The sequence below is a fragment of the Quercus suber genome, unplaced genomic scaffold (assembly GCF_002906115.3).
Source record: "Quercus suber isolate HL8 unplaced genomic scaffold, Cork oak 2.0 scaffold_106, whole genome shotgun sequence".
NCBI classification, from domain to species: Eukaryota; Viridiplantae; Streptophyta; class Magnoliopsida; order Fagales; family Fagaceae; genus Quercus; species Quercus suber.
Window position 1 is genome coordinate 373978 of NW_027069571.1, and position 144179 is coordinate 518156.

The following is a 144179-nucleotide window of genomic DNA, read 5'->3' on the forward strand; positions in this document are numbered from 1 at the left end:
TATAATGTTATTTGTGTGAATAATAATGCGTGTGGATGTTTGTGTGTACAGTATAAATATAATATAGCCTTATATAATTTAATAATTAGAAAATAGAGAAGGTTTGTTACGTGTGTGGGGGGTTACTATGTTATAATAAGTTTTCATTATAAAGTTAGAAAAATTCAAGAAAAAAAAATTATAAAGTTAGTGATTGTTCAAGCTTTTGATTAGCTAATTTGTATGAATGAGTATGATACAAAGCCAATGAGTTTAGTTTAGTTATTTAGTTATAATATTTTTATAAAAACAATGACAAATAAATAATAACAATTATATAAAAATCAAAATGTTAGACATACCTTTTTTTTTTTTTTTACAAGATAGAATTCTACTCTAACCTAATCTAAGTGTATATGTGTGTGAAACTCCCTCTTGGAGACTTAAACTCCGGTCCTTGCCCCCCAAACCCCACAAACACTTATACTTATGGACTGACTATCGCACCAAGGGTGTGCGGTGGTAAAATGTTAGACATACTTAACAAAATAAAATGGTCATAGCTATCCACATTGGTAATAAATACTCATAATGAACTATCATGTAACAATTCAAAATTTAAAAACTTGTAGAAAGAAATTGTAAAACTTTTTTTTTTCTATAATTCGATATATTCAAATTCTCTTTTTATTAAGTTTCTTAACAACCCCCTTGAACAAAATTTCTAGAGCCACCATTGTCAACAAATGCTCTCTTAAAAAATTTACCCACTTTCAGTAAGTCATAGTTCAGTTACAAGAACCTCACTTCATCATTGGGTAAACTGCTTATAATAACAGATAATAATACAACTAACAGTAAAAAAATTTTCACATTCAATTTGTCAATAACAATAAACAATATGTAGTGTATAAAATATCAGCCATTGAAGATATTCTTAGCAGCTGGCAAGTGAATCCCATGGGAAACAATAACCTCAAAGAGGTAAGATATAACAATAACTCAGAAGAGCAAATAATGGTTTTGAAGAGCAATCAATAACAATGCATTGCACCACACCACAATAAACATTTTTTTATCCAAATACCAACTCTTAGCCTTGTGTTAGCAAAGATTATAGTCTAGTTGAATGATTTTTTTAAATTTTTATAAGATAGAATTCTACTCTAGCTTAATCTAAGTGTATATGTGTGTAAAACTCCATCTTAGAGACTTGAACCCCGGCCCTTGTCCCCTACACCCCACAAACACTTATACTTGTGGAGTGACCATCGTACTAAAGGTGTGCGGTGGTAAAATGTTTGACATACTTAACAAAATAAAATGGTCATAGCTATTCACATTGGTAATAAATACTCATAATAAACTGTCATGTAACAATTCAAAATTTAAAAACTTGTATAAAGAAATTGTAAGACTTTTTTTTTTTTTCGATAATTCGATATATTCAAATTCTTTTTTTATTAAGTTTCTTAACAACCCCCTTGAACAAAATTTCTAGAGCTGCCATTGTCAACAAATGCTCTCTTAAAAAATTTACCCAATTTTAGTAAGCCATAGTTCAGTTACAAGAACATCACTTCATAATTGGGTAAACTGCTTATAATAACAGGTAATAATACAACTAACAGTAAAATATTTTTTCACATTCAATTTGTCAATAACAATAAACAATAAGTAGTGTATAAAATATCAGCCATCGAAGATATTCTTAACAGCTGGTAGGTGAATCCCATGGGAAACTATAACCTCAAAGAGGTAAGATATAACAATAACTCAGAAGAGCAAATAATGGTTTTGAAGAGCAAACAATAACAATGCATTGCACCACACCACAATAAACATATTTTATCCAAATACCAACTCTTAGCCTTGTGTTAGCGAAGATTATAGTCTAGTTGAATGTTAGAAATTGTTTTCCTTTTATTTAACAATATCATAAAATATTATATACATATATGATAAAATAGATAGCTATGTATAGAAAGAAATTTTACATAAAATGTTCACTATTTAGAAAAGCTTCTTTCCAATTATACATATATAATACAATATCTTGAGAGGAATCATAATCTAAAGCCCAATTTACTTCAAATCGACAAAAAAGAATTTTGTGTCAAAAGCCTTAAAAAATATCAACTAGAACCTAATACATGATTAGATGACTTGATGAATATAAACATGCCAATATCTATTTATATCTAAGAGAATATGAATACAAGGCAGTAAGAACAAGATAAGGATTTAACTACTGATACGTACTTGATTTAAAACTTAAAATTTTGTGCTTAACTTTTTAAACACATTAAGACAGCCCTCAAAATTATAACATGGTAGTACCTGAATTTCATATCATGACTATCAAAACTCAACTATATCAACCACCTTGTTGTCCAAATGGAGTATGACCCAGTTTTCCAAAAATTAGGTTAACTAATATTCATAATTCCTAAGTGATTTATTTATTTTTATTTTAATTAAGCTTATATTTATTAAAACAAGACAGAGAACTTAGGGAAAATCCCCAAATTAAAGAAGAGAAGACACCAGCATAGAGAACCTCCCTACTACATCAACCAAATTACAAATCTAACTACAAAAACAAAACAAGCCAAAGCAACTAGCAATGAAAAATTGCACTAACAACTAAACAACACATCTATTCAAATGGACATCACAATAACATTTTGAAAAAACACAACAGCACAGGGGTTCTAGGGTGAATTTAAAATACCACTTGGATCAATCCCCCAATTACAACATATAGTAGCATTTGAAAGAACGTGATTTGAAACTCCAGCCTAGTTTTGACATCCTAAATGATCAATGCTTCTCTTGAGTTGCTCTTTAGTCCCAATTTTATCTTCATGAACTACAACATTTTTTTGCAGCTAAATGTGATAGACGGTTGACCACCAAGCAAGTTTGCAACATATTACTCTTATCTCCTTCCCTTTTAACTCTCCAGCTCCCCAAGCAATCAAATTCTCCAACACAAGCTAAGCATTTGGAACTAGACACAACTTCATCATGTCATCCTAAACTCTTCAAGTGAAAGAACATTCAAAGAAGAGAGATGATCTCTACTTTCAAGACAATTTCTACAAAAAAGTTAAAAATAAAAATAAAAAATACATAAGCTATCACCCAAATACCTCACTTGACCATTCTATTTGGTGTGGAGAGTTTGTTGTTTACAGCTAAGCAATCAATAAACCAATGCTTTGGGATAGTTAAATGAAACTAAAGAAAGTTCTTAAGCGATTTACATCATGACCTTTATAAATTTATTACCTACAGCATCAAATATTAGTATTAAAACAGATCATAGGTCTCAAAATAAAGTTGTTGTAGATTTGGATTAATTACTCCAAAATATTTTTAACTATGTTGCCCGTACTTGAAAGTTTTTAAGGCTAAAACCAAACACTTAGGGACCCAATAAATTTGGCCTAAAATGATTAATTTCCTCATGACTTTGGCTATAAAATTAAAAGAACTAGAAATTTCTAGAAATTATAATTTTCTCCAAGTTATAAGTTCTACATGTTACCTTAATTCACTCTGAATTTTGTGTCAAAATTCCATGCCAATCTCAAGTCATGCTAAAATCAAGTCAGTATACCCAAATGCCAAATCTGTCAAAAATAGGGTTACAACAACTTTTCAAATTTTTGTAAAATTTCTTTGAAATTGTCCAATGTAGAAAATTCACTCCTTATTCAACCCTTAATTCCATAATATTTCATGATATAAGCTCCCAAATCAATTGCCCAACTATCCAATTAAAATCGGGCTTTTGTTACTTATAATCCCAAATTCTCTCACAATTTCAAGGTATCCCTTAAGTGATCTACAAGAATAGCAAAAAAATAATAAATCCATAAAAATTGTATTCAACATTTCAATGATCAAAAGATCAATTTTACCCTAAAACTTGGAGAGACTAGAAGGTTGGTAGAGGAGTGGCTAGGTTTGACAGCTAGAAGGTTCTTAGACGGCTAAAAGATAAGGAAGATGAAAACTTTTTTTTTGGGAAACCTTTGGAGGAAAATGAAATTAAAAAGAAGAGAACTTGTATACCTCAAATTACATAACTCTTTGGGATGAATAGCAGGGACGGACCTACACTAGGGTAGAGAGGGGCCAGCGCCCCCCCCCCCNTACTTATTTTGTATATCGTATTTTGTTGAATATGAAATAGATGTTAGTTTTTATTTTCATAAATTTCTTTTTTGGGTATGAATCTTGGTTTCATATCCCTGTGAATAAGAATAAATTTTATTTTTACACAACAAGACAACCACAATACAAAAACCGCACAATACACAAGCAGACACACTAGATGGAGCTGATGTCAGAAAGCACACAACAAAGATCCCGGATCCCGGTTGACAAGATCATGAATAAAGCCTATTTTTGGGCCCATAGTACCCAACTACCAGGACTAATGTTAGGTCCAATGTGCACAAACACAAAATTACCTCCCTTTTAGCCCCAACTGTACCCCAAATTTAAATCAGGCTTTTAATAAGGTGACAAAATCTAGCAACTACCTTATAATTTTGCATAAATCTTAACCCTCAAAAATATTCTTTTGGGTCCATTTAACAAAAAGAAAAACCAAAATCTTTTGCAAAATAAAATTTAATTATTTAAAGAAGAAAAAAAAACTCCACAATCCATGATTAGATCAATTCAAATGGATTGGGCATATACTTCATAATAATCCAATAATAAAATGTTGGCGCACACATATATGATAAAAGTAAAAACTATACTTTTATTAAAATTTAAGCCACACACTCTAGAAGATCGATCACCAAGTTTTACAACTAAAAACATAACAAAAAAAAAAAAAATTACAAAAAACAAGAATTAGAGCCACCAATCTCACATCTCAATTTTTCCTTTCTTTTTTTCTTTTTTAATTTTTTTTTGATTTTTTATATTTTTTTATTGAGGTAGGGGAATGAATGAGATTAAATTTTATTCAACATAACCACCCCAAAACAAATCATAAAATACGCACCCCAGGTCTCCAGATGAAGCCATAAGGAAACACACTGCATAACAAAGGGCCGGCTGAGAAAATCAGTAACAAAACCCATTTTTGGGCCCATAGCACTACGAGGAAGGTACTATAATTGTCCCAAGAATAGGATTAAGCCCTGATACTACAGTAGGAAAAATTGGCCCTCATGTCTGTCAAAAGTCCTCAGACCATGCTACCTTATTGAACTAGTGCCTTCAAAAAAAAGCAGCGTGGAATTCTAAGTAGTAATATAGTAAGGAGTACTTTTTGTTAAGAATAATAAGTGAATCAACAAATGGTTTTGGTCAAGAAATGCCCAAGATGTCCAACGGCTAGTTTTCCAGTCAAATACCCAACGGCTAGTTTCCAACTCTACAGCAAACGGTGGCGTTTTATCTCATGATTTAGTGTTAATGTATTTAACTAAAACGCTGCGTTTAGAACTAAGGATGATTAGTTCAAACGCTGCGTTTTCATCTCTGGGAAATGAACTTCACTTACACCGTGGAGACTGTTTTCTGGAGATCAGTTAGGCAGTTAAGATTAGTTAGTTAGTTCCTAAAAAAAAAAAAAAAAAAAAAACACATAAAACATTTAGAGCCCTAAACTATACATAATAAGAATTCAAGCATATGTAACATAGAGCATTGAGCAAAGCAAGGACATACTGCAGAAACATCCAGTGCACAGAATCTAAAACGAGAACATTTTGTTAAACATAGCAGTTACTATGTCTAAATAAGTCATTAATTGTTTAATGCAGCTCTATTAAAAAGGAATTAATCATCCATTCATCCATATGAACAAATGTGGAAGGATTCCATTTCTTGGAGACATTTAAACACCCAAATAAAACAAGTTTTAAAATTGTAGAGCACTTACTTCTGCACACCCAAATGGTACATCTTCTCAGCCTCCTCAAATTTCTTGATCTTCTCGTAGTAAAGAGCATATGCTTGGTAGAACAAAGACTTCTTTTTTCCAATTTGATTCACCTCCATGGTCCTCAGAAGCGTTTTTGGATCCTCCACAAAGTCCATCTACTCACAGAGTAAAAAAACAATTCTTTGGTTTAGTTAAAGCGAGACATTTCCCATATTTAGGGAACTAAAACAACTTAAAGCATAAGATTCCAACTTTGATTTTCATATATTTTTCCTTCATTTTCATTGTAACCAAACAATGGCCTATGAAATTGAATGAAAAATGATGACCCATTATCAAAATCATCCATAAGATAATAAAAATCACTCTTGGATCATCCACAAGATCCATCTACTCACAAAATAATTAAATAAACAATTACTTATGATGCAGACAATGAAATTGGCATTTTTCGATTCACGAATAACACCAATCCATTCCCTCGCTTCTATGAAGATGATATGTCATAAATCAAAAACGAATCATAGTAATAACAAAAGCTAGTGAATTTAGTCCAAAACAACTCTTCTATTTATTAAATCTCCAAATTTAATGTCCATAACTTTTCCTTCATTTCCTCAGGAACCAAACAACGGCTATGAAATTGAACAGAAACCGAACAACCCAGCATCAAAATCAGCAATAAGAAAATGTAAAAAAGCGCTCTCAGACCATCCACAAAAACCCATCAACAAACAAAGTAAATGAATAAATTCTCAACATTTACATAACCAAAACAATCTTAAGCGCAAGATTCCAAATTTTATTTTTCACATCTTTCCCCTTCATTTCCACAGGAACCAAACGACCCAGAATCGAAATCATCGAGAAGAAAACGAAAAAAGAAATGGATTAGTAAAATACCAACTGTAACCAAACGCGGAGGTATCGTAAGTCGTTTTTGTAACGGCGATCGGACTCGAAGGTCTGCGCGCACTTCTGCAAAAACCGTGGCAGCTTCTCGTTCAGAACTTGCGAAGGCAGAGAATCTTTCATCTTTCTGATCCCTCTGTATATACAAAATGCCAAACAGTCTTACTTTTTAAAACCATTAAAAGAGCTACCCACAAAGAGAGAGAGAGAAAGAGAGAGAGAGAGAGAGAGAGAGAGGCATACCGGAGCCATGGGAGAAGAGGGTCGTTGCCAGAGTAGGATTTGATGTCTGAGATCAAGGAGGTGAAGAGATCGGCGTTGTTGTCGTTGTTGGCTTTGGCCATGCTTTTTGGGTTTTGCTTTGGAGCAAAGTTGAAGATGGTAGCGGTGGTGCTGGTGGGGGTTTTGGACTTTGGAGCCAATGGCTAATTTGAATTTGTGTTCGGGTAATAGATTGTGTGTATCACTCGGACAGGCAAATAGTGGATGTTATGTGTTTATGTATAGACACGTGGCAGGGTAAAGGATCGACGATGGATATGATTTGATAATCATGGTTTCTATGACCATTTTGGCTGAAATTTGTTACACGTATGATTGTGCTGTTAAGAATAATAAGTGTACAACCATTGAACCAACAAATGGTTTTGCTCAAGAGATGCCCAAGATGCCCAACGGCTAGTTCCAGTCAAATACCCAACAGCTAGTTTCCAACTCTACAGCAAACGGTGGCGTTTTATCTCATGATTTTGTGTTAATGTATTAAAATAAAACGCTGCGTTTAGAACTTAGAATGATTAGTTCAAACGCTGCGTTTTCATCTCTGGGAAATGAACTTCACTTACACCGTGGAGACTGTGGTTTCTGGAGATCAGTTGGGCAGTTAAGATTAGTTAGTTAGTTCCTAATCTTCCTCCGTAAAATACGGATCCATCCCTAGATTTTAGGGATTAGCTTAGTCTGTTACTAGATCAGGTAAGCTATATATATATATACTGTACTTGACATGGAAAGAACAACAAGAATTCATTTCAACAGAAATTTTCTCTTCGTCTCTCTCTCTAATCTCTGTTTGAAGTTTTCTCTTTTTTTTGCTCTCTGTTTTCATTACCTTCATAGTGTGAACACCATTGAAGAATCTTTTAAACCTCTGTTAGATTCTTTTCATGGTATCAGAGCTTCAATCGATCCCAGTAACAATGGCAGAAAATTCCTCAACTCCACCTTCAACAACTGTACCTTCAACCTCCACAACCTTACCATCAATTTCAACACCTACCTCCTTCAATCTTACAAATCAACCTCTGCTTCTACTATCAAACATGTCAAACATGATGACAGTCAAATTGGATTCTTCCAATTATATCGTTTGGAAATATCAGATTTCCATGGTGTTAGAGACCTACTCCATGTTTGAGCTTCTTGATGAAGCTTCACTTGTTCCTGAGAAATTTCTCAAGGATTTATCTGGCACGATTACCTCAGTGATCAATCCAGAGTATCTCATCTGGAAATCCAAGGAAAAGGCACTGCTTACCTTCATTAGCTCAACCCTCACTTCTTCAGTATTGGCTATAACTATTGGATGTTCTTCAGCACAAGATGTCTGGAAGGTTCTTGAAAACAGGTTCTCTTCAATCTCAAGGTCACACGTGATGAACCTAAAGGCTGAGCTACACAATGTGAGGAAAGGATCAGATTCTGTAGATGCATATTTGCAGAAGATCAAGGTAATAAGAGATAAACTTATGGCAGTAGGTGTGCTATTGGATGATGAGGAGCTACTTCATGTAGCAATCAAAGGTCTCCCAAAGGAATTCAGTGCATTCAGGTCTGCAATCAGAACCAGAAGCACCAAATTGAGCTTTGATGAATTAGCTACCATGTTAAATGCAGAAGAAGAATCGTTGAATGAAGGAATGGAGATCAGAGACTCCACCTTTGCTATGGCAGTTAACACTGCACCAAGATTCAACAATACTGGTAACAATAATACTCACAACCAGTATCACAATAGAGGGAGAGGAAGAAATAACAATGGAAGAGGTAGAGGCAGAGGTCCATTACCTAATCATTTCAATCATCAATTTACTTCATCTCAGTTCTCACAACCTCAAGGGTCTAACACTAGATCAGAAAGACCTATTTGCCAGATTTCTGGTAAGGCAAGACATCTTGCTTTAGACTGTTACCATAGGATGGACTATGCCTATCAAGGCAAGCATCCACCCACGAAGCTAGCTGCAATGGCCACTTCTTCAAACTCAATGATCACTCAAGAGCAACCTTGGTTGGCAGATAGTGCAGCTATAGACCATGTCACTTCAAGCCTGAGTCACTTAAGCTTTCCTAAGCCTTATACAGGTCAGGAGCACCTCACAGTGGGCAATGGTCAGAATTTACCTATTTCTCATATAGGTAACTCACTCATTTCTACTTCCAATACTCCTATTCAACTTAGAAATGTTCTTAGAGTTCCATCTATTGCTTCTAATCTTGCCTCAGTTCACAAAATATGTCTTGATAATAACTGCTGATGTTACTTTGATGCAAACACCTTACTCATTCAGGCCTTGGCCACGGGGAAAACTCTTTACAAGGGCAAGAGTGAAGGGGGTGTATACCCTATCTACCCTCACAAGGCCACTGACCTTTTGCTTCCCAATAAACTCTGTCATTCTGTTCAGCTCTCTTCTTCTAGTTGGCATTTATGGCACAACAGACTTGGACACCCCAACTCTCAAACTCTTAAGCTTTTGTTACAAAATAATGGTTTGTCTTGTAATACCAATGTCAATTTTGTTAATTCTTGTATTCACTGTCTTCATGGAAAGATGCATAGACTTCCATTTCCTAGTTCCAAATTTGTAGCTACTGCCCCATTTGAACTTGTACACACTGACCTGTGGGGTCCTGCACCTCTTCCATCAATAAATGGCTACAAATACTATGTCATATTTGTTGATCACTTCACTCGGTTTACATGGCTTTACTTCCTTTCTGCAAAATCTAAAGTTTACTCCAAATTTGTCATTTTTCATGCTATGGTTAAAACACAATTTTCAACTACTGTTAAGACTCTTAGATCAGATGGTGGGGGTGAGTACACTTCACATTCCTTTGAATCCTACCTCACCTCTAATGGTATTAATCACCAAATCTCTTGCCCATATACACCTCAACAAAATGGCTTAGTTGAAAGGAAGCATAGACACCTAATTGAAACTACCATTACACTTTTATCACAAGCTTCCTTACCTTCTTCCTACTGGTCATTTGCTGTTCAATCTGCTGTAACACTTATCAATTTACTCCCTACTCCTACATTAGGCTTTCATTCTCCTTGGCCTAAACTGTATGGTCAACCACCTGATATATCTTCCCTCAAAGTCTTTGGCTGTGCTTGCTACCCTTTTCTAAGACCATACACCAAGCACAAGTTAAATCACAGAACCAAAGAGTGTCTCTTTTTAGGCTATTCTGCAATTTCTAAGGGTTACTTGTGCCTTGATCTGCCTTCTCATACTCTATACACTTGCAGACATGTGTTGTTCAATGAAACCAAGTTCCCTTTTTCCTTCCACACATCATCTACTGCGAATTCATCTCCTCCGTCTTCTGATGTCTGGCTGTCTAATCTCCTCTACTTACACTCCTCTAACCAACCATCCATTCTAGGACCATATTCTACTTCTCCTTCTCATTTCTCAAATCTTGCTCATAATTCTTCTTGTCAAACTTGTCCTCCCTCATCTACTCCTCACTCTACACCCCCATCTCCTCCTTCCTCCATTCTTGTAGCCACTAATCCTCATTTCCTGCAGTCACTGCTTCATCCCTTCCTGCAGTCAACACCTCTTCTCTTCCTACAGCCACTGCTTCTGTCATTGCTCCTGTGAACTTACACCCTATGACCACCAGATCAAAGAATGGTATCTCTAGACCTAAACTATGTTACAAGCTGTGGTTAATTACACTCACACTGAACCTCCATCCTACAAAATTGCCAGCAAATTTCCTCAATGGGTTCAAGCCATGGATGAGGAATTCTCAGCCTTGCAAAGACAGCACACTTGGTCACTTGTTCCTGCTACTTCTGGTGTTAATCTGGTGGGCTGTAAGTGGGTATATAAGCTCAAGTTGCACAGTGATGGCACCATTGCTCGTTACAAAGCAAGGTTGGTTGCCAAGGGTTTCCATCAACAGGCAGGTGTGGACTACACTGAAACATTTAGTCCAGTGGTGAAACCTGCTACAGTGAGACTGGTGCTATCCATTGCAGTCAGTTGCAAATGGCCTCTAAGACAATTAGATGTCTCTAATGCTTTTCTTCATGGGTTTCTAAAGGAGGAGGTGTATATGGCACAACCTCCAGGCTATGTGGATCAGCAACATCCTAATCACATCTACAAATTACATAAATCCCTATATGGTTTGAAACAGGCTCCTCGTGCCTGGTTTGATAGATTCACTTCTCAGCTGCTGCATCTTGGGTTTGAAGCTTCAATGGCAGATTCTTCCTTGTTTGTATTTGCCTCTCATCAGATTATAATCTATCTTCTGGTGTATGTTGATGATATTATCATCACAGGCAACTCTTCATCACAAGTCTCTCATCTTGTCACTGCACTTAGTACAGCCTTTGAACTTAAGGATCTGGGGGTTCTCTCATATTTCTTAGGGATTCAAATTGTGCCTTCCAAAGTTGGTCTTACTTTGTGCCAATCCAAATATGCTTCTAATGTACTGCACAGATTTCACATGGAGAACTCTAAACCAACTAAAACTCCTTGTTGCCCTAATGTCAGACTTACTCCTTTTGAAGGTTCCATTCTGCCTGATCCAACTGAGTATCACAGCATGGTGGGTGCCCTCCAGTACTTAACTTTCACAAGACCAGATTTGGCCTTCAGTGTTCATCAGCTCTGTCAGTTTATGCAGCATCCAACTTCTTCTCACTTGGAGGCAGCCAAATGTGTTCTTCGTTATGTGAGAGGTACTTTGCATTTTGGGCTTTATCATGCTCCTGGTCCACTCACATTCTCTGCCTTTTCTGATGCGGATTGGGCCGGTTACCCTACTGACAGAAAATCTACTACTGGAATTCTGGTTTTTCTTGGTTCAAACCCCATTTCATGGTCTTCCAAGAAACAATCCACTGTCTCTCGTTCCTCCACAGAGGCAGAGTATCGTGCCTTGGCTTCCACAGCAGCTAAGTTGTCTTGGCTTCATACTCTGTTTAAGGAACTCAAACTATTTCTTCCTCACATTCCCATCCTTTGGTGTGATAACAACTCAGCTATTGCCTTGGCCTCTAATCCTGTTTTTCATTCTCGCACAAAGCACATTGAAGTTGATTATCATTATGTGAGGGGCTGTGTTCTTCGTCATACTTTGGGAATCAAATTCATCTCAGGCCGTGATAATTTTGTAGATATCTTCACAAAACCTTTGCCTGGTCCTCACTTTCTGGTTCTCCGTGGCAAACTCTTGGCTGATACTGCCTTGTATTTGAGGGGGAATGTTAAGAATACGTGTACAACCATTGTATCAACAAATGGTTTTGGTCAAGAGATGCCCAACGGCTAGTTCCAGTCAAATGTCCAACGGCTAGTTTTCAACACTACAGCAAACGGTGGCGTTTTTATATCATGATATAGTGTAAATGTATTTAAATAAAACGTTGCGTTTAGAACTTAGAATGTTAGTTCAAACACTGCGTTTTCATCTCTGGGGAATGAGCTTCACTTACACCGTGTACTCTGTGCATTCTTGAGATCAGTTGGGCAGTTAAGGTAGGTAAATATTAGTTAGTTAGTTCCTAATCTTCCTCCGTAAAATACGGATCCATCCCTAGAATTTAGGGATTAGCTTAGTCTGTTACTAGATCAGGTAAGCTATATATATATACTGTACTTGACATGTAATGAGTAAGAAAGAATTCATTCTTTACAGAAATCTTCTCTTCGTCTCTCTCCCTAATCTCTGTCTGAAATTTTCTCTTTTGCTCTCTGTTTTTCACTACCTTCATAGTGTGAACACCATTGTAGAATCTCTTAAACCTCTGTTAGATTCTTTTCAGCCCCTCAAACTATAGCTGTGTACAAGTCCTCTTTCAGAAAAATGCAGGCTGACCTTCCAAATACTAACTATTCTTTCATAAGAAATCGCATAATGAAAATTGAAATTTGTTAAAAGTTCTCGTAGATTATATTAAGATTAATGTTTTTGAGAACCCTCATGTTAAGGCGGACACGAAAAAAATGCATCATTTTCTTTTTGGAATCAGCAATATATACAGATTTTGTTTGTGATTCCAATCTGCTAAAGCTTATATTTCCAATATAGCAAATCAACATCTGCCAGACACAATGTTACTCAGTCACGTGTGTTAATTGAAAAGCAAGGACCATACAGAATTAGGGGTCCCACAATTGCATTGTATGAAGAGTTCGATTAGTCAAGCCTCAATGACCCATTATCTAATCGTATAAATCCGTAGTACTGAGTCTTCTGTCATGCACAGCAATTCATGCCACCATTGTGGGACTTATCGATTGAGAAGAGATTGTCCAGCCACGTTTATATCGATCAATTGTTAATACAATATATATGGACCAATATTACAAATGGTGATCGTTGCTTATTTTGAACCTCGTGAATCGCATGAAAGGTGAGAATATATATATATTTTTTTTTTTGCTGACTGAAAGGTGAGAATATAATCTGAAGTTTTCGCTTCAATCTATGAATTTATTTCTGTGATACCATTTTCACTGGATCAGTAGCATATTCTTCACCTTTGATAGACGCACCTAAGTATGAATCCATGCGTGGAACGTATTTACATGGTTTTATATATTGATTATTATTTCATAGGTTCATATATACAAGCATGATTTTATTTTCCTTCTTTTATGCATAACTACTGTCTTAATATATTTTCACGTATAAAAGATATAATGTATATTATTAGCTATCCACGGGTCGGTTTTGAACCCAACCCAAACCCAACACGCCGGCGTCGGGTGGAAGGCGGAGGGACCCGAAACCGACCGCCGACGTCACTCGGTCGAGTCGGTTTTGGGTTCGGGTGGTGTTTGGGTCGGTTCGGTCGGTGGAGAGAGTCGCCGGATCCAGCAAACGTTGCCGGAATCTTCAAAACATTCGCCAGAATCTGCAAAAACCCAGTAGATCTGCACCAAAAATCGCCGAAATCAGCCTGGATCTCCTCAAAACTTGCCAGATCTCACCAAATATGGTCGAGATCTCGCTTGGATCCCCTCGAATGTCACCGGATCTCACCAAATCTCGCTCGAACGTCGCCGGATCTCACCAAATCTCGCTTGGATCTCCTTGAATATTGCCAAATTTGTATATAACGTTGGTCGGGTCAGGTGGCTCAGGTTTTGGAGAAGAAAACCTGCCACTCAACCCGCCGGCGTCGGGTCTTGGGCGTGGAAACCTGTCACTGACCGTCGGAGTGGTCGGTTCGGGCGGTTGTTGGTTCGAGTTTGGGCGGGTTGCTCGGTTTGGTCGGTTCCGGGTTGAGTTGGACACCCCTTGTATATGTTGCCGTCAAGACTTTCCTATCTTAGTCTTTGAGTACGCATTGAGATACATTACTTGACAAGACAAAAGATTAAGTTTTCAGGACAATCTAATTGGCGTTTTAGGGCTTAGGGGACACAAAAATTTTTAATGTCCAATATGTGTACACAAATGAAAATTATATTCAGAATCAGAACCCAGGAATCTTTCCGCCTGAGAAAAAATAGCAAAATAATGTGGATGCTGAGAATAGGTACAAGCTACACATCGCAAATGATGTTTACTTTTCCAACATGTGGAGTCGTGGGGGCATTTCTTAACTAAAAATGTATAGCTAGTACCTTATGTGTTATCTTGTCACCAGGTCACAAAATTAGTCAAGTATATCCACCTTAACATGCACGTAAGTGCAAATTATATTCAAAATTAGAACCATGGAATCCTTCATGTATGGAAAAAGGGCAATACAATGCGGACGCTAATGGTCAGTACAAGGTACACATCACAGATGATGTTAACTTTTTCAACATGTGGGATTATGGGGGGCATTTCTTAACTTAAAATTTAGCTAGTAGCTTGTGTGCTATCATGTCACTAGGCCACAAAATTAGTCAAGCATATGCACCTTAACTATAAAACAATTATAGCATTAGCATTCAGATTTCTAAAAAAAAACTTTATTTTACAACTCAAAAAATTACTTTATCTATATTAATACCTCATTTAGCAATACACCCTACATCCCATTTCCTATTTTAACATATAACCCATATTAAAATAATCAAAACTATCCAATCAAATAATATAAACAACCTCTCTCTCTCTCTCTCTCTCTCTCTCTCTCTCTCTCTCTCTCTCTCTGTCTCTCTCTCTCTAATCTCTGTTTGAAGTTTTCTCTTTTGCTTTCTGTTTTTCATTACCTTCATAGTGTGAACACCATTGAAGAATCTCTTAAACCTCTGTTAGATTCTTTTCAGATGTGACACGTTGGGGTTGAGATGGGTACATGTGGTAGAGTGCATGATCTAATATTGTTGATACGTGGCATGATTAGGTGAGAGTGTACGTAGGACATTTCCTTTTTGTTTTGTGTTTCTTGCCTTCTTCTTTCTTTGTTTTGTGAATTTAGTGTGTTTTTTAAGAATATTTTAATAGTAAAAATATATAAAAAATATAAATAAAAATATTTTTAATAATTTTTTAATCACCACACCCCACCGCACCCGCACCCTACTTTTTCAAAAATAGTCAAGTCCCGCATCCACATCCGAATATGAAAACACACCCTTTCTTTATAGCAACGTTATGGATACCATTCCATGCCAGCCGGAATGGCCGAAAAATTTCGTACCGGCAAGCAAACTAGAACAGCAAGCCCCTCTATTCCACCTCGGGTAAGATTTCAGCTTGTTCCGGTGTGTTTCGGCAGTTCTGGGCTTTTTCGGTTAATTTTGCCCGAAATAAAAGATTTGGCCAGTATGAGTTTGTTGCACATAAAGTTGAACTTGGGAGTCTTGGACCTTCATAACAGACCAAAATCGATCCCATCATTCCTTTCCACAAATACTGTATTTGTAGTCTTTTGCTTCATAAGATGAGTTGTAGAGGAATAACAATAACAGAACTAGAGGAATGTTGTGGCTCACGCAATCATGCTTAACAAATTTGGATATCCATCACACAGAGAGAGAGAGAGAGAGAGAGAGAGAGAGAGAATAGAGAAGAGAGAAAAGACTTGAGAGGAAAACTGAGATAAGTTGCGGGTGAGAGTAAAAAAATAAAAAGAAAGATGAAGTCAAGAAAAGATAAGATAGTGTGTCAGTTTTAACGTGTAGATCTCATAAAAGATGGGATAGAATTCAAAAGTGAGTAGTGTAAATATCAAGGAGTTAGATACAAAAGACGTGTGTGGATGAGAGAACAAATTAAAAATAGGAAGAAAGTAAAATATGGTCGGTGAGGAAAAATATAGTAATAAAAAAAGTTGTAAATAGAATTGACTTGGGTGGTTTGCTTTAGTCAAATTATGAAGCCACTGTTGAGGCTTACTTTAAATTTGCCTTTGCATTAAAAAAATTAATTAGTATTTTAATTAAAATAATAATATTTTAAATGAATTAATTAGATTAATCTTAAAATAACAAATTTTATAAATGTATGAAAAATATTGAAAATACAAAAAAAAAAAAATATAAAAAGTAATAGGATATGAAATTATATATATATATACATATTATTTTTTTGGAACCCAAAACACCTTAAAACGGTACACTGAAATAAGCCAGTACTGAAATATTCCGTTCTACTGAATAAACCGAAATAGGGTCCGAAACGGTATTCATAACAATACTTCCTAGGTTCTAATTTCCCATTTCAAGACAATGAAAATCCTTGCCAAGAAAATCAAATAGTAATTTTTTTCCATCACCCATTAGCAGAAGTTTATAAACAATAATCCCACCCCAAAGTCCATAGGAAATACCAAATAAATACTAGAAGAACAAGCTCTTCAGCACAAATATCAGAATTTACATGGCAGTGAACCCGGCTATAGGCTTTCTATTTTTTGCCTTGGTTTACAGCAAAGATTCCAACTTTCCAAAAATAGTAAATAGTACACACAAAGAGTGGAATTCACATAAAACCCATTAAAAAAAACACACACACAATAGAAATACTTTCAGACAAGCAAGACCCAGAAGCAGAAATAACCAGAATTGACATACCGTGATCGTCTGGGGGGAATCGAGGTTCTAGAGGGCGTTGACTTCCAAATCCTCCTTCTCCCAAATGAACAATTTGGGGCACTTGAAATTGAAAGGGTGTTTTGGAATGATTGTGAAATGAAATAGAGACGGTTTGGCGAGTAAGGGGAGAGAAAGTTGAAGATCCAAATGGAGAATAGAGGCCAAAAAAGGATGGGTCAAGTGGATAATAATTGGTGAAGAGGTTAGAGGTGGTGGATATGGAGAAGAGAATGAAGAGGGAGGTTGTGAAAGCTAAGGTTGTGGGGATGAAGAAGAAGATACGTCTGAATGAGCCTGAGCTTGAGAAGTATTGTAACAGCAAGGAGGAGCGAGCCATTGCGTTTTTAGTTTTTAGTCTTAGTTTTTTTTACATGGAAATGCGTCAAAATAGGCAGTTTTGAAGCATAAAGTGTTGTGACGCTGAAAGCTACCAACCTCCTGCATGGAAATGGCATCAAAATAGGCAATTTTGAAGCATGTGTTGTGATGCTGAAAGCTACCAACCTCCTACGCACTTGGAGTGTCGTGAAAAAGAACCTAGTACTTGGATTTCTTTTCTTTTGAAAATGTCCTCTCTTCAACAGCAACCCATTGAAAAAAATTAGTCATTTTTTCATTAAAAAATTCCTAAAATAGTTTAATAATATATGCCTAAGAGCATATGTTAGCCAAACCCATTTTTTATTTGTATTGCAAGGATTTATGTAGGTTATGCATTCATTTAGCACCAACATTGAAACTTAAAAATATATAAATAAATAAATAAATCTTATTTTAATACGTCAAAAAATTACTTTATCTATTTTAACATACTATTTAACAATACACCATATATCTTATCTTCTATTTTAACATTCAACAAATTAAGTGTGGGTTTGGATCCAAGTCTACATTTTAAGTCTGTGTTTTCCGCTTTTTTTTTTTTTTTTTTTTTTTGCTTCAGCCGCAGTTGTTGACCAAGTCAACAGTGAACAGTGCACTAGTGCACTGTTCATGGGTCTCACAAACTTCACTTTTCAGCAATTTTTTTATTAAAATTGGGTCCCATGACATTATTCACACATTTAAAAATTATTTTGCTACAATATTTTCAGTTTTTAGTTTCAGCAAAATAAGTTCTATTAAAACGAATCCTAAATAATACTAGCCTCATTACACGCGCTCCACACATGCGATGAGACTCTTTATTTATTTATTTTGAGTTTAATGTAATTTTTCAATTTAAATTTATTTATTGTTAGTGAGATTACATAGGAAGATATTTTTAAGAAACTAAAATTTAGGATTTGAAATAGAGTAAACTGCTAGGTTTAGTCTGCTAGTTTTTAAAGAAAAATGTATCAAACATGCGTGAAATTTATTTAAATAAAAAGTGCTAATTTTTAGGGAAAAAGTTTCTTCTGTAGTTTTTTTTTTTTTTTTTTTTTTTTTAAATTTTAAATTTTGTTGAATTACAATTTTAACCCTATTTTTTTATTTTATTTTTTAAGAATGTGGATTATCTAATTAGCTTAGGGGTATTTTTGACATTTTCTAAAGGTATAACTAATTTTCTGAATCCTCTTAATATATAGAGATAACTAGCCAATCCATTAAAATAATATAAACAAAAAAAAAAACCAATTTTTCATTCATTTCACACACGCACACACACACACACACACACTCTCTCTCTCTAAAGCTCTCTCTTCCTCCCCTAATTCAATTTTCTCTTCTTCTCAAAAGCCAAATCAACTAAACCTAATGTTTTTCTTCATCTCATTGCTCCATCTCTCCATCAACCCCATATCAACCAAACCAAATCCAATATCAAACCCAAACAGATCAAACACAAATCAACTGAAAATCAACCAAGCAAAGCCAATCCACAACCACCACATACAACCCAACAATCAAACCTAAACACACCCACAACTCGGCCCCACCACTGACATCTCACCACCACCAAAAATCAATGGAAAATGAAGGAATAAAAAATTAGCCTAGCACCACCACCAACATCAAATCCAACCGTTTGCTTTTCATGGAACTCTAGCCACCATGATCCACCACCAACATTGGAATCCTTAGGGTTCACAAGGGAATATTTGCAAAATAACATCATTTTGCTAACAATTTTTTTAGTTAGCAACGTTTCCAAACTATTTAGGAAACTAGCATCTCGAGTCTCTCAACTTGAGTTCACTATGGCAACTCGAGTCTTAGAAACTCGAGTTCCATGTGCTAGCAGTGCTGAAGTGGAAAATTATCCACGTGGAACTCGAGTCTTCCCAAAAGAACAAATCACAGGAACTAGCAACCAAGAGAAGCAACCTGGACAACAAATCACCTAAAGAATGAAGCAACTAGCAACCCAGACAATGATGCAACAAAAACAATAAACACAGAGAAGCAACGATGCAACTCCCACGGTTCGGACTGAACCTAGGTGGCAATTCAAACTAAACGCAAGCCCCAGGCGATGAAGGCTCTAGGCGAGGACTGAACTTCCATGGCTGAGCCTCCTTGGCTCTTCCTCTAACCATCATCGCCACCATCGGTGGTGGTCCGATCTCAAGTTCATCTCTCTGAACCCGAACCAAAACTCTTTTCTCTTAAGCCGACTTTCTCTATCTAACAGCAAATCCCAGCCACCACCACCATAAGGATGACTTCTCCACCTCAGATTCTCACACTCTCACTCTCACTCTCTCTCTTTGAACTAGATTTGCTTTGGGTTTTGGGTATTTTTTGAATCTTTGATTTGGGTCTTAAGAAAGGGGAGAAAAAAAAAGAAGGAAAGAAAAAAAAAAAAAAAAAAAGGAAGAACAGGAGTGCCAGCACATGAAACTCGAGTCTTTGAGGCTCAAGTTGCTATAGTGAACTCGAGTCTAAGAGACTTGAGATGTTAGTTTCCTAAATAGTTTGGAAACGTTGCTAACTAACAAATTGTTAGCAAAATGGTGTTATTTTGCAAAAAAAAATCCACCAAACCACCATTAGAGAGAGAGGGACAAGAGAGAGTAGTGAGGAGAGAAAAAGAGAGAGAAGAAACGTTTGATATGAGAGAGAGTAGAGAGAAATGAGGAATAAAAAAAATTAAAAATCAAGTAGTATTGCTATAGTGTCCTACTAGTAGAAGGGTAATATAACTCCATGATAAATTATTTTAAGTTTATTAGAACATCCAATGGGGCATGCTTTTTGGTGTTTGGTGTGCTAAATGCTAAAAATTTAGCATTTAGCACATCTGATGCTAGTACTCAACTTTATGTTTATTCATTTGTACAAAGATAATATTTAGACGGTACCCATCTCCAAAGAGGAGAATGTCATTTCATCCATAATTTAGGTCCTTTATTATAGATAAAATATTTTGTTAAGAAAATTTAGGTGTGAAAATTTCGGTAACATTTATCTATACTACTATTTATGGGGTTTCATCTGTTTGGGATCCTCAATTTTGATGCCCAAAATATCTTCAAATTTACCAGTTACAAGGCTTAAATAATAGGGTTATATATATAAAATTGCTAATTTAAAAACTCCTAAATTTTAGCTAAATTTGAAAAAGCAGTTTACAAATTACTTGGTCCTAAATTTTAGTTCCATTGGACCACCGTACACCCTTGGTACAATTGTCACTCCACAAGTACTTATGCTTGTGGAGTGTAGGGGGTAAGAATCGAGGTTCAAAACTCCAGGAAGGAGCTTCACACACATATATACTTAGATTAAGTTAGAGTAAAATTCTATCTTGTATTAAAAAAAAAAAAAAAAAAACACCATTGGTGTTATTTTTTATTTCTTTTTTATTTGTTGAAAAATGGACTAGTAGTAGACTAGTGTAAAAATATTTTTTCAAAAACACATAATTTTTTCCCTAAAAATTAGCACATATTATCTCATCTCACACAAAAAGATATATTTCACAGGAAATTATTGTGTACTCCTGGAGTACCATAAATATATACTCCCTCCTTTCAGATGAATGGTGGATTCCGCTAATTAAATGCATTGTGGGACCCACCATTCATATGGGATGAGAGACTACGCATTTATAGTACTCTGGGAGTATCTAATAATTTTCCATATTTCACACACTTTTGACGCATCTTTTTCCTAAAAGTTAGCACTATTTCTATTGAAAAATATCTCACACGTCTCTTTTTTAGTTTCTTTGCAGTATCCATAGATTTTTATATTGCCTCAATTTCTTGCTCACTTCATCACAATCTCCAATTTCAGAAAGGTTTGTTTTCTTTGACATTATTGAAATTATTAATTTGTGTATTTTGTTTCCGTAATTTTTTTACTAATCTCACATGTTTTTTTAATCTCTTTTTCTTTATCTTTTTCTCCATTAGCCACGAAAATCTATTACCAATCAGGCACTTTTTATATGGATAACTTTCATATGCAGACTATCAGTACTTGCAAACCATAGCCAAAGTCAAGTTATTAACACATTGCAGGCCATCCATAACCATCCATAGAAATGTAGAAGATCTGTTTGCAACTGAGACCAAGTTTCTTCTTTGCTCTCCATCTGATTTATTTCAAGTATAAAATAATATGTAATTCTAAATTACTTTTACAACCATCAATTAGTGAGAGAAATAATTATGTTTATCAAAAAAAAAAATTATGAGATTAAACTTTCTCAAAGAATTAGAGATCATTTATTTTATGTAGCAATTACATTTGTCTCTCTTCTTAACCCTCACTTTTCCTAAAGGATCTCATGCCTGTGTAAAAAAGGGTTTTTCTTTTTATTTTCTTTTTTATGTGGAAAGGCAAAACTTTTGAAGCAACCCAAATCTAATAATAAACAGTACAACGAGCGAAAGAGGTAAATTTTCAGTTAATTGAAATTTATGTGTATTTGTGTTTTCAAAGTTTGTAGCTTAATGGATTGGTAATTTGCTAATGTGCAAATATTCTTATGCAATATTCTAGTTGAAAATCTGCTTTGGTATTTTGTTAAACATAGATAAGAATAGATTTTTTTAAGTGAAAATTCTAGATCAGTATAAACAATTGATTTAATTTAATAAAATTTTTTTGCTCTTCTAAAATAAGAGTTAGAATAATACATTTATAGATGTACTAATAGTTTATAGGACTAAAATCCCTTTCACATGTTTTTCGTGTCCCCTCCCCCCCCCCCCCCCCCCCCCCCTTTTTCTTTCAAGCCTTCACAAAATAAATTTGTTCCTTTTTTTTTTTTATATATATATATCTTCTTTATTATTATTTTTTATTGCACTATAATAATCCTTTATTTCTTTTGTAGAATGGGAATCATAGAAAATTAAAGGAAATTTGAAATATTTATTATTAGCAAATTGTTGAGAATTGTTTTTCCAACAACCAAAATATTACCATTAGTAACTCACTTTTTAACTTATTTGCAAGTTGATTTGATAGATTAAGAAGAGTGGTTTGAGTTTTGCTTAGAGGCTTTTCTATTTGATTTTTTAACGTTAATAATTTTCATTCATCATAATTCGCGATTGTTCCATCCTTCAATCACAAAAACATCTAGAGGTGTGTTGAAATTATGCATTTGTGGGTGAAATAATTTTTTTTATTTAAATCTTATCACACCTATAGGTATTTTTGTGATTGAAGAATGAAACAATCATGAATTATGATGAATGAAAATTATTAACCTTTAAAAAAAAAAAAAAAAAGCCTCTAAGCACACACATGAGTGCTTAAAGGCTAGTAAGTGCTTAAGGGGAAGGGTCACTTGTACACATATTTAGTGAGAGGTCATTTCAATAATTCTCAGAGGAGATTGGTGTAATTTACCTTTGATTCTTGAAAATATTTCACCCTTTGCTTGCCCTTCCACCCCATACAATGTGATCCAAAAACCATTGATCAAGTTATCAAAACCATATCGTATAGTGTTTCGGTTTGGTTAAAAAAATAAAATGTTTCATTTTATCGTTTCACAATTAATGAAGCCAAAATACATTATTAATCTCTAAACTTTAGCCCATGAGCGCTTTTAGTTTTAGTCACTAAAAATTAAAGTGATTGCTTTTACACTTGATGTACGAGAGTAAAAGTGATCAATTTAAAATGAGAGAGAGAGAGAGAGAGAGAGAGAGAGAGAGAGAGAGAGAGAGAGAGAGAGAGAGGTGTACACACACACACACACGCATATATATATATATATATATATGTGTGTGTGTACATTCATGAACTTATATGTTTATTCAAATCTTTCATAATTTATTTCGAATATCTATAAGTATGTTTATGTCTCGACTTAAATGTTGGCTCTATAGAAAGTCTACATTTTGTTAACCATAAAGATTATTGCTAATCTAAGTTGTTTTGGCTCAACTGACATTGCGTGAGTTCATGTATTTTTTTTTCTTATATTTTAATACAAAGGGTAATATGCTAATGTGTTAGCTAGTTTTCTGGGAATTGGATGGGTGGACAAAGCTATAAATTAAGAAACATACTTACACAAATGACAAAAGACAATTATACGAGAAATTTTCATATGTGTTAGGCTTATGCGCCTCTTTCTCGCTAACACGTGGGATCCACATGTCAATTAGAAAGAGGGTGCATAAGCCAGGCACAGGAGATACCTTCCTCAAATATACACCCTCTCACCCACCACAAATTTTCTTATAAGCCCATTCTATGGAGCTAACCTCTCACAAGCTTGTAGGTCTTGTAGGTGTGGGACCCACATACTTATGAAGTCCGCCTCATTGAGCTTGCATAGGAGATACTTTCTTTCCCCACCCACAATCGCCATTTAATTCACTCTAGAACTTATTTACTCACAAACTAATATGCAAGAAGGCAAAAAAATAAAATAAAAATTAGAACATAAGTACACAAAAGACACAACATTTGTACAAAGTAAGAAAATAAGAGAAATTAAGGTGAGCAAGGAAGCAATCGAGAAAAAAGAAGAAAAGTGAAGTGTAGAAAAAAGAAGAGGAAGTGGTGACAGGTTGTGGCATGGTTGACATGGAAGAAGAAAAATCAGTGGCATGTTTACTGACACTACAATTCGTACAAGTTCTACCACTTGTGACATTTGTCATTTTTTTATAGTAAAGAAAATATATATTCTTTTTTTGTACTGGTCCAATCGAAATAATTTTACCACCCAAAATAGCTAACACAAACCAAAACTACTTAAAAGTTAAAACTTAAAATCAATATGCTTCAATAGGGATATTGTATCAAAGTTGTGGTTAGTATGTGTAGACACCCTATTTTGCAACATCTTTTAACCTCACACTAAAGAAAAAAAATCTTCATTTATGACATACGAGCAAAATCATAATATTGACCATTTGATTGTTAAATACTTAATTGGGGAAAAAAAAAAAAAGCTAGAAGCCCTAACCATTAAAATATCATGTTGTAGACTCTCAATTTTGCACCCATAATTTAATCTTGGAGGATAACTAAAATAATCATTCTAAGTACCCAAAAATCATGATTTCATTTCGTGCATTAAGTCATTCATCACATATCATAAAAATGATCTTGAGATTTTAATGATTGCAACGATATGCCTGGTTCCCAAATCAAACCGTCAGATTGAAATATATCACAAGATCAAGTTTTCATGGTCTGCATGCATTCAGTTAGGTGATACCAATCACATGTGATTAACTGAAATTAATTTTGATTGGTCAATAATTAAAATCAATTAAATAATTTATGTCATTGGTTGTTGATTTTGATTAAAAATAAGTTTGGTTGCATAGGAATAAAATGGATAATCTGATAATATGGGAATTGTTGATAATTAGGCTTTTAGAGTAATTATCTTTTCTATAATTATGTTCTAGAGATTTAGGGCCCGTTTGGTTTAGAGATAGCTCAGTTTTCATAACTTAGTTTTCAAAGCTCATAACTTAGTTCTCAATTTTTGAAAACAACCATTTGCTGTTTCCTGTTTCCATCACTTTAACTCAAATTTTTGAGTTTTGAGTGATGGAAACGAGTGTTGAAAACCAAGCCAAACACAAAATTTTTTATGGGACCCACGCCTTTGGAGAACTCAGTTATAAAAATTGAGTGATATGATCCAAAAACCCACTCATCCAAACAGGCTTTTAATTATCAAGTTAAAATGGATTTTATTAGGAATACAAGTTTAAGAAACATCCAAGACAAAATTGGGCCATGCATTAAGGAGTGTCAATCAGCACTTCAATAGTGCCGGTTAGCACAAGTTTTAAAACGGGCCCAGAAGCTTTTAGTTCAGGTCCAGACTTATCAGATTCAATTTTTTAGGGATAAAACCTAACCTGACTCGTAACGGCAATGTAATGGTTAGCTTGAGGTGCCTGTAACAGCTATGAGCTGGTGGCTGGAAAGGTTATACGTCTATTACACTTGTGCCATTTAAGTGAGGAATTTATATATGGACATTAATGTGTGCTTACAACTATCCTTGGTAATGACGATCCTATATGGACGGTCATTTTATGGACGACCATTTTACACTACTCATCAGTTGCCCTATTTATTCCTTTGTCGTCCTTTATTTGGACGAGCATAGGATTATGAAAGGTTTTTGGAGGTTCAATCTCTCCTTTGTGTCCCGAGATTCTCATCCCATCACATTTAATGCGACACGACTTTCTCGTTAGGTGATTGACACGTGCTTTCTCTTCATTGGTTACGCGTGTGAAGCTTTCTTAAGCTTCCTGTGCCTTGATTTTTGTTTTCCTTTTTAGAAAAACTGCTCATATCCTTCTTCTTCTCCGCCATTTATATTTGAGGTTTGAAGTTTTCAGAACTCCCTACACATTTAGTCTGGTAAGACTTCTCTTCTTAAAGCTCCATTAATGGTTGATTTTGCTTTCATTAGACAGGAAACTCCCTCTATCTCTTTCTTCTTTGCTAAACTAGGGGTCTTTCTTGAGCATTCTAGTAGGCAACGCCCCCAACTAGGTTTATTCTTACCTTGTAGTTGTGCAGCCTTTAGGCTTGTTTTGCTCACCCTCTACCCTTTCATTCACCATTCTTTGATTTCACATCACTTAGAGATGACCATTGATAAAACACAATTTCACCTTGTTATTATGTTCCTCATCAGTATGATGGACGACATTGAGATCCTGTGTAAGAGAAAACACTAAAATCAATATTTTTAGTGATATCTGTAATCTAAAAAAGCAAAACAAAAGCAAATATCTAAAATTGAGAAAACAAACATTTTGATAGAGAATCCAAAAACCCATAGCAAAAATGAATCAAATCTAAACTTTATACCCAAACCTACAAATTGAGAAAAAAAAAAATGTACCATTGTCGATGTCAGTTCCAGTGATCTAGTGGTCTAAATCTGGAAAGGGATTGGACGGTAGTGGGGAAACTGAACTCTACCTCTTTCTCTATTTCTTTCTCCGTGTCCTAGGCCTCATCGCCTCTCCCTCTCTATTTCTATCTCTGTGTGCATAGTATTTTAACAGGTTAATTTTTGAAACTGAATGATTTAATTCCAAAATAGACAAATTCAAAAAAACCTATTACCGAAAAAATTAAAAAAAGAATAGTCACATATTAGAACTTGATTTCCTTAGCCCTAATTTTTGAATCCAAATCTAGAACCAAATTGAAAAAATTGAGTGCATATAATAGATCTAATTTACCTATAAAAAAAATTAGAGAAAGAATAGAACCCATTAGAGGCATTGTTTGTGGGCAGAGAGGCATTCTGTCAGAAACAGAGAGGCGATCTCTTCTTTCTCTGTATACCAGGATCGCCTCTCTCTTTTTCTATTTGTTTCACCATGTCTTCATCGCTTCTCTCTTTTTCTATTTCTTTCTCCGTGTCTTCATAGCCTCTCTCTCGATTTCATCACCTCTCTCGCAATACCTCTACGACGAACGATTGATCGCACGATTCTTCATTGGATTGCAAGTTTTTTTTTTCTCCTTCCCTTTCTCTGTATCATAGTATTGCTTGTTTTTTTATTTAGAGAGAGAAAATGTTAAGCAGTCTGATGTTGCAATGCTTTTTTTTCTTTTTTTTTTTTAACGGGGTTTTTTTCTAACTGGTTTTTTAATTGCAAGCGAGGCAAAGTTTTGAAAGGCCAAATGTTGTAACGTGTGACTGTTTTACTTAAAAGCTGTATACGTGGCAGCATTTTAAGGGGTCTTTTTCCTATTTGTCAATACCTTCTTAAATGTAGGAATCAACTTTCTCTCAGCTTTTGCTATTATATATAGTATATGATATCATCAACATAAACTTCTACTTTTTTGTGGATCAAATCATGCAGCAAAGTGGTGGCTGCTCGTTGGTAAGTAGCACCAACATTCTTAAGGCCAAATGGCATGACCTTGTAGCAGTATGTCCCCTATGGAGTGATAAATGAGGTTTTCTCCATATCTTCTGGAGCCATCTTAATTTGGTTATATCCTGAAAATTCATTTATAAATGAGAGCAACGCATGCCCTACTATGTTGTCAACCAGGACGTCAATGTGAGGCAAGGGAAGGTCGTCTTTTGGGTTGGCCTTATTCAGATCTCGGAAATCTACACACATTCTGACCTTCCCATCCTTCTTTGGTACCAGAACCACATTAGCTAACCACTCTGGATAGTTGACCACTCTCAAGAATCTTGCGTTTTACTATTTTTCTACTTCTTCTTTGATCTTGAGAGTCCATTCTGGCTTCATTCTTTTTAACTTCTACTTGACAAGCTTCATGGTTGGATTTGTTGGAATGCAATGTTGTACTATATCTGTATCAATCCCAGGCATGTCTTCATATGACCAGCAAAAACCTCCTTAAACTTGGTTAGCAGTGCCACTAATGCATCTTTCTTTGAGGTGATTAGGGTATTGCCAACTTGGATCATTTTTGGTTCATCATTAGTTCCGAGGTTAATGGATTGGGTTTCTTCTTTTATGGGTTCCAGGTATCCATGTTTTAATTCCTTATTATTAAGAGTTTTTTTACCAATTTCAGAAATAAAAACATTCAAAGCCAGAAAATAAGCAGAATCAGAAATCATATTAAAAGGGAAAGAGTTTTTAACAGACTCTATAGACTTAATAGGAAAAATATCACAAACAGACTTAATAGGAATAGGAACACTAGCAAAAATGGACTCAATAGGAATGGAAACAACATTCTCGACACGAGTGACTGGCTCAGCGGTCTTGATCTTTTTGGCAAAAGTGACTGACTTGATAGTCTTGATCTTCCTCATAGAATCCTCCATGGGGTGGGCGACCCCCTCCCATGCCCAGTTCTTCAACTCGGTCGTGGCTTCCACAATGGCAGGTGGCTCCTAGTAAGCTCCTTCTTCCCCCAGCATTAGTACCGTGGGATCTACATCCATATAATCTGTAGCTTCTTCTTCAACCTCCATGTCTGTAGGCTTATTAGTCATAGAAGCATCTAGGCACTCCATGCTATCCATCCATTCATCAAATAGCTCATACTTGCCTCTATTGCCCAAATTAGTGGGTTGAGGGAGATGCTCTGGCTCACTTCCTTCCATTCTCTGCTTATAATTACATTTAGCATTCTCAAGTGTCATGATTTTGAGACTATGGTTCATCAGTTTTTGGTCTAGAGCGACCAACCTAGCTTCTATGTCATCCTCCTCTTCAGTATGCAGGGTTGGTGTACTTGGTTCTGAATCATAGTATGACCCCAATTCTGGAACTTCTCTTCCATGCTTACCATACCTAGGGCCAGACCTTGAATTGACATTAGTGATATCACTCTAATCTGAAAGGTGCCAATAAGGATATTCATCATGATACATTTGATTGGCTTATGCATTCTCCTCTCTTGCATCCTCTAACACATTTATCAGCTTGTATCGATCACTATCAGTATCGTTCCACCTGTGAGCTTCAGTATCATCTTCAATATCTTGATCATAGTAGTCCACAACACTATCATATTCCTCATAGAATAGGTCTGCATCTTCATATTCTCTTTCACTAGGGGGTTCATCCCAATCATCTCTGCTATACAGGCTATCATAACTTCTGTTGCTAATGTCATCACTATTGGTACTGCTGTCATCATCACCATGTCCATCATCACTGTTGCTGCTATCACTAGTACTATCACTCTTGTTATCACCTTCATCTTCATTATCACTAGAGGCTACTCCCCCTTTCTCGTCTCCATCACTAGTTCTTAGTTCATGCGGGCTCTTCAATGTATGTTGGCAGGCCTCCCAATATTCTTCTTCTTCTATATTGTAGATATTATCTCCAAGAAGTGTAGTCATGGCATCAGGATCCGTGTGATCAGCCCAATTAGTAGGGACCCAGGTTCTATCTTCCTTCTTCATTTCTAGAACCTCATAGTTGCAGTCAAGTAGTATCTCAAAACCAGGCACCATTGTCTTTGTTAAAGTATCGAATCTCGGTTCTGGGAATCCTTAATAACATTGACTTTCTCCAGCTTTTACAAACTTTCCATTCAGTGTAGGAGTGTAGGGCTTCAGAGGTTTTGGAGGAAAAGGAAGTCCTTTTGCTTTGGCCCTGGCTCGTGCCATTTTTCTCACTTCCATTTCTAGCAAATCATCATCAGTGGGCTTATAGCCTAGCCTAAAAGGTGGTGTGGCAGTAGGAATTTCCAAGTTTTGAACAGTTGGTTTCTTTACAGCTTTCCCCAAATTCATCCCAGGAAAGTAGTTCATTCTCCTCATCATTGCTACCACGTTGTTGTTACCATAAGGAGCAAAGTCCATTGGGATCTTTTCAACTTCTTCTCTCTTCTCAAAACTAGGCCTCTGAATCTCAAAGTCATCCAAGGTCAATGGCTCTTTCTCAGAATCAATACCATAAACGATTTTAGGCACAATCAAAGTATCTCTATAGATGGTCACAATAGCCCCTTCATGTGGAAACTGAACCTTTTGATATAGGGAATTGATGGAAATTAGAGATGAGCGCAGTGGAAAATAAGTTTTAAACGGATCTACTTCATTCGATATTGATAACACGTACTAAGTAAATTTCAGAATTTTGAGAACAAGAGATCGTACCTTGAAGTGGTGAATTTCAAAAACGAAGATTGAAGTACTCGGGAATACTTTTAATCTTCACTCCAATTCCACTAACGCCCAAGATGTGTGGTCTCTCAATTGGTAACAAAGGGATGACTAGTGAGTGACAAAAACTCACATGCACACCATTTCAATGTTGTTTTTCACACACAGAAAAATCTGAACGTTTTTCCCTTTGTATCTAACCAATTTATCTAATTGGGCTAGCCTTTTGGGCCTTACCAATTGGGCTTAAGTGTGTGGCTTGGAGTGGGATCAAAAGGGACCAATAAGACATTAGCTCCAATGGGCCTTGGGCTTTTCTGTCAACTCTTGACAAGTCTAAAGTTACCATTAACTATATTTAATACCACTATATATATAAATATAGTTGCACTCTAGGTCTTATCTATAAATAATATCCCTAGACTTTATTATACATGCAACCCCTTCATAAAATATTTGTAGTAGTACAATTTCATTAATGTAGACTGCCACTTTGTAAATTACTACATCTTAATCTTTGAGTACCCGGTTTAATCATTTAATGTTATTCATTATATATTTATGAAATCCAATTCCATAAATATATACTTTAGTCTTACTAAAGTGGTTAGGCCTAACTCTCTGAATAACAAACTCATTAAACTTATCTCAAGGGAATACTTTATATCTCCGTTAAGAGACTATGAATTCTATCTTGAGAATACATGTCCCATCAACACTAAATGTGGCTGCCCAACGTACTGAGGTTTTGACCATAACTTTAGATCTCACTCCTGATATATCAAAGCAACCTACACCTCATGATCAGGTCCATTATTCTCTCAGGATTAAGAGTTCATGCAAATACAAGTCATGAGATTTATTATTCCTTTGACAGTCTTTAGGAGAATAATAAATCTCACAGCGGTCCAGTTCAATATGTCTTAACTCTTAAAACATATTAACACATCAACCAGAAGTCACCACTTCCATGATCAAGACAAATCATCATGATTGATATGTTATAGTCTTTGCAGATGAAATGCCCAATTTCATCACTGACTATGAACTATAATTCTGAGTTTACAAAGAACTTGTTATTTATATCTTCTGTGACTCTTCACATAAATCACATACTATGCATCTTATGGACTATATTATAATGTCCGAATATTCATGTTACCATTATTTCAGATAATAATAAAACAAATTCATTAAACACAATATTAAGTCATAGATAATGTCATACACAATGTCAAACTTAATATCATACATAGCATCATACAATAGGATTTAAGGGCACTAATCCTAACAGGAAGAAGGTACAACTTTTGTGTCATAGATCCATGGTCGCCCAAGGAGCATATTAAAGCATGAGGCTATATTAAGGACTTGAAAATCCATCTTTTTGACTATCAGTCTGATGGTAAGCTCTAATGTTATGGTTCCCAAGACTTCTCTTCTACTATTGTCGTATGCCCTCACATGTTGATTAGTAGGCACGAAGTCTTCAATGCTCAGGCCAAGGTAGCTTGCAGTCTTCAAAGGACAGACATTCAAGGCATTTCCATCATCTACCAAAACCATCGGTATTCTATTGCCCATGGAATCTACAGTGATATGCAACGGATCATTGTGGTGCTTTCCCTTCTTGCTTAGATCCTTGTCGAAATAGGAAATAGTGAGTTCCCTATTTATGGACCCAATCATAGCATTCAGATCTTGAGAGGTCGTGGTTGTTGGGACTTGGATTTGGTTGAGCAAGTCTATTAGGTTTTTTCGGTGTTTGTATGAGGCCATGAGTAAACCCCATAAGGATATGTTAACTTGTGTCTTCTATAGTTGCTTAAGGACTTCATCTTCTTCGGTGGGTGTTTGTTGAGTGTATCTATTTAGAGCTTCCACCAGGTTGTCAGTCTTTAAATATAGGGGTTTGAAGTGTCTCTCCCCTTGTGATGTGGGCGATTTTGGTTAGGTCATTGAGGTCAGTGTCTTGAGTTTTGAAGTTTCTCCCCCCATTTGTGAGTGTTTGGTTATTTATTTGGGGTTTGAAGTGTCTCCCCCCATTTGTGAGTGTTTGGTTGTTCATTTGGGGTTTGAAGTGTCTCCCCCCATTTGTGGGTGTTTTATTGTTTTCCTATTCAGGTACTTCATTCCATATGTCATATCCTATGGTGATAGTAAAGGTTCTATCCATTAATTCTTCCTATGTCATCATGAAACACTCGGGTAGGTCATAGATCAAGTCGAACAAGTCTCCCTTATTCTTTTCTTCAGTCATCAAGCAATTAACCCTCAGTCCTTTCCCAAAATTGTGATTGGGCAAGGGATTGTTAGTGATGCTAGACCCTGTAGGCGGTGTAATCACTTTATTGTCTATTAGGTCCTGAATTGCATGACAAAGGGTGAAACAACGATTAGTGTCATGACTAGGGATTTGATGGTAAGCACATCTTTTATTCACATCAAACTTTGAGGGCAAGGGGTTTGGAATTGGTCTTGGGTCTAGGGGCTTTAGTAAACCTTTTGCTTTTTGCTTGTCAAACACTTGTGATAGACCAAGAATATATTAACCCCTTGTGATGAATTAATTGATTAATTAACCAAATTTATTAATTAATCAAACTAATATATAATATGCGTGGTAGCACAAACAAATCACCAATTAAATTAAGTATGCATCGAAAAATAAATTGACACGGTGATTTGTTCTCGAGAATCCATTATTGTCAAAACAAGCAGTTACAAGTAAAGGAATCCCAGTACTTTATACCAACCTACAGTTGAACTCTTACCTCAATACCCAATTGGACTTATTCTGTAGTGACAATCTCTCCTTTTCAATGTGCGGCTCCCAATACGTGACTAACCAATTGCATAGATCCTAGTACGCGACTTGATTACCAACTTGAGAAGGATGTTGGCTACAAAGTTCTTCAGTTCATCCAAACGATGAATATCTAGAAGTTGCTTGGTCACAAAACCCTATGGTGTACAAACATAGCAGCTTCTTGAAGAGAAAGAAGAACTAGGGCAAACTAGGTTTTCGGTCACACTCTTCTTCACTCTTGTGGAATTATGCTCTTGTGTAACTTGCCACCTTTTACGGCCCTTAAAATAATCCTTATATATTTTGAGGGTTGTGAGAAAAGAAAACACAAACATACATTCACAGATTGGATGAAAAACAATCCTAAAAAACTGAAATTCATAAACCTCGATAGATAACCAACTATTGAGCTAGCTGTCGAGCCACAGGCTGAAACAGCTTTTAAATCTCGATAGATACTAGCTATCGAGTTTTAAAATCCTGCACTTTCTCATTTGATTCTTGGACATACTTGCATGGCTTTAACACTTGAACTTGAAAGCTTGTTTCTTGAAGCATTAAACACATCCTAGATCTACCCAATTACAAGTAAAGTGTGTTTTATTAGAGGATTAGCCAATTACATAAAATGTTGACATATGTTCCTAACATTGAATCACATATGTCCTAACAACTTGACTCATGGGCTTGTACAACTCATGAAATTCTCTCTTGAGTCTAGGCCCTTGGGGTACTTGCACAGGTGCAATGGGTGCAATCAATAGGTAAGGATCATTTTTATGAATATTGGAAATTTCTGCAACCTTAGAATTAGACCCTACATTCTTTCTAAATCTTGAAAGATCATTAGTCTTTATAGTGCCATTGTTTATAGCATCCTCAATTTGAGTTCTAGTAGCAATTAAAGCTTTAAAATTGGGAAAATATTGTGCAAACAAATATTTATGGTATACAGGCAATAAGTTCTTTACAACCCTGGCTAACTATTTTTCTTCACTCGGCCTACTCATCATCTGTGCAGCCTTGGCTCTTCACTTGGTAATGAAAGTAGAGAAGTATTCTTTTAGCTCTTGCTTAGTAGTCTTAAGGTCTCTTCTTGTGATGTCCACTTCCATATTGTACTTGTATTGCTTGTGAAACTCTCGGCAGATGTCCTCCTAACTTCTTGCTCTTGCATCATTCAAGTTGAGGAACAATCTAAGAGCAGCTCCAGTCAGTGTGTTTTGAAACATCTAAGCAAGTACTTCCTCGGTTGCGCCTAGGGGCTGCATAGCCCTCATATACATCTTCACATGGGACTTTAGGCAGCCGGTCCCATCAAAATTGTCTAGGGTTGGCATCTTGAATTTGGGTGGCAACCTTGCATTAGGGAACAATGAGAGAGAATCGTAGTCCATAAGGTCCTCCATTTTACGGGCTCTTTTAATCATCTCCTCCATTTTATTCATTCTCTCATTGTTCTTCTTTCATTCTCTACAACTGGTGGATCATGATCAGTCTTGTCCTCCTCTTGGTTACTCTTCAAATTCTGGAACTGTTGCATCATACGATTCATGTCTTCCCTTAGCTAAATCTAACTAGCTACCATAGTGTTGAGTAGCTCTTAAGTGTTCATGGGTTCCTCTGTGTTTGGGTGTTTTCCCTCTTCTGCCATGTTACTAGAAGCTTCAGACTTCTTGTGACTTGAACTGTCTTGGAGGTCGAAGATGGGGTTGTAATGTTGCAGCAATAAAGTCTCTTCTATGCTTAAAGGCTTCAGTATTGTGATGGGAGTGACAGGCTTCGAGCTGGAGCTACTGGCTTGAGTATTGAGCTTTGGTTCTCTTTGTAGCCTTCCTTCAGATCTTGACCAGATTCTCCCCTAATGACAAGCTTGGTTGGGTTAATCAAAGCTATGACCCCATCCACATCCATTAGTCAATCAAAACAAACACACACAACATGCAGTGCAATTTTAACCGGGACCAACCTAAGGGTAGGTTCTAAGTCATTATGTTGTAGGGTAGGTTTGTTGTTTCATTGTTTCCCATAGCTAAGACATTACACCTCCCAACTTGTGATGTAATGAACATTGTATTAGTCCAAACGGCACGGTTTGTCTTTTACAGTCAACAGGAAATGATCCAGTGACTTTGGGCTATGAGTTAGTGAGTTCGCCACTAGGTACCCGAATCTAATAAAGATTGGTGATCCATGATTACTACCACCACGAAATGTTGAAAATGGTGCATACATATTGTTTGGATGACATACACTATGACAGTTAGGAAAAGATTTTAACTAAAACAAACAACTAAATATCACACACCACAATATTATGCAACATCCCATTTAAAAATAAATAAACAAACAAACAACAATATCATGCAAGACCATGCAAAACAAAGTACATATTTGGTCACTTAAGTCTAATACGAAACTTAGCTCTTGGCATCTCCAGCAAAGTCGCCACTGTGAGAGACGCGTCCCTCAGAAAAAAGAGATTCTGGCACCTTTTAGGGCACCTCTCTTTTTGGGTAAGTGGTATAGAGTCGTCACTTATTTTTTATTAAAAAAAAATAAATAAATAAGAAAAAAATACTAATTACAAAATACATGATTGAATAGTTCCATTCATTGATTGAATAAAATTACATATCTTGCAAGAAAATTAAAAAGTTACATAGCTTTGGGTCCTAGTTCCAATCTACCAAATATTTACATGGTTTGTTGTCCTATTTACATTTTACCCAAAACAAATGAAGACAAGGCTAGATCTGCTAAACCAAAAACCTAAATTTGGAGGCTAGGTTACGGAATGGAAGGTGTTAGGCACCCATTCCACCCAGACAAAGTCTGGTCTTCTAGGCTCTTGTGACCAATGTACTATGTTATGCATGTCATGAATGATATGTTGAATATATGAATGAAAAATTACATCACACAAATTTATTTATGAATGAAATCTCTTCTTTTTTTTTTTTTTTCCTTTTTTTTTTTTTAAATTCAGATCTATTTTGGTGATTAAAAAAAATGATTTTGATTTGTTTTTTTTTTTTTTTTTTTTTTCCTTTTTTTTTTTTTAAATTCAGATCTATTTTGGTGATTAAAAAAAATGATTTTGATTTGTCAAAATACCAAATCTATTTTGTGGGATGTAAAAAAAAAAAAAGGTTTTTGATGACAAAAATTCAGATCTGTTTTGTGATATGTTTTACAAAGAATGAAAAAGATATTTTTAAGAAGAGAGTTTCACTCATAATCCAAATTTATGAAATCATGAATTAAAATAAACACAAACAAAATAATACACAATCTCTTTCTTTATTTCAACAATTTGCATGTATTAAGAAAATCATATTTGCATTTTAAGAAAGATGTAAATCAGTTTTGATTTAAGAAAAATTTAGATTTGCATCTCATAAAGATGCAGATCTCTTTTTGTTTATGAGATGCAAATCTCTTTTTGTTTGAGAAAACTCAGATCTACATCTAAGGAAGATGTAGATCTTTTTTTATACTGAGAAAAATTCAGATCTACATCTTATAAAGATGCAAATCTGTTTTTGTATTGAGAAAAATTCAGATCTACATCTTATAAAGATGTAGATCTATTTTGTTTTAAGACAAATAATTGTTCACATGCAAGTTTATTGACATTCAAGATAAAGATTATAACATTCACATAAAAAACAATCATGCTTTAACAAAACAACAATTTACAATTCATGTTATGGATATTTGAAAAAGAAAGAGATATAATATGCATCATCACATCACAAGAAAAAGGGTGAAGGAAACAACCTCTCGCATGAGCACACTTTGTTCTTGAGAGGATGTTTTAGGGTTCAAAGAAATTTGTTTAATTCTCTTTGAAACATAGAAACCCTTATTTAAGCAGCAACACTCAGAGAGGAGATCAGAAAATATGGGTGGTTTGAGAGTAAAAAACGTATGCCTCTTAGAGCGTAGAAAAAATGTGCTGAATTATGAGGTTTAGTCTCTATTTATAGAGGCCAAAAGACTCTAAAAAAAAGGTACGGACAATTAGGATTTGAATTCGAACGCATCGGTGAAGGAAACAACCTCTTGCATGAGCACACTTTGTTCTTGAGAGGATGTTTCAGGGTTCAAAGAAATTTGTTCAATTCTCTTTGAAACCTAAAAACCCTAATTTAAGCAGCAACACTCAGAGAGGAGATCAGAAAATATGGGTGGTTTGAGAGTAAAAAACGTATGCCTCTCAGAGCGTAGAAAAAATGTGTTGAATTATGAGGTTCAATCTCTATTTATAGAGGCTAGAAGACTCTAAAAAAAAGGTACGGATGATTAGGGTTTGTATCCGGATGCATCCTTTTGTGAAAAGATCGAAAAGGGTATACATAATCGTCACCCAAAGGCCGTTGGGCCAAAGCCCACATCAGGGAAATTCGGTCCTTTTAGAGTACCGTTTGGCACTCCAAAAGTGCCGAATTGGCCCTATGGCTTCGAATGCACTTTCGTGTTCGGGTGCCGTCTGGACTCCTCTTCTAGGGTTTTTTGGCCGGTCCTTGTACGTAGACGCATTTTCATCCTCCACCTATGATTTTTCATCTCTTTTTTGGAGAATTCAAAATATTTAAGGACAATTATCTTGTAGATAAATACCCTAAAATAAATCTTGATGAAGTTCAGATTATCCACAGTATTAATGTTATCAAATCATCCCTTTTATTCCCATGCATGCATCCCTATTTTAAACACTAATTATCAACCAATCACAAAATTATTTAATTAATTTTAATTTTTTAACCAATCAGAATTAATTTAAATTGATCATGTGTGGTCGATTCTATCTAAACACAATGCATATTGACCGTACAAACTTGATCATGCGAAGTCTTTCGATCCAATAGTCCGATTTGATAAACGGAAACACCACTGCAACCGTTAGAATCTCAAGATCATTTTTATGATATGCAATGAATGAATTAATGCATGTAATGCAATAACAAATTGATGTATGTAATGCAAGAACAAATTGATGCATGTAATGCAATTATGATTTTTGGGGTACATGGATTGGTCATTCAAGTTATTCTCCTTGATTAAATCATGGGTGCAAAATTAAGTGTCTACAATGTGGTGATCCTCTTCCAAAAAGCTGCACAATTAAGGAACAATCTTTGAATAGATCACCAATTGGCAGTGTTGAAGATGATTCTAAAAACTCCAGCTTATACGTTGCTATGGGAGTTGGATTTGCAAATGGCTTTTGGGCAATTTGTGGAGCTCTCTTCTTTAATAGGACTTGGAGGCATGCTTATTTTTGATTTGCCGATAAAATAAAAGATTGGATCTCTGTGACTACAATTATAAAGATGAATTTACTGGAAAAGCTAAGAGTCTGCCTTAGTAAGTGAGGCATCGTTATATAGCCAAAAGGTATTGCTTCAAGTTATATGTCCTTAATATTGTTTCTTTCATGTTAATGTTGTAGTCAACTATGACTGAGGAAATTGTTTCTCATATGCATAATTCATCAAATATGCAGTGTAGAATTTTATTTATTTATTTATAATTATTATTATAAATAGGATGCATAGCATGATTTATCACCTCATATGCTGTAAACTTCAATTCCAATGGAGGATTTACGAGTAGAATATCAAAGAGGTCTTACCATGAATTCTTAGAATTTCAACATGGCGTATTTTGTATTGAGGTTAAGCTTGATTCCTAGGTAGTCATACTTCTCATACTCACATCACTATTATTGAAAATTGCAATTCATTGTTTATACTTTAGGAGGTGGCATTGGTTCATGCTCTTCTAAAGGCCAAAAAATCATTAACAAAAGAACTCTTTTTTTGATATTATTTCATCCTGGTTTTATCATAAAACATGCTACGGATTATGATTCTTGGATATATGTGTGAGAACTATTTATTTATATAGTGCTAGTCATTTAAAGAAGAATTATTTCTCCATCAGCATAAAGTCTTCCTGGACTCATTGATTTATTTCACAATGACTTTTCTATTCCACAAATTCAAGAGGCCCTCTCTCTCTCTCTCTCTCTCTCTCTCTCTCTCTCTCTCATTTTTGTTTTATAGTCTTACTGAAAATACTGTTCCCTATTTAAAAAATGGGTTTCCCATTTTGGAGCCAACAAACTCTGCTCAATTGAGCCAAATCTATGACTATTATTGAATTGAGTTGGGTTTTTGATAGCAATATTAGTCATAAAGATTAAAACTTTCTTTCATTTATGCTATGTTTTCTTAACTTCTTCTTTGTCTTCTTCTCTTTTTTTTTTTTTTTTTTCTTGTGCTTTTGTATGACCCTTTTGCTCTTTCACAATTGATATTCACAAGCTGTGAAAACTCACAATCCATGACAATTACAATTTGAAGCAGACATAATTAAATTGTTTCTATATACCAGGTCAGTGTAACTATGACTTTGTCATCTGAATTATCTCGTTCGTTACCTCTGCATATGAACTGTATGTGGCTATTGCCTATTGGTACTAGCCAATTTCACTAAGGATGTTGTTTGTATTAATGTGCTAAGATAGGGACCATATCAATAGTGTAGACCATTTGATTGGCTTTTATTAACCTCTTGAATGAATTTTTTGCCCAATTATGTTGATATACATGCTTATGTTTGAAGTAGTAACTGTATGGAGTTTGATGTTTTGGTCAAATTAGTTAAGCAAATTTACCATAGCAACGAGATCTACATCAAATGATTTCCTCTTCCATAATAATGAGATAGAGGGTAAGGTTTTTATTCAAAACTTACTGAATGCATAATAATAATATAATAATAATAATAATAATAAAATACTGGATGCTAAGGTCCAACCCTATTAATTTCCATATATTGTGTCAAATCTATTTGTAATATGTGAATGCATTAGTTTAGGATTTTTATTTTTATTTTTATTTATTTTTTATTTTAAATTTACTTAAAAAGAAGTGGTAAATTATCATTGAGATTGTATTTGGATGACCTTATTGTCACTATCATACTTTGTTTAAAAATACGACTATAGTTAAAAAATTGAGGCTTTAAAAGATTTACATAAGTTGTTGGCGAAATTAAATTGACATTTTAATCTAAAACAAACAAAACCTTAGCATATAAAGTTCATGTTAGGCATCTACTATTTTCTGGTTCATGTCTCTATGGTATTTAGAGATAGAAGTGAATGTAGTATTATAATAATTAAGAATTTTAGACTGATTTAGCCAAATTTTAACTTTTAAATCATGGTTGTGCATTTTGAGTAGATGTTATTTTGTTTGTTCTCTCTACTTTACTACTTGGCTTTATGTGAATTTATGCTACCTTTTTTATTCAGTGTACTACTTCATTGGTTGTCCTTTAATCTCAATTTTTTTCTCATTAACCGTTTGGGAAGGGATGGTGATGAGGCAAAAGCAGAGGAGTTCAATGAAATGGCTTGTAAATCCTCAATTTCTGATCAACAAAAGCAGGTCCAAGAAAACATTCTTGCTCAGATTAAAAGTTTCTCCATGTGTATAGATGAAATTCTTCTGTCTTATACTAAAAGGATAGGTGAGGCACAAGAACTGCCTCCACAACCAATAGCTGCTCCTTGTCAAAGTGGCCTTGGTTTTGATATTGGCCAACCTACTGATCGTCCTGGTAAGATTCTGTTTGCAAAAATAAATAATAAATAATAAATAAATAATAATTAAAAAAAAAAAAACATTTTCCAATGTTGCGTTATATGAGCTTGAAGTTGTGTGAGTGCAGCTTGAGATGTTTGGGATCTTTGAATTTTTCTTATGACTCATCCTTGAAGTAGGGGGATTATTTTGATTCGAAGGAATGATCTTTTGATTTGTCCATTGATTACCCTAACTTCTTTAATTGTTTCCTTAAACAAATTTAGTTACTTAAAACATATTTGAAAGTTATTCAAGTAGAGTTGAAGTCAACATCCAATCCTTTTTGAATTGAAGTGTCAACAAAAGAAATCTACATTTGGGCAATGAAACGGAGGGGAAGATGCCTTGGGGATACTTAAATTGATTTTATAGAAAGGAATCTTCAATGAGTATTTAATTACTATTTCCAGAATACCTTGGGAAGTGCCTTGGGAGTTTGTTTTCTCTAGCTTCTATAAAGTCTTTCTTGAAATCATGCTTTTGTGTTTGTGATGTGATTCGTTCTATAATTTTTAACCTTTTTATTTCTAAATTAATATTCTTAGATGAACTGTAGATTTTATATATTTTTTTGGAATGGTAATATGCTCTAGGTGTTAGATTTCTTGCAAACTTCAATGTTGTGAATGAGCATTTCCCCTCTTTTAAGAGCAAGGTGGTAGGTGACATTGAGAGTTCATGACCCACCCATAAGTGTAACATACCAATAAAACAAAAAGATTACTTGCAAGCTTTGATGCTATTAATACCTTCTAGAATATCTCTTGGCTTCTTTTCATTGAAGTTAAAGCTCTAAAATAGTATTTGTTCTTTTTTGAATGCCATTCTTATTGCAGCTAAACAAGGAATTCAACCAGTTTGTAACCTAGAACATGGTATTATTTTGGTTGAAACCTTGGAAACCAAATTGAATATAAAGGTTATGTGAAGTTCTCAGTTTTGATTGATATTCGTCAGGGCCTTGATTGGAAGTTGTTGTGTTGGAGGTAACACATATAAAGATCCAAATTATTTTACAGCAAGAAAGTGCAAGATTGTGATAAATTCTCATTTTAGTATTTGGATGGCATGTTGCTAGCTAACAAATACATGGATATGTGGGAAAAAAAGGGGATCAATATCTCTAGAAGTATAAGGATGTTCTCCCAGCTAGACTTATGCCCTCCAATTTAATCACCTTATTTGGTAAGCACTAATTGGTGTTCTTTTAATTATACGGTTAATGTTTCAAACTTTTTCCTGAATATGTTTCCCAATAACATCAAATCAACCCTTACCGCATCAGAGGTTGGATGAGAAGGCTTCAACTGGGTGCCTGTTTCATAATACGTAACTGTCAAATATGTTTGATTGTTACAAAATTCGTTACAATTGTGCATATAAGCAGTGCCTCATATCATAATCTTTGTACTGGAATCAAATTAGAATGTTTCTGCATCCAGATTTGATTGCAAGACTATCAGTTTATGCTTAATGTACTAGAGGATATGTACTTGTTGAGATTGGATAAATTTTGTATTATAGGAAAACATCAAAATCCAGAAATCAGTATTTTTGTCTTCTGCTGATTTGCTTGTCCAACAATTGTGAAATTCCTTAGGTTTCCTTTGGTGGCAAATTTGCTTTGCGTTGTTTGCAACACTTAGTTTGATATACATGATCATGTATCACCGCTCTCTTCTGCATCTTGTCGCGCAAAGGCTCTCGACATTTCCATCACCTAACACTTTCATTTGATTTTTCTTGTGGACCTTGCTGTCTTCAATAATTATTGTACTGCTCCTCCTTGTATAAAATAAGTTGTTTTTTTTTCAATGGTTAGTTTTTTTTTTTTTTTTTTTTTTTTTTTTTTTTTTTTTTATTATATATAATCAAATTGTCAACAATGAACTGTTTTTACTTATGCCATGCATACATTTAGAAAACACATGAAGTTAGAATGCAATTTATGGCATTTTAATTTTTATAATAAAACTTATGAATTTGTGAAGAGAATAAAAGAGAAAGGTTTATAGGTCAACACATTTTTTATTGACCATAACTGCATTATTTGGGTTTTTAGTACCTATCTTCTGTTTAGGTACAGAATAAGTCTCAATTAATTATTACAAAATTTCCACATTTGGTTCTGATTACTTAAGAGCTTGTGGGTGTGCCATGTGTGTTCTAGTTCTCCCATTAAAGTACCAATTACTAATGATTTTCTGCAATTCATTGAATTGTGCTGAACTCCAACTACAACCGTTTGGGAAGGAATGCTGATGAGGCAGATGCAAAGGAGATCATAGAATGGCTAGTAAAGCCTCTCTTGCTGATCAACGAGCCAAGTCCAAGAAAATGTCCATGCTCAGATTAAAATTTTCTCCATGTTAATGGATGAAATTCTCATTCCTGATACTAAAAGGATAGGTGATGCACATGAATTGCCTCCATAACCAACAACCGCTCCTCGTTGGAGTGGCCTTGGTTTTGCTGTTGGCAAGAATGGCCAACCTACTGATTGTCCTGGTAAGGTTCCATTTGCAATCCCGAAACTTTTTCCAATGTTGCATTATGAGCTTGAAGTTGTCTGAGTGCAGCATGAGATGTTTAGGATCTTAGCATTTTCTTGTGACCCATCCTTTCTATGTTTGAAGTAGTGGGATTATCTTGATTCGAGGGAAAGATCTTTTGATTTGTTCTGTTGATTACCTTAACTTCTTTACTAGTTTCCTTGAACAAATTTAGTTATTTAAAAGGTTTAAAGTTATTCAAGTAGAGTTAATGTTAACATCCAATCACTTTTGAACTGAAGTGTCAACAAAAGAAATCTACAATTGGGCAACGAAGTGTCGTAAATGGGATGGTGGCCTTAGGTGGTGGGGCGAGGGAGGGGAAGATTTCTTTAGGATTCTCAAATTGATTTTATAGAAGGCATATTCAAGGAAAACTATTTCCTGGGTTTACTTAAATTGATTTTGCGCTGGGTAGTGCTGAAGTTGACTCTAAAAATTCCAGCTTCTATATGGGACTTGGATTCACAACTGGCTTTTGGGCAATTTGTGGAGCTCTCTTCTTCAATAGGACTTGGAGGCATGCTTTTTTCAGATTTGCTGATGACATAAAAGATTGGATTTTTTTATCATCTTGAAATTTTACAAATATGAAAAATATTCACAAATAATATAATCTAATGGTGGATTTGTAACTTGAACTAGCACACGCATTTCAAACTATAAGGACCAACTATATTGTTTTCCCTAAATTTAGTCAAAACAAAATTGTTTTGTATGAGGAAATCCTATCACCATTTACGTGGTATTTGGTATTGTAAAAAACTATAACAACCAACAATATATATTGTTTTCCCTATGTTCAGTCACAACACAATTGTTTCGTACGTGGAAAGCTTATCACCATTTACGTGGTTTTTGGTATTGTAAAAACTATAACCCAAGATGATTAAAATTTTTTGGATTCCCTAGCAGTGAATTTTGCAATGGCAATTCTATTGCATATGCAACCCAGGATATACAATGGAGTTGTCACTTAATTAATAATATGAAAAATTAAGAAAATTCTGACGTTAATAAATTTACACAAATTACATTTATACAAAAATTAGAATATTAGAAAATAAGATTGAATCCTAGTTACAATTTAAGCAAAAAGGAAAACAATATACACAAATAATCTAATGAATGTCCCTTAACTAGGGTTTGGAGGCCAAGTTTCGAAATGGGAAATTATTAGGTAGAGCTAGTTAAGGGACATTCTTTAGATTGTTTATCTATATAATTTTTGTTGATGCTCATTTTGGCAGAAAAGCCCAATAGCAGGAAGAAGCCCAATAATATGGGAAGAAAAGAGTTAGTAAATTGAGAGAAAAAACCATTAAATCCAAATGGCAGGAATAATGGATCATAAGCCTAGAAAATAATAAATGGACCTCAAAGGAAGTAAGCAGGCCTAAAGGAGCCTAGAGAAGGAAGTATTAAACCCATGGGCATTATATAAGATAGAAAGCAAGCAAGAATGGGCCAAAGAGGCCCAAAGCAATGAATTAAGTGAGTAAGGGGTTGATGGAAAACCCATAAACCCCAAAAGTGAAGGATATGGTAATTGGGCCGGGAAAGCCCAAAAGACTTAGCAAAAGCTTATGAGAATGCAGAATTAAAATGGGCCGAGGATGCTCAAGGAAAGGAAATGGGCCGAAGTTGCCCAAGAAGGAAGAAATGGGCCAAGGAAGCCCATAAGCAATGGAATGGGTTAAGAAAGCCTAGAGAAGCATGAATGCAAGCCCAATGATAATACTAGGCCACTATAATTAAGTAAAAGGGAAAGCATACTGCAGGCTCGAAAGAGGCCCAGACAGACTAAGCAATACCATAGCAGGAATAATAGATGGCATGGCAAAAATGCAAACAAGTCTAACGAAGGAGCAAAGAATTGGTTGAAGAGAGAAAAGCCCACAATCAGGCAAGGCCTAACCCATGAAGAAAGCAAGTCATAAAGAATGAAGGCTCAAGAACTCGTTCACGCCACAAGAGGTCAAGAATGAGCAGCAGAACGCACAGATGGGCCTCTAGGCCATGGCAAACGCATGAAGTAGACAAGCTTTGGATACACACAGAAGTGGAGCACGCGTAAGGCTCAAGCACCACCAACTTGTACCCAGCCAATACAGGAGTGGTGGGCCATGAGTTAGAGGTAAGAAAGGGTATGGTTTAGCTGTGGGGAGAAGGGGGAGCCTATTATGGGGTTCCTGCTTAAACTCTTTTGGGGGAAATGTGCTACTGGGATGACATACCACCAAAAAAAAGGAAAGATGAGTTGAAATCACTAGGTGCATGCCAGGAGAGATAGTGAGAGAGAATGCCCACCTTTATCTGGATGGGAATGCCATGGTGAACAAGCAAACAAAATAGATTTCTTTCTCTGGTAATAGGATGTGGCACGGCCAGCACAGGTAAGTAGTGGTGGCTGAGCAGCTGACAGACTAGTGGGTGGTCTAGAAGGACACCCACACCCAGACAAAAATGGTTAAGGGGTAAAATGATAAAAACCAGTCACGGCAAGCAGTATATAAGGAGCCACCGCCGTGCATAGTAGGATCATCAACACAGCAACAATCACAACAACATTACATCACCATAACACCAGAAGAGCAACATTACACAAGCAAGAACTAAAAAGAAAAGAGTGGGAAAAGCAGAGTAACGAAATAGCAAGAAAGAAAAAACAAAGAGTAGGCAAGAGTGTGATAGTAGGCATGCACCAATAAGCTAACCCCTTCTCTCCCTCTAAAAGCCTACCCTCTATTAAGGATTAAGAATTTCTTGGGCATAAGCCATTTAGGCCCATCTTCTCAAAGTGAGTAATTTTTAGAGCAGGACCTTCTTGTGAGGTTATCCACATTGAGGGAGTGGTTACCTCTTTGGTCTTAGTTCTGTAATGCAACTAAGCACGGCAGACTAACATTTTCTTCTTAAATCTTATTGATTGATTATCGGTGTTACCTTTTCTTTTGTTATTATTATTATTATTTTTTGTAATACGTTTTCTATTGTTGTGCTGCTCTTTTTGGGAATCCTTTGCTTGGTTTGACTAACAGTGCGCACTTATCCTTTATTATTGTTATATTATACTTGTCTGCCATAACTCTTTTGAAATAGTTTCATCTGCCATGGGCATGTGACCAAAGTTTCAACAAAGGGGTTTTAGTTTGCGCACAAGCCAGTTCAAGGTAAGTTGCAATTGGATCGATCCTGACTCTCCTACCTAGAACCTTTGGGCCGTAGTGTGACAGAAGGCAACCCAACCTACAATCTCAAAAAGGCCCACCACAATTTTCATTTTTGTTTATATTGTAACTAGGATTCAATCTCATTTTTTAGTACGCTCTAATATTTGTATCAATGTAATTTGTGCAAATTTATTATTAAAGTCTGGATTTTCTTAATTTTTGAAGTTATGAATTAATTGACAACTCCATTGTAGACCCTTTAATTTAAGGGGTGTATATGCAATAGTATAGCCACCACAAATTCACTATCAGGGAATCCAAATAATTTCAATCATCTTGGGTCGTAGTATTTACAAAATCAAATACCACGTAAATGATGATAAGCTTTCCACGTACGAAGCAATTGTGTTGTGATTGAATTTAGAGAAAACACTATGTGTGTGTGTGTGTGTATATATATATAAAAGTTTCGAAATGGTAAAGTTATTAGGTAGCCATCCTGCTCAATCATAAACCATGAGTACAATGGCTAATATAGAATTTTGTACCCTTCTATCTCTCAATTAATTCATATACATCTTGTAAAAGAGAAACGGGGAGAATTTAACAAGATCCACATCCACCATTCAACTTAGAAAGAAAAGTAAAGCTGACCAAGATAAACAAGTTGTAATGCTAAATGTCTAAATCAAAATAGAATGAAGATCCGGACCATAAATTAAGCTAGCCATTCTTTTTGTGAACAAACTACCTAAACCTAAAATGCATTAGTATAGTTTCATAAAAAAAGAAGAAGAAAGAAGCATGAGTATAATTATAATTTTCAAGAGCCTTGTAACTCTAATGGTTGACACTTTTTAGTATTTTCAAGACATTAAAGGTTCATATCTCTTTGGATTCTCAAAAAAAGAAAAAGAAAAGAAAAGAAAAAAAAAAAAGAGAGTTCAAATCTCTCCTGGCTGTTGTAATTATATATATATAGATATAGTTGGGTTCAAATTACACTTTGTGTAACTTTAAGCAATATTACACGACTTAATATTTTTTTAATTGAATGTGAATTTTGACAAATCTACCGTTAGATTACATTATCTTCATATATTTTTCATGCTTGAAAAATTTCAAGGTGATCAAAAATTAATAATTATGTCATCAATTAATTGTTTAAATTCAAGTTTTTGTAGTTTAAAAAAATGCATAAAAGATGAGTTTTAGGATCAAATGGTAATAGTATCCAATTGACATGGAAATTGGCATTAAAGTTAAGAACATATAAAACATGTAATTCAATGGTGAGGTTTTCAAAATATAAATTCTATAATAAGTTATTGGGTCATGTTACACCAAGTATAACTTGAATCCAACCCAAATATATATATATATATATATAGTGAAAGCTCAAAAAATGTAAAATACTATTGTTTGTTTAGATCCCAAATTTTAAACAAACAGATAGATTGCTTATACCCTACTTAATTAAGTGCGCAATAAGAGTAAGTGTAAGCAATAAGGCTAGAAATACTCTATAGCATATGTAAATACAATAAACAATAAATGTAAAGCATAAAGAGTAAGGGAAGAGAGATGTAAACATAAGATAACATTGAGATGTGTTATCGAAGAGGAAAACCGAAGAACTCAGTGTACAAATCTCTCCGCGGCCCTCAAAACTGAAATGATCCATTAATGAATAAGTTGGAGTACAAGGATACCAAAAAGACCTTTCAAGCCTAATCTATCCAACGTACTTGAGCCCTCCAAGCTTCAATTACCAACGGACTTCTCGGAGTCTTGTTTTCACTAGCTTTCCAGATCCCTCGATACCGTCCGATTGCATCCGCCAAGCCTCACCGGCTTATCTTGGCAAATCCACAATGCTTCCCAAGCTTCAAAACACTCTCTACACTCTAAATATGTATGAGTTGTGTTTGGGTACAAATCTCCTCTTAGGGTATAACAATGGGAGAGGGAAAGGAGAAGAGACTACAAGAATTTTTCTCTTGAGGATGTGTAGCTTTCTCTAACAAGGTGGGTGTGTTGTAGGAACTTTTCTAGGATTTTCTTCTGAATAGTCTTCTTAAAATTTTGTGGATAATGAAGGTATATATAGTATGGGTGAAAGGTATAAGAGTCACACTTAAAATCTCAATTGCCAGTGCATTTCGCGAGTTGGCCTAGTCGCGAAATGAGTCGTGAAACACACTAACTCTTCAGCTTCGACATATGCTCCTCATGTGACCTTCGTGGGTTGCACCACTCGTGAGCCAAGTTGCAAGATCAACTTCTTGAACAATCTTCACCAACTTAATACTAAACCTATTACAATTAAATCCCACAGGTACAAGGAAATAAATTAATAAAATTACAACATTTTTTGTCATGAAATAAGCCAACATAAATGTTATGTGAAAAATCATAACTTAACATATATATATATATATATATAAAATGCATGGAATGTGTGATAATGTGAGTACAAAAAATGTAAAACTAAATGTTAATTATGCATAACAATATTAAATTCAAACAATGTTAATTAGCAATGGAATGTGAACATTTTAATTCTACATGGTGTATGAAATTTATTTATACATTAGAACAAATTTGTGTTTCCTTCTTTTCCATTATTTTGTATGGTTCAATATTTAGTACATAATTGCTCTTTTAAAAAAACTTGAACATAATTTTGGAGCTTAAAGGTAAAGAAAATACTGTTATTTATGTGAACTGTTTTTATATTTTTAAATGAGGGCGAATTTTTCTTGGTAATGCACAAAGAAAACTCGAAAAGAATTGCACAGAACTTAATTTTAACATTTGATTACTAAAATATTAACTAAACGGATTTCGTTTTATCACACGTGATTACAAAAACCACAAAATATAAATAAAAACATTCATTCTATGACAATTTTTTTAATGTATTTTTTTCATCTTAAAACATGATAACCAGTAATCAACTCACAAGAATTAAAATATCTAATTATTTCATCAAGTAAAAAATTATCAACATCAATCAATGATTTCCTACCTGTATAAGCTTACTAGATACACCCAAGGAATTAATTATGATGTCTACAAATCACATCAGCTGGGGATGTAGCTCACATGGTAGAGCGCTCGCTTTGCATGCGAGAGGTACGGGGTTCGATACCCCGCATCTCCACTTTTTCTCTTTTCTATTTTTGTTTGTCCTTTTTTTAGTCATTGGACGTAACTGTGTGAAACCAATTTAAACGACTACCCCACTTCTGGACTTGTACTAGTTCTTGCCGCTCTCTCTTTCTCTAGCTAGTTTTGCACGGAGCTCTCATTTTCTCCTTCGTCTTTTCTTCGAATTCACCACTTAATCCCATAGTGCAACACACCCTTTCCCTTTCAGCATACAAATTAACTTAATTAAGTTTCCCACAAAGCCCACAACTAGCAAATCTCCCCATTCTCTCTTAAGATTAAGATTAAGAGTCCCTTCACTTTCCCTTTACACTCACTCTACTTCCTCAATCCCACAACTCAGAAGGCCTCATTCTATCCGGGTACGTTTCATTTTCTTAAACTAATTTGCATTTTTGTCAATATAAAAAAAAATAGGGAGTAATTGGAATGGAAAAATATTCAAAATTTGTTTGTTTGGGTTTGTTTATATTAGGAAAACTGATTGATTGAATTATTTAGAGCATCTGTGAATAATAGAAAAAATGTGTAGAGTTTACACAGTTTAACCTAAAAATGACTTACATCAGTCGATGTATAATAGTATAAATTTACAAATTTGTTACAATAATTGTGTAAATTTATACTGACATTATTTATTTTGCACTTAATTTTTTATTCTTTCTTTACTATAATGAGAATAAAGAAAGATAGTAAATAGTAGTTGTTGTGTGTGAAGAAAGAGAAACAATTAAAAAAATCTAGAAAAATTAACATTTTAATGAAATGTAGTGTAAAATAGATAATCTAATGTGATGTGTTTTGAAAAATGTGTATGTAAAATTAAAAATTTTGATTCTTAGTGTGCGTTTGGCATTGGCTTTAAAAGCTAGCTTTTTTTTACTATTCAGCTTATTTTTGGTACTATTTATGGGTCCCATTGCACTTTTTGTACTATTCATGTATCTCATTGTACTATTTTAGTTACCTTTTAGCTTTATTTTACTTTTAGCAAAAAAATTTCAGTTTCAACTAAATAAGCTGTTTCCAAATAAACACTTATTCTAAAATAGACAAAAATTTGTATACAAGCTGATACGAATGTTCTTGTACACAGAGTAGAGCCTAACTAACTATCTAACTGAAAAGATAGAGAATGAACATCTGTTAAGCTAGTTACACTTATGCACACACTTGCACTGCACATGTTATTATAACTCTATCATTAATAAGCTTATGAACGACTTGTTTATCAAAAAAAGCCTAACGACTTGTAGTTTGGACCCCTGGTATCACAAAGCTGCATGTCTTTGACTAATTGTTTCGACTGATCAAGTTGCTTGTCCTCATTGCTTTGATAATTTAATTTCTTGAAATTTAGGTGTGTTATACAAATTTCTTCACTTTTGCACTTTTCCCACTTCATTTTTACTCCAGATAAATGGAAATAAATAGCTCAGGCAGGATAGTACTAGACAATAATACAATAAGGATATGATTTTTGTTGTATCAAAAATGATAATTTGATTCTACAATGTCATCTATTCAATTTCAGAACTTGATTCGGTTTAATTTAATTCATTAATTGTATTCAAGTTGGGTTCATTACAATTATTGAGAGACTAAAGACTATAATCTCTATGAGTGGCACTCAGGTTGGAGCAGCCAGTACTGAATAAAGTTTGGGATTTTAAAGATGCGTGCTGAAGATTCCTTCGACTGCACACCATGCGCAGAACAACTCTAGGGTCCATGCAAGTAATTAACTAATTACTACTATAAGATGACATTTTTTAATGTAGGTTTGTTTATCTTTTGCTCAATCCATGCCTTTATCTTTATTAACATGTTTGCACATCAATGTATGCAACAAAAATCTCCATCGCCATCTAGAGATTCATTTTTTTGCTTGCATTAGCACAATAATTTACAATTTAGCTTGCCACCAGATGAATCTCTAGATCAGACCATGGAATTAACCAAAAAATAACTTTGCAGGTACGGGGTTTTCTTTTTAATTTTGGTATATATTATGCCACTAGAGCGGTCCTTGGACTTACATTTGAGTGGAAGTGGGTTACGGTTTGTTATATATATCCATCATAACCTAGTTGAGTAATATGAAACTGTAGCTTTCATGTTTCATGTAGGGTTCGAAGAAATGGACTTCCTAAATCACCAGTCCATGGGCCAGGACCTTTTAAGTTGATGCCTTCATTGTAACTTATAACAAGAAACAGATAAATTAACAAATTGAATTAGGTTTTGGCATTGCGTACTTCATTATATATAGGGCTTCTGAAAGATACCCCTATCTATCTGGAGCCACTTTGGTTATCATAGTTGGTGCCACTCCATAATTGAATGATCATAATAATATATGCTTGGTAAGGACTAGTTCAAGATACCCACCCACTCAGATATAGACCTAACAGTGACCAAAATAAAAGATAAACGAGTTCTTTGCATTGTACTCCTAGTACATGTCTAAAGGTAAAAGTTCTTCTGTATGACTTGTAGGCCTCCATTTTTCCATCCTGGGATCTGGTATTTACTGAGTTGGCCTGACTCTCTCTATTTTCATTGCTTTGAATTGCAATCAGTGCTTAACTTGAGTTACAGTTTTTATGCCTTGGAACCTTTCCGGAAAAATGAACTCCACCAGATTAAAAGTAATAGACTATCCTGATTTTTGTGTACAGAGGAGCTATATGAGTTACTGTAGCACTTATTTTGAAATATTTTGAAATTTGGACCTATATATAATATTTCATCTTCATGTACACATCTTCAAGATTTTGAGACGTAGTCAATTTCCACCTGCAGCTCACCTGCGGCTTTTATCACTACTTTTGTGACAATGTTTTCCCTGGTCATTGCCGTAACATGTACAAAAGATCTTCCAGATGTACCTATTAAGGGTGATATTAAGGGTGACTTTGGTTCAGCTTTTTGAAGTTGGACTTTTTGAAAAAGTTGAGTTTTTAAAAAGTGCATAATGAAAAAGTTGAGTTTCAAAAAGCTGAGTGTTTGGTAAAAACTGTTAAAAAGTGCTTTTTAAAAAAGCTGAGTGTTTGGCTAATACTTATAAAAGTTGTAATTTGAGGGATAAATTACCAAAAAGGACAATGTATATATAAGGGGGTTTATTTTTAAATTTTTTTTTTATGTGAGTTTATTTCATACTTTTTTTTTTTTTTTGAGAAGCTAGTTTATTTCATACTTAAATTAACTACTTCATATACTTAAATCAAATTTTCTCTTTCTAAAAAAATTATTTTTTTCTCATCAATATTAGCTAATAATAACTTACCACTTAAGATTTATTGTGAAAGTATTGTGAAATTATTGTGATAAAATTGATACTGATTTTAATTTTAACGTACTATTAAAATTATTTTTTTCTCTTTCTAAAAAAATTATTTTTTTCTCACCAATATTAACTAATAATAACCTACTCTTTAAAATTTATTGTGAAAAAATTTGTGAAAATATTGTAATCACATTTCTTTCTTTCATTTTTTTTTCCTTTTTTTTCTCTCTTTTTTCTCCTCCACACACCTCCACACCGTACCCTTCTCTTTATTCTTTTTTCTTTTCCCTCTTTTTTCTCCTCCACACACGTAACTTCTTTGCCCTTTTTCCCCTCCAGAACATTCACTTTACTTTTCATTTTGTCTTCTTTCTTTTCCCTTTTCTCTTTCACTTCACCTCCAGAACATTCCACCGCTGAGATCCCTTTTTTTTTTTTTTTGACAATTCGAAAGCCGAGAGGAAGACAGAAGATGATGATGATGATGATGATGATGATGATGAAGAAGATGAAGATGATTGAAACATTGGGTTTGTATTTGATTTTGATTTTGGGTTTGGGTTATGGGTTTTCAGTTAATGGGTTAAATTTTGAGTTGATTTTCTGTGAATTTTGGGTTTGATTTTGAGTTGATTTTGAGTTGGGTTTGAAATGGATTTTGTTGGTTGTGGTGGTAGACCGGTGGGTTGATTGTTGATTTTGTTGATTGTGTTTTGGATTGATTTTGGTGTTGATTTTGTTGGATGGTGCTGTGTTTGTAGCAAAACGGTGAGGGAAGAGCAGAGAGATGAGATGAGAGGAGAGGAATGAGGCGCACGGATGACTTACCATGGAGAGGGTAGAGTTGAGAGGAGATGAGAGGCGTGAGGGAGCTGCGCAGACCAGTGAGATGAGATGAGATGAGAGGAATGAGGGCCACTGTGTTATTCAAGGGCTGCGTGTGTGATTCTGAAGTGTTAACCCCTTGCCCTTTAGTCAAGGGCAATTTCGTAAAAGTCACTCTCCCAACGGATATAAATAAAAGCTCCATACTCAACTTTTCACTTATGGAGCTGAACTGACCCATAAGTGAAACACGCATATCCTTCAGACGTATAAAAGCTAACTTTTTCTGAAAAGTTGGCTTTTATTCTCACCAAACACATATTTGACCCAGCGTTTTTGAAAAGCCAACTTTTAGGCTTGAAAAGTTGAACCAAACGGGTATTAAGTAAGTTCCAGGCTTCTGTTTTTTAATTTACCTTTCTCTTTGTGCGTATTGGATTTATGATTTCTACAGGCATTAACAGTGGGCCTAAAACGGGCCAAATTGTTTTTTAGAAGCAGCCCAACCCTCCTCTCTATGAACTAAGTCTTAGAAAATATCTTATTAAAAACCTAACACTTTTATATCAAGTTGGATCACAATCTAAATCAAACACAAACTAGCCCAACACAAAAATCAGTCATCCCTTTTTTTAATTAATCAACACATCTAATTCCAATATAATTTAATCATTATTACAGGTATCAGATATCAACCTTTTTAACGAAGCTTGGAGTCAGAAACATTGCGTTCCTTGGTACTGGGCTTTTTGCTAGTAAACTATGTTGCTTCTGTATTGGCAGCAATTTACATGCCTCAGGTGAACATGTTTCTGCATAGCTTATATGCATTTATGTAATCATTCGTGATATCCTTCAACAAATTAAGATAAGCCCAAACTGAAGTCCTTCAATTACATGTTTACAGGCTTTCAATCGTAGCTTAATGATACCTGCTCATGTAAACTCGGCGTTGATCTTAATTTCCAGGTTTGTTTCTAGGGATTTAATATTTATAACTCGTCTGATTACCACAATAGCCAGTTATGTCATTTCTGTGAATATTTATGTGTTGAATACTTTTTCATTGAAGGACCATGATCTTTGCTTTTCTTCTTGGGACTTGGGAGGAGATTCTAGTATATATTCCAGCCACCCTTCCCATCTTCTCTCCTTTCCCTCAATTCCAAACATACCCTAGTAGAATAATGCAGAAACTTGCATAAATATTTTGAAAGGAATTTGATTATGGCATAAATGATTCTTTAAAAAGTTTTCCAATGACTAATTTATGGCTTTATATCATATTGAACTGCCCTTGCCAATTTACTGTGGTTGCCATCAGATCGATGCAAGCATCTCATTGTATCCTACTACATAGCTAGGACTAAGATTTTGACCAATCCCAACACCTTCCAACCCTGACACACGCGTGCGTGCACACATTCAGACAGATATTCAAAAATTTAAACGCTCAGACTTATAATTATTTTTTTTTGAGAAAAGACTTACAATTTATTTTGTGTGCAATAATAGGCGTGGGTGTTAGAACAAGCAAATTACACTAAGGTAATTCATTGTTTGATGTTGCATGAAATTATTGTAGCTATTTTTCATCAATGTCATTACTTTAGCTGGAGGTTTCCTTAAATGCATACTTTCATCTCTACCTACCCAAGAAAGAAGAGGGTTATTATAAATGATCTCGTTGCGGTTAGGAGTAATAACAAATGAACTCCTTATGTTTCACAAACTGTCATTGAATTTCTCTGTGGTTTGAAGTACAATGAAATTATCATTATTTCCACCTCAATTGACAGATTCTCCACATGACACATAGAGATCACATGAAACACAAATTTAGTCCTCCATTGGCCCTTTGAGGCCAGGAACATAGCAACAAACTTTACAGCAGTACAAAGAACTTCAGATTCTGCTACGAAATTCAAGAACGGAATTGTTTTGCTATCTATTGGACGAGGCTTTAAGCCACAATGGGAGTTAATTGAAAGCTAAATTTTGCATTTCAAGCAATGTGTGAGTCAAATGGGAGAATGCATCAATTGGGATGGAAATATGTTTTCTTTTACTCCAAGAGATAGGTAATTTGCAATTACCCAAACTACAAGGATATAATTTGTAATTTTCCCTTATATTCCCTGAACATTGCTCAATCACTTTTTTTTTTGTAGGGTGGCTTAATTGCCGGTAAGAGTTTGATTAACAATGAGGACTGTTGTGCTATATAATCTATGACATGCAACTAATCTAAGTGAAGTTCTCCTACATGTTAAAAAAAAGGCAAAATGGAGTGATCATGTCTCCATGATGCATACATACCTCCAATGGCAGTCATTGTACCAAAGCAAGTTACACTTTGCATAATAACCAATTTCAGCCTCTTGATTTGCCAAAATATTGCCATGTGAATAAATGACTAAACTTTTTACATAAAGGAATGGACTGCAGCTTGTAAGATTCTCTTTACCTCTTGTCTTCATTACCCATGTATAGTAGCAGCTCCAAGAATTTTCCTTAGGGTAGTCATCAAGAATCTTAAATTAAACAAGATTAAATAATAATAAAAAAAATCTTGAATTTTATTGACATCACAAGTGTGCATTTGAATAAGGACAAAATTTGATTATAAACTTAGTTGTAGCCTAAGGCTACAACTTCACTCAATATATTTGGTATTTATCAATGCATGATCCTAAGAACACTTGCATGAGTTGCATCAACCCATGTAAAATGGGTTAAATGCAAAATTTTGGCCAACATACCAAAAAATCACCCTCAAAAGTCAAGTCATCTAAAATTTTACATTTCCTTCCACAAGTACCATATCAGTGTAAATTTACACTTGTACTGTTTATGTGTAAAAGGATTATTTTACTCATTTCTCAGTTTTTACGTTTTCAATTAGTGTGCCAGTGATGAGAATGTTTTGAAAAATTGGTTATGTAAAAAAAAAAAAAAAAAAAAAGAATATAGGTTTATGTACTTAAAAATACATAAATTTTTATATGAACTGATGTGAATGTTCTAACCAACATAAAATTAAAGTGTCCAATTTAAAAGGGAAAAAATGATATGCCCACAATATTTTCATAACAAATTAAAAATGACAAGCCGTAACTAGTTGGAAAAAATAACTTGCCATATAAAATTTGTTATAAAATTATTATAAAAAGGTTAGAAACATAGCATTAGTTAAATAAATAAATAAAGGTACACGTTATACTTCACCAATTTATCTTTTTTCACCTGACAATGAAAAGACCACTCTCTTTTGTATTTATCATTTGGGCTGATTTGTATTTATTTGGGCAATTTTTTGTTCAATCTTCAACTGGCCAAGATTTTGGAGGGATCAAATTTTACTTGGAGTGGACTCAAATTTTTTCTAGGGTGGTCAAGAACATTTTCAGGATGATCCACAACCCATGTAAATTTAAAATCTATTTTCTTTTAGGGTATAAATGTTTTTTTCCCAATTCAGGGTGGTCATGTGACCGCCCTTAACAACAAGTAGCGTCGCCCCTGCCCACGTAATACTAACTGGAATTCAATAATGCAGCTTGAGTATTAACTTATATAATTTCTTCCCCCATAACAGTAAAAGGTCAATTCTGTTTTTAGTGTGTAATCTTAAGTTTGATTTCATTGTGCAGGAAGCATTGGCAGGGTTCTATCAATTCATTTGGAATCTCTTCTATGCTGAGTACATTATATATCCTTTCATCTAGCAAATTAATCTTTATTTTTCCTGACCTCTTATTAGAAAAAGAGAAAGAGCTTTTGAAAATATCAGAGAATGCTTTTAGATAATGATATATTGTTTTTTTTTTTTAATGGGAATAATGATATATTGTTGTGTGCATTATATGATAAAAAATTTCCTGTATTAAACTGCGTTGCTTGGCAAGCATAAGTAACATATGTTGTAATCGAAAGTACGACACTCTACAGAACTATATAATAATACTTTTGCTCTGAGGATAAGTGTTGGATTAATGCTAGTCAGTTTGCTGGTAAAAGACTACTGCTATAACACTACTCTCTGAGAATATAACAAGTATTACCACCCCACATACCAATGTGGAAAATTAGGTCATCAGCAACAGCAACAGCAACAAAGCCTTGCCTTAGCCCCCCCAAATGCTCACAAAACAAAAAATAAAAAGAGTTCTATCATCTATGTTAAGTGTAAAATGAGAACATTGTTCGTGTTATGCAGTGAAAATTTCCCAAATTGGCACTAAAACAAAATTGAGCTGTAACATTAAGTAATTGAATTGGTGTTACTTAATTGAAAGACGCTACGAGATTGGTTGATCAGATATTGTGGAACGTAAGTAACTTGAAGGTGGAGGGTGCCACATCCTTGTTACCTTTCTTTTATGAGTAATGATAGTCACATACTTCTTATTACACACTCTCACATGACTAAAATTATGTTTTTAAAACACAATTTCACAATTAATTTTTTTTTTAATGTCCCCTTGTAGAGTTTTTATTAAGGATAAACTTGAAAAGTTCACTTTTTTAGTCATTTGAAATATCCATCTAAAAAAATGATAGTATGCCATTTTGGAAAACCACTTATTAAATCCTTTTAAACTCTTTCTTTAGAAGGTTTGTTTGAATAAACTTTACACCCATGAATAATCAAAAGATGGTTTTGTAAGCATATGGTAAGCTGACTTCACCGTGTAGCTTCCGTCAGGTGACCAAGGCCACACTAACCAGTCCTCATGGCACAGACTACTCACATAGATTCTTCTAATTAATCACATCCGCTTCCCAAGGGTAAAAAGAGGTATCCAACAACTCAACATTCCACACCTTGGTATTTGGATAAAAAAGATCACATACTTTATCCAATCCCCCCCCAAGCTTTGGTGAGATCACCTTTCTTCCACCAGGTTCGGGTAGCCAATTATGGTCCCAAATACTAATAGTACGACCATCACCAATCCTCCAAATTGCCCCCTTCTGAATCACCTCCTTGGACTGCAAAATACTACTCCATGCATAGGAACATTTTGAAGGGACAGATGCCTCCAAGATGTTCCCCCCCAGAAAATATTTAGAGCTGAAAACCTTATACAACATAGTATCCCTTTTATGATGCAGCCTCTAGACCTGCTTGGCAAGCATAGCCTTGTTAAAATTTTGGATGTCACGAAAACCCATTCCTCCCACAGATTTGGAGCTGCATAATGTACTCCCTTTTACCCAATGGATTTTCTTTGCCTCACCTTGCCCCCACCAAAAATTTCTGATCATTGGTTCAAAGTCTTTGCATAAACTAACCGGAAGCTTGAAAACACTCATTGAATAGGCAAGAATTGATTGGATTACCGCCTTAATCATGATCTCCTTTCCGGCTTGGGATAACAATTTCTCCTTCCATCCTTGCATTTTCAACTAAATGTGTTCTTTAATCTGTATGAAACAAGCTTTCTTGTTCCGACCAACAAAGGAGGGTAAACCCAAGTACTTCTCATAATGTTGAATTACCGGAATACCAAGTGACACCTTTATTTCTTCTTGGATTGCAGCATCCATGTTCTTGCTAAAGAAGAGAGTAGTCTTGCCCTTATTTACCTTTTGGCCCGATGCCACTTCATAAATGTTTAGAAGCTCTTTTATTTTATCACACTCTTCCAATGTAGACCTGCAAAATAATAAGAAATCATATGCAAAAAAGAGGTGAGTGAGCTTCGGTCCTCTTCTGCAAATTGAGAAACCATGAATATCACCATTATCTGCAGCCCTTTTTAGGAAAGCATTCAATCCCTCTGCATAAAAAAGGAAAAGGTAAGGAGACAATGGGTCTCCTTGTCTGATTCCCCTAGTTGGTGAAATCATTCCTTGTAGCTCCCCATTTACCAGTATGGAATAGGACACAGGAGTGATGCACTCCATGATCAAAGCTACCCAAGAATTATGAAAGCCCATCTTCAACAACACTTTCTCTAGAAAAATCCATTTCACCCCGTTATAGGCTTTGCTCATATCAAACTTTAGAGCCATGAAGCCTGTTCTTCGTGTGCAATTTGTTTTCATATGATGCAAAGACTCAAAAGCAATCAAAACACTGTCAGTAATCAACCTCTCAGCAATAAAAGTACTTTGTGTTTCCGAGATGATTTTATTGAGAAGAGGTTTTAGTCTATCGGCAATGACTTTGCTCACAATTTTAAAAATCACATTACATTAGCTTATTGGTCTGAACTCTGAAACCTTCTCCAGATTTTTTACTTTTGGAATTGAAGTAATGAAAGTGTGATTTATAGACTCTAAAATAGAGCCATAATTAAGACAAGATAAAACAGCTTGAGTGATATCCATACCAACATTGGACCAGTAGGTTTGGTAAAATAATGGAGGCATACCATCCAGGTCAGGAGCTTTTAAAGGTGCCATATCCTTTATAGCAATCTCCACTTCCTCTGTCGTGTAAGGAAATGAACTTATAAAGCCTGGATACCCTTTTTTTAATCTCATTTCTCCTTAATTCAGATCCAAGAGTCATAGATTAGCGAGAAAAATCTTGGAGTTCATAAAAGAACCACAAATGCATCATCCAAATACGAAGATTAGATTAGTAAAAGTTGGAGTTTCTAAAGCTAAAAAAACCCAAGTCATTTTGTGGAACATGTGAAGAAGCTGTTGCGAAGTTTATTAGTTATCATATTATCATAATTTGTAGATCCTTTCCTTTTGTTTTAATTAAACGTCTTAGTTAGATGACCAAATTTTATTTGAACAGAAACTGAAAAATCACTTTTGAGTTATCATTTGATTTTTTTTTTCTCTCTCTTTAGAACATGACAATGACATCATCATATTATTAAAAATTAACGATTTTGGAAATGTTCATAGCTTAGTGAATTATTCTGATAAAAAAAAAATTGTTGGTAGTGGGTCTTTTTCTGTTAATTAGCAAATTGTATCGTCTTTCTTTCCTTCCTGGTACAATTTCATTGTCTTGAATTGGAACTGTGAAAGGTAGTTAAATTAATTAGTCTTTTTTTGTTTTTTGGGTCTTGGTTGAAGCCTATTGAATTGTAACACCAACCATTGCCTGCAGGTGTTACGCCAAGATATTGTAGAAGGTCAAGTCACAAGCGATTTATTTATTAAACCTGCATGATGCACTTTTTGACTATGTATATCAAAGTTTTGAAACCTAGACCATTTATTGAACCGTAAAATGGAGAGGTTCAAGGTTTTTAAGGTCGAACCGAGATTGAACCGAGATCGAACCGTAATGACGTCATAATTAATTTAATAATTATTTAAATATAAATAAATATATTAAATTAGTAAAAATTAAAAAAATATTTAACTAAAATATAAATAAATATATTCTTATTTTGACTTACAATTTCAGAGTTCCTGTTTTATATATATATATATATATAGTCTTAAAATTTTAAGTTCATATTTCAATCTCTAAGCCCAAATATCAATTCAATAATAATAATAATAATAATAATAGTAGTAGTAGTAGTAGTAACAAATGAACAATAATTTGTGATGGTAAGAATCAATAAAATTGGAGACTATTTGTGATGGTAAGAATCAATTCAAAAAAGTCCTGCCGTGTTTGGTTGTTGAAAAGTAGAGTGTTTGGGGTGAATATTGTTAAAATATGAGTTTATGCGACACTATATAATATATTAGTATGTGGTAAGTTATTGATAGAAATGAGGAGAGAGAGTTAATTTGGCAAAACAAAGACCAAATTTAGAAGTAATTCCACATTCCTATTTGGAAATTCAACTAAAAATTTTGGACAAATGGGACCAACTTGACACTATAATTAGGCATTAGAAAAATCGAGTTGGATTGAAGTCCTATATATATAATTAATTATCCTAAAGATACCTTGCGTGTCCTATTCATACCTACTCTCTAGTTTGCATTATCACTCTGACAGACTCATTAACACCACCACAAATTTGACAAACAAAACATCACTCTCCACCACATTTTCAAAACCACCAAATTATCTAATTGACTAAAATCAAAAGAGAACAGAAACTAGAAAAGGCAAATCTAACATTTGCAAGAATTAGCACACGGATGCAGTTTCTTCATCCACTTGCAAGAATCAGCCCATGTTTTCTCTCCACCTTCCAAATCAATTTCACCCTCCAAAGCAACGACAAGTTACTGAAATCATCTATCTTCAAATGAGCTCTAGAAGTTCCAAAGACACAAGCCTTGAAAAAAAGAGTTTCAAATGGCAGCCAAACTTTAGCTTTGTCCACAAAGACTTGAATTTGTGCTTTCTTTTCTTCGTCGTCTTCTTCTTTTTTTCTTTTTTCTTTTTTTTGTTTTTGTTTTTTTGTTTTTTTGGTTATATTATATTATTATTATTATTATTATTATTATTATTATTATTATTTTATCCTTACAAATCAATGGTTCCAGATCTAAAAAAAAGAGGAACCATCCAAACCTCAAAAACTGGCCACGGTTTTCAGAACCGTACAGTCTGACCACGGTTCGCATGAGTCCTTGCTTTTTTCCCATAGAGCAGTTCTTGAAGTTAAAAAAACTGCAAAATTGAGAAGTTCGAGATTTTTCCGGTCGGACTGTATGGTGCGGTCCGGGTTTCAAAACCTTGTGAATATGTACCTAAATTGTCACTGGATTTTCTTCTACAAGTAAAGCAAACCTGACATTCTAATTCACGTGTCTTTTTTTGTACTTGTAGCATAGAAATAGAATAAATGTCGAATTGAGATTGAACCCCCCCAATATTAATTAATTGGATATTGGCATGCAGGAAGATGTTGAAGGTTTGGTGGTATATTGTTATTGTTTGATTGACCATTATTTAACATTTATAAGTTCATTTTCTTGAATTTTTTTTTTTTTGGTATCCAGACTTTCCTTATTGTAATTTAAAGAAGTTATTTCTTACTTCTATCAAAAGTTATTTCTGATTTTTAGTTTTTTATTGTTTATTTTATTTTATTTGATTTTTTTAAAATTGTAGAAACCGCCATCTGGTAAATGGTAATGCCCCTTTCATTAAAAAGACAATGAGATAAGATACATACATACCAAACATGGCAAGGGCCAAATGAAAGCCATTATCTTATACTTAAACAACTTTATACATAATTGCATGACTTCATAATTTTTTCCAACACTCCAAGCATTTTTCGTAATGTATTTGTCATCTCATTTTATGGCCATAAACTAATATAAAATATGTCATATTTAAAAAGCTCCTTTTGTTTTTAATCTCTTAAACATGTCATATTTCATGTACTGTTTCAATTCTCATTGTTTCCAGGAATTCTTGGCCCCTTAAAGAAAGGAAACAAAAACTTCGAGAAAAGCAAAGAGTTGATGAGAAAATAACAAGAAAATGAAATGCTTTGGTTATCTACAAATTATTACTAATTTCCTTTAAGTCATATATGATGCAAACCATGTCTTGAAGATACTGATTGTAGTTTTTATTTTTTATTTTTCCTTCCAATAAGCTATTTTAGAGATTCTTTTTTCAGTTAAAATGGGTACTTCAAAGATTATCACGATAATTATGATGTATTGATGTTGAGAAGAGCAATGATAATGATAGTAAACGTTTATAAATATCCCTTTAATCTTTAAAAATCTAATCCAGGAGGATTAAAATGGACAATTATGATGTTGGGAAGAGCAATGATAAAGATGTTAAACGTTCATGACAACCCCTTAAATCTTCAAATTTTAATTCAGGAGGATTCAAAGTTTCAAACCTCAATATGTGTTTAATTGTGGTATTTCACCTATAGGGTTCAGAACTTAAAAGTTTCCAATCCCTGATATAGATCTGTTTTCAATAATTTACTCCTGCAATTACAGTTCATCTTTGAGCGGTAGGGCAGTTTCACAAACCTAGCAAAAGAAGTAGAATGCTGTGTGCAGAAAACACGCAAGAACATGCTGCAATATGCCATGCCTAATAGTTCTTTTGTTTTGTTTTGATTCACTGTTTTTCTGCTGGGAATAGCTTGCAATCTTAAAATTGAAGATCTTGACAGGCGTGTAGCCCACGGCACCCCTTATTTCCCTTTCACAATCTCCATATAACAAATTAACAGTTTATACATTTTCCGGAGTTACTGATACGACATGCTGAACTGCTTTATAGAGAAAATTAATCAGTAATAAGTAATACAAAAGGCCAATGCTATTGTGAAACAAAAAATCACTTGAGAATAATTTACTGTCATCAATTGGGATGAACAAAAGCATTCAAGGGCAGCCTTACAGAACTCCGACGAAGCCACAACTCATACATAACCATGTAAAATGCATCATAATCAACAGGGGAAAGGTGCCACTGGAAATGTTTTCGCACCTTCAATGCGTTCCTTTGTAACATTAGATATTCTTCAAAGCTAAACCTCTTAAGGATTTTTTTAAGCAATGGGATATCTAAAGTGGCAACATTAATTGAGAAACTTTTCCAGTTTAATATGTCTGCAAATGGGAGATCATGGTAGTCGGCAATGATCACAGGAACACAACCATAATATAGTGAATCTGCAATACGAGCTGTGTTTACTTCATAGCCTTTAACATGGAGGCAGAATTTGCTCCCAAGCAGCTCATCAGCATAAGGAGTTTTGAGCCGGCCATAGTGGGCAAAGATCTCGGTGTTATTTCTCCATACTTGAAGAAGTTTTTCTCGGACTGGGGAGTTAATTTTTCCAGCAAAGAATGCGAGCTTCTTCCTGTAATTTCATTTGTAATGGAAGCAAGATGAGTTCCAGTTGATTCAGACATCACAGCAACAATAAACCATGACAACATAATTTTTATTAACATTAATATATCTCAATGCATGCTAAATTGATATATCATGGACACAGCTCCCCCTCCCTCAATAGCGAAATTAGAAAAACAAAAATGAGTAGACATAAACTAGCCAGAATAGTTTATAGCATAATAATTAACCTACTTTGGCTGTTAGGTTTATCAACTGAAACCTGGTCCAGAAGTTAATCAGAGAACAAATAGATGACTATTCTTTCCGTTCTGTAATTTCGTGGTGTTGGGTCCCACTTATGAGCTAGTAGACAAGGTGTCCTTATTAGCTTTGGAATCCCACATTGACAAGTAAGGAGGTGGAATAGCTCCTCTATAAGAGTAGTAATCCCATATCAGTAAAAAAAAAAAAAAAAAGTAAAATGGTCTATAGATATGAGTGGTCGTATAACTTTGTATAGTGTGAGAATTGGAAGACAATTTTTCTAGTGTGATAGTGTAGTAGGAGCATCATTAGTTGTGTAACTTGGGGTCCTAGATTTGAGAGTGTCAAGTATGTGACTTTTAGAGTTAACAGTTTGTAATCCATATTGTTGATAGTTGATATACCTGTGACATAGATAATTAATCATGTCATACTTTGTGTCTTGTAGAGCTTGTTATTTTATAATTTTGTGTACTTTTTACACAAATTGATATTAAACCTATTAGTTAAGGATCTTATAGATGGCCAGCACAAAGTTCAAGGTAAAATCCTTTGATGGGAAAATAATGTCTTTGGATAAGCATTGTCAAAGATGGTGCAACAAGGATTGATTAGGGCACTACATAGACTTTTCACTATGTCTGATTATGAATGTGTGTGTGAAAATCACTTACAAATTTGAATTTGAACTTTGATTAAAGTGTTGTATTAGCTACATTTGAAGGAAGGTGATGATATTAGGATCATTGAAATGCTTTTAATAGAGTTGATTACTTAATTATCAAATGTGAATGGTAAAATTGAGGAGGAGAATCAAGCCGTACTGCTTTTAACTTCACTTCAACCTTCATGTGACACCTAGGTGACTGTACTATTGGTTGGAAAGGAAATGCTTAAAATAGAAGGGGTAAAAAATAACGCTTTGCTGGTAATAAAGAGAGAGAAAGCATTCAAGAACTTATACAAGTTGATATAGTTAAAAAGTAAATTGCATGGTGGAGCAAAAGGTAGAGAAGAGCGTTTGATTAAATCATCACAAAGGGAAGAGAGATATGGATGGTGCATGGTGAGATTTGCAAAGAATCTAATTGATGATTGCGAAGGAAATTTTGACTAAAATTTTCAAATATTATTTTAACTCAAGTAATCACATCGTTTGTTAAGGACAAAGGACTTTTTTTTTTTTTTTTTAACAATGATGTTTCACAAAGAGAGTACTATTTAAAACAACTCTTCATGGGCTAGAGGTGAAGATTTGTTGGGTGTTAGCCGTGATATTGTTATTTTATTATTTTGCATCCTTTTAGGGAAAAAGATGGGGAGGGGGGGAGTGAAGTTGGTGCAGACACCACATGATGGCACATCTGTGAAGATTATCTTTATCATTTATGTTATCTTTATTTGGGTTTATCTTTAGTATTGGATTAGTATTTGAGATTGTTAGGATTATCGTAATAGTATTTGAGATTGTTTAGGAGAGTTTATCTTTATCATTATGATTCCTGGAAGCTGTATATAAAGCTCCAGATGGTTTCTTTTGTAGTTTACAGACTATTATTATTATTATTGAGACTATTTGCGGAGATTGCATATTATTTGTTTGGTGGTGATTCCAAACACCTTAGGTGGGAAGCCTAAGGTTCTTCGGTAGGACTAATCTAGGTGGGAAGCCTAGGTTATCCTACATCAACTTGGTGTCAGAGCCCAACTCGATCTACCCTTTCAGCAACCAAAATCATGATTGACAACCCACAACCACACTCACCATCAAAAATAACTCAACCTCCAGACATGCCATTACTCAAATACTTACCCCACGAGATTTGCAAACTAACGCAACCCAATTTCTTACCTCACGAGATCTGCAAACCAGTGCCAGAACCAGTCCGAACCATATACCCTCTTTGGCCACACAAATTCTTCATCCCAAAACCAACAGAAAAGCCCACTACTCCCCCAAAACCGCCTTTTCACCGTGCCCGACTCTGAGGACTACCATTAGATCAGAAACAGAGAACATAAATTCCACCCAAAAAAAAAAAAATTAGATCGACAACTTCAAATTGCCAGATTGAGAACAAAAGAGTTGAAAGCCACCACCAAGCTGCCGATCCCACCAATGGAATGACGCCATCGCACAACCCGCCGCCAAAATCATCTCCAACAACCATCGCCGACAAGCCATCACCATCGCTCCCACCATGCCACTTCACGGGTTTCGAGATCTGACTCACCAACTCCGATCTCCACCTTCGAGTGCCACTAACAGTCATCGCCGACGAGCCCAGCCGTCTCTTCGCCGTCTACTCCAAAGATGTTTCGTGCTTGTTCCGCCGCTTTGTCTCTTTTAGTTTTCTTTTGTTTCTAGTTTCGATGTTTAGTTTTTGAACTTGGCAGATAAGACTTTAGCTTTATATTATAGTTCTTTCTTTATTGTATTATATTAAAAAAAAAAAAAAAAAAAACTCAATTAGGTCAAGCAGAAGCCTTAAGAAGGTCCCAGTGCACTCCACGTGAAGACCAACAAGCCAAATTTCCACTTCCACTACACTAGACGTGAGGCCCAATTTCCCCATTGTTAGTAGCGTGACCCACTGTCTAGTGAGGCCCAGGTTGTTAAGTCAGCCCAACCAAGGTGTGGACTTTCCTAACTTAATGGATTGAAATGCACTTTCAAATTTAATATCAATATGTCTACTATGTGCCTCAACTTTACCTTTAGTAACATGCTACTGCCTTTGCCCTTTGTTCTGCTTAAACTTTCACATGAATTTATTATTTTAACTGTTGGTTTATTTTCTTTCAGCATTTTATTTTAGCCCAAAAAAAAAAAAAACCTTTAAAGTAATTACTTCTCAGTATTAGTGGTTGAACTAGCCTAATCACATTGTAATAATTAGGTCCTTTTAATTTAATTCTTGTTGAAGCTAGTACTGCTTGAATGCAACAACTTGTGTAATTCATGACTTCTCTTCACATATAATTTAACTTTAGTATTATCCTTACTATTCACTTGCTAGAATTAGTTTGTTGATCTCTTTGCATGCATTTGCGTAGTGGTCGTCTAGTAACTAGTTCTGAAGAACAGTCTAATTCCAAATTAGAGTCTAGTTTTGAATCCCAGTCTAGTCCCCAATCCCGCCTAAACATGGATCCTCCTCCCCAAGATGAATTATGACAAGCCATTGCAGAGCTTACTGCCCGTCTAGGCCACTTAGAGGCTAGGTATGACAAGGATAATGCACATAATGGAAGAAATAATAATAGGCATGGCCCTCACCCTAGGCAAGACCATAGAGACAATGAAGACTGAGCTAAGCATATCAAAGTAGAGACCCCTACCTTCGATGGTGTTCGGAACCCTCAGGTCTACAATGATTGGGTGTGAGAGATGGAGCATTTTTTTTTAGTGGTATGAACTTTCTGAGGATAGAAAGGTTAGGTTTGCCAAAATGAAACTTGTAGGAAGAGCAAAACTCCATTGGGATAGTGTTGTCAACCACCTCTATAAGACCCGCCAACCACCCATAACTCTTTGGGAAGAAATGAAGGCCAAGCTCAATGAAAAGTACTTCCCAGTCTCTCATCAAGGCAAGTTGTTGGATCAATGGCATGATTTGAAACAAGACAATAGGTCTGCTACTGAGTACGTAGAACAATTTGAAGAGTACAGGATACGTAGCAATGCAACCGAGGATGAGCCAATTACTTTGAGTAGATTTAGGAAAGATCTCAATTATGATCTTTAAAGAGAATTGGTGGCTTGACAGATCTCAACTCTTGATGATGCTTATACCTTAGTGCAAGATTTAGAGTTGACCCTTAAGCCCCAAGGTGGAAGGAGATTTGACAATCGCATGTTGCCTCGCAACAATTTTGATGGTCCCTAAGGTAGATACCTCCAAGGTAGCCAAAATAGGCCTTATCCCAGCAATAGACCCTTACACATAGAAGAAAATCCTCAGGGTAGATACCAACAAGGTCCTCAAACTAGACCCAATCCCAACAATAGGCCTTTGCGCCCAGAAGATAAAAGGAAGAGTGTGGTTAGAGAGACATTTAGGCCAAATTCTAGAATCCAGTGCTTTAAGTGTCAAGGCTTTGGTCATATGGCTGCCCAATGTCCTAATAAGACTTTGTTGATTAAAGAATTGGATGGAGAGGAAGAGGTAGAAGAAGTAGTCTATGAGCCTAACATTGAAGACGTTGTAGAAATAGGAGAGGATGATTCCACCCAATTAGCTTGCATTAGAGCCCTACCATCTTTTGACAACCTCAGTGAGGGTAGTCTTGATACTCTTTGTAAAGTTATGATTTACAACTATGTTTTATGTTGGTTTTATTTCATGACAAAAAGTGTTGTATTTGCTTTAATTTTGATCATTGTATTTTGTGAGATTTTATTATATTGGGTTTAGTATTAAGTTGGTGAAGACTCAAGTTAAAATGAAGAATTAACGGATTTCACGAGAAGCTCGCGAGAAGCTAAGCCGCAAAAGAGCCATGTCAGAAGCACATGCTGGAAGCTGAAGAGTCATGCCAGACTGTCATTTTCGCAAGTGTCTCGCGGGTAAGACCTTCTCACGAGATAGTCGCGAAACATTCTGCCTGGAGAATTTTTTAAGTGAGATTTCCTTACCCTTCACCTATACTATATATACCCTCATTACCCACAAATGTAAAAGAGGCAATTTAGAGAGAAAAATCCTAGAGAGGTTTTCTACAACACACACACCCATCTTTTAGAGAGAAAGCTACTCATCCTTAGTGAGAAATCATTGTAGCCTCTTCTCCATCCCTCTCACATAGTCATATCTTGAGAGGAGATTTGTACCCAAACACAACTCACACCTTTTCAAAGTGTAGAGAGTGTATTGGAGATTGGGAAGTTTTGAAAATTTGCCAAAAGAAGCCGATGAGGCTTGGTGGATGCAATCGGGCGTATTGCGGGATCCGGAGAGCTAAAGAAGACAAGGCTCGGCGAAGTCAATTGGTAGCAGGAGCTTAGAGGGCTCAAGTACATGGGGTAGACTAGGCTTGGAGGGCTTTTTGTTATTCATGTACTCCAACTTATTCTCTAGTGGATCGGGCGCATTGCGAGAATCGGAGAGTTAGACAAGACAGGGTTCCGAGAAGCCTTGTTGGAGTAAGAGCTTGGAGGGCTTAGGTACAGTGGACAGATTAGGCTTTGAGGGTCTCTTGGTCACCCATGTATCCCAACTAATTGTCTAGTGGATCGATTACCGCTTGGAGGGCGGCAAAAATGTTTTTTATCGAGATCTTCGATTTCCTCTTCGATAACATATCTTGGTGTTATTTGTGTTTGCATTCTCTCTTCTCTTACTCTTGTGCTTTACTTTTATGGTTTATTGTTCATGTTTATGCACTAGAGTATTTTCGGTTGATCGCGCTTCATTTACTCTTGTTTCCGCACTTAGATAAGTTAGAGTAAAATCAATCTAACCGTAATTTTAATTGGGGGTCTAAACAAGCTCTTGTATTTTCAACACATTTTAGAGCATTCACTCTTGTAATGATTGTTGTTAGGTGTACTCTAGCACAGTCCAAAGAAAGTGATGATTCGAAAAGAAATACTATCTTCCAAACCTTTGTCAAGTGTGGAACCACAAATTGTAAGGTTATCATTGACAGTGGAAGTTGCATTAATTCAGTTTCTTCTAAACTTGTCTCCCTCATAGGTTTGAAGTTAGTTGCCCATCCTAAGCCCTATAAGGTTTCTTGGGTAGATGATTCATATATCACCATCAAGGATAGGTGTCTTGTTCCTATTCATATCCTATCATACAAGGCTCAGATTTCATGTGATGTGATTCCAATGGATGTAGGACACATAATTTTGGGACGACCATGGCTCTATGATTTAGATGTCACTCTTTATGGTCGCTCGAATTCTTGTTCCTTCATGCGACAAAGGATTAAGCTTAACCTAATCAAAACTAAGTTTGTTAGTGCAAGTAAGGCTAGAGAAGAGCCCAAAAAGCAAAGTATGAACCTCATTAGTCCAAAAGAACTTGAAAGAGCTATCAATCAAGACTCCATTATCTTTGCTTTGGTTTTTAAGGAAGCTGCACTAGATAACTTTGAAGAACCAAGAAAAGAAGTACAATCAGTGCTTCAAGAGTTCTAAGATGTTTTCCCTAAGGAGCTTCCAAATCAGTTGCCTCCTATGCGTGATATTCAACACGCCATAGATCTTGTCTTGAGAGCAACATTCCCAAATTTGTGCCACTATAGAATGAGCCCTCCTCAACATGATGAGATGGTTAGACAAGTGGATGAGCTCTTGCACAAAGGATTTGTGCGTGAAAGCTTAAGCCCATGTGTAGTCCCTGCACTCTTGACCCCAAAGAAAGATGGATCCTGGAGACTATGTGTGGATAGTCGTGCAATCAATAAGATTACTATAAAGTATCGTTTTCCTATCCCTAGGTTAGATGATATGTTATGTCAGAAGCCACAATCTTTTCGAAGATTGATTTGAAAAGTGGATACCACCATATTAGGATCCGCCCAGGTGATGAATGGAAGACTGCTTTTAAGACAAATGATGGTCTATATGAGTGGCTTATGATGCCCTTTGGTTTATCAAATGCTCCTAGTACTTTTATGAGAATGATGACACAAGTACTAAAGCCTTTCATGGGCAAATTTGTGGTAGTGTATTTTGATGACATCCTCATTTATAGTAAATCAAAAGGGAAATATTTGGACCATCTTAAACAAGTTTGTTCCACTTTGAGGAGAGAAAACTTGTATGCCAACCTAAAGAAATGCTCTTTCTTCACTAATAGTGTCATTTTCTTAGGTTTTGTGGTTTCATATAAAGGAGTTTCTGCTGACCCACAAAAGGTCAAGGCCATAGTGGATTGGCCCGAACCCAAGAACATTCATGAGGTTCGTAGTTTTCATGGGCTTGCAACTTTCTATCGTCGCTTCATACGTGGATTTAGTACAATCATGGCACCAATCACTGATTGTATGAAGCAAGGCGAATTCCAATGGTCAAATGCTGCTGGTAAAGCATTTTAAGAAATCAAGAAGAAGATGACAGAAGCACCGGTGATGCGCATACCAAACTTTGATAAGGTCTTTGAAGTGGAATGTGTTGCGTCTGGTTCTTACTTTAGTGAGAAATTAAATGAGGCTAAGAAGAAGTATTCAACATATGACAAAGAACTCTATGCTGTGGTACAAGCTTTAAGATATTGGAGCCATTATTTGACACCCCATGAGTTTGTCATATATTCTGATCATGATGCTCTCTGCCACATTAATTCCCAAAAGAAATTAAATGCTCGACATGTCCCTCGGGTTAAGTTTTTGCAAAGATTTTCTTTTGTTTTGAGACATAAATCTAGTGTTGAGAATAAGGTAGCTGACGCTTTGAGGCGTCGAGTCACCTTACTTTCTGTGATGAGCACAAAAGTCATAGGGTTTGAGAAGTTGCAAAAGGAGTATGAATCTTCCCCAGATTTTGGAGAAGTGTACACTACACTTAGGACTGAGCATTGCAAGCAAAAGGAGTATGAATCCTTTGAGATGGCAACTTGTTTAAAGACAATAAGCTTTGTATCCCCCGCACATTAGTTAGAGACTTTTTGGTTTAGGAAGTGCATGTGGGAGGACTTTCAGGACATTTTGGATATGATAAGACAATTGAAGAGGTAGAGAGGCAGTTCTATTGGCCAAGTCTTAAAAGGGATGTTGCCAAGGTAATTGGTCAATGTCGTCAATGTCAACTGGCTAAGCATTGCAAGCAAAATACTGGCATTTACACTCCTCTACTAGTTCCACACCGTCCTTGGGAGGACATTAGCATGGACTTTATACTAGGTCTCCCTCGTACCCTTAGGAGGTTTGATTCCATCCTTGTAGTGGTAGACCGGTTTTCTAAAATGGCTCACTTTCTTCCATGCTCTAAGACTTCTGATGCATCCAAGGTAGCCAAGATTTTCTTTGATGAGATTGTTAAGTTGTATGGGTTGCCTAAAGCAATTGTGTCAGATAGGGATGTTAAATTCATGAGTTATTTTTGGAAGACCCTTTGGCACATGATGGGAACAAAGTTGAAATTCTCCACAGCATACCATCCTCAAACTGATGGTCAAACTGAGGTTGTCAATAGGAGTCTAGGAAATCTTTTGAGGTGTTTCATAGGTGAGAATGGTAAGACTTAGGAATCTATACTCCCTGTAGCCCAATTTGCATACAATAACTCAGTCAATAGGTCCATAGGTATAAGCCCATTTGTAGTTGTTCATGATTATACACCTAGGAGACCTTTAGACCTTCTCCCAATGTCCTCACATGATAGAGTTTCTGTGTCTGCAGTAAAGTTTGCTAGTCATATGCATGAGTTGCATAAAGAGATCAACAAACGAATTCATGCTAGTAATCTTAAGTATAAGACTTAGGCTGATTTACATCGACGTCATTTAGAGTTTGATGTAGGAGATTATGTTATGATTCGTATCAGGCATGAATGGTATCCTTCAGGAACAGTTAAGAAATTGCAGGCCCACAGTGCTGGCTCATTCAAGGTATTGAAGAAACTTAGACCTAATGCTTATGTGATTGATATACCTTCATATTATGGTATTAGTTCTACTTTTAATATTGCTGATTTACTTGCTTTTAAAGGTGCAGCAGTTATTCCCTATGACCCTTTTGATGATCCTCCCTCTTCTTCTTTGGCTAACCCTATCCCTAGCCCTACACCATCTTGTTTCCAAAAGGCACATAAAGATATTATTGATGTTATTTTGGATGAGCAGTCTCTTTTCACTAGGGATGGAATAGTTCAGCGCTTCTTGGTTCGCTAGCGAGAATGGCTTGACTCTGATTGTACATGGATCACTAGAGAGGAGTTGCAACAGCTTGATCCCGCTCTTTTGGAGGCTTACTTGAATACACTTGCTACCACCTCATCTCTACCTCCTATCACCCACACATATGAGCGTTGACAGAGTCGCTATGCTGACCTAGTGAGCTTGTGGCTTGATGGAGTTTATTCTGATGTCACTTGATCCTTATGAGCTTTACTCGACAGGGTCGAGTTTCTCCCACCCCAGGGGAGTTGGTGCGGACACCACATGATGGCACATCTATGGAGATTATCTTTATAATTTATGTTATCTTTATTTGGGTTTATCTTTAGTATTAGATTAGTATTTGAGATTGTTTAGGATTTGTTTAGGAGAGTTTATCTTTATCATTATGATTCCTGGAAGCTATATATATAAAGCTGTAGATGGTTCCTTTTGTAGTTTACAGACTATTATTATTATTATTATTGAGACTATTTGCAGAGATTGCATATTATTTGTTTGGTAGTGATTCCAAACACTTTAGGTGGGAAGCCTAAGGTTCTTCGGTAGGACTAATCTAGGTGGGAAGCCTAGGTTGTCCTACATCAAAAGCACTTTCCCCCCTTTATGTTTGGGCCCTTTAGGATAGTTTGCAATTTCCCCCTTAACTTTGAAACCAACCAAATTCCCCTTCTATGTGGGGAAATGAGCATATACCCCAAATTCGTTACTTTCTCAGTTAAATCCAATGGAATTTTTTGAAGAAATTATTAGTCGTATACCACAAGGAAGAGAAAAAGTTGAGGATTGCATAGTTTTTTTTTTTTTTTTTGTATAGCATATGTAATCATTGTGATTCCATTGGGCATTAGCTCATTTTCCAAACATAAAGGGCAAAATTATTTGGTTTCAAAGATAAGGGAGGGACTTGTGAACTACCCCAAACATGGAAGGGGAAAATACTTTTTCCCCTAAAAGGTGCAGAATTATCAATAAAAATGGTTGACAATCAACCTAATCAACAATTTCACAGGTGTTATACTTGGAATGCTAGCTTATGCAGCATATGCAAATGCTATGCTTAATTGCCTAGAAAAGGAATTAACACTCTGTTCACAGTGTTCAGTTGCCTGGAACAAAGAAAGAACATAAAATTGGATTATTAGATCTACTCCAACTCAAATGGATTTTTTTTAATAATAATTTCCTTTCCTTAAACTCCACTACAAACTACATCAAACAATAAAGGTTGATCTCCTTCAGTGGGTGTAGAAAGGAAATTCCAAGACAAAAATGAGAGAAAGAAAGCCAAATATTATTTTTGACCTTTTGCAATGTTAAAGGAAAAGAGAAAAGACTGAGAATGAAAAACATCTGATGATGAAGAAATGTTGATCTTGGTCAGCAAGTGCTGAAAGAAAATTCCAACACAAAGAAAATTCCAACACAAGTAAAAGAAAAGAAACTCAAATATTGTCTTTTGAACCTAATCAATGGTGAATGAAAAAAGAAAGCAGAGAATGGAAAGAGATCCCGATGATCTGATACTTACTCAACCTGACCATCTTGACAATCGACATCAAGGGATTAAAAAGATAAGATAAACAATTGGGAGATTAGAGATAAAGGTTGTACCCAATGCACAAGGCTCTAGCTTTTGCATAGTCTGGGAGAATTAGTTTGTAGGTAGCCTTACTTCTCCCTCATTGAAAGAGACTAAATCCTAGACTGTATTTGTGCACACCAATTTGCATGGAGAAAAAACTTTTCTTTTTAATAAGTTTTGGCTCCAAGAGGGGGAAGAGGAGATTTGATCTAGTGATCTCTACTTAATGGGGCATAATATCTAGTCAAATTTGCTACCTCATGGGGTTAATTGTTTAAATTTCAAAGTAGGTGGGCTTCTAAATGTGGTGTTTCGTTGGTGATTTTTCAAGGCCTTAGCTTTATTTTCTTTTTTTTTGGGGGGGGCGGGGAATTTGAGAAAGTCATTCCAACCTTAAGATGCTTACTTGATAATGGTGGGGAAAGTAACTTGAATTGCACAATCAGACTTTTCCTACTGATTAAAGTGGTCATGTTTACATGGGCATGTCACTCAAGAATAAAAATAATAATTAATCTAACGACACATGACAGACATGACAAAATGCATTTGGTTTTTAGTCTAAGAGATGTGCAGTCAGTTAAGATATAACTCCTTTTTCTATTTTCGTTTTTCTTTCCCCCACTTTTTGAGGGGAGATGGGGAGGAAAAATGTTAAATAACTATAAGCTGAATAACATAAAATGCCGTAAAAGCTATCATCTACCCAAATGCCCTTCTTAAAAAACAAATAAATCAATAAATTATAAACCGAGATGACTTTTCATACTGGCTTTCTGAGATTGTAAAATATCCTCCGCCTTTCTTAAACTTTGACATAGAGGATTTATAAATCTCTATTTTCATAAAATTTCCAGTATAAAATAAATGATGATTAGAAAATAAAAATAAAAACCAAACTCACCTGTTTGATGAAGAAAGATTAGGGAGGACTCCTTGTCTTGGCCAAATTTGTGGCAGGCATGCATCTTTATGAGCAATGTACCCAGGGTGGAAATAGGTAGAAGAACACACAACTTGAATTGCATTGACTTTCACTTCATTTGCTTTATCCATTGCTGACCGTCCAATGGAATGACAGGCAACATAGAAATGATCAGCCCCACCTGTCCGATTCCAATATGGGTACTTCTGACTAATATTGAGGATGTAATCTTTAATAAAATCTTTAATACCTCCTACACCAATTCTGGGGTCATGCCGCAAGCTTGCAATAGAGAAAGGCAGAAAGAAAAGATCTGCCTTGGTTGGATCTTTTGTGAGGAAATGGCTACTCATAAGGACCTTCTTAAAGTAACTTTCACTAGCATAATTACCCCAGGTTCGGAACCCACTGGCAACAGCACATTTGCAAAAGGATCATTTCGCCTGTGAGGATAAACATATATCTTAAAGCTCCTATTCATTTCCTTATAGTCTTCCACAAAGATATCTCTATCATGGTACACCTCGTTGTAATTCACATAGTTTCCTGAACCATAAAAAACAGTGCAAATGGTCAGGTGAACTCATCTGAATGTGACAGATCCCTCTACTGTAAAACAAGGGCAAATATCCATCAAGTCGGATACTATTATACACTCCCCAGTTTGACTCACTAAAATATTTCACACCTCTGATTTAATCAACATATTTAATAACCTTGTATTATGAGGATATTACCCACTGTATTGCATGACTGACTCCATTGAAGCTGGACATATTCCGGAAATTTGTTCATATGACACAAAACACTAACCAATACAAGATGAGAGTGCAGAATCAGCTAACCTTGCTTTCATAAAAGTGTCCTAGTCCTCAAACAAAATATCCACCATAAGACAACATAAGCAAGTAGCAAACGATCCATAGCATCATAAACATATCTTAAAAGTAGGACTTTTTTTTTTTCTCTATCATCTTGTTCTTAGTGAAGCTATTGCTTATAAAGAATGTATTTATTGGGGGAAAAAATGCTAAGAGAGCCACAATCAAATTGAAATTTTTAGAAGCTGATGCAGGCAAAAAAATCTGTTCTAAGCATAGACAAGTTATCTATTACGCACTAGTAGATTTTAGAGAAGGTTACTTTTATCTATTCAGAGCAAATATGGATGTATAAGGGTCCTTCGAAGCATACATGATACAAGGTCATTCAGTTGCAAGATATTTATATTCTATATATCAGACCGAACTCTGATCTCATCATGCAGATGGATCAAATTGACCTTCAACTATCAATGCAATAAATAAAGCAAAAAAGAAATTTGCTAATTTCAAGGGTAGTCATACAAATTTTTCTTAAATGTGACCAAAAGACAATTTTAAGTTTTATTAAAATGGAAGTTGCAGTTGGACTTCGACATACAAAACACAACTTTCATATTTTTATAAGACAAAAGTTGTATTCCTTGCCAAGAAATCTATTAGTAATTTTCTCAGAAGTTGTATTAGGCAAAGTTGTATTAGTAAATATATTAGTAATTTTCTCAGAACCGTAGGGAAAAAAGGACAACAAAAACCTTTTATTATTGATGTTGTTTTGGTTTGAAAAACAGATTGAAGAACTAACCTCAACAATGCTAGAGGTTGTATTAGGAAAATTTGATGGAGGTTCTAATCTATGATGCACGGACGCGGCAAAATGGGCGCCGCACCCACGTCCGACGTGGCGATGTGGGAGCTACGCATCTGCCTGCGCGTCAGTGTCGTGTCTGATTTTTTTTTTTTTTTTTTTTTTTTTTTTTTTTTTTTTTTACAGATTTGCGCCACCGACTCGGCTCCAATTTGCGCCAACTCGGCTTCGATTCGCGTTGAACCAGGCTGATTCAGCTAGAATCGGGTCGTATCAACCTAATTGAAGCGTATCGGCCGCCGGCTGAAATTGACCGAAACGGCCGAAACTGACCGAAATGGCCGAAATCGGCCTTGAATCATGCATTGCACTTGCAAAAAATTGAAACCTAAGCCTTAGCTGTCCAAAAACTGAAACCTAAGCCTTACCATTGAGTTGAAACCCACGAACATAAGCCTTACTTGAGTTGAAACCCACGACTGAATTTAGAGAGATAGCTAGACATGGCAAAACGAGTCAAAATTTTCTGACCTAACCGACCTGACCTGAAAAATACCTGATCCAAACCCGATTTTTTTTTACCCGAAGCAAAAATGGGTTGACCCGTGTTTTTTGCGGGTCAACCTGACCCAAACCACGACCCAACCCGACCCGAACTATTTAAAAAAAAAATAGTAAAATTAAGACAATATTGGTTTAATTGTTTATTGTGAGTTTTAAGGAAACAATTGATAAATTTACATAACTACATGCAAATTAATTGAAAGATAAATGGTTGAGCATTCTATAATGAGTAAAGATTTTTAGATATCAAATAGTAAAGTACATGCCAAGATAATCTGGTTACAATAGAGTTAAAAACATAAATTTAAAATTGTAGACATGTATGAGAAACATTCATAAGTGTGAAAATAGTGAAGCGAAAGTATCAAATCAGCATAAATTATGAATGCTTAGACCTATTTTTTTTTTTAACAATTTATGTCCAAAATAAACGGTTTTTCAAAATAAATTATGATATTTTCTAGAGTATGTGTTGCTTAACAATGATATGATATTTATAAAAAAGACCATGTATAAATAAGTAAGCAATCAAACTTTAATGTATATCTCAATTAAAATAAAGTGTCAACCACAATTAATAATAGATTATAAAATTAATTTTCAAGATTGTAAATTTTTTATATATTTTTATTTTTTATCAAATGAGTTATCCAATAAGTCATTTGTAATTTTGTTTTATATTTTGGAATGTTGATATTGTGTAGAAATACTAAAATACTTAATCCGTAAAGTTTTAAATAATAACTCGTCTTTAACCGTAAGGTTTAAATGTCTAATAGGCACAACTAAAACCCAACTTTTAAGCAAGTTGTACACATACAACTTCTTGAAATGCCCTCTCAGCATGAAAAAGTAATAGCTTTCATAATGTTCTTATTAGTAAAACCCTCAACTTGAAAAAAATAAAAATCTCATTATGTACTTTCATTCTTTTATGTGCCATATTGGCCTCATGTTTAAAAAATTTTCATACTTCTCCTTCATAAATATTTTACCCAGATTACTTAGGTTATCCACTCACTGCATAAATATGTGATCATTATTAATTCTTTACTCTCTTTTTCCTGGTGGATGCAGCAATTGAAGTACTAGATGGATTATTTGAAATTGCAGCTATTGGGTTGACTTTTTTTTTTTCTTTTTTTGATAGGTCTATTGGGTTCACTTCTTTTTGCAAGGAGTCATTTTCATTAGTTTCAACCTCCTCCCTTTTAACAGTTTTAGCCACGTCTGTAGGGTCTTCTGTAGCCGACCCAATTGCTCTATCTTTCCCAAAAGCAAGGGTCAGTTCATTGTAGTGGGGGAATGATTTATTCCTAAAACCAGCTTTCCAAGTGTGAGTCTCTTGATTAATAAGATCAGCTATAGAGCCATTAGTTATGCAGGGATTATTCAGCATAGTAGGCTGACACCTAAACCACTTATGATCCCTTAAAGGGATATCTAAACCCTTATTAACCCACCATCTCCCTTCCTTATGTTTAGGGTTATCAGATTTAATAATATTCCTGCAAACCATGATTGATGTGTTTTAGGAGAGCAATTATGAATGGATCCCCTAGGATAGTACTTTGCCTTGAAAGTTCTTGCAACTAAGGAATTTGGATTGTGGCATAATCTCCAATATTGTCTGGCCAGCATTGCCTCATTCTTTAGGCTAAAACTTTTGAGACCTAAACTTCCCCAAGACTTAGGGCAGCTTAGCTTACTCCACTTAAGAGAATGTAATTTCTTAACTCCATGAGCATGACCCCACCAGAATGCCCTAACTATAGAATTCATCTTCTTACAAATTGTTTCAGGTACTTTGAAACAAGAGAATGTATAAAGAGGGAGAGTTTGAAGTACAGAAGTTATTAGAGTGGTTCTCCCAGCTTGAGATAAAAGATTTGCTTTCCATCCTTGAAGCTTGGATTGAAGCTTATCCACCAATATTGAAAATTAGCCACTCTATTTCCCCTAAGCTTAAAATTAAGACCAAGATACTTGCTGGGATTTTGAACCAAATTTACTTGAAGTTGTCTGGCCAAGCGTTCTTGCTCAAACATAGGCATGTTTGGAAAGCAATAAAGGTCAAATTTATCAAAGTTAATGTCCTGACCAGATATTTGGCAATACCAATCCAAAATTCTCTTTAAGTTTGCTACTGATTTATTGTCCTTTTTGAAGAAAAACAATGAGTCATTAGCAAACAACATATGTGTAAAAGTACATCCACTCCTACCAACTTTAACTCCATTGATTAATTTGTCATGTTCAGCTTTTTGTAAAGACAATGACAAAACATTAGCACACATGAGAAAGAGGTAAGGAGAAAGAGGATCACCTGTCTTAACCCTTTACAAGGCTTGAAAGATCTAAACCTACTGCCATTAACAAGGGGAGTGTATTGGACTGAAGTCACACACTCCATCAGCCAATTAATCCATTGTTGATGAAAATTCATGGCAATCAAAACAGCCCTAAGGAAATTCCAACTCACCTTATCATAGGCTTTTTTCATATCAATCTTTAAAGCTCCAAAGCTACCTTTTCTACCCTTTTTCTTCTAAAAAAATGTCCATGATCTCATGAGCAATGAGTATATTGTCAGAAATATTCCTCCCTTTTATAAAAGCATTTTGAAATGGAGAAATAAGACTATCCATGAAAGGCTTTAATCTATTGACAAGGATTTTGGATGTGGTCTTATAGATCACATTGCAAAGACTAATGGGCCTAAAATGTGTCACTTTATCAAGAAAGGGGATTTTGGGAATAAGGGTAACGAAAGTATGATTCAGAGGCTTAAAAAGGGACCTTGAATGAAAAAAAAGGCTTGAATGGTGTTGACAACATCTGATTTGACTCTCTCCCAATACTGTTGATAAAAGAAAGTAGGTATAACATCAGGGCCAGGAGCTTTGTGAGGACCTAATTGGAAAATGGTGTCCTCAATCTCAAGGTTAGTGACTAGTCTATTCATTTCCAAGCACTGTTGGTGGGATAGTTTAGGAATATCAATAGTTTGGAGTTCACTCAGAATACTATCAACACTAAGCAGAGCTATATCCTCATAGGAAGACATAAAATGGTTAGCCAATCTGTTTTCAATTTCCATTGGATCCTCCAACAGCAAACCCTCTTCATCCTTAATATGTGAAATTCTACTCCTAGCTCTTCTCTGTCTAACCACAGTTTGGAAGTATCTAGTACTTCTATCTCCATTTAGAATCCAATTGCTCTTAGCCTTTTGAGCCCACATTGTTTCTTCCCTGTTCAAGAGTACTTCTAACTCCTCTCTCACAGTTTTCTTTTTCCTAACAGCTTCTATTGAGTCAATGGAATCCTGGATCTCCTATAATTCAGCCATCTTCCTCTTGATATCATTAACTAGCCTCCCAAAAACTAACTTATTCCACTTTAATGCTTCTCTCTTAACATTAGATAACTTGGTGAACAATTAGGTAGCCCTAGAACCTTTAGTTTGAATTCCCCAAGCTTGAAGAATCATATCCTTACAATTTGAATGATTTAGCCACATTAATTCAAACCTAAAAGGTCTATACCAAAAAGGTAAACGCTGCTCAAAGTTCAGCAATATAGGTCCATGATCAGAGTCAACTATTGGCAGATTGTGTAGGGAATAATGTGAATATGAATTAACCCAATCAGAACTAGCAAATGCTCTATCCAGCCTCTCCATCACAAACCCTTCCTCCTCTCTGTTGTTCATCCATGTGAACTTCTGTCCCACGGCAATTAAATTACAAAGTTGCAATTCAAAAATGAGTTGTTGAAACAAATCAGCTCCAACAATTGTGCCCTGATTTAATGAGAATTTTTCCTCCATGGTGAGTATTTGGTTGAAATCACCAATACATAACCAATTAGGATGAGCTAAATTTTTTAAATTCCTAATTTGTTGCCACACCTCATTCCTCCTTGAGTGATCTGGGTGACCATAAATGAAAGTAATAGACAAAGGGTTGCCTTTACTGTCTAACAAATCAATGTGAATAATATGGCTTGAGTGATAGACTAGAAGATTAATAGCCTACCAATTTGTTTATTATTTGGTTGAAATCACCAATACATAACCAATTAGGATGAGCTAAATTTTTTAAATTCCTAATTTGTTGCCACACCTCATTCCTCCTTGAGTGATCTGGGTGACCATAAATGAAAGTAATAGACAAAGGGTTGCCTTTACTGTCTAACAAATCAATGTGAATAATATGGCTTGAGTGATAGACTAGAAGATTAATAGCCTACCAATTTGTTTATAGAGTGGCTGTACTTGTACTTATTTTTCTAACTTTCATTGCAACCACGAAACAAGTTTTTTCAATTATGTATATTATAAAAATCATATTTTGCAGCAAAATGAAGCTTGATGTTTCACAAAAATAGAAAATGAAAGATAATATTCTAATAAACTCTTTATCTTGCATATCAAGAGGGAAATTATAGCAAAATTTAGTATATAACTAATAATAGATGAATTTAATGATACAGTAGAATTTTGACTTCTATTTAGATAAATCAAAGTCAAACATTTTTTTTTTCTTTAGTTTTTTTTGTTCTAATACTGTATGAATACTAATTTTATTTTTCATTTATTAATGAACGGGATAAAATTTAGGGTAGACGGATCCATTCAACTGAAGGCAATCATAAGAGATGGTACTAAGGAAATGGATGGTCTGGCGTACTGACAAATGACCAATAGAACAGATTGTATCTCGGATAGAAGGGTAGGAAGATGGACGGACTCTCCATAATGAACAGATTCCAACTAAATAAACGAAAGGGAGACGGGTAATGAAGCCACATGGACTAAGTGGTCTCCAAGAAACCTCGAATGGAAATGTCTTGAGCCCTACGATTAACCCTAATCAGCAAAGTCTCTATATGGAAAGGATCCTGCAAAATACATGCATTTATGAGAATCTTTCCCACACAGAAATGCCTTATTCGCCAAGAAACAAAAGTCAGTTTCACACTACTATAAAAAACTCAAAGCCCTCAAAAATCAAGATACGCATAATCTATCCCAGCTCTGGTACTCTAAAGTTGTGAAAATTCTCTAACTTCAGAGGGTATTTGGCCGGTACCACACCCGTACTCTCTATGAGGTCTTCTTCTTCTTTGTTGCGCAGGTTTTGCCCAGAGCACATGAGGACTTTGTAGCTTATTGACGATTTTTGGCATCATCAATTAAGTTAGTTTTAAATGGGGTACATGTTTCACGAGTTCTAATTAGCTAAACTGGTAAAATCTTTGATAGTTAAACAAAACATCTAGGATTCAATTCCCACTTACACTAAAATAGATTGGTATCTTGGTCTAATAATAAAGAGCAATTATATATTTGATGATTATATATATATATATATATGGTTCCGCTGCACAAGCCTATTCAGGTTATCATGCCAAAAATTGGTGAAGTTTCCAACATTTCTGATGGCCCAACAAAGAACCTTGCAAAAATAAGGCCAACCCTTTTTTGTGGCAGTTCAAGTTTACGGAATCCTTGCAACTGATTTTCACATCTGAGGCCCAACTAATTTTCTGTCCAACAAACATTTTCATTCAGTAGAAAAAGCCCAACACCCCACAAAAAAATAAAATATAAAATAAAATAAAATCACCGCTATGCCCTGGATATTACGAAAATTTGTTGGACACGAACTGTGACAATTTGTTGGTCCTGGCATTTTTCTTTTACATTATCAGCCCTTCCCTATTTTCTTTTCAATTTTCCCAAAATCATGTGCTATAAATGTTCCTCACTTTTCTTTTTTAATTAATTAAAATGGTAATTTAATATCTATAAAAAGGAAAGGGATAGAATAATTTTAAAGATATGCATAATTGGACATACAATTTCATGACCTATTGATTTGTGCGATTTTGGTTATGTAGTAGATTATTTTCTATATATATAGACAATAGGTTCATAACTTTTTGTCAATCACTCATAATCATAAAAAGTAATAAGTTGTGAAATTGAGCATGAGAATCATTGCATCCATAATATTGTTGAAAAAAAAAAAAAAGGGAAAAGAGGATACATTAAAGGGTACGGTTATTGAGTGTCATTGTAATAAAAAGAGTTTTTTTTTTTTTTTTTTTTTTTTACTTGAGTGTCATTGTAATAAAAAGAGTTTTTTTTTTTTTTTTTTTTTTTGACATAAAAGATAGAGTAGCAAAAAGAGTTATTTTGGAATATTCCTTGCATTTCCTAGTTTGAGAGTTCTACCTATAGGCATTTTAAACCCCAAATTTAACAAATAAATAATAATTTTTTTTTATCAAATTAAAAATAGTGGCAAAAAAAATAAAAATACATGGCTTGTTTCTTGTGAGATGTGCTCTAAATCCTAAGTACGAACTCGTTGCTTTCTATATATGAGAACTTTAGAGTGTTAAATTCATTGTCCCACACACAAGCTCAAAAACTCATTATGCATAACAATATTAAATTCAAATAATGTTAATTAGCAATGGAATGTGAAAACATTTTAATTATACATGGTGTATGAAATTTATTTATACATTAGAACAAATTTGCATTTCCATCTTTTTCATTATTTTGTATGGTTCAATATTTAGCACATTATTGTTCTTTAAAAAAGGTATCTTAAACATAATTTTGGAGCTTAAAGGCAAAGAGAATTAATATATCTAACTATTTCATCAAGTAAAAAAAAAACAAAATCGCGTACTAAATTCCACTAATGGTTAAAAATAATGTCTATAAAGTTGTCCCATAGCTGGGAATGTATCTCACATGGTAGAGCACTCGTTTTGCATGCGAGAGGTACGGGATTCGATACCATACCCCCACATCTCCATCTTTCTTCTCTTTTCTATTTTTGTGTGAAACCAATTTAAATGACTACTACACACACGCATGACCATTCTTCACATGGAAAGAACTTGTGGCTTCTTCTCTCAATCTCATGGAGGGATTTAAATCTATTCATTGTGTTTTGCCCTTTCAAATATATGCTAATGATTCTAGAGATCGAGTTTGGTAACTTCTTTTATCCAATTTTGTTATGTGGAAATATCATATGTAAGAGTGTAGTTGTTGTTTGAGGCAGTATTACTTGCCCCGGAGCAATGGAAAATCTGCCTGCAGTTTGTCTCTTTACAGTTTACACTTTACACAAAGAAAATGGAATAGGAACCTTTGAGCTGAAGAGGGAAAAGCCCCAGGGCGAGGCATTAGCGCTTCTTGATTTTGGGGAAAAGTTGGCTTGCTCTAGATAGTCTCTTAGACCTATGTTCTAAATTATTTAAGTTTCACGAGGTTTTGGTTCTGCTTTTATGTTTCATTTTCCCTCTGTCGATCAAATTCTGAGCCATGTACACCCTAGGGAAAACATGTTAGGAATTTAACCTAATTCCTGAACATGTGAGAGACCGAAAAAGGGAAAGAAATTATTCAAAGAGAAAACAATCACATGACACAAGATGTGGTTTGATAACTTGTCTACATTCACAGCATTGCTGCATTTTTTGTAAGAGTGGCCGGCCATATAGTGAACCCTAATCTAAAACTACACGTAAATATTATATACCCCAAAACAACCGGGCCAAAAATGGAGTCAAATTTTTTATGGACTAATGCCTCATAAAATTTGTTATTTGAAATTGTGATACTTATAGGCCAGGTCGGGTCACAAACCATATCAAACACAGATTAGACTCCACATAACCTAACACAAGAAGTTCCCTTTGTGTATAATGGAGGCAGTAAGATAATGATGGGCCAGTGTTTAGAATTTCGATAGAGTTCAGATGTGCATTATATCTTGTGGGTATAAATGCACTTGAATATGCTGTCATTTTCCTATTCCTAAGCAACTGGCAATCAACTTCGGCGAATTTTTTCAAATGTTTCTCTATAAACACTTTCTTATTTTATTACCCAATAGAAAAGAAAATACACTTGGATATCTTAACAACGATTTTGGCTTTATGATTTCAATATAGGACCTACATACATCATAATTTATGTTTTTTTTTTTTTTATGAGTGCATACATCATAAAGAATTAAAATGGGTATCTTCCCTTCTAAGCTTGAAGGGCAGCACATCCTGCAGAACCTCTTCACTTCTCATTCCATTCCCACCATAATCTACAAAAACTATGGAAAACAATGGCATTGAAAAGAATGCAAAAGAATCCCTATATCCTCTTCTTTTTTCTTTTTTTAATAAGTACTATATCCTCTTCTCTACCCCAGTATTATATAATAAAATCCATTATGGATTGTGATTTCATCTATATTTATATTTAGTGATATCTATAAAGTTGATTGAGACAGTGTTTCTTGTTCTGGAGCAAGGGAACTTCTGCCTGCAGTTGTCTCTCTAGACAAAGAAAATGGAGTAGTATCCATTGCGCTGAAGCGAGAAAAGCTCCAGGGTGATGCATTAGCACTTCTTGATTTTGGGGACAAGTTGGATTGCTCCAGAACCCAGGACTGAAGCTCAGAAGGATAGTCTCTCATGCAAACAATTCGTGGCCCCGCACCAGTTGTCTATTTACTGGATAATTGTTTAGCCCACTGATATGACTTCATTCCTTTATGTGAATCTACCCTTTGCAGGATTTTTTTTTCTTTTGGAAATGGCTGCTCATCATTTTCTTCTTTATATCCATCAAATAAGTTCATTTTTGGAACCATGAAATCTTCCTCAGATGCAAGCGATTCTTCTGCTGTTTCATATCCATTTGCTGAAGACAAATTTGGAGGGTCAGTGTGGCAACTTGGTCTAATTTTTACCCTCTTAAAACTGTCAAATTCATCATGTTGGTTTGGTATTTTAAGTCTGGTCATTTTTGGGTATAATTCTCCTAACAATCTTGGCATGGATGGTGTGGGATGTTCTGCAGCATTAGGGGTTGATTGGTAACGTTGTTCTAGTAACATTTGTATTTTTAAAAAATACATGTGGGTGAAAAAGTGTGTGGAAATGTGTATAATGTTGTCTAAAAACTGAAAACATGTTATTAAACTCCTCTACCAAATGGCCCCTTAGAATCCTGGTCTCTGGAATCAGTGCACTCTTGAGCTGACAAATTTTCACTCGCTAATTCAGTATCCTGAGATAAAACTGCTTCTGTTGGATTGCTCCAAAGGCAAATGTCGCTGCCATTTTTATTAAGGGCTTCTTCTTGTACTTCTTCACCTGGGCATTTCTGTTGCATAAAAAGAGTGGTGCATTAGTGACTTGCCTTCATGGTGAATCAATCCGATATGAACAAAGGCAAATAAAGTCCATGTGTGCAATGACAAAGCAGAAGGTTTTTGGCTAGACATAAAACTGCATATCTTCCATGATATGTCAATTGTCATCACTATTTTCATTTCCAATATTTGCAGAAAGATGGATTTATATCTGTTGTGGCCAGCCACAAAAATGAGATTGTACAGGGTGAACTTTAAAAAACTATGAGAACAAAGTTTGCATGCTCTACCTTTACATTAGTGAGATCTACGTTGTGTTCCTTAAGGAACGACATGAGTTGCCGAAAATTTTCTTCTGTCGGTCGATAATGCCCACTGTGAGGCGAAACTGTCTAATTGAGTTGACAGAAATCGTGTTAGTACATCAAAAAAATTTCATATGAAGTAAAAGAAACCAATTAATAAAGCCATTTCTTAAAATCCCCAAATTTTCTCTTTTATACCTTCAAGATGCCATCTTCCGCTACTAATCTTCCAACAGACAATGTGGCTCCACCTGCCAAGAAACTTGAATGTTGAAATGTGCCCTTGTTCTTCAGCCCAACGTATAAGGTCTTGGATGTACTAAGGACAAAGATCCACTTAGCATCTTTGGGTCCTCCTTCTGTATGAAGGTCTTCACCACTCTGCTTGTAGACAAGTTTCCCATCTTGCACCACAACTTCATAAGCCTTCCTTTCTGCCTGCAAAATGAAGCATTTATCAGTAATACAAATTCTAACTCTACTTTCTAGGGACCATAAGGGGACATGAGGCTCACCGGACCAAAATATTTAATGCATTGCTGCCGAAGCTTCGAAGGAGGACATCTCTCATGATTGACTTCTTTTCCTTCTCCCACGTTGAGCCTGTTATTTTCAAAATTCAAATGTCAAGGCTGAAAATAAATCTCATTGGAAAGCAAAAGTCAATCTGAAGGATTTGCTTTCGGTAAGAATTAATCCTACCAGTAGAAGAAGGGCTGTTTACTCTCACAGTGGAGCCATTTCACATAATAAAATTGAAGATTATGACCATAGCGATGGCGGGGCTGTTTAGGAGATTAACAAATTTGAAAACAGGCCACAAATAAAACTAGTAGTTTTGTCCAAAGATTTACTTTAAGCATGAGACTTACTGCCTCAAGCCAATGTTGTAAAGCAGGTTTCTTAGCATTTCCAACCTTACATAAGCCTTTTCCCACCTGCCAAAAAAAATCAGCAGTTTAGAACCATATATAACTGATCAATATTTTTTAACCATGCACCAAATTGTTTAAAACTTACCTTAGCAGCTCTAGTTCTTGCTCTTGACCAGCGTGAAACAGCTATCTCTGGTTTACCGATGTCAAAGAATGATATAGAGCTTCGCTTCAGTTCTGCAAAATCTAGCAATTTCCACCTATAAAGTGAATTGCAAGAAGCTTTTATATTGTTTGGACAGATGGAAACAACACCATTTCATTTTGTTTTAGTTAACATTTGAAATGGAAGGGGTTAGTTCACTTTTATAAAATCATTCTTGTAAAGAAAGATTACACAGCATGCATGAGTGTAAAGGAATGCGCATAAAAACTTATACAAAGCAGCTTTGTTCCACAAGAACTGCACAATCTGCCAGCCGCCTCTTTGTTCGGAAACTCTTGTACACTTTCTGCAAATTCAATGCAGCCTTGTTTCTATTGTTCTTTGGCTCCAACAATGGTGACTGGTGATTTTTCTCAGATATGTTATCTGATTTTGCCAATTGGTCATCAACATCTCTAGTCTTAGAGCTCACACATCTTCCAAACACATCATTTTCCATTTCTGCAGTAGGAGTTTTGAATGAGAACACAGTCTCTAACTCCCTCCCTTTAAAGCTAAGCGATCCTTCCAATATCATCTTTCTTGAACCATATGATTTCAACTTAGTGGAATCTGAATCGCGGATGTTGAAACCGACTGATCGCAATATGTTCCTCACTACTGAACTAACTGATCTTACAAGTATAGCTTCATAGCTACTAAACAAATCATCAAGGTCGGCAAGTGGGCTAGAAAAGGCTATTAAGAATTTGAAGGGAAGCATGGAAGAATATGTTTATTTAATACTATGAATGCCTTATAATTAGAGAAAGTTATGCCATTTCATTACGTTAATTCAGAATTACAATATAACAGTCTCCACTTGAAAAACTAAATTTAGACCCGTACGTGATTAACACTGCAGAATTATCAGATATAAAGGACAAACACATCGGTTAAACCAACCCACACATTATATTCTACCACAGTCATGATAAACCAAATCAGTTAAAGAAATAAATAATAACGAAGTAGAAAACCAAAGGAGAACCTCTTCAATGGAAAACTACTCCGAGGACATAAACAAAGCCATAGAAAATTCACTATTAAAGGAACAATTACAAATAGTCACAACTCAAAACTTTTGTACCCTAGACCCTCTTTGCAGCCTCAGCAAAAGCTCCACTTGCTTTCCTACAGCAGTATACCTCTGGAATCCTTCTATAGTGATTTCCCCCACAAATTCCTCGTCCGCATAAATCAAAACCCTCTAGCACTCCAAGGAACCTCCCTGGAAGTTTGGAACAGTGAACTTCACTGGAAAGTTAGCTATGTGGTTTCAATCTTTCAAACACTCTTTTCGAATCAAAAGATGATTGGGCAAATAAAATATATTTTTCCATGAAGGACAAGGCATGGATTCTTGATGATCTTGATTACAACATGGGGATGCAAAAGCAAGGGAAAAGATCCTGAACAAAATAAATCAAAAGAGAGAGGACATATCTTTTTTGGCTCAAGTGGGCTCTCTTTGTGGTTCAAAGAAGCAAGAACAAATGGCTGAATGCTTTCTAGACTTATTGGCTGGGCAAGTCATGCATGTAAGATTGTGCACGGTTTGCTCTGCACGCTGAAGAAAATATGTAGCAGTATTTGACATGCTCGCTTGAGCGGCCTTATATTCTCGCTTGAGTGGGCTTATGCTCTCACTTCCTTCAAACATTTTTAAAAGGGATAATTACAGTAAACCCACCTGAGGTATGGCCCGTTTTCACTTTGTTTACCCGTGGTTCAAAACTTATCACTTTGCCCACCTGAACTTCAATCCGTTACCCATCCGTTACTCACCTCACCCTTAGACGTTAGAAAAACACCATTTTACTAAAAATCAGACATAACACGGATCAAAAATAGAAACCATTGAATCTTTTCCTCATGAACACAAGAACACAATATTTGTAAATATATTTCAAAATTTTCAGTTACACATCCAAAACCAATTAAATCCTCTGAATCCAGACCAAAAATCCCTCTCATATAAGACCACCTCTGCCATCTTCTGATACATATAAGAGAAGCAAAAAACAAAGACCCCAAGAACAAAAGGTCACTGAATTGAGAGTTCAAATTTACTTTGAATTTCCATTATTGAATCAGAAAAATTTTCAACTCCCACTCTCAAATAGCATCCCGATGCAATTCTTTATAGATTGCGTGCATTTTTTAGGTAATTTCATACCTCTGTTGCGCACGGGTTTTCAATTCGTTCCACAAGGCTTTAAACCCGATAAGAACAAAAACAAACTTGTGCAGAAGGAAGATAAAGCAGATAACACCAAAAAGAAGTACGGCAATCAAAACAAGATACCATGGCACCAACATAGCTACCATTAGTATGAAACCCAACGCAGTACAAATAAATCCAATATCTGCGAAAATCTTGGCAGCCTTTGAATCTTCAGGTTTATTTGAACTAAGCAATATGCTAGTTAAGCCACAAAGGCAAGCCACCAACTGATCAATTAACAAAACAACCAGCAGAGCCTTAGAAGAGGAAGATGGAGTGGTTAGATGGAAGCCAATGAGAGCAGCAGTTGTCTGGGCAGTGAGCATAAGGGACATCTCAGTTATCTTAGAACTTTTGAAAGCGGGTTCCGTGTTCGTTTCTCTTCCTCCACTTTCGGGGTCGCCCCCACCCTGTCCCTGCCTCTGTCTCCTCCGTCGTTCCTGCCTCTATTTTCCCCGCTTCCACCAACTCCACTGCCATGTCCGCTACCAATGGTTAGATGGTTTTATTTGATTTTGGCTTGCTAGTGGTTTGAAAAATGAAAGGGATTTTTGGTCTGGATTCAGAGGATTTAATTGGTTTTGGATGTGTAACTAAAAATTTTGAAATATATTTACAAATGTTGTGTTGTTGTGTTCATAAGGAAAAGATTCAATGGTTCCTGTTTTTGATCTGTGTTATGTCTGATTTTTAGTAAAATGGTGTTTTTCTAACGTTTGAGGGTGAGGTGGGTAACGGATGGCTAACGAATTGAAGTTCAGGTGGGTAAAGTGATAAGTTTTGAACCACGGGTAGGCAAAGTGAAAACGGATCATACCCCAGGTGGGTTTATGTAATTATTCCTTTTTAAAATTATAGCTTATTGGCAAAAAAAAAAAAAATACAACCACAATATCAGCCAACCAAAACAAAAGCCAATTCGTAAAGCAAGTGATTTCCAAGTTATAAAAAGCTGAGTTCCAAATTCCACACCTTGACAAAAAAGGAATATTAATCTCTCCAAACAGAACCCACATAAACCCCCATTAGGACATAATTTTGACATCTGTAAACAAGCCAAACAAACTGATTGGGTATAAACAATCCCACAAAGCCAAAGAAGAAACCAAGTATCTAAACTTAACATGAAGAGCTAAAAATGCTCCATCACAACAGAAAGCACAATCAATAATATTATATATTAAAAAAAAAAAATCAAATATTGGGGAACCTTGGACTTGGATTGAATTTCTCCTCCACACACAGTACCAAATTGGCATCTGAAACCACATTGCCCGTTGCTATTACCAAATTGACATACTTCACCATCACCACCAAACAATAATTTTGAAACCCATCATCCCCCATTCCCGCCAACACCAACCCTACATTCTGTTTTCGCCTCTCTCTCTCTCTCTCTCTCTCTCTCTCTCTCTCTCTCTCTCTCTCTCTCTCTCTCTCTCTCTCTCTCTCTCTCTCTCTCGTGTATTGTAATTGAAGTAAAAATAAATAAAATTAATATTTGTATTAAAAAAAGATCTGGTTAATACACATTAAACTTTCCATTTTTGAAAACTTTTTTTTTTTAGAATTGCAAATGCTGTCAATACTTTTTCAATTTTCAAAAAAAAAAAATTCAAAAATAAAAATTAACAGGGCACACATTAGTAAAATCCTAAAAAAAAAAAAAAAAAAAGGTGTGGGGACGCAGGAGTAATAAATGTAAAAGTGAGGGTAAAATGGGGAGTAAGAAAAAAAAATTCAGGGATTGGATCTTTTGAATCATAAAACCTTCATTCTCAGACTTAGAGAAAGACTTTTCTTGAATTGCTTTCCATTCTCCTTTACAATAAGAAACCACATCTCCCATGAAAGATAAAAAGAATAAAAAAAGGTTCTCACGTGTGAGAAATAAATACATTCAAATAAAAAGGAAAAGAGTTCACTCCGACTCAGAGTCGGATAGACTTGCATTCAATACTAACAAATGATATACATTCAAACGTAACAAATTAAAATTGTAAAATTATCATCTTTCATTACTTCATGAACTAAGTAGTAAGTACAAAGAATTCAAAAATCATATACAAAAAGAATCATCATCAACATGTAGATCTTCAATGACGGTGATGGAACTTGGATTTCTTGGAAGGATTAATCTCTGGCTCAGGCTTAGGGATGTCTCTCAAATCCACCAATTGAATCTTTCTTTTGGCCTTTTGAACTTGTTGGTATCCAAGTTGTAGCTTTCTTTTTGACGCTTCAAGTTGCAACTCCAATGATTTCCTCTTCTCCTCTTCCTCCTTTTCCGCTTTCCTTTTCCGCCATGCAGCCAAATTAATCTTGACCACAATCCTCTCTTTCTTTTCACCATTCTCGGCACTATTACTGGCAGCAGAAGACAACGTTGAGATCGCTTCCGTCTCGTTGCCGGCACTATTACTGGCACCAGAAGACAACGTTGAGATCACTTCCTTCTTGTCGCCATCATCTTGCTGCTTTGAAGGAAACCCAGAAGCAGAAGCAGAAGCAGAAGAGAGAGTCCTCTTCAAACCCATACGAGGGTTAGCATCTAAACCCATAGCCACACGAGTTCTTGCATCTAACCCATAGCCATGACTACTGAAATCTTCAAGAAAGAGTATTTTTTTTGGTACTGAGATCTTCAAGAGAAAGTATTTTTGCGTTTAGTTTTTTCTTTCCTAAGTGGGATATATATATATATATATATATACACATCACTCTTCGACTCACACACGGAGACGGAGAGACTCTCACTCTCTGTTTTGTGATCACCGACTCAGAGGAATACTTTCATCCCACGCAACCCCAACTAGCCGTTACTATTTCAATCTCTTTATTTAGTTTCCATTCTCCTCTCCAACTACAAGAATTTAATTTAATTTCATTCGAGCATAGAAAAGGATTTCTTCTATACACAGTAAAACTCTAGTAAAATTAAATTCTTTCAATAATTTACACGGCGAAAGGCATCTATGACATTGTCACGTATATTGGTGCCAAACTGCCACCCTATCCTCCACCATAAAAAGATTAAATTGAGCAATTGATTTCATAATAGGAATAAAAAGGCCTTGAAATATTATGCATTACAAGAATTAATAAAAGTTTTACACTTTTTGAATAACATGATAGTATTGTACGGTGTACCTGCTTGCTGCAAGGGCAATACAGATTTGAATGAATTGACTAAAAAGAAAAACAGAGAGAAATTTCCAATTGAATAATCATCTTGAAGTATTCCCATCTCTCAAATTGTTGGAGAGCTTCACATGGGCCGTGGGATCTTTCTTCTTCTTTTTCTTGAAATGTTTAGAGGCAGCTTTCAACGCCTTAGTCCAAGCCTGTAATGAACAGTGTAAAATATAATAAGAAAAAAGCTTTTTTGATTTTTTGATTTTTTTTAAATCAGATGATGAACCAAAAGTAAATTGCACTCAATAGAGACAAAGTTTTCCTACAATTTTTTTTCTCTCTCAAAAGGGCTTATTAATTTCAGGTTAACTATCTCAAAATTTCGGATTAAAAAAAATATAGAAATAAAGAAAATAAAATAATAGAAATTCTCTAGAAAGAAATAGGAATAGAAATACCTTTGTGGTGTGTGGGAAACAAGTAAAAGTGGGCTTTAGAGGAGTTGGGGAGAACTCAGATGCCTTGGTTTTGTTCTTGTGCATGTGCTTCATCTTCAGAACATTAAGATTAAGATTGATGTTGAGCTTCTTCTTGATGTTGTAAGTGACTTTCTTCAACTTGGTTTTGTTGCTCAACACCATAGCACCACCACCAGATGAGATCTTTCTATTTGTGGGTGTCATGAAATCCAAATCTTCAAAATCAGAATCCAAGTCCATGGCACTGTAAGCCCGAGGGACCAAAGGGGACCATATTGAGCTCTGCGTGTAGTCGAAGTCGAAAGCCGATGACTTGTCAGGGAATTTGCAGAGAAGCTCGTTTGACATCAATGGTTCTAAGTAGTACACCACTTTTGTAGTGCCCATAACAAGCCTCTCTGTCTCTTCTTCTTCTTCTTTGGACATAGACATATCTAAGAGAGATCTTGTTCTGAATCTTCTATATAAGATACTCTCTACATAAACTGTTGTGATCTTTTTTGCCTTTTTTTTTTTTTTTTTTGCTTTCTGTTTCCTTTGTGGGGTTTGGACCGTTTGGGACTTGTGTTTAAAGTAAACGTGGGGAAGAAAGAACGAAAAGATGTTTTGGAAAGTTACCGTTACATTTTCAATTTTAAATGTGATGTGCCTGCTTTGTCCCTCGTTTCTTAACCTTTTTCTCGATTTTGCCCTCCATTTTGGCCTTTTTCTTATTTTGGTCCATGGAGTGAGTGACATAGGTGTGCCATACCCACAATAAAAAGAATAAAATAAAAAATAAAGCATTTACAATGATTTGCTGCTTGTGAATTTATATTAAATACTTAACCAAAAAAAAACAATTTATATTAAATAATACTTGAAATATGTGATGAACTCATGAAAGTCTAATTTCCTAAATAAATAATCTAAATTAAAAAAAATAAAACATTTACAATGATTGGGTGATAGATGATGTTGTCCTTCACTCACTCCTATTTGGACTCTCTATGAGGCATAGGGTGACTAACTCGAGCCCCATATTCAAGGGATAGTAAAATTCCAATTTTACCTCAAGAGAGGTCTTACAAATATCTTGACACAATTTTAGGAAGATATATGAAAGCATAAGCTTATAGGCAAAGTTTCAATAATTTGTTAAAATTTAAAAGTTTTTAAAATGACATCAGGCCTAACCAATAATAATAAGAAGGCCATGTGACCACATGACTTGATATATTAATAAGACCATTGATCACATGACCTGATATATCCATAAGGCGACTTGATTTGATATATCAATGTGATGTTAGGTGGAGATACTCACACTAAATGACAAAATTTGAAAAGTTGAATCAATTTCTTCTAATTTATTTACATCATTCACACTAAACAACAAAAGCTTGAAAAGTTGAATTCAACATTTAGTTTCCTTCTCGTTTATTTGATAGCACTCACATTGAGTGGACAAAACAATAAATTTTTTATATATATTATTAAAAAAATTAAAAATTTAAAAAAAAATTTAAAAAAATTTAAAAAAAAAAAAAAAAAAAAAAACCTAAAAAAAAAGAAGATAGAAAAACATAGATGAGATATCGGTTCGATACTGATCTACTAGCTAGAATTGCCTATTTTCACCGGTAAGTTTGTTATATAGAATGGTATTATTTGAATGTGTTTTGGTATTGGTGGACTGACTGGTAGGATAATTACTAATTGTATTTGATGATTTAGTACTTTTATTAACTTCCTTAATCAGACCTTCATGGCCAAATATAATTTATGGGTTTGATCTATGTTATTTGTTTGTTTATGTTTTTGGTAATTGCAAATGGCAACGGCTTTGTCTTTTTGGCCAACAACTCTATTTTTAAGAACCATCTAGTGGTTTGAAGCGACGGTGCGAATGGTAGTTTGGGAGGTTTGTGTGATGACAGTGTCTATGTCTTTTGGCTGAAATGGGTAGAGAATTGAAGTAGAGAAAAAGAGAGAAAATTATTATTAGAATTTAGTAGAGATAAAGATTAAAGCTAGTTTAGGTGTTTATATGTTAATATAACAAAAGTGGAGTTTTCTATGTTAATTTAGTTAAAATTGTGTGAATGCTTTAAACCAACAAATGTAATAAATCCCTTAATCACCTTCCTTCTCTTGTACCTTAATTTCCAAACCATTAAAGCCTCAATTCCTCTCTCTCATCCCAACTATTCCCTTTCCTACCCTTAATGGAATGTTCGAGTATTTGGCTATCATTTTAGTAAGTCTCACTAACAAAGAGGTGAGTATCAAGCTCAAAATCTTATTAGAAGTAGAACAAAGTAAGAGGTTTAAGATAATGAGGAAGGTTACTTCAAATAAATAGATGAATAAAAACAAAGTAAACGTGATCACACACAAATATTGAAACCTCATAGCAAAAACAAAGCTCTCAACCTTGGGTGGAAATTTATGCCTTCACCTTTGTCATCTCAATAAAGAAATAACTATCATTTCCGTTGTCTTCATCTTCATCTTCTCTCATGAGCTCATCTTCAACTTGATTCAAGCAATCATGGTGGGGAAAAATCAAACAATCGAAACCAAGCTTGAACGGCTTGATTATGGCAATCGTGAACTTGTCTCCCTCTAAACCGTCTTCTCAATCTATCAAAAACATCCTATCTTGTTTGGTTTTCTTTTGTTTGATTATGCAGATTTCCGAGATAAAATTAGATGCCCCAGACATAGTGGATGGTTACTATCTCAATTTACTGGATTGGGGGAGCAGCAATGTTCTTACAATTGCTCTTGGAAATACAGTTTATCCCTGGGATGGTTCAAATGGCTCTACTTCAGAACTTGTCACTATTGATGATGAAGATGGCCCTGTCACAAGTGTTAACTGTGCTCCTGATGGCCAGCACATTGCCATTGGCATGAACAATTCTGAAGTACAGTTGTGGGATTCAACAGCTAATCGACAGGTTCCTTGATTCTTCATTTACCCTCTTTATTATTTTAATTCTATTTTATAAATTTTTGCTAATACTTTTTGACTACTGTAAATGTTCTTTCTGGAGCTAAGAACTTTGAGAGGTGGCCATAGATTGAGAGTTGGATAACTGGCATGGAACAATCACATCCTTACCACTGGAGGAATGGATGGTCTGATCATTATCAATGATGTAAGAGTTAGATCACATATTGTCGAAACCTATAGAGGTCACGAGCAAGAGGTTTGCAGGCTTAAATGGTCACCCTCAGGCAGCAAATTGGCAAGTGGAGGCAATGATAATCGCCTATTCATATGGGACAGATCAATGGCATCTCACTTGAAGAGCACACATCTGCAGTGAAAGCTCTTGCTTGGTGTCCTTTCCAGAGCAATTTGCTAGCTTCTGGTGGAGGTGGAGATGATAGGTGCATAAAGTTTTGGAATACTCATACTGGTGCATGCTTGAATTTTGTGGACACTGGCTCTCAGGTGTGTGCTTTATTGTGGAACAAGAATAAGGGAGAGCTGCTTAGTTCTCACGGGTTTTCTCAGAACCAGCTTACTCTTTGGAAATACCCATCAATGGGGAAGATGGCAGAGTTCACTTGTCATGCTTCTAGAGTTCTTTTCATGGCTCAGGTATTATATGAACTCAACATGAAAATTTTTATCTATCTTCATGGATTGACATGTTTTCACCTTAATATAAACCTTTTGCAAGCCCAGATGGTTGCACAGTGGCAACTGCAGCAGCAGATGAAACACTTAAATTCTGGAATGTCTTTGGGCTCCCGCAAGTGGCAAAACCTGCTCCAAAAGCAAATCCTAAGCCCTTATCGCATGTAACTCGTATCAGATAGATGTAAAAGCTCTAAATTGTCTCTGCAAACTCTAATTGGATATTCCCTATGTGCAAAGCTGATAAGGGAGCAGCTGCAGCCGAGAGAATTGCAAGGCAAGGAGATGCTTCAACATCAGGTGATTCAGAGGACTCTCTGGAATCGACAGCTAATGTAATGTCTCTCTACAAACTCTGATTGGATATACGCCATGTGCACACATCAGTTATTTTGGCTGATAAGGGAGCAGGAGATGCAACAGATGACGCAAGGCCAGCTAGCCACGTAATACTAACCGGAATTCAATAATGCAGCTTGAGTATTAACTTATATAATTTCTTCCCCCATAAAACTATAAGGTCAATTCTGTTTTTAGTGTGTGATCTTAAGTTTGATTTCATTGTGCGGGAAGCATTGGCAAGGTTCTATCGATTCAATTGGAATCTCTTCTATGCTTTGTACATTATATATCCTTTCATCTATCAAATTAATCTTTATTTTTCCTGACCTCTTATTAGAAAAAGAGAGAGAGCTTTTGAAAATATCAGAGAATGCTTTTAGATAATGATATATTGTTGTGTGCATTATATGATAAAAAATTTCCTGTAACTAACTGCGTTGCTTGGCAAGCAAAAGTAACATATGTTGTAATCGACAATTCGACACTTTATAGAACTATATAATAATACTTTTGCTCTGAGGATAAGTGTTGGATTAATGCTTGTCAGTTTGCTGGTAAAAGACTACTGCTATAACACTACTCTCTGAGAATATAACAAGTATTACCACCCCACATGCCAATGTGGAAAATTAGGTCATCAGCAACAACAACAGCAACAAAGCCTTACCTTAGCCCCCAAATGCTCACCCAAAAAAAAAAAAAAAATTAAAAGAGTTCTATCATCTATGTTAAGTGTAAAATGAGAACACTGTTCGTGTTATGAAGTGGGAGTTTCCCAAATTGGCACTAAAACAAAATGGAGTAGTAACATAAAGTAATTGAATTGGGGTTACTTCATTGAAAGACGCTACGAGATTGGTTGATCAGATATTATGAAACTTAAGTAACTTGAAGGTGGAGGGTGCCACATACTTGTTACCATTCTTTTATGAGTAATGATAGTCATGTACTTCTTATTACACACTTTCACATGACTAAAGTTATGTTTTTAAAACACGATTTTACCATTTTAATTGAAATCTTGTTTTACTTTTACACTCTATTTGGGAGGAGGGAGAAGAATGAAAAAGATTGCAATGAAAAGAATTATTTTGGAATATTCTTTGCATTTCTTTGCTTGAGAGTTCTACCTATAGGCATTTTAAACCCCAAATTTAACAAATAAATAATAATTTTTTTATCAAATTAAAAATAGGGGGGGGGGGGGGGGGGACTACATGGCTTCTTTCTTGTGAGATGCTCTAAGTCCTAAGTCCTAACTTACTGCTTTCTATATATGAGAACTTTATTAAATTCACTATGTCCCACACACAAGCTCAAAAACTCATTATGCATAACAATATTAAATTCAAATAATGTTACTTAGCAATGGAATGTGAAAACATTTTAATTGTACATGGTGTATGAAATTTATTTATACATTAGAACAAATTTGCATTTCCATCTTTGCCATTATTTTGTATGGTTCAATGTTTAGTACATAATTGCTCTTTAAAAAAAGTATCTTGAACATAATTTTGGAGCTTAAAGGCAAAGAGAATAGTGTTAATTATGTGAATTGTTTTTATATTTTTAAATGAGGGCGAATTTTTCTATATAATGCACGAAGAAAACTTGAAAATAATTGCATAGAACTTAATTTAACATTTGATTACTAAAATATTAACTAAATGGCTATCATTTTATCACACATGATTATAAATATCAAAATTTAAGTAAAAACATTCTTTTAGGACTTTTTTTTTTCATCTTAAAGTTCAAACATAATAACCAGTAATCAACTCACAAGAATTAATATATCTAATTATTTCATCAAGTAAAAAAATAATCAATGATTTCTTACCTACATACTCATACTAAATTCCACTAATGGTTATAAATTATGTCTACAAAGTTGTCCCATAGCTGGGGATGTAGCTCACATGGTAGAGCGCTCGCTTTGCATGCGAGAGGTACGGGGTTCGATACCCCGCATCTCCACCTTTCTTCCTTTTTTCTATTTTTGTGTGAAACCATTCTTCACATGGAAAGAGTTTGTGGCTTCTTCTCTTGATCTCATGGAGGGATTTAAATCTATTCATTATGTTTTCCCCTTTCAAATATATGCTAATGACTCTAGAGATCTAGTTTGGTAACTTCCTTTATCCACTTTTGTTATGTCGATTTTTGTTCAAGTTTTTGACAACATTTCCACCATAAATAATCTAACAAAAATGTGGAAAACAATGGCATAGAAAAGAATCCCTATATCCACTTTTCTACCAAGTATTATATAACAAAATTCAATAATGGATTGTAGTTTTATCCATATTTGCATTAATTGGCCCATATATATGAGTGTAGTTGATGTTTGAGGCAGTGTTACTTGCTCGAGAGGAGGGGAATCTCTGCCTGCAATTTGTCTCTTTACGATTTACACAAAGAAAATGGAGTAGGAACCTTTGAGTTGTTTTCCCCCATGGCGATGCATTAGCACTTCTAGATTTTGGGGACAAGTTGGCTTGCTCTAGAACCTAGACCTGAGGCTCAGGAGGATAGTTTCTTATACCTATGTTCTAAATTGTTTTAGTTTTACAGGGTTTTGGTTCCCTTTTTATTCCTTTTATTTTGTTTCTTTTTCCCTCTGTCGATCAAATTCTGAGCCATGTTACACCCTAGGAAATACATGTTAGGAATTTAACCTAATTCTTGAACTTGTGAGAGACGAAAAAGAGAAAGAAATTATTCAAAGAGAAAACAATGACATGACACAAGATGTGGTTTGATAATTTGCCTACGTTTACAAAATTGTTGCATTTTTTACAAGAGTGGCAGGCCATATAATGAACCCTAATCTAAAACTACAAATAAATATTATATACCCCAAAACAACCAGGCCAAACCCTAATCTCATAAAAGTTTTTATTTAAAATTGTCACACTGGGCCAATGTTTGGAAGTTGGATAGAGTTCAGCATGGACAAAGCCATGGTTTGACTTGGCGGGGTTTTTTTTTTTGGTTGGGGGTGGGGGGGGTTGTGGGGGCAAATTTTTTTTAAATATATTATTATTTATGTGCGTATTAATTTTAGCAATTTTATTTTATAAAATTACACTTTTGCCTCCTTAATAATATAATTAATTCTTTTAAGAATATTGTTATAGTCACAAATTTTTCTACAACATTTTTACAAACTGTTAAGTTAGCAAATTCTTATTGGTTCGCATTTGGACCTACCACTTACATTATTTTTTACTTACCAATAATCACTCATCACAACAACAATTTGTAAAAAAGATTGTAGCTCTAGCATTTTTCTTATTTTAAAAACCAAATCTAAAACAAAATATACAAGCCAAAAAAAAAAAAAAAAATAGTCCAACAACAAAATTACCAATAGTAAAACTAAACAAAATTAAGCCTAGTCAACTAATTTTACCCAAAACAAACAATACGACCCTATAAACAGCCAGCAGCTGAGTCAAAAGTCGAAGTCACTGCACATAACCAACAGTAAAGCTGTCTCTCCTAACTCTAAGTTCTGGCTCTCTCCTGGAGTTCAGATGTGCATATCTTGTGGGTATGAATGCGTTTGAATATGCTGTCATTTTCCTATTCCTAGGCAATCAACTTCAGCGAATTTTTTCAAAAGTAATATACAAAATGTTACTCTATAAGCACTTTCTTATTTTATTACCCAACAGAAAGGAAAATACACTTTGATATCTTAACAGTGATTTTGGCTTTATGATTTCAATATAGGACCTACATACATCATAATTTTTTTTTTTTTTTGATTAGTACATACATCATAAAGAATTAAAATGGGTCTCTTCTCTTCTAAGATTGAAGTGCAGCACATCCTGCAGAACCTCTTCAATTCTCATTCCATCCCCACCATAATCTACAAAAATGTGAAAAACAGTGGCATATAAAAGAATGCAAAAAATCCCTATATCCTCTTCTTTTTTCTTCTTTTTTAGTAAGTGCTATATCCTCTTCTCTACCCCAGTATTATATAATAAAATCCATTATGGATTGTGATTTCATCTATATTTATATTTAGTGATATCTATAAAGTTGTTTGAGACAGTGTTACTTGCTCTGGAGCAAGGGAACTTCTGCCTGCAGTTGTCTCTCTAAACAAAGAAAATGGAGTAGTATCCATTGTGCTGAAGCGAGAAAAGCTCCGGGGTGATGCATTAGCACTTCTAGATTTTGGGGACAAGTTGGATTGCTCCAGAACCCGGGCCTGAAGCTCAGAAGGATAGTCTCTCATGCAACCAATTCGTGGCCCCGCACCAGTTGCCCATTTACTGGATAATTGTTTACCCAACTGATATGACTTCATTCCTTTATGTGAATCTATCCTTTGCAGGATTTTTTCTTTTGGAATTGGCTGCTCATCATCTTCTTCTTGATATCCATCAAACAAGTTCATTTTCGGAACCATGAAATCTTCTTCAGATGAAAGTGATTCTTCTGCTGTTTCATATCCATCTCCTGAAGACAAATTTGGAGGGTCAGTGTGGCAACTTGGTCTAAGTTTTTCACTCGTAAAACTGTCAAATTCATCATGTTGGTTTGGTATTTTAAGCCTGTTCATTTTTGGGTATATATCTCCTGACAATCTTGGCATGAATGGTGTGGGATGTTCTGCAGCTTTAGAATCCTGGTCTCTGGAATCAGTGCACTCTTTAGCTGACAAATTTTCACTAATTGATTCAGTATCCTGAGATAAAACTGCTTCTGTTGAATTGCTCCGAAGGCAAATGTCACTGCCCTTTTTATAAGGGGCTTCTTCTTCTACTTCTTCTTCACCTGGGCTTTTCTGTTGCATAAAAAGAGTGGTGCATTAGTGACTTGCCTTCATGGTGAATCAAAATCTGATATGAACTATGGCAAATAAAGTCTGTGTGCAATGACAAAGCAGAAGGTTTTTGGCTAGATATAAAAGTGCATATCTTCCATGATATGTCAATTGTCACCACTATTTGCAGTTCCAACATTTGCAGAAAGATGGATTTATATCTGTTGTTGCTAGCCACCAAAATAAGATTGTACAGGGCGAACTTTAAAAAACTATTGAGAACAAAGTCTGCATGCTCTACCTTTACATTAGTGAGATCTACGTTGTGTTCCTTAAGGAATGACATGAGTTCCTGAAAATTTTCTTCTGTCGGTCGATAATGCCCACTGTGAGGCCAAACTGCCTAATTGAGTTGACAGAAATCGTGTTAGTACATCAAAAAAATTTAATATGAAGTAAAAGAAACCAATTAATAAAGCCAGTTCTTAAAATCCCCAAATTTTTTCTTTTATACCTTCAAGATGCCATCTTCCACTACTAATCTTCCAGCAGACAATGTGGCTCCACCTGCCAAGAAACTTGAATGTTGAAATGTGCCCTTGTTCTTCAGCCCAACATATAAGGTCTTGGATGTACTAAGGACAAAGATCCACTTAGCATCTTTGGGTCCTCCTTCTGTATGAAGGTTTTCACCACTCTGCTTGTAGACAAGTTTCCCATCTTGCACCACAACTTCATAAGCCTGCCTTTCTGCCTGCAAAATGAAGCATTTATCAGTAATAATAATTCTAACTCTACTTTCTAGGGGCCATAAGGGGACATGAGGCTCACTGGACCAAGATATTTAATGCATTGCTGCTGAAGCTTCGATCGAGGACATCTCTCATGATTGACTTCTTTTCCTTCTCCCACATCGAGCCTGTTATTTTTCAAAGTTAAAATGTCAAGGGTGAAAATAATTCTCATTGGAAAGCAAAAGTCAATCTGAAGGATTTGTTTTTGGTCCCAAGTAATCCTACCAGTAGAAGAAGGGCTGTCTACTCTCACAGTGGAGCCATTTCACATAATAAAATTGAAGATTATGGCCATAGCGATGGCGGGGATCAATCTGTTTAGGAGAATAACAAGATTGAAAACAAGCCACAAATAAAACTAGTAGTTTTTTCCAAAGATTTACTTTAAGCTTGAGACTTACTGCCTCAAGCCAATGTTGTAAAGCAAGTTTCTTAGCATTTCCAACCTTACATAAGCCTTTTCCCACCTGCCAAAAAAAAAAATCAGCAATTTAGAACCATATATAACTGATCAATATTTTTTAACCATGCACCAGATTGTTTAAAACTTACCTTAGCAGCTCTAGTTCTTGCCCTTGACCAGCGTGAAACAGCTGTCTCTGGTTTCCCGATGTCAAAGAATGATATAGAGCTTCGCTTCAGTTCTGCAAAATCTAGCAACTTCCACCTATAAAGTGAATTGCAAGAAGCTTTTATATTGTTTGGACAGATGGAAACAACACCATTTCATTTGGTTTTAGATAACATTTGAAATGGATGGGGTCAGTTCAATTTTATTAAATCATTCTTGTAAAGAAAGATTACACAGCATGCATGAGTGTAAAGGAATGCACATAAAAACTACAAACCAGCTTTGTTCCACAAGAACTGCACAATCTGCCAACCGTCTCCTTGTTCGGAAACTCTTGTACACTTTCTGCAACTTCAATGCAGCCTTGTTTCTATTGTTCTTTGGCTCCAACAATGGTGTCTGGTGATTTTTCTCAGATAAGCTATCTGATTTTGCCAACTGTTCATTACCATCTCTAGTCTTAGAGCTCACACATCTTCCAAACACATCATTTTCCATTTCTGCAGTAGGAGTTTTGAATGAGAACACAGTCTCTAACTCCCTCCCTTTAAAGCTAAGTGATCCTTCCAATATCATCTTTCTTGAACCAAATGATTTCAACTTAGTGGAATCTGAAACGCGGATGTTGAAACCGACTGATCGCAATATGTTCCTCACTACTGAACTAACTGATCTTACAAGTATAGCTTCATAGCTACTAACCAAATCATCAAGGTCGGCAAGTGGGCTAGAAAAGGATATACCCATTTAATCAAAATGGGATATCTTGTATATATCCCAAATAACCAAGATCCTAACCAAAAAGATCCATGGGATCTGGATACCTGTTGCAGAAAAAAAAATTGTAAGTTAAATATTAGTATCTTTGACAGGCATCATATGCTAGAAAAAATTACACCAATTTTAAAATTCAACAATGAGGATTTATGATTGATCCCATGAACACCTGTCCACATTTCGTTTCATACAAAAAGAGCTAGGATTAGGACTAGGAAAATAAATGAAAAATGCCTGAAAAAATTAAGTACGTACCAAAAAAAAAAGTATGATTGAACCCAACTTAGAGCATTTATAAGACCACATATAAAAAAATGAAACTTCAAAATACACAACCAATATTCCTGAAGTTCATTTCTTATTTTGTAGGCCTAAATATCCTAATAGAAATGGACCACAAAAACCATCTTGCAGAACATTTAACACTCCCATATTCCTATTTCAACCAATCAGCAGAAAAGCAAGTGCTTAAGAGACACCATTGTCAATGTTGACACCTTTTCCTCTACAAACTTATTTGTACACATAATCATAACTACATTATTTCCTTTTATTAGTTGAGTAAATTCTCTATACAATTTTTACCAATTTTAACACAATAGCCATAACCCATAAATTCAGAAGAAGGAAAAAAAACCCAGAAATCATTTTTAAAATTCATGTTTCTTCTTTACACAAATATCAATAAGTTGAATGACAAAATAAAAAGAAAGAAGAAAAGACAAGAACATAAGAGTGATGAAATGGAGGGTATAATAATGTTACCTTAATCCATCAGAGACAAAAGTGGAAAATAAGAGACGAGACTAGAGGTTTCCCCAAGTCTGAAAGTAAAGGTATGAGAGAAAAGAGACCAAAAAGTGAATGGCCCAATGGAGTTTGGTTGGTAGCAATGTGAGAGAGAGCGAAGAATGTGGGAGGTGGCGAAGAGGTTAAGAGATTACAGAGTGGCTTTCATTAGTTGAGCCACTTTCTCAGCCTGAGCTTTTCTGTGTCTCTTGGAAAACACCACCTACTCGTTAATTAGTTGATTAGTTCTATGCTGCTATTCTTGCAAGATGTACCTGCGTATATATAGAAGAGAGAGAGGGTGGTATCACTGAATCACTAACAGATTCACGACATTTTCACAATCATTTTATAATAAATTGTATAAGGTAAGTTATTATTGGCAACCTACGAGTAAAAAAATGAATGTCAGTTAGAGCATTAGCATTAGAAAATTTTAATGTTATTTTATTTTATCATTCTAAAAAATTACTTTATCATTATATCATACCATTTTACAATACTTCCACGTCTCAAACTTCTACTTCTCTCGCTTACTCATTAAAATAATATATTTACATAATAAAATAATATATCTCAAAATTATATATTTTCTCACCCATCTCTCTCCTCTCTCTACATAATAAAATATTATTAATTTTTTACAATACTTGCTACAATGTAATTCTATGTTTAAAATTGTACTATAGCAGTATTACAAAAAAAATTTGTAATTATGCTGTTTAGCATTCTCTAATGCAGATGATTTTGAGGCTTAAAATTCCAAATTTCCCTTAGATTTGGCATTAGCATTCCCCAATGCTAATGCTCTTATGAGCTCAAATTAGAATCGGTAACAACTTATCGCTTAAGATTTATTAATAAAATGTTATAAATATAGCTATATTCATTTTCTGTTTTATAGTATTATGTTTTCAAAACTCTTTTTGTTTTCACTTTTCACATTAAAAACAATTTCAAACTTTTGAATACTAGACATTTGAACAAGGTGCTGTTTGTAATAAAAATAGACATAAATATCAGCTACGACTATGTGCCAAAAACCACAAAAGAAAAAAAGACCAGGACCTAATAAAAACAAAAACAAAAATCTCAAAGACTCTGATCAATTATTATACATAAAAAACTAAAAAATAAAATTGATTTCTATGCCTTTATTTTCTTATCCACCCAAAGCTTGATTCCAGTGCATTAAACTATTCAAGATAGTAATGATATATAGTTAAAGATGAACACATATTATCGTTGTGACCAGTTTAATATACTCAGATCCAAACCAAATCTATTAAATAAAACAATATCAATAGTGAGTTTAAACAAGATTTAATTTGTTGATATACACTATATGGCTATAATTGAGGCAAATTTATTTATTTTTGAATTTATTTATAAAAGATTAATCATTTTGCGAAATTTGGATGGGCCAAACCGCCAAAAAAAATATTTGATGGTCACAAATCACAAAGGATCAATGACTGCCATTCAGTCGTCATTGATTTTTATTTTTTATGAGAGCTCGTTTAAGCGTTTAGTTGAGCCAATGGTGTATTATATTATGAGTGGATAAGACCAATAACATGGCTAAAGTTTGAATGGACCACATCACGGATTCACGGTCCTCACCTTTGTCAAAACTCAAAATCTACATATATACAGATAGTTATAAAACTTTTTTTAAATCTTATGAACTTTAAAATGTACAGCCATGCGTACAGATGTCAGTTGAAAAATTGGTAAAACACAACAAATTATCAAATCACCATTTTTTATTTTTTCTGAGGGGACAGAGTAGTGTCATAGCCTTTGATTAAAAAGAAAACTATTCCAAAAAAGCTATATAGTTTACTTCTATTTCTATATATAGTTCAATATATGTTTGACAGGTAAGAATTGACTTAATTCAATTGTTTTAAGTTTATGAAAAAAATTCAATTGTTTCAATAAATTCAAATATTTTAAAGTAAATTTGCATTTGGATAAACCTCATCAAAGTTATATTACGTTATAAATTGATACTTATACGCTATGAATATGGACATAGCTCTGTGGGGGAAAAAAAGAAAAGAGGAAAAAGATATATTTGAAGCAGCTTGTCACGAGAAGTATGATAATAAAATTCTAGCAATTAGGCCATGAGCTTCTCGGCTTGTTTGCACTTCTTGGATTCCATTTCTGAACCTTCCACTCTATTTAGCATTCATTTATGGATAATTTTTCTTTTATTTTAAGATAGAATACACGATAAGAAAAATAAATAATTAAAAATGAATTTATTCAAACACCCTAAAGTCTGTAACAATTATTATTTATTTGTGATTTCCTTTTTTATTTCTTCTTTTTTTTTTTTTTTGAGAAACTTATTTATTTTATTATTGATTCCTATTTCTTAAGATAATATACTAACGTATAAAAGTAATTAAGGTAAAGTCACACCGTCATAGTCCATGATCATTTGTACAAGCTAGCTATAGACCTTAGAAATTTCAAACCTTGTTATCGTTTTTTTTTTTTTTTTTTTAAGTTAGAAACTTTGGTGGTCCTTTTTTTATTTATGGGTTATATTAATAGAAACTTTGACATTAATTTTATGAAAAATATTAAAAAATATTAAAAATTTTACATAAAACTGTAAAGTGCAATATTTATTTATAGGTTAATATGCCCTTGTTTTTTTTTTTTTTTTAATTCGTGTTAATAGATGTTGTAGGGTCACAGTTTTCAGCACAAGCCCAAAAGAATTGGTCGATAGTCTTATGAGCCCAATACAATAAATTTTTAGAGAGGAGGATGAAGAACTAGGCTTTAGTGAAGGTCAATAATGGTTGGTATCAATTATATAGAAGAACACACGAATAAGACATACATAAAAATGATTTCAACTCCCATCCGAGGAGGCAGATAAAGGTACAAATTGATATAGGTGGTTTGCAACTCAGTTTTGCATGCTACAGTAGTTTTTTCCTCTTTTTTCTGATCCCCCTTTTCATGCAAGATTCATTACATTATATAGTTCCTCTCAGTTCATCTTGATTGTCCACTTGTTGGTCATCTAAACCCTTACTTGAATATATGTCCCATCAGACACCTCCTCTGATTTCTTTGTGAGTTGCGGTGACCAAGGAAATACTGTTCAGGGATCTTCTCTACATAAATGCAACAACAAAAAGTAGCTGCAAGGTATTTAATGCAATGATAGCAACTTTCCTTTAGATATTTCCTCGCCTCCTTCACACTTGCGTGTCTCAAAGGTATATCTCTACCACTAGAGATTCTATAGAGATCATTCTTATAGTTGAAACTCAAACTTGAGGCGTGTCACCCGTTGCTGAGGACAAGTTTCTACTCGGACCACCATTTATTTATTTCTTACGTGTCATACTTTAAATTAGAGTTTCTCCACTCCATTTGTCTCTCCTCAAACGTAATTACGCCCTCAAATAAGCAAGAACCCAATATAAAAATTTAGGCCCTCTTACAGAGATTTTTTAAATTTGTAAAAAAACCATTTTAGAAAAAATTTTATACAATTTTTATGGAAAATGTAAAAAAAAAAAAAAACATTACTCTTTTCTGANCCAAAAGAATTGGTCGATAGTCTTATGAGCCCAATACAATAAATTTTTAGAGAGGAGGATGAAGAACTAGGCTTTAGTGAAGGTCAATAATGGTTGGTATCAATTATATAGAAGAACACACGAATAAGACATACATAAAAATGATTTCAACTCCCATCCGAGGAGGCAGATAAAGGTACAAATTGATATAGGTGGTTTGCAACTCAGTTTTGCATGCTACAGTAGTTTTTTCCTCTTTTTTCTGATCCCCCTTTTCATGCAAGATTCATTACATTATATAGTTCCTCTCAGTTCATCTTGATTGTCCACTTGTTGGTCATCTAAACCCTTACTTGAATATATGTCCCATCAGACACCTCCTCTGATTTCTTTGTGAGTTGCGGTGACCAAGGAAATACTGTTCAGGGATCTTCTCTACATAAATGCAACAACAAAAAGTAGCTGCAAGGTATTTAATGCAATGATAGCAACTTTCCTTTAGATATTTCCTCGCCTCCTTCACACTTGCGTGTCTCAAAGGTATATCTCTACCACTAGAGATTCTATAGAGATCATTCTTATAGTTGAAACTCAAACTTGAGGCGTGTCACCCGTTGCTGAGGACAAGTTTCTACTCGGACCACCATTTATTTATTTCTTACGTGTCATACTTTAAATTAGAGTTTCTCCACTCCATTTGTCTCTCCTCAAACGTAATTACGCCCTCAAATAAGGCCTAAGACCCAATATATAAAATTTAGGCCCTCTTCCCCACAGATGTCTTTAATGTATTTGTTAAAAAACCATTTTAGAAAAAATTTTATACAATTTTTATGGAAAATGTAAAAAATTATCTAAAAAATCACTTACTTTCTTATTTTCTTGTAAAAATTTTAATTTTTTTTATAAACTAATGTCTTTCCAAAGAAAGAAAGAAAAAAAATGAAACCCCACACGCCTTCCTCCCTTATGATAAAGTCCAATATTTGTGTGGATTGTCACTAGAGCCGTGATAATTACGAGCAATGCAATGCGTCATATCGAACTGAAGCGAAGTTTCTTACAGTTTACCGAAAAAAGAAGAAGTCAAGTTTCTTACAGTTTACCAAAAAGAGAAGAAGTGAAGTTTCTTACCAAAAAAATAAGTGAAGTAGGGTTCGTGAATCGTGAGAACTCAAGCAATTATTGATACCATTTTTACAACAAATTTTAAGTAGTAAATTATTATTAGTTATTATTATTAGAACAAAAAAATAATTTTAGTGTTAATTTCAAATTTGAATCAATAATAACTAACTCCCTATAATTTATTGTAAAAATATTGTGAACATAACATCTCTCAACAAATTAAAAGTCAAAACTCAAAAGTCTGTTTCTGACAATTTATTATAAAAATATTATGGACATAACATCTCTCAACAAATTAAAAGTCAAAACTCAAAAGCCTGTTTCTGACAATTTATTGTCATGGCCACTGTCGTGTTCATATTACAAGGTAAACAAGCCAAACAGGTGTACATATGTATACACTATATACGGAGTAGTACTTTGCGCTGCACGGACCTCCAAAAATACGCGTGGCATGAAATGGTCACGATTTTGCATGGATCAAGATTTGAGTTTGGTAGGTGAACTCACCCCCTCTCTGCATTGACCATGTGTATATAATAATGTATTTAGTAGCATTCAGAATCTTTATACTCTCAGTTAATGTATTTTTAAAAAAATATTATTATGATTTGGTTTCCTTTAAATTGAGGCTCATACGTGCACAAATAAAGAATCCTGATTTGCTCCATTTTAATGAAAATTGAGTTTTTTTTAGAAATAGTTTTGACATATAATGTTTTATTTTGATGATAAATTTTTATCATTAAATCAAGACACTAATTAGTATTTTAGTATATGTTGAAATAGAATCTTAAATATCTGATTCGATGATAAAAGACTTAACCAATTGAACTAACTAGAATTTAATATAAAAATTGAGAGTCTATTTTACAGTTAAAATTTTATTTCTTGAATCGATCTATTAGTATAAGGAGTATTTAAATGATGTGGTATACTATACACCTTTAAACTTTTAGTGGTATTTATTTTGAACCATAAAATAAATATACTTCAAATTGAGGCAATAAATTTTCCCTTAACAAGGCCTTAAGGTCACAAATTAATATGCAATTATGAATTGTACTAACTAAATAAAAAATAAATACACTTTATATATATATATATATATAATCACTTGTCACTAATTTGTGTGTATAAACTCATTTGTTTTTGTATCTTTTTTTTTTTTTTTTGAGGGAAGTGTGTATTTTTCTTGATATTGTATATTGTTTGGCTTTAATTTTTTTAAAAATATATAAAAATATTAGTATTTAATATTTTAATATTAATCACTTTAATTTGTCTTCTTTGTTCACTTGCTAATTAATAAAAATGAATTTTAAAACATATTAAAAAATAAAACATAAAAGTACATACCCATCCAGTGACTAAGACTTGTAAGGCTACGACCACCGTGTATAATGTTATGTTTATAATATTTTCTCAACAAATTTTATGTGATAAATTGTTAATTTGAACATATTGTTAAAATTTTATACTTACTAATAACAACCAAACACTGAAAATAATAAATACATTTTATTAATTGAATAGTGTTAACTTTATAAGTTTTAATTGTCATTTTTGTAATATTTTCAATAATTTCATTAATTTATACTAATTTTTTATTAAATAAACCCTCACAATAAATTATTTTTAATGGACATCTTGTGATGCCGGTTAACATTTTTCATATTAATAAGGTAACTAAAAAAAATGAGAACTAGTCTTGCCATACCTTTTAGCTCAAAATGACTATTCACAAAAAAATTACTCTATAATCCAAGTAAGGCAGAAATAAACAAATGGCCTCTAAAAAAGAAAAGTTTCCGATTAGAAGGGTAACCGCCAATTGCAGCTGGAATTCAGCAGAATCAGCACCGTCAAAAACAAAAAAACAAAAAAAACACACACACAGAGACAGGACTGGGATTTGTTTGTGGATTAGATTAATAGATTATGGCTAGAAAGAACAGATGGCTGTACCTTTCCGTAAATCCCTTTCCGTCTGAGTCCTGACAGAATCTAAGGAATCTAATCAAATCAGATTAGAAAAATATTTATAATAAGACTGACATTGAGACTGCTTTTGGGTCCAACGCGCTTCTCTTTAAAGCACCGACAACCTCCAGTCATCGACTTGACAAATTTGGCTCAGTTAGTAGACCGACCAATTAATCCAACACCATTATGTAATTCCACTCGTTTAGAGCTTTTCATGAATATATATTTTATATATATGTGGACTTCAATTGCCCCAATTAATAAGTTTTCTTGAATGATATGTTGGTCAAATTTGGTAAGTTCTCTCTTTATTTTATTGGATGTCATATGAGTAATCACCTTGATGGTATTAGGAAATGTAAGGAAAAAAAAAAAAAAAGTTAACAAGTATCTTAAATATATTAGTTTAGAAAATATTTTTAGAAACTCTTTATAAAAAAAAAAAATTGTTAAAAAGAGTTTGTAGTTTGTCTTTGTATTTTAACCTTTTTTTCCTCTCCCTTCACCAAAAAAAAAAAAAAACCTATTTTTCCTCATTTTTATGCATGTGTTTATTTCTTAAAAAAAAGAGTAAGTATCCTATATTGCTTAAGAGAGTGTGTTATATGTAGTTTAACTTGCCACATCTTTCCTTAAAAGTTACCATGACTTTTGAGTGAAATTTATGGTGTGTTTTTGTGTTAGAAACGCTTTCCTTCTATCTTGAGTGTGTTTGTTTCAAAAAAAAAAAAAAAATAGTAATTGTCCTACATTACTTAAGAGAGAGTATTATGTAAAAAAAATTGTAATTGTCCCACATTGCTTTAAAGAGAGTATTGTGTGTAGTATAACTTGCCATACTCTCTTTTAAAAGTTACTATAACTTTTAAGTGGAGTTTGTAGTGTGCTTTTATGTTAGAACCTCTTTTCCTCTCCCTTATGAATGTTTGTTTCTTAAAAAACAAAAACAAAAAAACTACTTCTCAAAAAAAAAAAAAAAAAAAAAAAAGAGAGAGAGAGAGAGAAGAAAGTAATTGCCTAAATATTATCACATTTCATTTCTTGATTGCCTTTGGAGACTTAATCTGACAATGTTCAAAAGTAAGAAGCAAATTTTGATTACATGAGTTTAATGATCTTGATCCTTCATAATCAAAGAGATTTGTTTAGTTCTTAAACATTATGATTTTCCAAAATGGTTGTTCTAAGGATCACATCTTGTTCAAAAAAAATGAATTTTTTTTTCTTCCAAAAAAAAAAAAGAGAAATTTCATTTCAAAAAAAAAAAAAAAAATTATTCTCTTCCAAAATCCAATCCTCTTGAACTATGTCTTGACCTGTTCCTCTATGAAAGAGGTACGGAGGTAACCTTTCAAAGGCTCAGTCCCAATCATCCAAATAACCTTGGAGAACAAAGTCAAAACAATGTAACAAAATTATTTGAGTGCATGTTAGGTTAAGCCCATTTGTTTGCATTGAGCATGTTTAAACTTGGAGCATTGGCCTATTTATATTGTGTGCAAATATGTTCTTCTCCCATGGAAGTATGTTTTCATTTAAGGCATTAATCCATTTGTTTGCAAGCATGTCCACACATTGGCCCAAAAAAAAAAATTAATTAATGATAATTGGTTTCTAACAAGTTAGAAAAAGAAAGCCATTTTGCAGAAACTAATGATGGCAGACCGTGATCTTTTTTCGTGTTCCCCAATGGTTACAACATCAAATAAACTCAGGTTCAATCTAAGCATGGAATATGCCTCAAACTAGGGGTATTGGCTAAGTACTTTCAATTCATTTCAATGAATAAATTCATTGCTAAATTGAAATTATCTTTTTGCAAGAATTAAGCAAGGACTTAGCAATCCGCAGCAACTTCCTGCCAAAGTTATTCTCATTCAAAGGATAGGTTTTTCAACCAAAAAAAAAATCATCATGAATAAATCTTCATCAATTTTACTCCATCTTTATCTTCATCTTCTTCACTTTTGATGATGAACAAATCTTCATATTTCAAAAAAAAAAAAATCAATTCTTTCTTAATCTTTCCAAAAAAAAAAAAAAAGAAGAAAGAAATTTTCAAAAAAGGCCTTGGGACTAGGGGCATTGGGCTTGTACTTCTTAGGTTGCTTTCAAAAAAAAAAAAAAAACATCAATCAAAATTTTCAATTCCTTGAAAAAATTCAAGATTTCCAAATTTTTCAAAAAAAATTCATCAATCAAAATTTTCAATTCCTTTAAAAAATTCAGGATTTCCATTTTTTTTTTTTAAATTCTTCATTAAATTCTTCTTCAGGAACAGAATGCTATGATCCTCTTTCATATTCTCTAGTGATGCAACATCAAGTCAACTGTCTATCCTCAGCATTCATCAAAGCATGGAATATGTCCTAAACTAGGGGCATTCATTAGGTATGTTGAATTTTTTTCAATGGATAACTCTATTACTAATTGAAAATATTTATTTTACAGGTACTAGGGTATAAGGCCCACACACATCGACATGAGCCAAAAGCCCAAAAATCCTAGGTCCTCTAAAAACATGAGCCATGATCCAAAACCTTTGGTCCTCTGAAAACATAAGCCAAAGCCCAAAAAACCATTGGTCATTTGAAAACATGAGCCAAGATCCAAAAATCCTAGGTCCACTAAAAACATAAGCCAGGATCCAGAACCTTTGGTCCTCTGAAAATATGAGCTAAAGCCCAAAAAACCCTTGGTCCTCTGAAAACATGAGCCAAGATCCAAAACCTTTGGTCCTTTCAAAACATGAGCCAAAGCCCAAAAATCCTTAGTCCTCTAAAACACGAGGTGGGATCCTTGGTAATCCATATTTTCTTGACCTCATGTAAGCATGTCTTGTACTCATTCCCAAAAAAAAAAAAAATTGCATGCACGAACTATGTTTGGACCTAATCCTCCCACCAAGAAGTACGTAGGCAATCTCCCTCAAGATTCGATCCACATTTTCATCCATAACATGACCGTTTGCATTTTTATCTACATGCATCATACATTCACCATGGTTAATTACTGATTGCAAAGTTCAGTGTCTCCTTCATACATTGATGTTCACTTTTCAAGCTTTGCCAATGAGGGGCATTCTATTGACACCTTATTTTGCAATCCGTATCTAACCTCACAAGGAGGGTAAAAAGGTAATTTTGCATTGAAAATATATATCTTAATTCTGGTCACTAGATACTTAATCTCACTTCACGAAAACAATCTTGATATTATAACGATCAAATCGACTGGTCATAAGCCCTAATCAGACCATCAGATTGAAAATTATCATCAAATCAAGTTTTAATGGCTGAGATGTACTATCACAAATTGAGTCCAACTATATGTGATTATAAATAACTGATTTCAATTTGTTATAATTATAATCAATTTGAGATTAATGATGGTCATAATTTGATTGGTTAGAACTACATTTTATGGTAAGGTTACACACACCTAATTAATTAGATAGTTAAATATTAATTATTCAATAAGTAAGTTGTGCAATTGTCTTTTAATTAAAGTAAATTTGGAACTAATTAAGTCTGAAATAGGAGTGATTGGAATCATTTAATGTTAATTAGGAGCTAATTTGGAACCTATTAATATTAATTGTGCTGAAACCATTTTCTAACAAATAACATATGCTCACCATTTCATCAATATCTCTCAGAATATTTTGAATCTGTGAATGAGGTTAATTTTCCCAGAAACTAGACATCCGGAGCTTCAATTTGAGCACAAGTACGAGATAATTCCAATCAGAATTGAGTCAGATGTGATTTTTCAAAGTTAGCTCTACAGACTTTTACAGCAGTTACGGGAAAACCGAATTTTGGCTTGCTCCTCACTCCTGCCAATCTCTCCATTTAATGCATCAGATTTCTCCAAATGCTAAAATGAGGTCTAGGTTTATGATTCTTTGTCAACCCTCATTAAATAACCTTTCATTCATATTTCCTCAACCACTACTATATAAACTTTCCCTCCTTCATTCCAAGACACAAAAAAAAAACCCTCTCTTCTCCTTTTTTGAGTTCTAGTGAAGTTGAGTAGTCTTGTCATATCTTGGTCTTTCAGGACTCAGGGTATTGAGTGAGACTCACTCTCTTTCTCCTAACTATTCTTTTCCTTCACCCTTGGGATCTTCACCAGGAGTCTCCTCCTCCACCATATCGATCTTGCATGAAAGTATAATCCATTTCCCTAACTTGTTTTTATGTTGCCATGATGAGAATTTAAGATTAAAAGCATGATAGTAATTATTTAAATTCCATTGAATATGTTTGAATGCTCTTCATTGTTCTTATATGTTCTTCACATGTTTTTGATTGTTCATCACATATTCATACATAACACTAGTTTTAATCTTAAATCCACATCAAAATAATGAAAAACATGTTTGTTTAATAATTCGTTCAAACCCTTGAATCTAAGATATTACCATCCACACACATTCACCAGAATTTATTTTTCAATTCAAATGAAATACTTAATAAATGGAATTAGGGTTTATCACATGCACACACAATGAATTCAACATTCAAATTGATTGATAACATATTTGATGATGTGATATAAATGTTGGTTACATAGTCTAGAAGACCGGTTTCACCGGGTAAGGTGAGTGCCTAACACCTTCCCATCTTGTAACATAGCTTCCGAACTTAGATCAAGGATTGATAGACCAATGTTTATCTTTATAATTTTCAATTGCTAGATTATAACTAGAAAACAAAGTTATGTACTTTATCTTAGATTGTATCTAGAACCAAAGTCATGTAATTTTCCTATGATTAATGTAAGTTCAATTGAAAATTAATAAAATAAGGAATTTTCAATTTTGGTTTTCTTATTTATCCCAATAATTAAATAAGTGGTGACTCCATTGTAAAACCCTTAATCTAAAGGGGTAAATATAACTAGTCGAACCGCCATTTTGAGTGGCAATAACACGACTCCACCCATTCACGTAGGTTTGGCCTAACATCCTATAAAAACTGGCTGGGGCGCGGTCTCTCACACATTTACATGAGCACGATTTGTTAAAGAAAAACCCCATTCGGACCCATCTTCACGAACTCAAATCAACCTTAGAACTGTGATTTCTTCAAGGAGTAAGGATTTTTCCTTGTTTCCTTCAACTAGGCATGATCTGTTGGGTCATGTAGGACTAGTTCTAGATCTAACCAATCAGTCAATGGCTCAGTTTCAGAGGCGAGGCGAGTTGCAAAGAGCACAACCATTGTCACGGTCGATTCCATGGCGGAGTGGGACAGTCTGGCACTAAAGTTGTTAAGATCTCACCGAAGATAGTGCTTGTGATAAAGACTAAGCCAAATATGCTCTTGAACACTTCAATACTTTGGGAACTCTGTGCACATGTTGCTCATTAGCTTGTGGGTTTTGAGTATATGGGTGTTGTTTTGATAAAAAGGAGATTGCTTTTTAGGCAAAGAAACAACTAAGAGTACCAATCCAAACCAATACATTATTTTTGTTATGTTTGTTTTTCCCTAAAAATATGTTTTTCTAACAGCAAAGGGAGAGGTGGGTAACAGATCCCTAACAAAAGTTACCTCAAGTGGGCAAAGTGTTAAGTTTTAAACTATGGGTAGGCAAAGTGGAAACGAACCTAACCACATGTGGGTTTTGTAGTTTCCCCATAAAATTAACATGCTATTTCAATGTTAGTTTTTGTTTTTGTTTTTGTGTTAGGTCTCATCACACTTCTAGCTATTTTGATGATTAGTAAATGCATAAAACCCCGAATAAGGATAACTAGAAAGTATTGATATTTTAAAAAATATAATAGAAAAGGGATTTGAGCAAGTAAAGCATGTTCGATAAGGCTAGTTAATTATTAAGATAATTAATTTACTATTAGTGAAACTTTGTTAAAATTTCAACAACAAAAAAAATTCAAGGGGCTCATTAATTATTAAAATATATTATTTTATTTATTTACATATAATTTTTCATTAATTTTTTTTAAGAGATGATTACAATTCGCTGTTAAATCATAGTTCGAACCATTTTCTCCCAATTCTCTAAGCACTTTGTGCATGAAGATGTGTCAATTCAACTACAAAAATTTTAACACTTTTTTTCATTAATTTGTGCATCGCACACATGATAAGTATATATACGACTAGACTACAAGTAAGAAAATAAAAGAAAAGTTTAGGTTGAGCCCTTGGGCTACACAACCTAGCCCAACCCAAGACTACCTTAATCTTATACTGAGCACTTCTGTAACCCATTCTCTACCATCTTATCCTTAATCTTTTATTTGAGTTTATTTGGAATGTGGACAAGGAAGATCACACGGTTTAGACTTTAGGGTCTTGATTTATTATGGTTACTCGTGTATTATTTATTATTCCCTTCATCCCAATTTGTCCGTCTTATTTCAAAAATTCAATTTTTAAGGGGATATGGACAAAGTTTAGTTACAAAATTAGTTGTAGTCTTAGGCCAAAATATTACTTAATACCTTTTTATTGAAGGTGAATTTTAACAAATCCATCATTGGATGAAATCTTCTTATATTCTCTATCTTGCAAAATTTTAAAAAATAAAATATCAATATCTATGTCATCAATAAATGATTAAATTAAAGTTTTGTATTTTAAAATTATGCATAAAATATAAGTTATAGATCAATAGTAAATAAATCCGATTAATAAAAAATTTGACATGTTATTAAAAAAAACATGCATTCAACACATGATTTTCAAAATATGTAGTAATGTTTATTTTATTGAGTAAAGTTTTAGTCTGCTACAACTAATTTTGTAGCTAAACTTTATCTTATCATTTATTGTCTTGTTTGCAGTATAAAAATGTATAAATTTTCAAAACTACTCTTAAATGAATTTATCAAAAATGATTTTGGAAATAAAATAGGGGCATAATAGGAACATTACTAAATTAATGGTTTAGAAACATAATAGTATTTTGAGACATCCCAAAATGGAATAAATGACAAACAAATTAACACAGGGGGAGTATTTATTATATTGATAGTTACAATGGAGGGATGATTTAATCACTTAAATCCTAGATGTCTTTAAATACAAAGAGACGCCAACTAGTTTAATTACAAGGCTCTTGCATTGATCATTTACTTATGATTCATGATAAAAATGAAAGTTTTTGGGTTAGTTTTTGTTGTATGAGGCAAGATAAATAAAAAAAATCTTTGTTATGGGGTGATTTGAAGTTCACGGCGTTGTATGAGAACCCTTAGAATTTTTCATATAAAAATATAGTTGTGTTTTGATAATATATGAGAATAGACTTTGGTTATTGGTCATTTGGTGGAAAAACTATGGTTAAATGTCACATTATACAATGTTCTCTTTTGCACTGGCACATAATGTATCATGTATGTATATACTGTTATAAAAAAAAAAAAAATGCATGTGTTCATCAAAAAAAATAAAAAATGCATGCATATACTTCCTTGTCTTTTCCTTTTTTTTTTTTTTTTTTTTTGCTGAATATACTTCCTTGTCATGTGGTCTTTATCCTTTCTCTTCGTACTGTAATGTGACTGAACAACCTAAGTGGGTTCACTTTACTTATTAACCTTTAAAATATTTCTTTATTTTAAATGTGTACTTTTGGTTTTTGGCTTTTTGCCTCCATTTCTTCCTGAGAAGTTGATGTAGAATATTATGCATTATGACTCGGGCAGTGTTTATTATTCCCAAACTATTTTATACAATTTTAAATTGTGACTTCAAATCATAGTTTCCATCAATAATGGCTTCAAGAATTATTTTTTTTCAGTGTGTTTATTATGAAATTTAAATTATACAAAACCTAATAAAAAGATAACTTCATATATATATATATATTGACAAAAAAAAAAACCATGCAAATACATAAAAGTATTATAATTTCCTTCTATGAGTTTTCTTATTTTGAAATCATTGCATAATAGTCTCATTATAAATACTGCAAGTTACATATCTTTTAAAATTTTAGTTCAAACAAAATTTTCTTGGGAATTTTCTTGTTGTGTGTAAGGGTCTAATATATTGTTTAGGAAACCAAAATTTAAGGGCAAAGTTTGGACTACAAATTTAGTTGCAGTCTAACACTACAACTTTCACTAAAAAAATTAACATGACTACTTAATTTCCCATAAATATATATATATATATATATATATATATATATGAATGTATGTATGTATGTATGTATGTATTAACATGGCTACATATTTTGAAAATGTAACCATTGAATGCCTTTTTTTTTTTTTTTTAAAAAAAAAAAAACACGTCAAATTTCATACTAAATGGATGTTATTTACTATTTGATCCATAAACTTATTTTTTATGAATAATTTTAGATTACAAAAACTCATAATTTAATCATTTGATTGATGACATAGATATTGATATTTGATTTTATTAAAATTTTGCAAGCATGAGAGATATAAGAAAAAAATGTAATTCAAAATTTAAGGACTAAGTTTGGACTACAAATTTAGTTGCAATCTAAGGCTACAACTTTCACTAAAAAATAACATGACTACTTAATTTCCCATAAATATATATATATATATATATATATATATATATATATATATATATATATATANAAGAGAGAGAGAGAGAGAAGAAAGTAACTAATATTTTGGACTCTTTTTTTTTTTTATAGAAAAGAATAAAGTAACTAATGTTTTTCACAATTTTATATATCATCTATAAAAGTAGTATTAAAATTTGAGTAATACTATAGACACAAACTATTTTTAATATCTTTACAAATTGTTGATGTGATAAATTTTGATTAGTCCTAATTTGACCTATCATTAACATCACATTTTTACTTATCAATAACTATTCACCACATCAATCATTTGTAAAAGAAATGTATATAATAGTTTATGGCTTTATAATTTTTCTTAAAATGATCTATTAACAAATACATTCATAGCACTTTGTTAACCAAACCCTTAACATTTGTTTGGTTTGGGAAATAAAAAAGTGAAAGGACAGGAAAAAATTTAGTTTTCCTTCACATATGTTTGGTTGGAGGGATAAAAAAAATAAAAAACTATTTTGTTTGGTTGAAGAAAAAAGTAGGAAGATAGAAAATATAATTTGTATAAATTTACTCTTATGCCCTTATTAGATAAATTTTTTATGTACATTATAATTTTATTAAAAATTGTATATAGATGGACACTTTATTAAAAAATATAAATAGCTGAAGAACCCAAAAGCAAATGACAAAAAATAACGAATGTGAAGAAAAAAAAAAAGATGGACAAACAAAAATAAAAATGAACGAGAAGAAGAAGTAACAAAGGAAGAAGAAACACAAAATAAAACGTATGAATAATAAGAGGAGAAAAAGACAAAAACCAAAACACCTTCGTCCAAAATGACTAGTGATTTTTGTTCCAAATTTCTCTCTATTTTAGAGAGATCAATTTTTAGTAATTCCGGGAGAAAATATATAATCTCACCAAAATCCTTTCTATTTTCTCTTCTTACCTTTTTTTTTGAGAAACATTTTCTCTTCTTACCTAATAACACCAAAAGCTATTTTCTCTTTTTTATTTATATCCATCCTATTCCCCTCTAGCCAAAACACGGTGTTAGTTAATCCCTATGGCTTCTTTCTTTTCTTTCGTAGGCCTATGACAAATGTCAAATCCTTGGCAAAAAGGAAAAACAAAGTGGGTTAAGCTCAACCTAAGCTGTATCCAACCAAGGAAAATAAACGTTCTCGTATCATATGGGTCTAGTGCATTGACGTACCAAAACTATATCCAAAAAAGAAAATAGATAAGGCACACTAATTTCATGCTTCGTACTTTGTCTTTTTATTTTTGGTTAAGTGCGGGAGATAAAAACCCCGAACTAAAAGTTACCAAACGAACCGGGTGCCACTAGGCTATAAGGCCCAGTGGCCATGCTTCGTACTTGTCATAATTTTTCTTTCTAGAACTTTTCTTTTTTTTTTTTTTTTTTTTTGGTGAAAAAGACGATTCAATACAAAACAACTAAGAGCCTACAGCAAGAACAGGGCAGCGCCTGTCAAAAAACAAACCAATAAAATCAGCCTCAAAGGCTTCCAAAACGTCCTCAGGTGGACTATGATAAACATCATCTACTAGTTGGTCAGAGCCCATCCTTGCCATAATGTCAGCACAACGATTGGCTTGACGGTAACAATGTCTGATCTGTACCTGTTGAAAGCAGCTCAACAATTGCCTGCAGTCATCCAACAAGGGAGAAACTACAATGTTTACATAGTTGGAGTTTAGCACAGCATCCACAATAACTCTAGCATCAACTTCAACTAATAAACATTGAATATTAAGGCTGTTGCAAAGGGCTAAGCCATCTCTAAGGCCCCACATTTCTGCTACAAAGCTACTAGCTGACCCAATGTGCTTCGTGAACCCCGAAATCCACCTCCCATGCTCATCTCTTACGACACCACCACATCCAGCCCGACCATTACTAGCCATATGAGACCCATCAGTATTAAGCTTCTTCCACCCAATTGGAGGTCTCTCCCACCGAATCCGCTTTATCACACTACAAACAGAATGTCTCGGAGAAATTGCACAACACAGAAACTCATAGGCTTGAGCACGAATGTAAGTAACTAAACCCGGGTTAAGACTTCTACCATTGAACACACTTTGGTTTCTGCTTTTCCAAATACTCCACACAGCAATAGGAAAAAGAATCCTCCACTGAAAACCTCCTCGGATACTACTGTCCTTCCCATTAGCTCTCAACCACTCCTGAGTATCATACCTCCAAAAGTCTCGATTTTGAAACCCAATCCCCAGCTGACCCCACACAGCCTTAACCCTTATACAGTCCCTAAGAGCATGCAAAATAGTCTCAGGCTCCATTTGGCAAATGGGACAACAATCATCTTCCCCCATACCCCTTTTCACCAAACACCCTTTCACCCCTATACTGTTATGGCCACATTGCCATAAGAAAGTCTTGATTCGAGGGAGAGCTTCAATTTTCCAAACCCACTCCAACTTAATTTGCGGCCTATGATCATCACCTATAGAAATAGTGTAAGCACTTTTTAGATCAAAAGCACCCCTCGGATTGCCTGCCCAAGCCAACTTATCCCTTCCCCTACTCACTGCTGAAACCGGAGTTGCTTGAATCAAGGATTTCAAGTCTGAAGGGAGATCAAAAGAAATCTGATCCCATTGCCACCCCACATCTGTCAAAACATCTTTCACCTTTAAAAGAGAGGCTTCTTAGGTTAAAGGCCTTGGATTAGGTGGCGCAAAGGACCTTGAGCCATCCATCTATCAAGCCAAAAATTTAAGGAACTATCTCTTCCAATCGTCCACATTGCTCCTTTGTTAAAGGTACCCATCCCATTCTTCATGGCTCTCCAAATCGGGGAGCAAGGAAGCCTATTCACATTACTTGCATTTACTCTTCTATTGTTGCAATATTTCTGCCTTAATACTTGTGACCACAAAGCATTTGTTTCCGTATGAAAACGCCAATTTAACTTGGCAAGAAGAGCATTGTTTCTACCCTTTGCAGCCTGCAAACAAGGATATATATATATATGTATGTATGTATGTATGTATTAACATGGCTACGTATTTTGAAATGTAACCATTGAATGCATGTTTTTTTTTTTTTTAAATACATGTCAAATTTCATACTAAACAGATGTTATTTACTATTTGATCCATAAACTTATTTTTCGCGAAAAATTTTATATTACAAAAACTCATAATTTAATCATTTGATTGGTGACATAGATATTGATATTTGATTTTATTAAAATTTTGCAAGCATGAGAGATATAAGAAAAAAAATGGAATTCAATGGTGGATTTGTCAAAATTCACATTTAATAAAAAATATTAAGTGGAGTTGTAGTCTTAGTTTACAACCAAGTTTGTTACAAAATTTTAATAATGTTGAACCTAAAAAAATTTAGGGTAGTCACAAATTTTTTTTAAGGGTAAAAAAATCATTAAAAATTAAAAATTTATATATAATTTTTTTTTCAAGTCAAGGTGGTCTTTGTAACCACCTTGGCTTCAATGTGGAGTTGCTCTTGGTTTTAGTTTCTTTTTGAGCTGTGTAAAAGAATTTGTGTATAACAAGAATTACCTTTTAAAAATACTTGCTTATAAGAATAAGATAGCTGAGTGTAATTTAGTAAAAGAAAGAAAGAAAACGGCTATTTGCATCTTGGACACACATTCTCACTTCCAAAGCCAGAATTTGCTGCTGCTTATCATAGAGTAAGAGGTGGCTATATATGCGGTATGTCTTTTTGCTTTCCATTGCACCGGCATGCCCATTAAGGCCTCAACTGATAAACTTGCGCGAAAAATCTATGTATAGTAGGAGCATATGATGTACATCCCATATATACATACACATAGAGGAGACTCATGTTCAGATTTATGGTATCATTTTCTTGTAATATGAATATATTGTGGCATTGCCACATTGGCAATGACAAAGTTGGGTGTTCAAATCTTATGTCTCACTTTATTGTGCTCCATTCAATACTCATACTAATAAAAATTTGACTTCTTTTATTAAGTGAGTTAATGTTTGAGTTTTATCATTTGAGTTTTAACAATTTGCCATTCTTTTTTTATTTCCTTCGTTCCTTCCTTTTGTGGCCTCAACTCTCAACCCTCCAGTCTGTTGGACTTCTTCCTTACAAGTTACAACGCCTAGGTCTTCAAATGCTTTATTGTCCGGCTGCTATATTTTCCTTTTGTATTATAGCTCCAATTTTTTTCTTTTTTTTCCAATGGCGGCTCTAGAAATTTTGTTGAGGGGGTTCATTAAATTTTTTTAATAAAAAGAGATCTTAAATATATCGAGTTGTCGACAAATGATAATAATAATAATAATAAGTGAAGTTCTATAATTTTATTCTACAAGTTTTCAAATTTTGAATGTTACATGATAGTTCATTACGAGTATCTATTGCCAATGTGAATAACTATCAGTCTATGATCATTTTATTTTGTTAAGTTTGAGATTATATATATATATATATATAAAAAAAAAAAAAAAATATGTGTTGTTATTATCTATTTGACTTTGTTTTTATAAATATATTTTAGACTAAATGAATAATCTCAACTCATTGGCTCCATATTAATTATTAACGCACACAATCACACTCATTCACATATAAAATTATACACTACGTGTTTACTTAACCAATCAAATGCTTGAACAATCATTAACTTTACAAATTTTTTCTTGAATTTTACTTACTTTATAACAAAATTTATTATAATACGATAAAAATACACACACATGTAAAAAAAAAACCCTCTCTATTATAAAGTTATATTATATTTATATTGTAAACACAAACAACCACATAAATCATAATTTACACAAATAACATTATAACAAAAAGTAATGTACACAATCAATATTAAATACACTCACGCACATATAATATAAATTTATAAAAAAGAATTACACTTACAATTCACAAACACATACTCTTTACTCATAGAGTCGAAAATACCTGTAATGAGGATGTGCAAGATTTAAATTAGGGTGTACAAAAAAAGATATTTTTAAGAATAAATTAAAGTATTAAACTAACAAAAAAAAATATTTTACATATATAATTTTTTTTTTTTTTTGAAGTCAGGGGGTTCATTTGAACCCCTTGATTAAGCTATAGCGCCGCCCCTGTTTTTTTCTGAGAGATTATAGCTCGAACTTAGAGAAAAAAGCAAGCAAGTTCTTTTGTTACCAGAAATGGGAAATCAAAGGTGTGGGGGTTGGGCCTGAAAAGCATGAGCTAGGCTATCCTACTAGAGCTCGAAGTAAGGCCCAAGGCCCATTAGAGTAGCTAAGCATGGTTTGTGTGGAGGGGGTTAACTTTGGACCCTATCATAGCAAGCCTAGCCCAGAAGTTAGGATGATGGGTTAAAGGAACAGCCACCCAAGGAAGTCTTTAGGTGGTCGGCGTTAGATGATGGGTTAAAGGAACAGCCACCCAAGGAAGTCTTCAGGTGGTCGGCTTAACGCCGACCAATGACAAGGGAAATCAGGATAAGGTGCGAACGTAAGGGGGTTGGTAACTAAGGGTTGATAGTGCCTTTGGGGAACTCACTGTTGTTTGACGTCTAGAACAAGTTCCAAGAGAGTCCTCTAAAGTGGTGAGGATTCCTTGGGATTCCAATGGACGTGAGAATATGTGTAAAGTGGGAAAATAATGATGATAATCCCACTAATGAGAGATTATAAAAGGAGGAAGGAGGTTAACTCAAGGGGGATTGGAAAATTTGGGGAGGGAGAGATTGAGAAGGAAACATAAGGGGAACAAAGGGATACGAAGATGGGGTTTTGGTAGAAAGATTTAGCTAAGATGATCTAGGAGAAGTTTAAGGCCCAACCTGTAGGATCGTGAGATAGCCCACATATAAATTAATTGGGGCCCAAATATGACTACTAAAGGGGTTTTTGGTGCCCACAAAAGGAATGATGAAAATGTTGAATAACAAAGATAGAAGTGTGACTGACTTTATTGGCCAAGCTCCAGTTCCATAAAGATCACGCATTGAAACGTTAGAAAAATCTAAGAGATGTTAATTTTGCAATAGTTTTATCTTTTACAGTGACTTTCCTCTTTTAGTTAGATCTTCTTAACAAGAAAGCTCTTTTACCTTATGTATCTAGTGGAGGTGCAACGTTTTTTTTTTTTTTTGGTTTTATGTGTTTGTTTGTGTTATTAGGAAGGTTGTTCTGTTGTAGGCCTAAAACTTCTGCTTCCTTTGAAAATTATCTTTCCTGCTACATTGCATTTGTTCCATTGAATGAATCATTAATAAAGTTGCTGTGGCAGTTGCCTGATTTTGTTCATGGAGTCTCTTGTTCCTATTTAAAGATTCAGTTATGGGATTGAGAATCATGCTTTCTACCAATTTATGGATGTGCTGGTCTTGTATAAAATCAGATCTGAGATTGATTGCTTAAACCCCACCATCTATTGAGACATATCTGACTTTATTCTCAACTGCAAGCACAAAACCACAACATATTAGTCCAAGCATTCTCAGCAAATTCTGTAATTATCAACCAAGTCAGTCCTTATCAAATAGAGTTTGATAAAATATTGTAATTTTAAACTTAAATCAAATGTTATATGCATATTCAAATCAGATTGTAATCTCTCTCTCTCTCTCTCTCTCTCTCTCTCTCTCTCTCTCTCTCTCTATATATATATATATGTGTGTGTGTGTGTGTGTGTGTGTGTGTGTGTATTCAACAGCAAGCTCCCAACTTAATGTTACAGGAAGCCAATTATTTTCAGATTCTATACATGCTGTGGCACATGACACATTTTATCACAAGAGATTCCCCTTCTAATTAGTTCACATTGTTTGAAATGCTTCGGAGGAGGAGTTTCCTTTCCCTAAACTCATTCAAGAACTTCAACAAACTTGTAAAATACAAAATCTAGCAACCCCAAATATCTACTGTATACAACCTTTACAACAAATTTCTCTCTCCACACTTTTGCTTATGGAGTTTCTCTCTCTCTCTCTCTCTCTCTCTCTCTCTCTGAGAAAATTCCTTGTGGAGTTGAGATCACATAGAGAAGGAAGAAAAATGCTAAAATGCAAATTACACCCTTTAAGTTTGGCTGAAATTCATTTCAATCCTCTAACTTTACTTTTGTTTAATTAAGGCTTTTAAGATTCAAATTTATTCAATTCCGGCACTTTGTCTAATTTTGTTAAAAAATTGCCTAATTCTCATATTTATTTTTTAGGGAAGACATTCTCATATCTTGCCTAAGTTCACACACACATATATCTTGCCTATTTAGTGTCGCATTGTCCTACCTAATTCTTATATCAAACCCCTTAAAAAGGTTCAAAGATGTGAACTTAAAAAAATAAATATTCCTTCCTTACCACCGATATGAGAATGTATTCCTATTAATCAACATGACGAAATTGTTTTGCTATCGTGAGAGAATGTATGACATCTTTATTGAATTAAAGTTTATTTATTAAATAATTTTTTTTTTTGAGGTAATATTGCCAGTTTGATTCTAGATTTGCAATCAAGTTAGATTTGTAACGAAAATGGTATAAAGTCTAAGTGGCAAATTGTTGACAATTAGGGACGGAGCTAGAGAGGGGCTAGGGGAACCATGGCCTTGACTTTTTAAAATTCACATTAGATTTGTCAAAAAAAAAAATCAATTACAACCCCCCTAAAATTTTTGAATTTCACTGCTCAAAATGTAAAATTTAGGAAAAAAGTTTTTCTTAATAGAGTTCAACTTATGACGTCGCTTCTATGATTTTTGCTAGAACTTTTTAATATTAGCAAATAGATAGAGTAGTGTTTACTGGTTAGTACTTAAACATTTACAATTGATCCTCAAATATTTAAACTAGTAAAAAAATCATGGTACAGAAAAACCAAAACATTAAATTGTAAAGAAAAACCCAAAAAACAAAATATTGCCTTGTGGCCCATTAATCAGCAGTGAGCGTGGCCCTTTAAAATACTTACAAGACCCCAATTTTCCAAAAACAAATATGTTTACTGTGTGAAAACCTCATGCCACCATGCCGTCAATTGCCTCACCGACATGGTTCACTTAGTTCATGCTTCAGTCCAAGTTGATAGCCACCGGCTTTTTCCTGTCTCTCTCTTTCTTTTGTGATACCATGTGCTATTTTAGTGGCTTAAATGTGATAAAGTTTAGTTACAAAATTTATTGTAACTATTGAAAAAATACATGTTTGTATTGCATACAAGACATACGCAGCGCAAAAATTAACGGATCTATTTCATTTGCAATTGAAAACATGTACTATGTAAATTTCAAAATTCAAGAACTAATGAGCGTACCTTGGTACAGTGAAATTCAAAACCAAATATTAAAAGTACTTGAGAATACTTTTAATCTTCACTCCAATTCCACTTTATGCCTAAGAAATGTGGTCTCTCAATCAATTTCCAATGAGAGAATAAGAGAGTGGCTTACACTCACATACACACCATTTCATTCCTTATGAAAAACTCTTATGAAATTCTATATGTTTCTCTCCTTATATTTGACTAATTATCTAATTGGACTAGCTTTTTAGGTCATTCCAATTAAGTTTTAGTATGTGACTTGGAGTGAAACTAAAAGAGAACAAATAAGACTCTAACTCCAATGGGTCTTGGACTTTTCTGTCAACTCTTGACAAGTCCAAAGTTACCATTAATTATATTTAATACCACTATATAAATATAATTGCACTCTAAGCTTTATTAATAAATTATATCTTAAGACTTTATTATACATGCAACTGTTTCATAAAATATTCGTAGTAATACAAAATCATGAATGTAGACTGCCACTTTGAAGATAATTACATCTTAATCCTTGAGTACCTGGTTTAATCCTTTAAGTTATTTATCATATATTTATAAAATCTAATTTCATAAATATATACTTTAGTAACTCCTTACTATAGTAGTTAGGCCTAACATTCTAAATAACCAAACTCATTAAACTTATCTCAAGGGAATATTTTATATCTTCATTAAAAGATTATGAATTTGATCATGGGAATATATGTTCCATCAATACTAAATCTAACTGTCCAACATACTGAAGTTTTGATCGTGACTTTAGATCTCACTCTTGATATATCAAAGTAACCTACACTTCATGATCAGGTCCATTATTCTCTCAGGATTAAGAGTCCATGAGGGCGTTTGGATTGCGCATTTGCACGTCCACGTTTCCTCAAATCTGCGTTTCAAAAAAAAAAAAAAAAAAAAAAAAAAAAAAAAAATCTGGCCGCATAGTTTGACTTTGGGAGACAAAAAATCTGTGCATGAACAGGTGTGCACTGTTCACGCACTGTTTATGCAATAAAAAATATTAAAAATGGGTCCCACGGTACTATTTACACATTTAAAAATTATTTTGTTACAGTATTTTCAGTTTCTAGTTTTCAGTTTTCAGTTTCAGTAACAATAAGTTCAATCCAAACGAACCCCATATAAATAGAAGTTGTGAGATTTATTATTCATTTGACAGTCGTTAGAAGAATAATAAATCTCACAGCAGTCTAGTTCAATATGTCTTAATTCAAAAAACATATCAACTGGAAGTCTCTACTTCCATAATCAAGATAAATCATCTTAGTTGATATGTTATAGTCTTCGCAAATGAAATACCCAATTTCATCACCGACGTCTACAAATAAAAATTCTAAGTTTACAAAGAACTTGTGATTTATATCTTTTATGACTAAATCACATAAATCACATACTATGCATCTCATAAACTATATGATAATGTCCAAATATTCATGTTACCATTATTTTATATAATAATAAAACAACTTTATTAATTACAACATTAAGTTATACATAATGTCATATATAGCATTATACAATAGGATTTAAGGGCATTAATCCTAACAATAGCCTAAGGCTATAACCTTACTCGATATCTTTTTATTAAAGGTGAATTTTGGCAAGTGCACCATTGGATTACATCTTCTTATTATATTTTCTATGCTTGCAAAATTTTGAGAGAATTGATGATCAATAGCTATGTTATCAATAAATTGTTTAAATTACAAGTTTTTGTAGTTTAAAATTATGCATAAAATATAAGCTTATTGACCATATAGTAAATAATATCCAATTGACAAAGGTAAAAGTAAAATATAAGCTTATTGATCATAAAATATAAGTTGCGATCTGTTTGGATCGTGTGAATCTTTGAAAGAATGCAAGGTTTTAGATTGCTTTCTCATCTGTTTACGAAGGTAAAAGTAAATGGAGTGTTTAATCTTTATATTCTAAAATTTTTGCTATATTTTTTTCCTTCACCTCTCTAAACGTGTGATAGATAGAATTTGAACTTTGTAATTGGTCTATTGTATGATATTCGGATTATGTCACTACAAAAAACTGGGCCTATAGTGGCGTTTGTGAAACGCCACTATAGGTACTAAAAACGCCACTATAGGCCCATATGGGCTATAGTGGCGTTTGCTATAGTGGCGTTTGCAAACGCCACTTTTGTACTGCTATTATAGACCTATAGTGGCCTTTTTTTTAAACGCCACTATAGACCAATTTTTTTTTTTTTTTCGAAAAAAAAAAAAAAAAAAAAAAAAAAAAAAAAAAAAAAAAAAAAAGAGGTTGTCTGAGACTTTGGCGTGGAGAGACAAGCTACGGAGAAAAAGAAACAAAGGAAAAAAACAAAAGAAACCAAAGAGCAAAGAAGTCTGAGGAGATAAGGGAGAGATATGGGAGAGTGGGGTAGGTGGGGAGTTTTAATGTTTTTTTAAATATATATATATATATATAATTAAAGAGAATAAATAAAGAGAAATGATAACTATATATGTGTGTATATATATATATATATAAATGAAATATTTACAATATTTTCATAATTTTTTACAAAAAAATTTAGTGATAAGTTGATATTGGTTGTTATTATTACGGCAAAAAATTAATTTTAGTGTTAAGTTTAAATTTGAACCAACAACAATTAATTAACCACCTATGATTTGTTGTGAAATATTGTAAACGTAGCATCTCTCATACATAAATAAATAATATATATATATATATATATAAAGAGAAATGATATGTCAACAACATTTTCATAACATTTTTACAACAAATTTTAAGTGACAGGTTGCTGCTAGTTATTTTGTAAAGGCAAAAATATAATCTTATTGTATGTTCAAATTTGAACCAATAACAATTAACCACTTATGATTTGTTGTGAAAATATTGTGAACATAGCATCTCTCATTTATATAAATATATAATAATAATATATACATTTAAATATATAATAATATATATTTATATTATATTCAAATATTTTGGAATATGCCATAGAATATCCTAGGCATATTCCGTGGTTTTCTTTACCGCTCAAACTCATTCAGTTCTTTTTTTTTTTTTTTTTTTTTTTTTTTTTTTTTTTTTTNAGGCTATAGTGCGTTTGTCAAACGCCACTATAGGATAGACCTATATGGTGTTTGTTAAACGCCACTATAGGCTTTTTTTTAAAAAAAATTACTCTATAGTGGCGTTCGTAAACGCCACTATAGGTCTATAGTGACGGTACAGTAGTGGCGTTTGTAAAACGCCACTATAGCCCCAAAAAAAATTTGATTACCAAAAATTAATATTTGGTAATCAAAAGAATTTTTTTTGGCGTGAAAATGTTTTTTTAATTGAATTAAGATTGTAATTAAATTAATATTACAATTTTAATTAAATTAAAAGATACAAAACAAAATACAAACACTGTACTATCCCAGCAAATTCAAAATGAAACACAAATCCACCTAAAAAAATTCAAAATCAAACACATGCAACATGCTCACATCCAAAAATTAAAAAAAAAAAATAGCAACTTCAAATACAAACAGTACTATAACTATCCCAATAAATTTAAAATGAAACACAAACCCACCTAAAAAAATTCAAAATCAAACGTAACATGCTCACATCCAAGGAATAGACCAAAACTATTATCAAAAATAAATAGACCAAAACAATCATAAATTTAAAAAAAAAAAGAAAAAATGCTTACCTGCAACTATACAACCAATGGCTTCAAACACCATCTACAAATTTGAACAAAATCCATAAGCTACAACACTATCTGCAAATCCAAAACCCACAAACATTAACATCACCACAAATAAAACAAAATAAATAAAATCAAAATGGAGAGGAATAGAAAGAATCAATTCATGTGTGAAGTGAAAGAAGAGTGAAAGAAAAAGAAAAGAAGAAAGATGGAGGAGTACTGAAAAAAAAAAAAAAAAAAAAAAAAAAAAAAAAAAAAAAAAAAAAAAAAAAAAAAAAAAAAAAAAAAAAAGAGGTTGTCTGAGACTTTGGCGTGGAGAGACAAGCTACGGAGAAAAAGAAACAAAGGAAAAAAACAAAAGAAACCAAAAGAGCAAAGAAGTCTGAGGAGATAAGGGAGAGATATGGGAGAGTGGGGTAGGTGGGGAGTTTTAATGTTTTTTTAAATATATATATATATATATAATTAAAGAGAATAAATAAAGAGAAATGATAACTATATATGTGTGTATATATATATATATATAAATGAAATATTTACAATATTTTCATAATTTTTTACAAAAAAATTTAGTGATAAGTTGATATTGGTTGTTATTATTACGGCAAAAAATTAATTTTAGTGTTAAGTTTAAATTTGAACCAACAACAATTAATTAACCACCTATATATTTTTTTTTTTTTTTTTTTTTTTTGTGCTGGAATATTGTGGAAGAAGCACTTTTTGGACCTATAGTGGCGTTTGGTAAACGCCACTGTAGGTCCCCCTTTTTTTTGTTGGATTCTTTTTTTTTTGGCTGGGCTATAGTGGCGTTTGCAAACGCCACTATAGGTCCTACTGTTACAAGGGCCTCTAGTGGCGTTTGTCAAACGCTACTATAGGCCCTATACAACCGAAAAAAAAAAAAAAATTTGCCTATAGTGGCATTTGACAAACGCCACTATAGGTCCTATTTCAAACGCCACTATAGGTCCCCATTTTTCTGCTGGATTCTTTTTTTTTTTTTGCTGAGCTATAGTACCCAACCGAAAAAAATAAAAAAATAAAAAGTGCTTATAGTGGCGTTTGACAAACGCCACTATAGGCCCTTGTAAGACTAGGACCTATAGTGGCGTTTAAAAAACGCCATTATAGGCCTTTAAAAATGCTACTATAGACCCATTTTCCCAAACGCCACTATAGGACATTCCAAATGCCACTATAGATATGCCTATAGCAGTGTTTATAGAAAATGCCACTATAGGGCACCTATAGTGGCGTTTTTTATAAACACCACTATAGGACCATTTTTTTGTAGTGTGTGCATGTACATTTTTTTTTCTTTTCTTTTATATGCCATCTCAATGGAACTGGTATTGCTTACCAAGTTGCAACAAGCATGTTACACCTAACTGTGCTGTCTTACTGTTTATGTGTCTATGATGTACCTTGCTTAAAGTTTTAGCAACCGCAAATGTGCACTTTCATTATATGTATTTTTCTCTTGAATTTTAACTTAATATATAGTGCTTCCATGCTTTTTGATATCAAGGTATATTGCGAAAAACGACATAATTGCAAAGGTTGCACCATTGTGCAAATTTAAAATATTTTACAAAAATTTCAAGTGTAAAAATATTTTACACAAATTTGCCTAGATTGATTTGGTTGACTGAAAATAATTTACTTTTGACTAAATATTTTCGCTCCGTTTGTTTCGATGTAAAATATTTGCAAAGGTAAAGTATTTTCATTTTACAGTGTTTGGCAATGTATATGAAAATGTTGTGTAAAATATTTTCCGATGTTTGGCACAATGTAAAATGAAAAAATAAAAAAAAAAACTGGTAAAATTTTAAAACTGTACTGAGACATCACCAATGGCTAAAATCCAGAGTTTAATAACCATGGAAAATGGCATCTGATGAATTTCAAGTGTTCAGTAATGAATAGAATAGAAAAGAAAAAAAATTTAATAGTTCAATTTCTGTCCATAAACAAGCATTGGGGTCATTCTATGAATGTTTCACATACTTGGTACAAGTTAGACACTGTAAACATAATATATGCACGGGTAACTGGTCTCAGTTGTACTCTAACCCCGCTGATCACCAATCCATTTTTAGATTGAAAAATTCAAACAGGCACACACATAGTATTAACTAAAAATCAAAAACCAAAAACCTAGTAACAAGAAGCGAGCACAAAAGCCAAAATGAAACAAAACCATACGACACACACAGATATATAATAATAAAACAACAGATCGAACCTAAGAAAAACCAGAGAAGGGTTAGAGATGAAGAAAAACAAAAAGAAAAGGAGAAATCTAATCTAAAAAGGCAAAAAAGTACTTGGCCCATTGCCGGCGGAAGCTGGAGCTAGCCGGTGGTGCCTTGGACCTTGGAGCCGGAGATTGGCGGGAGAGGGGACCGAAGGTGGCTGGGTTTTTTGGAGAGAAATCTAAGAGGGTGGCTGGATTTTTTTGGAGAGATATACGAGAGGGAGAGTTTTAGTGTAAAAGTGCAAGAGTGATAAGTATCGGGGTGTGAAGGATTGAGCAAATGTAAAATGTTTTCCCAAAATTTTTAGTGTAAAATATTTACATAAATTTGCTTAAGTTGATTTGGTTGACTGAAAATATTTTACTTTTGACTAAATATTTTACTGCAAAATAAACACTGTAAAATTGGAAAATATTTTCCTGAAAATATTTTACATTGAAACAAACAAAGTGTTTATTGCAAAACAAACATTATAAAATGTGAAAATATTTTCCTTAAAATATTTTATATCGAAACAAACAGAGCAGTGGTAACTATTTTTGTTGTATATTTTGAGTGTGTTATCATGTGCAAGCTTAAATGCATCATTCTGATATTCGAACATAAGTGGACAGAAAATCATAGAATAACATATTCCTTTTAATAATAAGGAAAAAAAGCCTATTCATCTCCAATATAATGGGCATGATGGAGACTCTACAGTGCCCATATAAGAAAAAAAGCTACATTGCTCACCTCTTGGGAGAATTTGTCTACCATAAAACAAGAACATTGCTATTTCCAACCAAAAACAATAAATAAACAAAAAACTTACATCCAACCTTTTAAAATCATATCAATCTAAATCATTAACATTTGGACTTTGATTGGAGTTTTAAATTGATACAATTTAAAAATCTTTGGTTCAATTTTGAAATTAACAAAACTATTAGATTTAATTTATTATCAATCTTTTAACTTTGAGATTTAATTAATTTACAAATATAAAATTATAGGGTTTAATTTGAAATCACTCATAGACGATAAGGTTTAAAATATAATTTACCTAGGAATTAAATTGTTGTCTCTTCCTTCGTTAATCCACAGAAAGTAGGGTGTGGGGGCTTAATTTGAGACTATAATGGATTAGAAAATGCTAAAAATACAAATTTTTTTACAAAATTTTTTACAAATTACTTACATAATAAGTGATTATTGATAAATAAAAAATGAGTAATGCTAGACATATAAAATTTTTTACAAAAAAAATTTACAAATTGCTGATATGATGAGTAAATATTAGTAAATAAAAAAGTAATATTATTGGTAGGTCTAGATGAAACCAATAAAAAGTTGGTTACATCAGCATTTTACAAAAATATTATAAAATAGTTTGTGACTATAACATTACTCATTAAAAAAAATGATGTTATTGGTGGGCCTAGATAAGAACCAATAAGAAGTAAACCAAAATAATAGTTTGTAAAAATATTGTAAAATAATTTGTGATTATAGCATTACTCTAAGCCCTTCTATTGTTTGGAAGTTTTAATGGAGGAAATAGAAAATACATTCCTCTATTTGGGAGTTTAAGTAGGAGGGAATGGAATGCGCAGGAGGAAACACTCATTCCTCTCTATTATCTTAAAATCTCAAATTTTTATTCCCCCCGAAGTTGGGAGAAATTAGAGGGAATGAACTTAGATTTAATAATTTTTTATTATTAAAACTCTCAAAATACCTCTATATATTCAATCATTTATTTTAAATAGGGGTCTAATAGTAACATTATCATAAAATGATTCCATTCTTTTCCCTCTATATTACTCCCAACTAAGGTTACTTACATTCTATTTGTTTGTATTTCTTTCCATTCATTTATTTTAAAATATCCAAACAAGAGTACTTAATTCCATTTCATTTCTTTCTTTTTCATTCATTTCCCTTACTTAAATACATTTTATTCTATTTAATTTCATTCCTCTCTATTCCCTTAGAATCTGTTTGGGATTTTTTTGGGAGAGGGGGAGGGGGGGGGGGAAGGGGGTAGCAGCGGTGGAGTCGAATAAAAAACAAAAATGTAAATNTTTTTTGTTTATTGGGTCGGAATAGAGTTAAAATTGTTAGTGTCAAATATGTGTTCATTGAACTTTACCTTTTTCATATTTTGAGCTCTGTTCTTGTGACCCGATTAACCAAAAAATAGAAGGAAAGAGTTTAACTCAAAATGGGTATTGCCTCCACTTATTCTTGTGGGATGAGCCACTCCCACATTGCCATTATTTTAACTCTGTTAACTGTTGGGATAACTGTTTGTTTGTTTAGTTAGATCAAGTTTCTTTTTTTTTTAATTGTTGTAAACCCATCTCTTGTAAGAATTATTGATTGTGTTTAGAGGGGACTTTAGGCCTTTCTTTCACTCTTGCTCCCTCTCCACCTTCTTTTTAATAAAACTTCACATGATTATCGAAAGAAAAAGGTTGAAGTTTCAATTTTTACACATGAGTAATGCTAGGACCACCGAAATTGGCACAAATTTGTGCCACAACTCACCACATGTGGGGACACACCTTCACCAATCACAACTCGCTATGTGGCAAGTTGTGGCACAAAGTTGTGCCAATTTTGGCGGCCCTATTACTCTTTACACATCACTTTATGCCTGTCTTGTGGCCTCTAATTGTTTCTCTGCTTCTTTGTTGAGTTTTATCGGTTTTTTATTCTAGTTTATTCTCTATCCTGGTGAATGGGAACTCCTAGTGTTAATTTTTTTTGAAACCTCTAGAGGATTGAGACAGGCCTCTAATTGTTTCACTATCACCCCTTCTTTTTGTAGTGGTGGTGAAGGCTTTAAGTAGAATGTTTTCGAAGGCAGTAGATGGACAGTATATTTAGGGGTTTACAGCGGGAGGTCAGGCAATGAAGCCCTAAATGATTTTGCATCTTTTGTTACCAGCTGATACTCCAAAACTTTTTTGAAGTGGTGTCTGGCCTAAAAATCAATTTAAGCAAATTTGAGATGGTTCCAATGGGAGAGGTCGCAACTATATCAGTTTTGGCTGAAATTCTGGATTGCAAAGTTTCTAGTTTGCCTACGGAATATTTGGCATCACCTTTGGGTCTACGTATAACTCTAAGGCTTGTTTGGATTGAGGGGGGAGGGAGGGGGAGTGAAGGGCAGTAGAGTAGAGTTTGCTAAAAATAGGTTAATTTTGACCAAATCTACTCTACTCTCTTTCTCTCTCCTCTCATTCCAAATGGACAATTAAAACCTCAAATTTTCATCTCCCCCCCCCCCCGGTCCCCCAAATTGTGAGGATTAGAGGGAATAAAATTAAATTTAATATTTTTTTTACTAAAACTCTTAAAATACCCTTATATATTCAGTCCTTTTTTTAAAAATGTGGTCTAATAGTAATATTGTCAGAAAATGATTACATTTATTTCCCTGTATGTTACTCTCAAACAAGGTTATTTACATTCCATTCATTTGTATTCCTTCTATTCCTTTATTTTCAAACATTCAAACAAAGTACTAAATTCCATTCCATTAATTTATTTTCCATTCCTCTCCTTTGCTTAAATCTATTCAATTCTATTCCATTCCTTTATGATCATTCAATTTCATTCTCTTGTGAACTCCCAAACAAAGCCTAATGGATTTAAATAGCAAATTTCTTCATGTCTAAATAATCAAAATTCAAAAACTAGTTTTTTTTTTTTTGGGTTTTTGATAAGTAGAAACTAGCGTTTTAGGTTAGTTATGAGCAGTAAAGAATGACCTTCAATTTGCTATATCACATGGATGATGAATCCACTCATTTGACAGTCAAAGTTGTTGGCTAATGCTAATCTATACAAAATCGAACTTGGATCCACTTAGTTATGGGCAGTAGGCCTTGGGCCTTGGCCCAATATCTACTATAACTTACCCAAAAACACACTGAGTTCCGAATTTGTTTTTGTTTTTCTGTTTCTTTTTTTTCTTTTTTTAAATTAAAAAACAAATAAAACCAAAATCGCAAATAATACCTTTTCACTAACGGTCACTCTTTACACTTAACTATGAAAACTTGTATAAGAGAGGAGAAGAGTGGGGTATGTGTGTGGGGAAAAAAAAAAGACCAAAAAAAAAAAAAAAAAGGAATAGAAGAAGATAGAGATGATTCTAGAAAGTGAAATGTATAGATGAACAAAAATAAAATAAGGAGAAGGAAAAATAAAATAAAGAATAAGAAAAAAAAAATTAGGTTAAATTTCAATACTAAGATAGATTTGATAAATTTTAATTATATAGATTTTTTAAAAGACTAGTTATAAGCCTATGTGTTGCACGGTTTTATGAAAAAACATATAAAATATATGTATAAATAATTATATATTTTAATAATTATTATAACAAAATAAGTACTAATTTGTTAGTGACTTGAAGTATTGTTAAAAATAATATTTTTTTACATTCGGAAAATCTTTGAATACCTATTTGTACACTATGTTTTTAGAGTATCCTTGTTCTTCTTCATCAGTGTTCTTTATTAAAATCTTTAGACATAGTATTATAATTGGCCACTTTTAAGAGATAGAACTATTCAGATAATAATAACCTTTAATTTGTTCTAAACATAAATTCATATAATACAAAATTTATTTGAGAAACAAAAAGTAAATGAATAGTTTGAATTGTAAGAGAGACGCTACGTGTAAATGAAAAAAAAAAAAAAATTGCAGAGCTTTACATATAGATTACACACATTTCTTAGGATGCTTGAAATCTTTTATGACAAACTTGGAAAACAAAATCAAGAAAAAATTAAACCGAGTTAAAAAAAAAAAAAATTGAACCATATAGATTGTAAAATTGCATAAGAGTCTATGACCATTTAATACCAAGCTTTAAAATAAAATTTTCTTTTTCTATACAAAGCTATCATTTCCACTTTGATTTTACTACTTTAGTCAAATAAGTTCCATAATCGCAAGGAAAAAAAAAAACCTATTTTATAACGATGGCCCAAGAGTAAAAATAATCAATGCATAAAAACGATTGATATTGGAAGAATGACGACTATAATTCTTAAAAAAAAATGATGACTTTTTAAAGATTTTGAAAATTCGGGAATTAAATTTCCAAAATTTTAAAATTTAAAACCAAAAAAAATGAAAAGATTAATGAAGAATTTGATGGGAATCAAAAATTATACTAATAATTAGCAAAAAAATATTAAATAATGTTGCAAATGGATACATAATTCTATGTACACTTTACATAAATAAATGCTGATATTCAAAATAAAAATAAAAAATAAAAAGGGAACAACATGAATAAATCTTACTCAACAAAATCTATTTCATTTTGTTTGATAAATTATATAAAATAAATCCCGTTAACTTAGTTTTAGTGTATTTAAATGGTCTAGAAAAATAATGAAGCATATACCTTTGAGTCTAATCACATCTAGCAAAATAATAAAGCATTCAAAATATTGAAAGGCAATTTAAGTTCATATATGCTTGCATGAGATAGGTATCTGTCCGTAATAACAATGGAAGCCTCATCTTGAGATGAAGATCAATGTAATGCTAATAAAAGCTGCCTAAAAAGTTAAAGATTCAATAAAGATAAAAGAAAAAAATTATCAAGTGTAAATAATTATCTCACTAAAATAAGGGGTAAGATTTCTTTCTAAAACTAAATTAAATTGATAATTCCAAATTGAATTTTAAATTGCTAATTATTTTTAAAAAATGAACTAAACAATTGATAAATCCAAAATTAAAATAATCTTGATAATATTATAAATTAAAATTAAAATTGATAATTCAAGAATACACGTGTAGAACATCTTGATAGTTTGATGTAATATAAAAATCAAATAAGAAAATTGTTAAAATTAATCTATTAGTTCTAACCATATTTAATCATTAATTCTAAGACCCTACGCATATAAATTAGATCAAAGCTAAGAAAATTAATTTAAACAAAAGACCACCAATACACAAAAGCTAATCAATTTAATAAAAACAAAATACAAAACAAAAAACCTTCAGAAACTTGACAATGAATGTTTTGAATTCATTAATTAAAATCACATGAAGACAAAAAACCAATAGTAATACCAAAGAAAATAAACAAAATAATAATAATAATAATAATAATAATAATAATGCACACCTGCGCTGTCTTGGGATTTAGGTATTCACATATTAAAGTAAGTTTCACTCTTAAAAGGATATATAAGGTTATATATATTGGTAGAGTTCCATTTGAAATATAATTCATTTAAATTTATTGCAATTAAAGATATCTAATCAATGTGTTTGTTTTTATCCCATAAAAATTGGAATTAAAGAAATGTCATATAAATAGAATGAAAAAAAAAAATGATTCAACGTAACATAAAATATAAAAAATTAAAAAAAGAGAGAAAAAGAACGTGGTTGATAGCTATAAGTAATTTTGATAGATTTTTTTTTTGGGATAGATATAGATTATCAAATTAACGAAGATATATGCTGTTTCTTAAGATAGATTTATAGTAGAATTAAAGATTTGAAAATTTTGTAAATTAAATTTTTGTATGTTAAATATTATCCCTTAATTTAAGAAATATATCCTAACAAATAATAAAAAATAATGTTAATTAGATAATAAATATTATCTAAATTAAATTTTTGTATGTTAAATATTATCCCTTAATTTAAGAAATATATCCAAACAAATAATTTTATTTAATGATAAGAATGAATTAGAATTTTATTTAATGACAATATAAGTGATTTGCAGTATTGTTAACAATAATATTAATGATTAAAATCTTTAGACAAAGTAACATAAAATTGGCCACTTTTTAAAAATATAACTATTCGAGGAATAAAACCTTCATTTTAATTATTAAAAAAAAAAAATTGCAAAGTTCTACATCTAGATTACAAACCTTTCTTAAGATGTTTGAAATCTTTTTTGACAAACCTGAAAGAAAAAAAAATCAAGAAGAAAATTAAACAGAGTTAAAAAAACAAAGTACCATATAGATTGCAAAATTATATGTAAATTTAATAGTCAATGATTGGAAATTACTACGACAACTTACATATATATTGGACAACAAAATAATTAAATTGGATCAAACCATTGACATATGAATTAGATCAAACATAAGAAAATTACCCCCTCAAAAAAAGAAAAACATAAGGAAATTAGCTTAAAAAAAACGCAACAAATACATAAAACGTATTTAATTGATTATAATAAAAATATTAGAGTAAAAAAATACATACCTACATGATTGTAGGTAGAAAAATGGAAGCCTAAATAATAAAACTATACAATAAGTTGGAGAATGAAAAACTACATCAACTAACGATGTATATATAGATATATATACATACTCCACCTAGAAAAGGAGTCCAAGTAAAAATCACATACTCTAAACTCCTTGAAGTTACCTAATCAAGAAGTTTAGGTTAATTACATATTAGTTTTTTTTTAAATACTTTATAAAAAACTGTACGCAATTCTTTGATATTATATGAAATCTTATTTGTGCATAGACGAAAACCATTGTGACTGTTATTTGATAAAGATTTGGCTTGGTTGAAGTTAAAGTGTGCGGTAATGAAAACAGGGTTGGTGAATATGGAGTTCAAGATTTGGAAACACACCTGAATTGGAGCATAGATTTCACTAGTAGCCGAGTCAGGATGTCGTACACAACCCCCGGGAGATGCTGTGACATCATAGGTGGTTCTGCTCTATTTGTATTACAAACTTAAAGAGATTGAAGGGTTTGAGTTTCAGAATTCTGATCTGAGATTAGGTAGGGAATGCCAAATATATCTATCTTTATGTGAAGCTCTACAATTTTTTTTGCCTTCACGTTACTGACTATACATTTTGTTTTAGGAGAATGCAAAAGGGACTCTACAACTTGAGCTAGGATTGAGCAAGTTTATCAATATTCAAGTTCATTCTTTGAGCCAATTATTAACGATATACAACTTTTATTTCTTTATTTTATTTTAAGAGATAAACTACTTAATGATAAAAATGAATGAATTAGAGTCTTGATAGTATACTATTCATTATATGGAGTTCAAGATTTGGAAACACACCTGAATTGGAGCATAGATTTCACTAGTAGCCGAGTCAGGATGTCGTACACAACCCCCGGGAGATGCTGTGACATCATAGGTGGTTCTGCTCTATTTGTATTACAAACTTAAAGAGATTGAAGGGTTTGAGTTTCAGAATTCTGATATGAGATTAGGTAGGGAATGCCAAATATATCTATCTTTATGTGAAGCTCTACAATTTTTTTTGCCTTCACGTTACTGACTATACATTTTGTTTTAGGAGAATGCAAAAGGGACTCTACAACTTGAGCTAGGATTGAGCAAGTTTATCAATATTCAAGTTCA

General features: G+C 33.8%; 3 protein-coding genes, 2 non-coding genes and 4 pseudogenes across 7 annotated transcripts; 4 read left to right on the plus strand and 5 right to left on the minus strand.

Annotated features, from left to right (window-relative positions):
- Window positions 1-5719: 5719 nt before the first annotated feature.
- LOC136068243 (mitotic spindle checkpoint protein BUBR1-like) lies at window positions 5720-7313 on the minus strand. The gene is made up of 3 exons (XM_065775153.1): window positions 7055-7313; window positions 6803-6947; window positions 5720-6054 (listed from the first exon to the last, which is right to left on the minus strand). Exons 1-3 carry the CDS (start codon window positions 7153-7155, stop codon window positions 5893-5895), a joined length of 408 nt encoding a protein of 135 aa, XP_065631225.1. The 5' UTR covers window positions 7156-7313; the 3' UTR covers window positions 5720-5892.
- A 33047-nt stretch (window positions 7314-40360) lies between these two features.
- LOC111989129 (homogentisate solanesyltransferase, chloroplastic-like) lies at window positions 40361-57408 on the plus strand (annotated as a pseudogene).
- Window positions 49416-49488, plus strand: TRNAA-UGC (transfer RNA alanine (anticodon UGC)). The gene has a single exon. It is a non-coding gene; the product is annotated as a tRNA-Ala (tRNA).
- Window positions 57409-63731: 6323 nt separating the features above from the next.
- Window positions 63732-81972, minus strand: LOC136068250 (uncharacterized; annotated as a pseudogene).
- A 4468-nt stretch (window positions 81973-86440) lies between these two features.
- LOC112014180 (IQ domain-containing protein IQM6-like) lies at window positions 86441-91275 on the minus strand (annotated as a pseudogene).
- A 2715-nt stretch (window positions 91276-93990) lies between these two features.
- Window positions 93991-95087, minus strand: LOC136060993 (uncharacterized). Its single transcript, XM_065775181.1, has 2 exons — window positions 94534-95087; window positions 93991-94284 (listed from the first exon to the last, which is right to left on the minus strand). The coding sequence occupies exons 1-2, from the start codon at window positions 94984-94986 to the stop codon at window positions 94168-94170; spliced, it is 570 nt and encodes a 189-aa protein (XP_065631253.1). The 5' UTR covers window positions 94987-95087; the 3' UTR covers window positions 93991-94167.
- A 2224-nt stretch (window positions 95088-97311) lies between these two features.
- On the plus strand, window positions 97312-98724 carry LOC136068260 (cell division cycle 20.2, cofactor of APC complex-like; annotated as a pseudogene).
- Window positions 98725-100437: 1713 nt separating this feature from the next.
- Window positions 100438-100510, plus strand: TRNAA-UGC (transfer RNA alanine (anticodon UGC)). The gene has a single exon. It is a non-coding gene; the product is annotated as a tRNA-Ala (tRNA).
- Window positions 100511-102370: 1860 nt separating this feature from the next.
- LOC112014173 (IQ domain-containing protein IQM6) lies at window positions 102371-106502 on the minus strand. 3 transcript variants are annotated; one of them, XM_065775180.1, is made up of 9 exons: window positions 106227-106502; window positions 104962-105508; window positions 104666-104780; window positions 104560-104580; window positions 104339-104427; window positions 104151-104238; window positions 103834-104073; window positions 103621-103722; window positions 102371-103340 (listed from the first exon to the last, which is right to left on the minus strand). In XM_065775180.1, the coding sequence occupies exons 2-9, from the start codon at window positions 105429-105431 to the stop codon at window positions 102582-102584; spliced, it is 1884 nt and encodes a 627-aa protein (XP_065631252.1). In that variant the 5' UTR covers window positions 105432-105508; window positions 106227-106502; the 3' UTR covers window positions 102371-102581. The 3 variants fall into 3 exon arrangements, with proteins under 3 accessions (XP_065631252.1, XP_023902326.1, XP_023902325.1); XM_024046558.2 differs by having other exon boundaries at window positions 104515-104580; XM_024046557.2 differs by having other exon boundaries at window positions 104339-104580.
- Between the last annotated feature and the right edge of the window lie 37677 nt (window positions 106503-144179).

Excerpts from the sequence above, each read along its gene's own strand:
- LOC136068243 (XM_065775153.1), bottom strand. The coding sequence starts at position 7,155 with ATGGCCAAAGCCAACAACGACAACAACGCCGATCTCTTCACCTCCTTG. Across the intron at positions 6,948-7,054 it reads CCTCTTCTCCCATGGCTCCG|AGGGATCAGAAAGATGAAAG; the intron begins GTATGCCTCTCT and ends TTGTATATACAG. Across the intron at positions 6,055-6,802 it reads TCCGCGTTTGGTTACAGTTG|ATGGACTTTGTGGAGGATCC; the intron begins GTATTTTACTAA and ends CTCTGTGAGTAG.
- LOC136060993 (XM_065775181.1), bottom strand. The coding sequence starts at position 94,986 with ATGTCTATGTCCAAAGAAGAAGAAGAAGAGACAGAGAGGCTTGTTATG. Across the intron at positions 94,285-94,533 it reads GTTTCCCACACACCACAAAG|GCTTGGACTAAGGCGTTGAA; the intron begins GTATTTCTATTC and ends TGTTCATTACAG.
- LOC112014173 (XM_024046557.2), bottom strand. The coding sequence starts at position 105,431 with ATGGGTATATCCTTTTCTAGCCCACTTGCCGACCTTGATGATTTGGTT. Across the intron at positions 104,074-104,150 it reads GCATTAAATATCTTGGTCCA|GCAGAAAGGCAGGCTTATGA; the intron begins GTGAGCCTCATG and ends TTCATTTTGCAG. Across the intron at positions 103,341-103,620 it reads TAGATCTCACTAATGTAAAG|AAAAGCCCAGGTGAAGAAGA; the intron begins GTAGAGCATGCA and ends TTTATGCAACAG.